This window comes from Pogoniulus pusillus, chromosome 18, assembly GCF_015220805.1.
Source record: "Pogoniulus pusillus isolate bPogPus1 chromosome 18, bPogPus1.pri, whole genome shotgun sequence".
NCBI lineage: Eukaryota > Metazoa > Chordata > Aves > Piciformes > Lybiidae > Pogoniulus > Pogoniulus pusillus.
The window spans coordinates 3,227,644-3,360,532 of record NC_087281.1 but is presented as its reverse complement, the minus strand read 5'-3'; the positions used below and the strand labels follow the sequence as shown (position 1 = coordinate 3,360,532).

General features: G+C 46.6%; 3 protein-coding genes across 3 annotated transcripts; all 3 read left to right on the top strand.

Moving 5' to 3' along the window:
* The first annotated feature begins 16,176 nt into the window (after positions 1-16,176).
* Positions 16,177-17,166, top strand: MAS1 (MAS1 proto-oncogene, G protein-coupled receptor). Its single transcript, XM_064158197.1, has one exon. The coding sequence runs from the start codon at positions 16,177-16,179 to the stop codon at positions 17,164-17,166; it is 990 nt and encodes a 329-aa protein (XP_064014267.1).
* Positions 17,167-29,343: 12,177 nt separating this feature from the next.
* IGF2R (insulin like growth factor 2 receptor) lies at positions 29,344-110,307 on the top strand. The gene is made up of 48 exons (XM_064158187.1): positions 29,344-29,501; positions 39,177-39,310; positions 42,739-42,863; positions 44,315-44,413; positions 45,150-45,279; positions 46,336-46,456; positions 47,841-47,955; positions 49,448-49,610; positions 49,740-49,920; positions 51,610-51,713; positions 53,854-54,018; positions 54,322-54,462; positions 55,886-56,032; positions 56,894-57,025; positions 57,967-58,117; positions 60,541-60,718; positions 61,622-61,737; positions 62,534-62,696; positions 63,843-64,022; positions 64,485-64,586; positions 67,762-67,863; positions 68,577-68,751; positions 69,911-70,078; positions 70,744-70,887; positions 72,291-72,469; positions 72,805-72,892; positions 75,089-75,295; positions 76,867-76,997; positions 78,372-78,469; positions 80,308-80,444; positions 82,397-82,587; positions 83,703-83,829; positions 84,296-84,418; positions 86,016-86,278; positions 89,563-89,775; positions 91,498-91,647; positions 92,859-93,020; positions 94,420-94,627; positions 95,024-95,170; positions 96,233-96,467; positions 98,518-98,654; positions 100,424-100,538; positions 101,443-101,589; positions 101,740-101,924; positions 104,688-104,874; positions 106,634-106,798; positions 108,158-108,224; positions 108,653-110,307. Exons 1-48 carry the CDS (start codon positions 29,344-29,346, stop codon positions 109,043-109,045), a joined length of 7,449 nt encoding a protein of 2,482 aa, XP_064014257.1. The 3' UTR covers positions 109,046-110,307.
* Positions 110,308-113,123: 2,816 nt separating this feature from the next.
* LOC135183279 (solute carrier family 22 member 2-like) lies at positions 113,124-131,035 on the top strand. Its single transcript, XM_064158196.1, has 11 exons — positions 113,124-113,557; positions 115,743-115,846; positions 117,750-117,904; positions 121,223-121,391; positions 124,445-124,559; positions 124,667-124,773; positions 125,596-125,810; positions 127,343-127,451; positions 128,316-128,428; positions 129,764-129,863; positions 130,877-131,035. Exons 1-11 carry the CDS (start codon positions 113,147-113,149, stop codon positions 130,941-130,943), a joined length of 1,665 nt encoding a protein of 554 aa, XP_064014266.1. The 5' UTR covers positions 113,124-113,146; the 3' UTR covers positions 130,944-131,035.
* The last annotated feature ends 1,854 nt before the right edge of the window (positions 131,036-132,889 follow it).

Below are 132,889 nucleotides of genomic sequence, written 5' to 3'. Positions count from 1 at the left end.
GATTATGAAGATGTAGATCATAGATCACAGAATCAACCAGGTTGGAAGAGACCTCCAAGCTAATCCAGTCCAACCTAGCACCCAGCCCTGGCCACTCAACCAGACCACGGCACTAAGTGCCTCATCCAGTCCCTTCTTGAAGACCTCCAGGGACAGCAACTCCACCACCTCCCTGGGCAGCCCATTCCAATGCCAATCACTCTCTCTGCCAACAACTTCCTGCTAACATCCAGCCTATACCTCCCCTGGCACAACTTGAGACTGTGTCCCCTTGTTCTATTGCTGCTTGCCTGGGAGAAGAGGCCAACCCCCACCTGGCTACAATGTCCCTTCAAGGAGTATGTAGATGTTGTAATGTTGGAGAAGCAAAGCAGTTTTTATGGGGGACTGCATTTTGAAAGAACAAAGAATTTGTTCTGTCTTTTAAATCTTGTTCTGTTCATCCCATTTTTCTTCTCCAAGTGGCAGGAGGACAGAAAATGAACTGGTTCCTTGCAGAACTAGCCTCTCTCTTGGTTCTTTGTCTGGAAAAAACATACTTCCCTGTGCAAGTAGAGATCCTGTCACCCTTTTTTGAGCAACAGCCCATGAGTCTGGCTATGCCTTCTCCCTTTCCAAGGGACACAACTCCAGCAGCACAGTGTAGTGAATCAAGAAACTTGCCTTTCCTGCGTTGGAGCTGGGAGAACTTAGAAATAACAGTTGCTGTAGATCTGCTAGATAGTGCTGCTATTAACCAGTGAAGTTTACATGAAGAGTAAGTACATGGAAATAAACAAGAGTGGGTTGAGTATATTCTGATCTGCCTCCTAGGGGAGAATTTATGGAAACAAGTTGTCTGTCTGTAATAACCTGGGGGTCACTCATTGCTTGGAGCCTTTTAAAGACATCAATCAGCTGTACTAGAATCATAGAATCATAGAATCAACCAGGTTGGAAGAGACCTCCAAGATCATCCAGTCCAACCTAGCACCCAGCCCTGTCCAATCAACCAGACCATGGCACTAAGTGCCTCAGCCAGGCTTTGCTTCAAGACCCCCAGGGACGGTGCCTCCACCACCTCCCTGGGCAGCCCATTCCAATGCCAATCACTCTCTCTGCCAACAACTTCCTCCTAACATCCAGCCTAGACCTACCAAGGCACAACTTGAGACTGTGTCCCCTTGTTCTATTGCTGGTTACCTGGGAGAAGAGGCCACCCCCCACCTGGCTACAATGTCCCTTCAGGGAGTTGTAGACAGTAATAAGATCATCCCTGAGCCTCCTCTTCTGCAGGCTGCACACCCCCAGCTCCCTCAACCTCTCCTCATAGGATTTGTGCTCCAGGCCCCTCACCAGCTTTGTTGCCCTTCTCTGGACATGTTCCAGCACCTCAACATCTCTCTTGACTTGAGGGGCCCAGAACTGGACACAGCACTCAAGGTGTGGCCTGAGCAGTGCTGAGTACAGGGGCAGAATAACCTCCCTTGTCCTGCTGGCCACACTGCTCCTGATGCAGGCCAGTAGGACAAGGGAGGTTATTCTTCTAGCTGTCAGTTCCCATGAAATGGGTTAGCTGGGGGCTAGTCAAACATATCAGAGCAGCAGCTTTAGCTGTGGGAAGAGATTTATAAGTTGTTTTTTTTTTTTTTCCTGAGCAGCTGTAGATGAAGAGAAAAATCCCCCAGAGCATGCTGATCTGGCCATTCTGAGCTCTGCTATCGCTGCTGCTGCAGCCTAGGAACTGTCATTAACTGAACTTGGAAGTTACCAAAAGTAGTTCAGGTTATGCTTGCTCCTGCATGCCTTCTATGAGGAGCAGGGGGGAACTTTTTGATGCTTGCAAAGCCAACTTGGGGTGGTGGAACCTGCCTCATAACTCACTCTGAGGAAGTGCATGTCAAAGTTGCTGAGTGGTTTAAGGGCTGGCAGGTCAGAAAATCAAAGTTGGCTCCCTAGGGCAGTGGTGAAACCACAGCGAAGCCCCTAGCAGCTGTTACACAATAACTGCTTCTCAGCACTGTGAGGAATGTGTACTGCAGCTGTAAGACTTGGAAAAGAGAATTCCAACCCTCACTGAAACAAGACATTAGCATTCAACTTGTGAAGGTGTGCATTAAAAGTAAAGTCATGCAAACAGAGCATTGCAGATCAGAATGCATCTGTTTCCAAGAACAGTTTGATATAGAATCACAGAATCAACCAGCTTGGAAGAGACCTCCAAGCTCATCCAGTCCAACCTAGCACCCAGCCCTAGACAATCAACCAGACCATGGCACTAAGTGCCTCAGCCAGGCTTTTCTTCAACACCTCCAGGCACAGCAACTGCACCACCTCCCTGGGCAGCCCATTCCAATGCCAATCACTCTCTCTGCCAACAACTTCCTCCTAACATCCAGCCTAGACCTGCCCTGGCACAACTTGAGACTCTGTCCCCTTTTCTATTGCTGCTTGCCTGGCAGAAGAGTCTGATCCCCACCTGGCCACAGCCTCTCTTCAGGTAGTTGTAGACAGCAATGAGGTCTGCCCTGAGCCTCCTCTTCTGCAGGCTGCACACCCCCAGCTCCCTCAGCCTCTCCTCACAGGGCTGTGCTCCAGGCCCCTCACCAGCTTAGTTGCCCTTCTCTGGACACCTTCCAGTATCTCAACATCTCTCCTGAATTGAGGAGCCCAGAACTGGACACAGCACTCAAGGTGTGGCCTGAGCAGTGCTGAGCACAGGGGCAGAAGAACCTCCCTTGTCCTGCTGGCCACACTGTTCCTGATGCAGGCCAGGATGCCATTGGCTCTCCTGCCCACCTGGGCACACTGCTGGCTCCTGTTCAGCTACTCTCTACCAGCACCCCCAAAGAACATTATTTCCAAGTACAGTTTGATATTTTTTGATACACTCACATCCTTGGCAAGGGGGGGGGGAATTCAAATGTGCTTTTCCAACAGTATCCTAACAGATGGGTGAGCAGTTAAATCCTCTTGCAAATTCTCCATAGCCAGCTGAGCATGGAAAAAGGTAAGCATTTAAAAATACCTATCAGGTGGAAATCTGCAGGAAGGAACAGTTGCAATGCATGAGAAACACAGCCACAGACAAATGGAGGGAACCTAAGTCTGGACCTGGTCTAACTCACTGACAGCAGTGCAGCTCATTTGGGTTTCTAAGCGCTGGAAGATCAATTGGTCATCCTCATTCTGCGTTTTGAAGCAATACAACCTACTTCATTTTTCCCTTGAGACTTGGCACTGTGGATCAGACAGAGCTGTGCATATTCTGAGCTTGCTTTGAAAGGTGCTGGTAGGAATCTGTGCTTTGCTGCAGCTTTTGGTTACCAACGGCCCTGCTGTCTACACTTTCTCAGTGCTTGACAAACTGCTTCCTTACAAGCGTGGTCAGGACAACCTAACCAGGCAGCTCTTCTCCCACCCACTGGAACTCATCTGCTCTGTGCATGAAACACGTACAACACCTTTTGCCATTCCTACATCAATACAGACTTGCAAACTCACAGGCTCCCATAGCTCCCTGCAGTGCTCAAAAGCTGTCCCCTCCCCTGGGACGTGGGACTGAAGCAACTTGGCGTAGTTGTTCCGTAGCGCTGCTGGGTCATGGGAACCGATGCCAGAGAAGATGTGCTGGACTCCTGGCCCTCCCCTGTGGTCCAGCAGCCTCCAGGGCTTGGGCTGAGGCTGGCTGCTCAGCCACGGGTGTCCCTGTGGAGGGGGAATGCTCTTGCTCCACAGCTTGCACTGATGAACGTCTTGCATATACCATAACTTGGCACAAGTGATGAGGGAAAGAAATGCAACTGGAGGATCTTTTCTAATCCCACAGGCACCCACTGACATCTTTAGACTCTCAAATCCAGGTACAGTCTGTCTGGCACTTCTGATTCCATTCCTGCTCCCTACTGAACTCAGTCTCCTTTACTACTGTGTGCTCCCAGGGGTGGTAACTGCTGGAGAGAGCACGTGGAGGAACAAATGGTACCTGCTGGCAGCTGCTGGCCCATGGTGGCTTCACAGTGAGCAAAAGACAGGGCTGCTCCTGCATAGAGCACTGCTCTATCTTCACGTTGCCAGCAGTGCCCAAGAAAGATGTGCTTGTCCATCAGCTACTTTTATTAGTATCTGTGCTAGAGCAGTGGTCATGAACCCCTGGCAAACTTGCTAGGATTAGCAGCCTCCTTACCAGCAGAGCAAGAGCACAAGAGGACCCTGATCTCACCTCCTCTCCTCACTTGTTGGACCCCACCAGGGCCCAGGGATTTCAGAGTAAGAAAGAGATGGGCTTTGCCTTTCCTCAGTGGGGAAGGGGCACTGGAGGAAGCTGAATTTGGAGAGGATGGGCAGAAATTGGTGACTAGGAGCTGAAGGTGATAGGACAGTATTTGCTGTAGTGATCTGCAGGGTGAAACTGGGCTTCAGCCTACGGCTGGAGATTTTGGCAGAGTCACCTACACATGGCTTCCTCCTCACTGATGGTTACAGTTTCCCTCACAGTTCTGCTGGTCCAGCTTCTAATGTGCCACATCAGCAAAAAGCCCACTCAGCTGACCAGAGATGGGCAAGAGGGCTGGAGCTGCTGACAGCAGGAGCTGGCAATCTGCAATGACAGGGTTTCTTCTCTGTTAAGCTTCTCCTCCAGCTCTGAAGTATAAAGGTGGCTCAAACTTTCCAAGCATGGATTTCTGCACCCCAGGAGTTTCTCTAGCATGGGGATGGTGCTCTGTTCTCTGTTCTGCTGGCCCACCCACGAGTCCAGGGCCTGCTGAATATAGCCACAGCTTTCCCATTCTGCACCCAGCTCAACACAGCTGCCAGAGCCTGCCTGGGCCTGTGCCAGTGCCCCAGCACCGGGCAGCCTGCCTACTCTCAGCCCTCCACACTGGAGCTGGTTTCCCTGCTCCCTTGAGTCTGCTCAGTTGGCTTGTTCAGTCATGGGGATGGGAGGAAACTGTCTTTGAGTTGCTCTAAGTAGGGACCCTGTCTGATTTTTATCTTCTAGCCAGGGGTAACTGAAATCACCTGGTAGAGTACTTAGCATATTTTTGGCTTTCTTCATTCCCTACTCCTGCAATACATGAGCAGAAGCTTCTCATCCTGCAGCCATTTGCATTTGATTTTTGGAGATGTGAAATGCTTTATCTCATTAAAGTTTTGTGGATTTAATGTTTTTTTTATTTGTTTGGTTGGGTTTTTCCTCAGGAAATCCCAAATTCATAGAATCACACAATCAACCAGGTTGGAAGAGACCTCCAAGATCATCCAGGCCAACCTAGCACCCATCCCTAGACAATCAACCAGACCATGGCACTAAGTGCCTCATCCGGGCTTGGCTTGGACACCTCCAGGGACAGCAACTCCACCACCTCCCTGGGCAGCCCATTCCAATGCCAATCACTCTCTCTGCCAACAACTTCCTCCTAACATCCAGCCTAGACCTACCCTGGCACAACTTGACACTGTGTCCCCTTCTTCTGTTGCTGCTTGCCTGGCAGAAGAGACCAACCCCACCTGGCTACAGCCTCCCTTCAGGTAGTTGTAGACAGCAATGAGCTCTGCCCTGAGCCTCCTCTTCTGCAGGCTGCACACCCCCAGCTCCCTCAGCCTCTCCTCACAGGGCTGTGCTCCAGGCCCCTCACCAGCTTCATTGCCCTTCTCTGGACACGTTCCAGTATCTCAACATCTCTCTTGAATTGAGGAGCCCAGAACTGGACACAGCACTCAAGGTGTGGCCTGAGCAGTGCTGAGCACAGGGGCAGAGTAACCTCCCTTACCCTACTGGCCACACTGCCCTTGCTCCTGTTGCATTAGGATAAAGTCCTGTTCTTGGAAGCCAGAAGATGTAATTAGAGTTGCTCCATCCCATGTTTCCACCAGGGAATTGTGTCTCACCACTGGCACAACGAGATGAACATCTGAAAAGCCAACCTTGCTTTGCGTGACGCAACCTGCCTCCAGGAAACCTGCACCTGCAATTTAACAACTACTTACATTGGCAATTATGGGATGGACGGTGACACCCCCTCAGCTATTTCTTCACAGGTGATGAGAATGTAAAGACTGAAGCATTTAAGCTTGGATTTGAACCTGTGTCTGAACACAGGTGTGGATACAGGTGATGTGATTCAAGGCTGAAGGCACTGGCTTGTATAACACACAAAGCCTCTGCAGAAGCTCCACCCTGATCCCATCCTCAGGCACAGGCATACTGTGTTGCTTAAGCAGCTCAGAAGATGCAAGAAACCTCTGTAAAACTAGTTAGCTGGGTTCAGGAAGCACTCTGTGGCCTCAGGCTCATTCCTTGGTGTTGGGCTCACAAATTCTGTTCTGTAGTTCTCTGCCCAAACAGGATTAGCAGATACAGGTGGAGACTATCCCAGGTGATAGAAACCAAAAGCCCATGTTTACAGGTGCTGGCCAGAGAACTACAGGTGATCTGGATCATCACTGTATCCCATACTGCATTCTCTGGCATAGCTCAGGCAGCAAACTGACAGTGATGATCCAGCAGACATGGATTCCAGTGACTTGTCTGCCACATGAGGGGTGAAACCCACTGCCTTCTTGTCCTGACATGATACTGTGTGTAGCACTGGGAGTAACTGTCCAGTGTGCTCTCCTGAAGCTCCCCATCACGCACAGAGCATCAGCAGCATGAGGAAGCATCATGACTATGCAGGGATATGACTGTTGGTAGATCCTTTACCACCAGCTTCAGAAATTCATTTATCTACATGGTCCACAGCACCAAAGCAATTGTGGCAGTAGCCAGCAGGGCAGGCAGCACACAGCAAAGAGTGCCACAGTAGCTCTGTGCTGGTGCTGGACATCTGTGCCTTGTCTGCAGGGCCACTGGGGTGCTGCAGGCCCAGAACAGCAATGACCTGACAGTGGCTGATTGCTTTGAGACTCTTTCCTTGCTATGTGCATTTGCAGTTCCACTCTTCCACCATTAATATATATATGTATATATATATATATATATATATATATATATATATATATATATATTTAAAAGGAGGCAGCCTTCCAGCTCTCCAGCAACTGTTTCAGGACCCTGTCCCTGGAGTCACCTGGCACCTCTGAAGTGTGGCACTCAATATCTGTATGGTGTCAAAAAAATAGCTTTTGTTCTGGACTTTCAGCCATCAGAGTATCTCCCAAACTTTCCTTTGGGAAAGGTACACTTAATCTAGTTATTTTACTGACCTCTTCATCTGCTTTTTACATTCTGACTAATACAGATTCTCCATCATCAACTACATTCTAGTCTCTTCCTGATTTTTTTCTTCTCCCATCTCTGTCCCAAACAAAACCCACCAGAAACTAAGCCTCCACGACTGGCACTTGGTCAGTCTTTTTTCTTCCCCCACCTCTGTCCCCCACAAAAAAACCCATCAAAAACTAAGGCTCCACGACTGACACTTTGTTATCTGCTTCCATCAACCTATACATGGGTGAATGCTAAGGAAATAGCTTTGCTGAGAATATATCTCAGATCAGAGGCTGACTTCTTTGTACCACAGTCAAGCAGTCCACATGCCAATATAGGTGGAGAATCACAGAATCAACCAGGTTGGAAGAGACCTCCAAGATCATCCAGTCCAACCTAGCACCCAGCCCTGTCCAATCAACCAGACCATGGCACTAAGTGCCTCAGCCAGGCTTTGCTTCAACACCTCCAGGGATGGCGACTCCACCACCTCCCTGAGTAGCCCATTCCAATGCCAATCACACTCTGGCAAGAACTTCAAAGAATCACAGAATCACAGAATTTCTTAGATTGGAAAATACCTTCAAGCTCATTGAGTTCAATCATTAATTTCACACTGACAAGTCCTTGGCTAAACCAAATCCCTCAGCACAACATCTAATCACTGTGAATCGCCATGGTTGGAAAGGACCACCAGCATCAGCCAGTCCAACCTTCATCCCAGCATCCTTCATCACTAGACCATAGCCTCAAGCTCCACATCCACTCTTTAACTTCCTCCTAACATCCAGCCTGTACCTGCTCCACCACAACTTGACACTGTTTCCCCTTGTTCTGAAAACTCCCTTGTTCTGAAAACTCAATCTTTCCTGGGTATTAAGTGTGCCTTGAGTCAAGCATGTAAATTCAGCTCCTAAATGAGCATGTATGTCTCTATCAGTGGCAATGTGGGTGTATGCAAACCACAACAAGGTATTAAAAGATGAGACCAGGAACTGGAAGAAAAAAAATACAGGACAGTGAAGCAGAGAAGCAGGACAGATGACACAGAGCTGTCAGCCTTCTAGCTTTCTGACCTAAGTGTCTTGTGAGCAGTTAAAATGCAGTTGTGTGCTTCCCTGCCAGGGCCCTATCCTGTGGGTTCTTTTACTGGAGCTGTGCTGGCTAAGGGGCTGGTGGTAACCTGAGTATTTCTGTGCTGCACTGGCTCTCCTCTACACTGCCAGCTCAGCCCCACTTCATTCCACTTTGGGTGCATGAGCAGACACACTCACCACTTGGGGCATGTCCTGAAGCCCTTCCTATGTCTGGCTCCACTGTGGTCAGCAGCATCCATCGCATGGCCAAAAGCCACACAGAAATGCTAATGTGCTGTGCTTGGGGAAAGTAAAACCCTGTGTCTTTGACATTGAAGGATGAAGGAAAAGCATAATAAGGCAGGAATAGCCAACGACAGGACAAGGGGCAATAGGTGGAAGTTGAGGCATAGGAAGTTCCATGTAAACATGAGGAAGAATTTTTTCACTGTGTGGGTGACAGAACACTGGAACAGGCTGTGCAGAGGGGTTGCAGAGTCTCTCTGGAGATATTCAAGATTTGCCTGGATGTGTTCCAGTGTTGTCTGCTCTCATCAGACCCATTTGGAGTACTGTGTGCAGTTCTGGAGCCCCCAACACAAGAAGGACATCAAACTGTTAGAGCCAGTCCAGAGGAGGGCCACCAAGATGCTCAGAGAGCTGCAGCAGCTCTGCTATGAGGACAGGCTGAGAGAGTTGGGGCTCTGCAGCTTGCAGAGGAGAAGGCTTCCAGGAGACCTTACAGTGGCCTTCCAATATCTGAAGGGGACTTACAGGAAGGCTGGGGGGAGGCTACTGACAGGGTCTTGTAATGACAGGACAAGGGGGAATGGGTTTGAACTTGAAGAGGGGAGATTTAACCTAGATGTTAGGAAGAAGTTCTTTACAGTGAGGGTGGTGAAACAGTGGCACAGGTTGCGGATGCTCCCTCCCTGGACATGTCCAAGGCCAGGATGGATGAGGCCTTGAGTGACCTGTTCTAGTGGGAGGTGTCCCTGCCTGTGGCAGGGGATTTGAACTGGATGATCCTTGAGGTCAAAGAATCAAATAGGTTGCAAGAGGTCTCCAAGTTCATCCAGTCCAACCCAGCCCCATCCAATCAACTGGACCACTTTACTAAGTGCTCCATCCAGTCTTATTTTGAACACCTCCAGAAATGGTAACTGGATGATCCTTGAGGTCTCTTCCAACCTAAAGCATTCTATGATTCTATCCTGCTCTCCAGGGGGGTTAGATCAGATGATCTTTCAAGGTCCCTTTCAGCTCTTTACGTTCTGGGAGTTTGTGAAAAGCAGCCCTTGGAAATGTGTCCAGCAGGAAACAGAGGCAGCAATAGTCCCTGGGGCATCTCAGCTCTGAGGGAAATATTTTTAACTAAGAAAAACAGACTTCAACTGAGTCTGAACACATTTTAGTTGCTGGAAGTCCCTGTTAATGAGAGGCAGAATGGAGTTTTGTCCCCCAGAATGCAAAACTTCAGTTTCATTTTCCACATGCAATTCAGTTAGTTGTTGTTCAGTAGCTAACTTATGTTGTGCTATCTCAATTCTGCAGAGCAAATGCTGTTACAAAACCAACCTCTGAATAGGAGAGGATAAGTCAATACTGTTTCTGGATGCAAACTGATGCCACAGCCAAGACACGTTCGTGCTGAAGCTCTGGCAAGATGTACTGTGGTAGCTAGAAATCCTGAACCTGAAGACCTCAAAAGCAGCCTTTGCTCATGTGCAGGGGCTAAATGGTTACCTGCTTTACTGATATGGATTTCCATGGCTTTTTGATGTCTTACCACAGCCAAGCATCTTGCCCATGTTAATGGTATAAAAGAGAAAGGTGGAAAAGGTGGGAAAAAAAAAAGGGGTGTGGAGGGCAGGAGTCCAAGACCACTTTTACTGTGATAGAATCAAACTGATTTCTTACAGTGTTAGTGAGGTTGAAGTAGTAAGTCAATTACTTTTATTTTTAATATTTATGTTACTATGCCAGCTAAGCATAGAATCATAGAATCAGCCAGGTTGGAGGAGACCTCCAAGATCACCCAGTCCAACCTAGCACCCAGCCCTAGACAATCAACCAGACCATGGCACTAAGTGCCCCAGCCAGGCTTTGAATCATAGAATCATAGAATCAACCAGCTTGGAAGAGACCTCCAAGATCATCCAGTCCAACCTAGCACCCAGCCCTAGACAATCAACCAGACCATGGCACAAAGTGCCTCAGTCAGGCTTTGCTTCAACACCTCCAGGCACAGCAACTGCACCACCTCCCTGGGCAGCCCATTCCAATGCCAATCACTCTCTCTGCCAACAACTTCCTCCTAACATCCAGCCTAGACCTCCCCTGGCACAACTTGAGACAATAGAATCAACTTGAAACAACAGAATCTGTGTGTGTTCACTGTAAATAAGTTTGGGGGCCATTATCTTTATATGCTTAATAAACTATTTAATCATTTTTATATTGGCCTCATTACAATTCACTTCTAACCCAGATTCAAACCCCTCCTTAATACCTGAAAGAAGCAAAGCAGAAAACAGGAACACTTTTGCAGGACAGAGAAATATATTATGGAGAGAGACAATGTTCTTTGAGAATTGAACACATATTTGTTTTAGTAAAGATATGCATTCATAGAATCATACAATCACAGAATCAGCCAGGTTGGAAGAGACCTCCAGGATCATCCAGTCCAACCTAGCACCCAGCCCTGGCCAATCGACCAGACCATGGCACTAAGTGCCTCAGCCAGGCTTTTCCATTCTCTTCTTTCCCTAGGAATACCTTTCCCATTAATGTTTTAGAACTTTAAAAACACTCTCTTTTTCTCTTTTCCCTCCCCTCTCCCCCCAGAAAAAACAAACAAAAAAGATGGGCAATAGGAGCCTTGTTATTTAATGTTAGCTTCTCCCAAGCTCATGGCATCACTAAGAGCTCCTTGCTTCCTGGTAACCTCCTTCTACTCCCCACCCTTCTCTGAATTTGAAAACTCCCTGCCCTCTGGCTGCTTCCTCACCAGCACTGTGACAGGACACAGAGGTATGAGCTGAGACCTAGAACACCACATGTGCTGCACCCAGGCAGGTAAAAATGGCTAGCTGGTAGTGTACAAATGTGTCTGTACAGCTTCTCATAGAATCATGGAATCAACCAGGTTGGAATCATAGAATCACAGGATCAACCAGGTTGGAAAAGACCTCCAAGATCATCCAGGCCAACCTAGCACCCAGCCCTAGCCAGTCAACCAGACCATGGCACTAAGTGCCTCAGCCAGGCTTGGCTTCAACACCTCCAGGGATGGCAACTCCACCACCTCCCTGGGCAGCCCATTCCAATGCCAATCACTCTGCCAGGAACTTCCTCCTAACATCCACCCTAGACCTCCCCTGGCACAACTTGAGACTGTGTCCCCTTGTTCTGTTGCTGCTTGCCTGGCAGAAGAGACCAACCCCACATGGCTACAGCCTCCCTTCAGGGAGTTGCAGACAGCAATGAGCTCTGCCCTGAGCCTCCTCTTCTGCAGGCTGCACACCCCCAGCTCCCTCAGCCTCTCCTCACAGGGCTGTGCTCCAGGCCCCTCACCAGCTTCGTCACCCTCCTCTGAACACCTTCCAGCACCTCAACATCTCTCTTGAATTGAGGAGCCCAGAACTGGACACAGCACTCAAGGTGTGGCCTGACCAGTGCTGAGCACAGGGGCAGAATAACCTCCCTTGTCCTACTGGCCACACTGTTCCTGATCCAGCCCAGGATGCCACTGGCTCTGCTGCCCACCTGGGTACACTGCTGGCTCATGTTCAGCTACTATCTACCAGCACCCCCAGGTCCCTCTCTGCCTGGCTGCTCTCAGCCACTCTGTCCCCAGCCTGTAGTGCTGCTTGGGGTTGTTGTGGCCAAAGTGCAGAACTCTGCACTTGGCCTTGTTCAGTCTCATGCCATTGGCCTCTGCCCACCCATCCAGCCTGCCGAGGTCCCTCTGTAGATGATGACTGGTGGAGCCCCAGGGACTGGTCATGAAAGAGGTGCTGCGTGCACATGAAATAGGAGACACGGAGGACATGGCATCCTTGATTTTGGCCCCTGTTTGTACAGTAGGCTGAATGGGCTATGAACCCAGGCTTCTGGTCAACCTTGAAACCTTAACGTATCCCTACAAGGACCTTTCTCATTACTCATTTGCATACTTCATTTGATGGGAAAGGAACAATTATTCAGTTTTCAGAGGTACTTGTCATTTTTGGTTCAGCAGCTGTTGGATGTAAGGTAGCTCACTATTTAAGCCAACAAAAAGCAATTGGAAGTCCTTTTATTTCACTCTCTTTTCTAACTTTATTCTGATCCACCCTTTGGGGTCATTTATTTCTCACATTAGTATTTTTTTCTCATCTGGGGATTAGGTAGTTTTTGTGAAACATCTAAAGGAAAAGACCAAGAAAACTCTCTCATTTTTTGGCTAACAATGTTTGTTCTGCTAATATCTGAGTAGAAAACCAACTTAATACCTGGGGAAAAGTAGGGGACATCCTCAGGGGACTTTATCTGCTGTTCTGCTTGTTTGAACTTTTCAGGGGAGATGGTTTAAATCTCAAGGATAGATTTTTGATTCATATTGCTGTTTTTTTTTGATAGAAGACTATCAAGATACAGTTATTACCAAGAAAAATGAATGTATGAGACTAATACAATGAGGGATACTTTCTTTAGTCTCTGGTCTCCTTTATATTTTCTTCATTCTGTGACCTAGCTCTTCCCCTTCCCTTCCCTTCCCTTCCCTTCCCTTCCCTTCCCTTCCCTTCCCTTCCCTTCCCTTCCCTTCCCTTCCCTTCCCTTCCCTTCCCTTCCCTTCCCTTCCCTTCCCTTCCCTTCCCTTCCCTTCCCTTCCCTTCCCTTCCCTTCCCTTCCCTTCCCTTCCCTTCCCTTCCCTTCCCTTCCCTTCCCTTTTTCCTTTCTTTCTCTCCTTCCTTATTTTTTTCACTTCCTATCTTTATTCTCTTTCTTTCTCATATTATTTTAGATGGCACAGTACTAAATTGAGATTTTTTTTCCCTTCAGATCTTATCATCCCCAAACAGATTTCTGTCTCATTCCATGTTTGTTTGTTTAAACATTGTCTCTTGGCATTGTAGCAGCTCAGGACAGCTTTCCACATACTGCCATTCGGTTCCCACAAGAGTTAACTCCCAGGCTTCAGCTGGATGACATGCCAGTTACTGAGTGATGCCATTTGAAGCACAGTCTCAGATGATGAGCTGTGGGCCCTTTATTTGGCATGCCTAAGACATCTGGAGCAATGGGAGGACTGCATATTTCTTTTTGAGAGAGTCAGAGATACTATTTGCTCCCTCTCACACCAAGTGCAAATGGTCACAGAAGGTAGCCTTCAGCTTCTTCAAAGAAGTTCTTCAACAGCTTCAGGGAAGTCTGGACAAATCATGGATGTATCTGGAAGAAGAGGATCCTTTCCATTCTCATCTCTGACGGCACTCATGTGGGAATGACCTTAGTAAGTCCATCACTTTTTCCTCTTTAACTCTCCAAAAAGAAACTCTCCACTTCTACAGAGATATGAATCAAGAACTTTCTTGATGCTTTTCATACTTTCAATAATGTTTACATACTTGAGACTTTTAATTCTTTTTTTCCCTTTCATGCTTAACTCCTGAAGCAGACAGCTTCTCCTCTTCTCCTGTGGAGCTTTACTACACTCCCAGCAGAACAGCATTTGAGCACCTTCCCTGTTCTGCTTTTGCATGACCTGCTTTTGGGAGGCTTGCCACTCATTCTGGTCAATGCATTGACTTGTTGCATTCACACTCACTTCTCCACAACATTTCCAGCTATGTTGTTTGTTCTCTCTAACTGCTTTTTAGACAGTGGCAAGGTCAATGTGCAGGTGGGATCATCATTCACATTTTTGTGCAGGTTTAAATGTCAGCAAGTCTAGAGACTTCCCAGCCTAGTTACTGAATGCTCTTCTGAAGAGTGTGATATCCTATCTTAAGAAGTTGGTTTGAACCCAGGAAGCCCAAAGCTCATGAAAGAAATGTTACCACTGGGATGAACAGCTCTGTTTAAATAATCATTGCAAAAGTTGTCCCACCAAACCTTCTTGACATTGCATTTAGTGCTCTTAATTACTTGGGGGTGTAAGTGAATTCTTAATGAACAAGGCTGCTTACATGGCTGAACCAAGTCAGCAGGGCAAGCTTACTGTCAACAGCTAGTCCCTGTTACTATCAGTAAACCAGTAAGGGTCCTGAATGTGACACTCTGTGCTAGTTTGAGCCTAGCTAGAATGTTTTGGTGAGAAGAATTAGATGACAGGCTGTGGAAAGGAAACAATGATGATGTCTGCTGCACTCATAGGCTTGCTGAGATGGATAAGAACAAGAACACAACTATAGATAACAGAGTCGCTCTCTGTCCTTTGTGGGCTGCACTTCTCTCTCTAACCTAACTTTCTATCTGTGTGACTAATCCATCTGCTTCCTAACCCCCCTGGCTGACCCTCCAAGCTACCTTGAGCATATGGCAAAGTCTTGGGTAAGGTAGAGGGGTGGGAGGAAGGTGGAAAGGTGGTTGGGAGCCCCTTCTGGGGACTCTGGTTTCTGGGAGGGCTGCTGTGTTTCTGCATTACTTTTTAAACTTGTATATTTCTGTTTATAACTGGATATGTTGTAAATACCTGCTTGTATATTGTGCTAAGCTGTAAATATAAAGCTTCATTCAATTTCCAGAGCCACTGAATCTAGTCTGGGTGATTTTCCCAAGTGTGGGAGGGCAGGTAACACCCAAACCATCACACTCTGTATCATCACTGGGGCAGCCTGAAAGGAAACAGGGAAGGCGGCATGAAATATTCATATGAAAATCAGATGAAGCCAATGCTGCTAATTCCCTGTTAGAAAACAAGAGGAGACAAGCAAAAGGAGAACTTATTTCAGAACTCAGCAAAACAACAGTTAAAACCATTCTAAGAGTGGCAGCGAACCTGAACAAGTACTTCTTGTGATGTGTTGGACTTGTAATGTTTGCAGGATATTGGCAGTTGTGCTAAGTTTTCAGAGTCTGTAAATATGGTTAAATTATGTTATGCTATGATAAATGACACTTGAAGATGGTAAACAATGACTCTCTCAAAATAGCTGCATTTGCCCTTCCCTCCATCTCTGTGCTTGGAGGGAATAAAATGCTGAGTAACTTACATATTATTTTTGCTCATTTGATTAAAGCCCTTCCTGGAAAAGTGACGTGGGTATAACTTTTTTTCTTTAATCCCAACCCAATACACAAACCAACTAAAACCCAAGAAACTTGTAAGCCAAATTCATTTGAAATACCAATGTTCAATTTAAAATGAATGTCAGAACCTTTAATGGAAGTTGAGCAGACCTAGCTGGGAACAATCTAGGGCTCTAGATGGGGCACTTAGTGCCATGGTCTAATTAATTGGACAGGGCTGGGTGCTAGGTTGGACTGGATGAGCTTGGAGGTCTCTTCCAACCTGGCTGATTCTGTGATTCTGTGACCACTGTCTCATGAAACTTAGCAATATGCAGGAGACATTGGTTGTTCCAGGAGCTCTTAGAGAGTTATCTCTTTAGCTGTGGTTTAGTACTCGTATGTAGAACCCCCCAGAGAAGAAACCTCAGAATTTCTGCTAGCATAACTGGCTTAGCAATCTTTAACACTGCCACAAGCAGTTCCAGCTGAGTTTCACCTAGCATCAGTATATAAAAGATGTTTTTTCTTTTGCTAAGGCTTTCAGATATGATCAGAAATGGAGGGTCAAAAAAAAAAAAAAGAAACAGAAATAAAAGGGGGAGGGTAAAGAGCACACAATGCTCACAGTATATTTTTATACATATTTACAGAAGGAAGAGCTGTGCTATCCAAACTTGAGCTTTCCTCATGGATGAGTCAAACATAACGTTTCATCCCAGCGAAGGCACAGAGAACATCTCAATGCACAGAAACATTTCTACACAGGAAAGGGTCTGGGAGATATTGACCCCACTTTGGGTAATTATGATCATCTCCTTCCTGGGTTTTTGTGAAAATGGAATTGTCCTCTGGTGCCTCTGCTTCCAGATCAAAAGAAACCCATTCACTGCGTACATCACACACCTGTCCATTGCTGATATCTCCTTACTGCTTTGCACGTTCATTCTGTCCATTGAGTACATTGCTGGTGTTGGACTTGCATATGGTTTTTACTATTACACAACCATCACACTATCTATTGTCTTCCTTCTGGGATATAATACTGGTCTCTATCTCCTGACAGCCATCAGTATTGAGAGATGTCTGTCTATTGTTTACCCCATCTGGTACCGATGCCACCGGTCACGACACCAATCCGCAACTGTGTGCGCAATATTGTGGACTCTCTCTTTTCTGATGACAGTAGCTGAATACTTTACATGCAAAGACGATTCAATGAAGGAACAATTTGATGGTGGCAAACATTGCCAAGCACTGCTCATCTTCACATGGATCCTGACTTTCATGATCTTCATTCCTCTAATGATTCTGTCCAGCCTGATACTGGTTATCAGGATTCGCCGTAACTCTCTGAGGCCTCATTCATCAAAGCTCTACATCATTATTGTGGCCACAGTCATTGTCTTCCTCATCTTTGCCATGCCTATGAGGCTGTTGTACCTTCTGAATTACCACCACTGGTCATCTTTGCTCAGCCAACAGAATCACGTCACCATTGTTCTCTCCACAATTAACAGCAGCATCAACCCCCTCGTCTACTTCTTTGTAGGAAGCAGCAAGAAGAAGAGGTTCAAGGAGAGCCTCAAAGTGGTTCTTAGTAGAGCACTCACTGATGGGTTGCGGCCGAGAAGCCAGGAAGTTGGCATGAGTTTGGATATAGCTGAAACAATTTTCTAAAGCTTAGGAGGGAAGATCTAGGAACAAATAATTGGACTTAGACAATTTACTAAACCACTGTAAAAAGAAAAGCATTTTCCCACCATACACTGTAGAAAGCAGAGGTGAAATAGTACTGTGGTGGCTGAGCAATGGAAAAAGATTGACTAGAATAAAGATAACTTCTATCTGTGTTTCCTTAATTGCTCAAACACATGCTACATGCTGATGTGACTACTGTGATACCGCAGTGGAAAAGAGACAGGCCATCAGAGAATACAAGAAAAGGACACAGAAATATGTTATAAATAGTGTGACATTTATACAAGCACTGAGCACCCATAAATGCTACTGAAGTCACCAGGGCCTGTGTGTATTCATGTTTTGAAAAGTCAAAGCCACTGAACACAGGATTCACATTGCAAACTGGGATGTAGTTTCAACTCTCTCCAGCTTAAGTGCTCAAAAAAAGTTGCTCCCTGGGAATAAGAAGGAAAAAATCCATATATAAGTCCCTATACATATCCCAAAATATATGGTGTAGCTTGGATCTTGCAAGACATTTAGGGAAATATTAAATGGTCAAGTACCTCTGTGGTTAAAGAACTAATCCAGAGCCTGTTTTAAAAGTATATATTAAATGGTCAAGTACCTGTGTGGTATAAGAACTAACCCAGAGCCTGTTTTAAAAGTATATATTAAATGGTCAAGTACCTGTGTGGTTAAAGAACTAACCCAGAGCCTGTTTTAAAAGCATATATTAAATGGTCAAGTACCTGTGTGGTTAAAGAACTAACCCAGAGCCTGTTTTCAAAGTATATATTAAATGGCCAAGTACCTGTGTGGTTAAAGAACTAACCCAGAGCCTGTTTTAAAAGCATATATTAAATGGTCAAGTACCTGTGTGGTTAAAGAACTAGCCCAGAGCCTGTTTTCAAAGTATATATTAAATGGTCAAGTACCTGTGTGGTTAAAGAACTTACACAGAGCCTGTTTTCAAAGTATATATTAAATGGCTAAGTACCTCTGTGGTTAAAGAACTAACCCAGAGCCTGTTTTCAAAGTATATATTAAATGGTCAAGTACCTGTGTGGTTAAAGAACTAAGCCAGAGCCTGTTTTAAAAGCATATATTAAATGGCCAAGTACCTCTGTGGTAAAAGAACTAAGCCAGAGCCTGTTTTAAAAGCATATATTAAATGGTCAAGTACCTCTGTGGTTAAAGAACTAACCCAGAGCCTGTTTTCAAAGTATATATTAAATGGTCAAGTACCTGTGTGGTTAAAGAACTAACCCAGAGCCTGTTTTCAAAGTATATATTAAATGGTCAAGTACCTGTGTGGTAAAAGAACTAACACAGAGCCTGTTTTAAAAGTATATATTAAATGGTCAAGTACCTGTGTGGTTAAAGAACTAAGCCAGAGCCTGTTTTAAAAGCATATATTAAATGGCCAAGTACCTCTGTGGTAAAAGAACTAAGCCAGAGCCTGTTTTAAAAGCATATATTAAATGGCCAAGTACCTGTGTGGTTAAAGAACTAACCCAGAGCCTGTTTTAAAAGCATATATTAAATGGTCAAGTACCTGTGTGGTTAAAGAACTAGCCCAGAGCCTGTTTTCAAAGTATATATTAAATGGTCAAGTACCTGTGTGGTTAAAGAACTAACTCAGAGCCTGTTTTCAAAGTATATATTAAATGGTCAAGTACCTGTGTGGTTAAAGAACTAACCCAGAGCCTGTTTTCAAAGTATATATTAAATGGCCAAGTACCTGTGTGGTTAAAGAACTAACCCAGAGCCTGTTTTCAAAGTATATATTAAATGGCTAAGTACCTGTGTGGTTAAAGAACTAACCCAGAGCCTGTTTTAAAAGAATATATTAAATGGTCAAGTACCTCTGTGGTTAAAGAACTAACCCAGAGCCTGTTTTCAAAGTATATATTAAATGGTCAAGTACCTGTGTGGTTAAAGAACTAACCCAGAGCCTGTTTTAAAAGCATATATTAAATGGCCAAGTACCTCTGTGGTAAAAGAACTAAGCCAGAGCCTGTTTTAAAAGCATATATTAAATGGTCAAGTACCTCTGTGGTTAAAGAACTAACCCAGAGCCTGTTTTCAAAGTATATATTAAATGGTCAAGTACCTCTGTGGTTAAAGAACTAACCCAGAGCCTGTTTTCAAAGTATATATTAAATGGTCAAGTACCTGTGTGGTAAAAGAACTAACACAGAGCCTGTTTTAAAAGTATATATTAAATGGTCAAGTACCTGTGTGGTTAAAGAACTAAGCCAGAGCCTGTTTTAAAAGCATATATTAAATGGCCAAGTACCTCTGTGGTAAAAGAACTAAGCCAGAGCCTGTTTTAAAAGCATATATTAAATGGCCAAGTACCTGTGTGGTTAAAGAACTAACCCAGAGCCTGTTTTAAAAGCATATATTAAATGGTCAAGTACCTGTGTGGTTAAAGAACTAGCCCAGAGCCTGTTTTCAAAGTATATATTAAATGGTCAAGTACCTGTGTGGTTAAAGAACTAACCCAGAGCCTGTTTTCAAAGTATATATTAAATGGTCAAGTACCTGTGTGGTTAAAGAACTAACCCAGAGCCTGTTTTCAAAGTATATATTAAATGGCCAAGTACCTGTGTGGTTAAAGAACTAACCCAGAGCCTGTTTTCAAAGTATATATTAAATGGCTAAGTACCTGTGTGGTTAAAGAACTAACCCAGAGCCTGTTTTAAAAGTATATATTAAATGGTCAAGTACCTGTGTGGTTAAAGAACTAACCCAGAGCCTGTTTTCAAAGTATATATTAAATGGCTAAGTACCTCTGTGGTTAAAGAACTAACCCAGAGCCTGTTTTCAAAGTATATATTAAATGGTCAAGTACCTGTGTGGTTAAAGAACTAACCCAGAGCCTGTTTTCAAAGTATATGTTGAATAATTTCCATCAACATTTCTCTGGGCCCTTGGATAAGTCAGTACCTGACACAGCAATGCAAGGATATAGCCAGCAATGTAAGGATGCTGTCAACTCACATAAGGCTTCTGTCCTAACTATGAAGAGTGGGCTGGCTTATCTCCAAAATGCCCATGTTCCTGTAGGTTTAGTTATTCAATGAGTCCATGAGAAAGTCAGCCCCAACACTTGCTGCCTCGCCACTTACTTAGTATGAAGCTGTTCTCTGGGGAATCTGTATTCCTCATGTGGCCTCTCTGCTTTATAACAATCAGTCTTGACAAATGGGGGAAAAAAAAGGTGTCTCATACAATGCATGACTATTTCAGCCACACCATTCCAGCTGACTGCCTCCCTCTGTGGTATGCCACAGTACCGGGACTGGTATTTGGTGAAGTTTAATCGCCAGGACCACTTGCCCGACTACAGGCAAACTGCAGAGTGCAGAAGAAGACAACAGCAAAGAGAGGATGAAGATATCTCAACAGCAAGGAAGGATGAGACTAACTCAGATTTATCACATGGACATATACTATGGGAGGTCTGGGCAGTAAGAGAGCTGTGGCACTTTGAAAGAGGCATCTGGGAGTTGCATTTGCTTCTGCCCTCCACGGAGCAACAAATTCAGCAGGAAAGGAGATCTTCTGCCACAGACAGAAGCAGCATCTTCAGCTTCCTGCCAAGTTTCCATTAGCACGTTTAATAGCTAACTGGGGAAGGAAAAATACAACCTACCCCTCCTTTGTTGAAAGATTGCCAGTCCTGGAATAAGGAAGATGGCAGGGTTGAGACTGAGAATTGGATGGGAATTCACACAGAGAAGAGATCTCAGACGGATAAATATTCCTTCCATGAACGTGCTTATTTCTCCTTACATTGAAGTGTTGTAGTGTGTCATTGCAGAAGAGACTCAGGAAAAGGAAGAGGTCACCTTTATACCTTCCTGATTTCCTCACCCCATCAAAATCTTTATCTATGACAGCTCCTCTACTCATCCCAGTTTTTGCCTTGGAAACTAGTTGCAGGACAGCCACCCCTATTGATTGAGGTGGTAGATGAGTGCAGTCTGCTTCTCTCCTGGGGCAGTGATCTACTATATTGCCAGTACAACAGATCAGTAGAGCAGCTCTCCATTGCTGATGGTAAGTGAAGGATACAGCAAGTAGGCACTGTAAACCCTGGGAGGGTCATGGGGAACATGTGGATGCCATGCACACATACACGTGGCACGTGCCTGAATGCAGCTGCTGGAGCCTGGGGGGCTCTCAGGGAATTTGTCAAGACTGACAAACACCATAAAATGGAGTATTAGGGTAGATCTAGCCCAGAAAAAAACATAACCAGGCTCTTCTCTAAAGCCATTCCCTATCCTTGCCTCAAAGCCCTTTACAATAATCACATGGAGAACCAGAAAGAGGGGAAAAGTTACACGTGACCATACATGTAACTCAATTCTTTCAAAGTGATTCAGTCGAGTCAGTGCTTAAACAGAAATGGATTATTAAGACAGGTTTGGGTTAAGGCAGCACAGTAGATCTGAAGGGGTAATAACATGCAGCAGGGCAACCTGCATGCTCATAAGCTGAAGAGGTGCTCTAGGACTTTTGGCTTCTTACCCTTTTTCACCTCTGCCTGTTTATGCCCTCATGTGTTCCAGAATTTGGACAACTGTCCATAGATCAGTTCACAGAGCAAAGAGCATTCATGAGATGAACATCCAGGAGGATGGAAAAGAATGAACAGCAAGCAATTGAAAAATGATTAATGTTTCCCAGTTCACAGATAAAAATATCTTAGGAATGTTCCTTCTTCTTTATCAGAGCACCTGATGACTCTCCTCTGTGCAGACAGACTGCAGTATAAGGGGAACTGACAAGCACATTATTCCACTGCTAAAAAAAAAAAAAACCAAGACCCAAACATACACAAACCCCAAACAAATGAAAAAAAAAAAAGGCAAACCAAAACCAAAACCCAAACCAACCAACAACAAAATCCACACAAAAAACCCCAAACAAACAAAAAAAAAAACCAACAAAAAACCAGCAGGGAAAACGTGAGACTTCATTTGTTCTGTGTTCTTGCACAAGAATGTGGTTCTCCACTGCACAAGAATGTGGTTCTCCACTGCACAAGAATGTGGTTCTCCACTGCACAAGAATGTGGTTCTTCACTGCACAAGAATGTGGTTCTCCACTGCACAAGAATGTGGTTCTTCACTCCACATCTTTAAACCTTTTCTGCATCTGTGCAGATCAGATGATGTTTAATAGGCACTTCACAGTGATGCAGAGCAGGAAAGATTATTCTGTGGATAAAGTACTAGCCATGGAGATCAGAGATGTGGGTTCTGTTTTAATGCACCTATCTTTCTTTCTGTTCTAGTGAGTTCTCTGGGACCAGGGAAGGCTCTCACACTTGGGTCCCCCCCCTCTGGGTACAGTTTCAGTACTTTGTTACAGCTTAAACACTAAAACCATCAGGAGAAAGGTATATACACAATACCTATGGCTCACCTGCTACAGCCATGAGGAGAAACTACAGTGCTGAACAAGACACGACAAACAATCCCAAGGAGCTCTGTTGATCCAAGGGCAGGCTACACTCACCCCATCCCACTGGCCAGCAGAGCTCCTGAGATGCACAGACAGCAGAGCTCGTCCTCTGCCGCCTCAGCAGGCAGGCGTCCCCCGCGGGAGCCGCACATCGTGGTGGTCAGACTGGTGCCCTCCAGCTCCCCTGCTAATGGTTTAGATGTGTTCAGGATTCTGTGATGTGTGCCCAGTGCATCCCAGAATTCTGAACCAAGGAGAACCAAACTACTCCTTTACTTAGGAACCTGTTCCATACCATCTTTCCCTACTGCCCTTGTGCACAGCTGCAAGCCCTGCTTCCCCCGGAGCTTATCTGTAGTAACCTGCTGATTATCGGCTGCTTGTAACTTCTGATCACACTCAAACCAGCTCTTCCCTCTTGCACGGTTCCTGCCTGAGGATTATATTCTTTTTACTTTTGTTCTACCTGATACTAATGGATGTTATGGGTTGTAAAACTGTGGTCAGAAATGCTGTGGAAAGCCGTGTCCCTTGGCACTGCACATTTTCTTTGTCTTCTGCTCTATCTGTCTCCTGGGTGGAGAGGATGACGTGGGGCAGGCAGGTGGGTTCAGCCACAAAATCACTAAATGAGTTTATGCAGCAGCTTTCCTCTGTAACTCACAAAATTTGTGAAGGATCCTTGTGACAGCAAGGGCAGCCTGGAGAAGAGGCTGATGCCAGTCTCCATTTTTCCAAACTGGACTCTTCAACAAATACATCTGATCTCCACTAGCAACCACACAGGTTTTTATGTCTCCAACACTGTTTCAAAGCTTAATTGTTCCCTGACAATTATTCTCAGAGGCTCACAGGGTGTTAGGGGTTGGAAGGGACCCAAGGAGATCACTGAATCCAACCCCCCTGACAGAGCAGGACCACACAATCTAGCACAGATCACAGAGGAACACATCCAGACAGGCCTTGCAAGTTTCCAGGGAAGGAGACTCCACAACCTCTCTGGGGAGCCTGTGCCAGTGCTCTGGGACCACTACAGTAAAGAAGTTCCCCCTTGCATTAAGGTGGAACCTCTTGAGATGCAACTTACATCCATTGCCCCTTGTCCTATCCCAGAGAGCAAGTGAGTCCCCACCTCCTGACCAGCCTTCAGATGTTCATAAACATTTATCAGATCCCCTCTCAGTCTTCTCCAGACTAAAAAGCCTCAGGTCCCTCAGCCTCTCCTCATAAGGCAGTGCTCTCCAGTCCCCTCACCCTCATAGCTGGCCGCTGGACCCTCTCCAGCAGATCCCTGTCTCTCTTCAACTGGGGAGCCCAAAACTGAAGGCAGTATTCAAGATGAAGTCTCACCAAGGCAGAGTAGAGGGGGAGGAGAACCTCCCTAGACCTGCTGGACACACTCTTCTTAATACATCCCAAAACCCCATTGGCCTCCTTGGCCACAAGGGCACATTACTCCTTTAGGTTGTTTTGAGCGGCCACTTCCAAGATCTAATGCCCTTAATTCCTGTATTGGGAAAACCCCAACCTGCTTTGACCAGCCTGTCTGTGCCACTTCTGACTGAATATATTCCTACTGCACCTCTCAACAGCTATTTCAACTTCTTTATTCAAAAAAATACATCTTCTTGACTTTAAGGAGCTCCTTTCTTGACAACTGTCCACTTCTGGAAGGATCTGGATGGACTACAACAGCTACTGCACAGCAGTATTTTGACAGTTGCATTTTGAACCAGGCCCTAGCCAACTCAGGGGATGCTTTTCTTGTCACCAGCCTGTGCATCAGCTGCTCCACGGACAGTCACTGATTATCTGGAACAGTCATAGAATCATAGAATCAACCAGGTTGGAAGAGACCTCCAAGATCATCCAGTCCAACCTAGCACCCAGCCCTAGCCAGTCAACCAGACCATGGCACTAAGTGCCTCAGCCAGGCTTTGCTTCAACACCTTCAGGGACGGTGACTCCACCACCTCCCTGGGCAGCCCATTCCAATGCCAATCACTCTCTCTGTGAAGAACTTCCTCCTAACATCCAGCCTAGACCTACCCTGGCACAACTTGAGACTATGTCCCCTTGTTCTATTGCTGCTTGCCTGGGAGAACAGGCCACCCCCCACCTGGCTACAATGTCCCTTCAGTAATAGAATCTTTTACCTCCATCAGCAACTTGTTTGGGAAAACTAAAATAAATTTCTTATTCCAAGTGGATTTTTAGTTCATAAGTTTGAAATCTAGAATAAGATGCTAATTTCTTAGAAATATTTTTATACTAATTATTTTTCATCTTGCTGTAATTATTCCACCACTGACACTGTCTACTACCTTTCCTCTATATTTTGTACCTTAGTATTCCATACTCACCCCAAAGGATTGTCCTCAAGGGCATCAGAACAAAATTCTTACTTGGAAGCAACAAGTGACTGTAAGAAACTAAATCAGAGCTGGACATAGGAGTGTCATAGGAGTACCTTTAAGTATTTATTTATCCAATTAAGAATTTACTTGATAACAAATATGTGACCTCATTGCTGTCTACAACTACCTGAAGGGAGGCTGTAGCCAGGTGGGGTTGGGCTCTTCTGCCAGGCAAGCAGCAACAGAACAAGGGGACACAGTCTCAAGTTGTGCTGGGGGAGGTCTAGGCTGGATGTTAGGAGGAAGTTCTTGACTGATTAGAACTGGAATGGGCTGCCCAAGGAGGTAGTGGAGGCACCGTCCCTGGAGGTGTTGAAGCAAAGCCTGGCTGAGGCACTTAGTGCCATGGTCTGGTTGATTGGCTAGGGCTGGGTGCTAGGTTGGCCTGGATGATCTTGGAGGTCTCTTCCAACCTGCTTGATTCTATGGGCTTTGACAACTGGTTATTATAGCAAATAAATCATAATTTCAATGATAAAAGGTAACAGATTGTTGAGCTAAAGATTAAATTATTTACAGAAGCATTTTTATGTATAAAGAGACTATAAAAAGATGTAAAATCTTTAACAGCTGTATGGAGAAGATGGAATGAACACCTTGGTGTTAAGAGAAGAACACCTTTGTTCTACCTGTCTAAATGCACTGGAGAAGGGTGTTTTATGTTCTGTGCTAATTTGGGTCTATCTGAGTTTATTTTTGACTCAAAAAGTGACTTGTGTATTTTGGCTAAAACTTGTAAGCATTACTTATAGAGAAACAGCTCTCTATTACAAGTGAAGATTTTCAGAGGAACACATTATCTCATCTCACTGTAGATGAATCAAGAGTAATCATTCTTGTGAAAATATATATACAATCATCATTTCCCCCTCCTTTTTTTCTAATTTTGATGGGCTTGGTCTGGAATGACCTAGCCAGGGGACAGGCTGGGCCTGTCAGATTAATGTCAGGGCAATGAACCATATTTCTACTGCTACCCTTGACAGAGCTGAAGTCCTCTGTAAATAGAGGTCTATTCACTAACTGTATTATTTATTATCAGCTCTCTTCTGGTGCATTCATCTGTTCATGTATAACTTTCTGAGCACAACACCAGCCTTTCTTGGCATCCTTCAGCACTGAGAAACTTTTATGTGTAGTTTTCCCTGTGTGGATTTGGTATCACCTGCTAAAGCATCACTCAGCTACTGTGCCATCCTGTGGGTTCTTCCTTGTTTAATTGCCAGAGCAGAAAACTTTAAGCCTACAGCACAGTTGTTTTAAGCCTTTGGACAGTCCTGGTGAAATCCATGTCAGGAATCTCACCTTTCTATCCATCCTGAGTTTTGTACTGTGTACTCTACTCATACTTCCTTCCAGTTTGATCCTTAGTAAAAGACTTGTGAAACTCTGCAGAGGTTGGATGCCTCCCACCCTGCTCACTCAGTGTCACTGCAGCTATTATGTTCTTCTCTTGGCCATGCTCATGAGGTCATGTACCTATCTACTGTAGCATCAGAATAACAAAACACTGCCAAGAAGATTGAACAAGCTTTCAATGCCATGCTCATCATCAAACACAGTGTCAGTCCCCATTACTGCCTTGTGTGGAAAGACAAAAGAAGCACAAAATATCTTCAAGTAGTTTTACCAAAGGCTTCAAAGATGAATCAGTGATAGCACAACAGACAGCAGCAGCTCCCTCAACATCTGTTTCAGAGCACACGCTCTAAGGCTCAGCTGCACATTAGAACACCACGAAGGTGAAAGCTAAGGCAAATAATATACACAGAACACTATTTTATGGAACAAACTTTCCATCCTATTTTTGGATAGGACATACACAGTGTTTCCTACTACTACTTTTTTTATTTTCAGTTGTTTAAGGAAAAAACTGTCTGGAAAGTCACTTAGGTAGTGACATTACTAGGGGGAGTGGAGTGAAGCTGAAGGTGGGGAGAATCAGACTGGATGTGAGGGGGAAGCTGTTCAGCATGAGAATGGAAAGAGGCTGGACTGGGTTGCCCAGGGAGGTGGTTGAGGCCCCATGGCTGGAGGTGTTTAAGGCCAGGCTGGCTGAGGCTGTGTGCAGCCTGCTCTAGGGCAGGGTGTCCCTGGGCATGGCAGGGGGGTTGGAACTAGATGGTCCTCGTGGTCCCTTCCAACCCAGACTATGAAATACAGGTTATTTACAATAAGTGAATTTTTCACCATAGTTTTTATTCATTTCAGTAAGAGTGAACTTTAAAGACTTTCTTCCTCCTGTTAACATCTACCCATATCTTGAAATTTCAAGTCAGTACATCAGAAAATGCCAGAAAACTCTTCAAGGCATTTGCTATTCATTGTCAATGTCATGTATATTTCTTAGCACATCCATTACCCTATTTACATGTGCTCTGTTTGTTAAACTCAGGTTCTGGCTGAGAAAATGGTAAGGAAAATCTAGGTTACTTCCACTGAATCAGACAGAGATACTACAGATCACAAGACCTTCATCTTGTCTTGTGATCTACGCATCCAACCTATTATTAGAACCTAATGTGAACCTCTAATTGAACCATTTATACAGTATTATTATTTGGCATTATTCCTGCAATAGTTTAAATGAGTTTTCATAAATATATACATTGCTCTCTTCTTCAGCAACTTGTGAATATATAACATATGGGAAAAAAAGTGGTATCAATTAAGATTGATTGCTAATTTTCTTCTGAACTAGTTTTTATGTAACTTTCTTTTTTCCCTGTTTTCTTCTAAACTATTTTTTATGTAACCTTATTTTTTGTTCGTCTACTGTTAATTTTCTTCAAGTTTTTATGTCACCTTGTCTACTTAAGATGTCTTAAACTGTTTTACAGACAAATGTAATGATAACTGAATGCATACTCAGAAGACATTTAATACAGACCCAAACATATTTATGAACATGGCTATGAAAACAAATGTGTACAACGGGCAGAACACATAAATGTATTCCAGCAAACAGAGGGTGATAGAAGAATTAACCAAATAAAGCACATTGCAAGTCTTCCACAAGTAGAACACTATGTGAGACATGTCATGCATAACTTCTTGCCCCTGAGAGGCCTATGAAGAAAGAAACTGTAGCTTGAGCCTTGATGCATTCAATAAAGTTGATTTGGTTAACTCCTCTGCAGTGTATGATCATTTTTAAGTGGGAGGCAAAAAAAAAGAAAAAAAGGCATTTTCACTTTAGTGTACTTCAGTTACAAGATAAAAAGAGCCCAACCCCCACCTGGCTACAGCCTCCCTTCAGGGAGCTGTAGACATCAATGAGCTCTGCCCTGAGCCTCCTCTTCTGCAGGCTGCACACCCCCAGCTCCCTCAGCCTCTCCTCACAGGGCTGTGCTCCAGGCCCCTCACCAACTTTGTTGCCCTCCTCTGGACACCTTCCAGCACCTCAACATCTCTCTTGAATTGAGGAGCCCAGAACTGGACACAGCACTCAAGGTGTGGCCTGAGCAGTGTGGAGTAGAGGAGCAGAATAACCTCCCTTGTTCTGCTGGCCACACTGCTCCTGATGCAGGCCAGGATGCCATTGGCTCTCTTGGCCACCTGGGCACACTGCTGGCTCCTGTTCAGCTACTACCTGACAGTAACCTCAGGATCCTTTCCTCCTGGCTGCTCTCAGCCACTCTGGCCCCAGCCTGTAGTGCCGTTTGAGGTTGTTGTGGCCAAAGTGCAGAACCCTGCACTTGACCTTGTTCAGTCTCATCCCACTGGCCTCTGCCCACCCATCCAGCCTGTCCAGGTCCCTCTGCAGGGCTCTGCTACCCTCCAACAGCTCCACAGCTGCCCCTAGCTTGGTGTCATCTGCAAACTCTCTGATGCTGGACTCAGCCCCCTGCTCCAGATCGTCAGGAACAATACTTCTGCAACGTAGCTTTCATTTCACATTATGTAACGCGTCCGCAGGCGGCGCCGAGGCGCACGGCGGCCCCGGCAGCGCTGCGTGCCCTCGCCGGCCGAAGGAGCGGGGCCAGGACCGCCGCCGCCGCTGCCGCGCTGCAGCCGCCAGTGCCGCGGAGCGCCCCCGCGCAGGGACGGCCAGGGGCCCGCGAGCGCGCCCAGCGCGTGCACGGCGCAGGGGGGGTGTGGGGAGGGGGAGCGGGAGGCCCCGCCCGGCCCAGCGCCGCATCACGTGAGCGGCGCGCCGCACGTGACGGCGGTCACATGAGCAGGGGCGGGCGCAGGAGCGGCACATGACAGGCTGCTGGCCGCCGGCGCCGCCTGACGTCCCGGGGCGGCTGCGTCTGCCCGGCCCGCGCCCATGGCACCCGCCGCTAGCGCCCCCGGCCCGGCCCGGCCCCGCGCCGCCGCCGCCGCGCTCGCCCCAGTCCTCCTCCTTCTTCTGTCACTGCCCTTCCGGCCGGGGGGAGGCGGCGCCGTCACCGCGGCCCTGAGCGATGCGTACCGAGACCTGTGCAGGTGGGTAGTAGGGGTGGCCGGCGGGGTGGAACGTGCGGCTGCTGTGATGGGCCTTCCCGTGGGAAGGACCGCAGCCAGCAGAGTGCGGAGCCGAGGAGATCATCCCGGTGCTATGTTACTCCCTGACTTTCGTGGGAATGCGTGTGAACGACCGGGAAGGGTGGGAATTCATCCCGGGAGCCCGTTCCGGCGAGCCCCGGCCCCAGGGCTGCCCGATTGGGGGTTTTGGTCCCCTGTTCCTATCAGGGTCAGACCGTGGAGCGTTGCGGGAAGAGCCGTCCGCGGCTGAGCGCGCTGGTGTGCCCAGGTACAAGAAGAAGCCTTGTGTGTAACAAGCGTGCTGCAGCGCTGGGAGGGCAGTGAGGCTGCTCTCCGGAGGTTTGAAGCGGACAGAGGGGAGCCAGCAGGCTAGCGCCCTCGAGCAGTTCCTTCTGGGACTTCATGAGGTGGAGTTTCGCGGATAGAGGAAGTCAGCAGGTGAGAAGGTGGGGAAACTTGCTCTGGTAAAGTTGCCTGTGGGCAGGACTGCTGGTTTGTGTCGCTGTATCGGTTCTAGAGTGGGGGAAAAAAAACCCAAAGCGATTTGGAAGGAACGTCACTCGATAGTTTTCTTTTTACTAAGGGTATTGCAAAATGCCATTAGGTCGCTTAAAAGTAGGTTAAGAAAGCTTTGACAAATGACAGTTGCTATGTGGAAATAGCACTATTCTTAATGTTTTGGCATGTTCTCAGTCTGAATTTAGTCTGGCTACAATATCTTAGTTGTTTTAATTTCATTATTTAGCTGGACTGTGCAGCTGTACCTATGGGAATACATTACCACAGTCAACAGCGTGGGGCAGGCACCAATGTAACACTGAGCATAGCACTGCATTGCTTGGGTCACTGAATGGAATAGGCTCTCCTCCTGGTGGGTTGTGAAATCTGATACTGGTACATGATGAGAACTAGAAAAAGTAGGTTTGCTTGCAAGGTTAGCCCATGAGGTTGGCAAAAAAAGTGGTTTTGTCAGATGACCCCCTTACTGAGAAGGAAACAAGTATCCAATGATTGGATAAGGCTGGGTGATAGGTTGGACTGGATGATCTTGGAGGTCTCTTCCAACCTGATTGATTCTATGAAATTCCTTCTAGAATAGTTTCTTGTTTCCCTCTCAGGTCTACAATAAGGGGGTTGTCTGACAAAACCACTTTTTTTACCAACCTCATGGGCTCACCTTGCAAGCAAACCTACTTTTTCTAGTTCTCACCATTTACCAGTATCAGATTTCACAACCCACCAGGAGGAGAGCCTGACTCCTCTGACTCAAATTTTCCTTTTTCCCCCCAGATGCCTTACCCTGAGTGACTTGATTCTCAAGCTGTTTCTTTTTTGTGGATAATGTTAGATCCTGTCAATATCTAGCTTGGATTTCGTTGTATGCCTGCAAGGGGCAGTATTTGGGAATACCATTGAGAGACATATGGTCTCTTTTTGGATGTAAGCTTCTTAAGCTGGTTTCCTCTTGTTACTGGCAAGTGAAAAACAAGTTATGAATAGATAGCATAACTGGCAGCTCACAGGATATTAGGGGTTGGAAGGGACTCAAGGAGATCATTGAGTCCAACCCCCTTGCCAGAGCAGGACTACACAACCTAGCACAGTTCTACCTTTAAGATCCACTGCTTTGAAACTATGCACTTGGCAGCTGTGCCACGCTGGGAGAAAACTGCTTTGAAGGACTAGCAGGCTAGAATGGATGAAGGGGAAAATGAGAACTTGCAGTCTGACATGTGGGAAGACCCTGTGGAGGTCATTGCAGGGAGAGGTGCAGAGAAGCTGCCATGGTGTGCTTAAGTAACACAAATACTTACGCATTTGTCTGACGTCTCAGGTAAAAGATACGTTGTGGGTATGCAGGCCAAGTCCCTGACCAACGTATTTTTGCACTGCCTTAAGACATGGCTTTTATTTGTTTTACAACTGTTAAGAAAACAGTGTTCTGACTTGTGCATGGCCTAATACTGAAGTTGCTGCAGCTTCACCAGTCCTGTCTGCTGTGTGAATGTCAGAAGTGGGGCAAGGAAGGAAAACGTTGTGGATTAGAAGAGATACTGACTGCTCTTTAAGAGTAGAGTGATACCAAGGTTAGGACAGCTGTCTTGCATGGAGGAGAAAAGGTGTCGGAGAGGAGGGCGATGAAGCTGGTGAGAGGCTGGAATACAACCCTATGAGGAGAGGCTGAGGGAGCTGGGGGTGTGCAGCCTGCAGAAGAGGAGGCTCAGGGCAGAGCTCATTGCTGTCTGCAGCTACCTGAAGAGAGGCTGTAGCCAGGTGGGGTTGGTCTCTTCTGCCAGGCAACCAGCAAGAGAAGAAGGGGACACAGTCTTAAGTTGTGGTGGGGGAGGTCTAGGCTGGATGTTAGGAGGAAGTTGTTGTCAGAGAGAGTGATTGGCATTGGAATGGGCTGCCCAGGGAGGCGGTGGAGACGCTGTCCCTGGAGGCATTCAAGCAAAGCCTGGCTGAGGCACTTAGTCCGTGGTCTAGTTGATAGGACAGAGCTGAGTGCTAGGTTGGACTGGATGATGTTGGAAGTCTCTTCCAACCTGCTTGATCCTATGAACTCTTCTGTGCAAGAACTGGCATGAAGCTAGATGATCCTGAGTTGATGATTTTTGTTGCTTATTTTGTGTAGCTAAGCTTATTGGCAGCATGCTTGGGCAGTCTGAGAAAAGGAGAAAAGCTTTTCTTCTCTGAAAATTTGCCAAATGTCATGGCTTGTAGTGACCAGTTGTATTCTGCTTTCTCCTGTGTTTTTGTATGCTCTGACAGCTGACTGCTGTTCTGTAACTTGACGTTTGAAATCTCTTTTTTTTAATCTTCTGTTGAGAGGTCTTTCCAGGATTGCTGCATTATGAGCACCTGGGAAAGAAGTTAGCAGCCAGTTTGTTCTTTCCCTATTAATTCCTCCTTGCCTTTTGTATCCTTCCTGTGACAACACAGGTGAAAAAAAATCTGAAGCTACAGTGAATTTTGTGAACTGATTTTTTTTAAATGCCTCTACTTTAAAAAGTAAGAAAGCTTAACAACCTGGATTCACCTTCCAGGTAACATTGGGGAAGCTGCTCTAAAACTTTCTTCCCCCTATAAAAACAGCCCAGGAAATGTTTTGGGTGTGATGGCAAAGCAACAAATGCCTGCAGCTGACTGCCTCTGTCTGCTGTTCTGTTGTTCATCGCAGGGTTGCTACTATGCAGACTTTCTAGTTGGGGATTATAAGCCAAGCCTACTTTACAGTTCATGTTGTAGTTTTTAATAAGACAACTCCTGCAGTTGACTGACTGTACAGTTTTAGTTAATTCAAGCACTGCTTTCAGCTTTTGTTGTGAAACCACAGCTGGGCTGCTCTGTGTGTTCAGCTTAGCCTTGGTGAAGAAGTGTGTGCTGAGTATGGAGAGATGACCTTTAGGTGAACCTGCTCAACTGTGTTAAATGCTTTGCCATATTTAAGTGGGAGATATCATAAAGAAGTCATTACTGGGCTCATTAGCATAGGTGCATGGCTGATTCGCATACCTGGGAAACTGCCATTGTAGAGGCTCAACCATTTCTCAACACATGTATTGAACTTCACATTACTATCCCTTTTCTTGTGCTCTTTACGATGATGTTGCAGTGGGGTTTACAGTTTAGCATGAAAGACCAAATGCATTTGGGGTGGAGAAAGCTGAAGAGCTTGTCTCGTACATGATACATATGCAAGAAAGCTTGCCTGAAGGCATTCACTGTATGTGATGATTGGAGTAAGCGGCAAGTGACCGAGAGCAGAACAAAGTATGAGTAGGACCTTAAAAAGCTCTTGAAGCATAGTGATAGCTTAGTGCTTTGTGCCATTCAAGTTCCCATTTTCTGTAAGGAGGACTTGCTTTGACATAGGTTTCTTTACCACACATTTGTGCTAAAATGTTAGCCACACCTAACAGTGCTTTTTCTGGCAAGCAGTGGATCTGAGCCACCAGCTTCAGATTTGAAGTGGTCCTATTGGTAATTGTTCCTGAGCTTATCTACCTGTGATCATGCTGGTTGCACCCACTCGTAAAGACCTTAAGTGTTAAACTGAGGAGCTGCTGGGCACACAAGTGTGTGGATGCACAATCATACAGAGATCTGCTTTCCAAGTCTGTCATTGTATGCTACCTGGCTCTGTGCTGGGTCTGTCTGTAACACCCCTTCAGCAGAATGAGCTGCTTGGTTGTGTTCCTCAGAGAGCAAACACATTCTTTTCTAACCATGATTTAGAGCTGTATGAAGCAGGGTATGTTCTTCAGGCTGCCCAGAGGGGTTGTGGAGTCTGCCTCTCTGGAGATATGCAAAACCTCTGGATGCCTTCCTGTGTGATCTGGTATAGGTAATCCTGCTCTGACACAGGGATTGGACTAGATGATCTTTTGAGGTCCCTTCCAACCCCTAGCATTCTGTGATTCTCCCTAGCAGTCAACCCTTGGGTAAGAGTCTGAGAATTAAAAACTTGTTCCAGCTGGTGAGAAGTCTGGAACACAGCCCTACGAGGAGAGGCTGAGGGAGCTGGGGATGTGCAGCCTGCAGAAGAGGAGGTGGTGTTCTCTTCTCCCAGGCAACCACCAATAGAATAAGGCGACAGAGTCTCAAGTTGTGCTGGGGGAGGTCTAGGCTGGATGTTAGGAGGAAGTTGTTGGCAGAGAGAGTGCTTGGCACTGGAATGGGCTGTCCAGGGAGGTGGTGGAGTTGCTGTGCTTGGAGGTGTTGAAGCAAAGCCTGGCTGAGGCACTTAGTGCCACGGTCTAGTTGATTTGACAGAGCTGGGTGCTAGGTTGGACTGAATGATCTTGGAGGTCTCTTCCAACCTGGCTGATGCTATTCTATTCTTGAGCACAGTTACAAGAATGGTAGCAGTAGTCTTTCAGGTACTTTACTGCGTTTGAAGTGACTTACTAGTGCTCAAAGCAGTGCAGCCATGAGTATGTGCAAGCTGTGACAGCTGTTAGCCAGCTGTGCCTTGTCTGACTGGAGCGACTGAGCTACTGATTTGCAAAGTACACTTGACTTGCTAATGCTCCCATCCCTTTTTCCTTTCTCAGGTTGTTTTCTCCATGAGTTATTTCTGTGTTTTGTTCTAAAAAATGCAAAGCTTACAACTTGCTAAACGGTAGTTTAATTGTCTTTTCCGTGCTGTTGCTTCAGCTAGGTACCTGGAGAGGCTGGTCTGCAGGCAAGGTTATTCCCAGTAACTTGTTTGGACCTTGCTTGCATATCTGCTTTCTACAGTGGCCTGGCTTGGCACTGCTTCCAGAAGAAGATCCTCCCTGCCTGCTGCCACTGGTGCACAGCCAGGGAACTGGAAGGTGGCTGGGCTCAATTCCCTCTCCATACACAAGTGAACGCACCTGTTTTTGCTGAGTGAATTTTGAGAGAGGGCAGCTCCTGGGCCTAGCTTGTGTCAGGCCAGCCACGTGCAGAGGAGAGAAGAGAGCCTGATCTGGGGGGGCAGGGGTTTGACATGGGTGTGTGTGTCAGGCTTCAAACCCAACCATGGGCTACTGCACAATTAATCTGGAGACAGCAATTGTATTGTGATTTCAGCTAAAACAAACAGCAGTTTTAATCAGGGTGAACACCATCTTTGAGCCCAGGTCTTGAACTGCACCAGAAATAGCTGCTTGAAGGTTGTCATCCATGAGGTAGTGGTTGTATTAAGCCCCCTGCATAGAGAGTGCATCACATCCCACCCTGTGACCGAGGCTGTAACTTTTTAAAGCTGTTGATATTATTCTGCCCCTGTGCTCAGCACTGGTCAGGCCACACCTTGAGTGCTGTGTCCAGTTCTGGGCTCCTCAGTTCAAGAGAGATGTTGAGATACTGGAAGGTGTCCAGAGAAGGGTGATGAAACTGGTTGAGTGGCCTGGAGCACAGCCCTGTGAGGAGAGGCTGAGGGAGCTGGGGGTGTGCAGCCTGCAGAAGAGGAGGCTTAGGGCAGACCTCATTGCTGTCTACAGCTCCCTGAAGGGAGGCTGTAGCCAGGTGGGGTTGGTCTCTGCCAGGCAAGCAGCAACAGAAGAAGGGGACAGAGTCTCAAGTTGTGCCAGGGGAGGTCTAGGCTGGATGTTAGGAGGAAGTTGTTGTCAGAGAGAGTGATTGGCATTGGAATGGGCTGCCCAGGGAGGTGGTGGAGTCGCTGTCCCTGGAGGTGTTGAAGCAAAGCCTGGCTGGGGCACTTAGTGCCATGGTCTGGTTGATTGTCTAGGGCTGGGTGCTAGGTTGGACTGGATGATGTTGGAGGTCTCTTCCAACCTGGCTGATTCTATGATTCTAAAGAAGGTCAAATGCATTGTATCTGAGATAGCTTAAGCCCTTCCAACAGGATAAGGTAGACTAGCCCCAGCTGAGAGGAAGTTACATGAAGCATCAACCCTGGTGGAGGTGAATGTTGAACAGCTAGAGGAAGCTGGCCCTTGTGCCTCAGCCGTGCTCAGCATGGGCCATGTGACTGCCATCAGATTGTTTCCACGTCAGCTTCTCTCTTGTTGGAAAATAGAGCACATGCAACTTGAAACTATTCCCAGGCACTGACTTTGTGCCAAAAGTCTTTACTCCTGAGAGAAGTATTTCATGCTTCTGTTGTGAAAAGGTGTATTTTGCTTCTCTGAACAGCTGCTCAGGCTGCATCCAGCTTGCTGTTACTCCTAAGGAATAAATTCTGCTCTGCTTTTCCTATTCATTTGAAATAAAAATCCCTTGAACTTTCTTGGAAGTAACACTGCTCTGAAACTGCATTAGATTTTAATTTCTGTGATGCTTCTGAAGTTGTGATTTGTTGTGTGATTGAACATAGGATTTCTTATTTCCTTTCTGTGGACTGTTTTGAAGTACTCCTTTGCTCTCCCTGTCCAGAAGCCTTTGAAGGGGTGTAGGGAAGAGCTGGTTTCAGTGCTTTGCTGCAAGATATTCATCTTGTTTCTCTTTTGCTTCTGGCATGTGGGAATTGAAGATGTTGATTTCCTCTGTTTCATAACATGGAACTGAGAAAGCAAACTCCTTTATCGCTCTTGGAGTGATAATTCCGTTGTGTGAAGGACTTAGATTCTCATTCAGTTCACAAACATTTTAATGTGCAAATTCTCTTTGGAAAGAAACCAAACCCACATCAACCACAGAGTGCTTTCGCTTGTTTCAGTGTTATTTGTTACCTGTTTGTTGTCTTCCAAAACCAGTCAGAAAGGACTGGTGGATCTTTTGGGAATTTTTCAGTGCAATGCTAACTTTCTGGGGCTTCTTTGTGAGGTCTGAATCTCCTGCTGGTTTAAGAGCCTTTAAAAGTAGAGTCAGGTAGTTCTGATGTGTTGTGGTTCCTTTGAGCTGGGGTGGGTTTTTCTTTTAATTGTGTGTTGTCAAGCTTTCTTTCATTCCTGAAATTTGGTTATTGAGTGCTGTGTCCAGTTCTGGGCTCCTCAATTCAAGAGAGATGTTGAGGTGCTGGAAGGTGTCCAGAGAAGGGCATCAAAGCTGGTGAGGAGCCTGGAGCACAGCCCTGTGAGGAGAGGCTGAGGGAGCTGGGGTGTGCAGCCTGCAGAAGAGGAGGCTCAGGGCAGACCTCATTGCTGTCTACTACTCCCTGAAGGGAGGCTGTAGCCAGGTGGGGTTGGTCTCTTCTGCCAGGCAAGCAGCAATAGAAAAGGGGACACAGTCTCAAGTTGTGGTGGGGGAGGTCTAGGCTGGATGTTAGGAAGTTGTTGTCAGAGAGTGATTGGCATTGGAATGGGCTGCCCAGGGAGGTGGTGGAGTTTCCTATCCCTGGAGGTGTTGAAGCAAAGCCTGGCTGAGGCACTTAGTGCCATGGTCTGGTTGATTGTCTAGAGCTGGGTGCTAGGTTGGACTGGATGATGTTGGAGGTCTTTTCCAACCTGGCAGATTCTATGAATTCATGACTTCATCCTGCATCAGGGCTGCCTGTGTCCGTTTCAGAAATGTACTGATAGTTCTCTGAGCTAGTTTCTTGGGTCTGTAAAATGTCCTCTTCACCTATTAATGAGGAAAGGATAATGGCAAGTGTTTGTCATCACTGACAAATCCTTGAATCTGATGAAAAAGTCATTGGTGTTTTTGGGTATGACTTAATACTTAGCAAGTTATTTATTGAGCCTTTACATGTCAGTGTACATAGCATATGCAGAAACACAACAGCCCTCCAAGAAACCTGAGTCCTCAGGAGTGGCTCTAAACTGCCCTTCCACCTTCCCCCTACCCCTCTCAACCTTACCCCAGTCCCAAGGAAGAATGGAGGTTCGGCCGGGGGGTTAGGAAGCAGAGTGGATTAATCAGAGAGGCAGCAGAGAGGCTGGAGAGAGAGGGAAAAAAGATGCAGCACCGAGGTCCCCGGCAGAAGTGCCCTATCTGTGTTTGGATTCTTGTTCTTGTATCTCTCAGTAAGCCTATGAGTGAAGTAGACATCATTCTGTTTTCCTTTTCACAGCCTGTAATCCAGTTCTTCTCACCAAAACGTTCTCCTTGCTTTAAACTAGCACATGGGCTCAGGCCAACTTCATGACATTCAACAAGGCCAAGTGTAAGGTCCTGCACCTGGGTTGGTGCAGTCTCAAACACAACTCCAGGCTGGGTGGGGAATAGCAGCCTTGAGAAAAAGGACCTGGGGGGTCTGAGGTGATGGAAAGCTCAACAGGAGCCTGCAGTGTGAGTGTAGCCCAGACAGCAACCCTGTGCTGGGCTGCAGCAAGAGCAGTGTGGCCAGCAGGGCAAGGGAGAGGATTCTGCCCCTTTACTCTGATCTCCTCAGACCCCACCTGGACTACTGTGTGCAGTTCTGGAGCCCCCAACACAGGAAGGACATGCAACTGTGGGGGAAAGTCCAAAGGAGGCCACCAAGATGCTCAGAAGGCTGCAGCAGCTCTCCTATGTGGACAGCTGAGAGAGTTGGGGCTCTGCAGCCTGGCAAAGAGAAGGCTTTGAGGAGACCTTCCAGTATCTGAAGGGGACCTAGAGGAAGACTGGGGAGGGACTATTGAACAAGGTTTTGTAATGACAGGGTAGTGACTAGCAGAGCAGAGATTCTAACTAGATGTGAGGAAGAAGTTCTTTCCAGCGAGGGTGGTGAGACACTGGCACAGGTTGCCCAGGGAGGCTGTGGCTGCTCCCTCCCTGGAGGTGTTCAAGGCCAGGTTGGATGAGGCCTTGAGCAACCTGTTCTAGTGGGAGGTGTCCCTGCCTATGGCAGGAAGTTAGAACTGGATGAGATTTGAGGTCCTTTCCAACCTAAACCCTTCTGTGATTCTAGATGTGTAGCTTCTGTTGTTACCGGGTATGCCTCAAGTGCAGTGTGTGTAGCCAGCTACAGATATTTAAGAACTTTCAGGCTCACAAAGAAAAATTCATCACCTGAGATACATGTAGTCAGAGTAGCCTTCACAGAGATTTGATGAGGAGGAATGTGCAGTTGGGTGTTCATGAAAGGGAGAAACAAAGCTAATCTGTGCTCCTCCAGTGGACGTTAACAGTTATTTCTGGTATTTGTGGATATAGAACATAAATAGGAAACACAAAGTAGTAGAGCTCTTAGCTTTGACTTGGTTATTTCAAGGACTGGTGTCTAGAGGATGTCAGTGCAGACAGTAGGAACACCAACTGATGGTGGTTTTGTCTTTTCAGTTACACGTGGCAAGCAATTGATGTGGACAAACAGGTGCTTTATCGTATTAACCTCTGCTTTGCTGTCCAAGACTGTGGAAAATCAAGTGCAGTCTGTGCATATGATGTCAAGAAGAAGACCTATCAGTCTGTAGGTAAGTAATTAAGTGCCTTTCCTCATGGGGAGTTCAGAGTTATGTTAATGGATGCTCTTATAACTATTGTGAACTTGGACATGTTAGCAAAGATTTTTCTTCTTGCTTCTCAGAACAGGGTAAAACTGCTCTGTGGTAGCTTTACTGGGGAGATTTGGGGAACCATGGTCTAGTTGGGGCCATGTTCAGTGAAACCTGCCTCAGTTCACCCCATCAGAATAACAGAGTGCTTGTTGAGGCAGAGTTGGATGCTGAGGGACAGTGTGTTTAAATGAGAGAAGAGCATATTTAGATGGATGTTAGGAACAAGTTCTTTACAATGAAGGTGTTTGAGCACCAGCATAGGTTGCCCAGAGAGGTTGTTGAGGCCCCATCCCTGGAGATATTCAAGATAAGGCTTGATAGCACTCTGATCTAGTTGAAGATGTCCCTGCTCACTGCAGGGGGGTTGGACTGGATGACCTTTACAGGTCTCTTCCAACCTGGGTGGTTCTGTGGTTCTGAGAATGACTTCAGAGGACAATGAAACTTACATTATGATTTAGTTAACTGTAATCCAATGTGAAACTATATCTGATGGTTTGGGTGTGACCTGCCCCCAACCCCCACTTAAATCACCCAGACTAGACTCAGCCAAGCTGGGAATTAGAATGAAGCTTTGTATTTACAGCTTAGCACAATATACAAGCACATATTTACAATATATACAGAAAGAGGGGCTCCCAACCATCTTCCACCCCTCTACCTTATCCCAGACTTTGCCTTGCGTCCAAGGTAATTTGGAGGATCAGCCAGAGGGGTTAGGAAGCAGAAGGATTAGTCACACAGACAGCAGGTTAGGGAGAGAAGGGAGGGAGCCAGAGAAAAACTGTGTTATCTATGTTTGTGTTCCTGTTTTTATCTCAGCAAGCCTATGTGTGCCTCAGACATCACTGTTTCCTTTTCACAGCCCATAATCTAACTCCTCTCACTAAAATATCCCAGTTAGGCTCAAACTAGCACACTATGGAAGGCTGCCCCAAATAGGACTATCACAGGATATTAGGGGTTGGAAGAGACTCAAGGAGATTGAGTCCAACTCCCTTGCTAGAGCAGGACCACACAATCTAGCACAGCTCACAAAAGAATGCATTCAGACAGGCCTTGAAAGTCTCCAGAGAAGGAGGCTCCACAATCTCTCTGGTGACCCTTTCCAGTGCTTTGTGACCCTTTCCAGTGCTCTGTGACCCTTACAGTAAAGAAGTTCCCCTTTGTGTTGAGGTGGAAGCTCCTGTGCTGCAACTTAGAGCCATTACTCCTTGTCCTACTCCAGGACAATATGTGCATCTGTATGTGACAGGATTTGCACTGTGCATAGGCTTGTTTTGAGAAAGCTTGATACTGAACACAGGGTGAAGCTTGAGTTACAGCTCTAAACTACCACAGCCTAGCCTGATGTAACATCATCTCTTTGTTCAGAGTCAAGTTACCCTCAGTAATGCAATGCTGGAGTATTGCTACACTTGTGTGATGTAGTCTTTAAGTTGTTACACACAGAAAGGAAGTCAATTACATGTGGTCTTCCGTTTTCAGTTACACTTGTCCTACCTAATGGCTGTCAGGTGTGCTGAGAAGTGGTAGACGTCTGCGTGCTTATCTAAATATGAAACTGGCATATTGTTTTACACCTGCCTGAACATTGTTTCATCTATCAGAAGCACCTCATGCTCTAGCCAATATCTGTATGCTTATCTTCGTGAATGCTTGTCACTCTCAGGGTTGCTTCTCAGCAAATGAAAAATCATGATAAGAATACAGAAGAGGAGGTTTTCTGGTAGTTTACAGTTAATTCTAATGAAATAAAGCTGTAGCTTTCTGAAGAGTAATACCTCTTCAGACTGCTTCTTGGTACCTGCAGATCTGAAGTCTGAATTTAACATGCTTTCTACCCCTCTTGGCTGACTCTCCAAACTTACCTTCCACTTAAGGCAAAGTCTGGGGTAAGGTAGAGGGATGGGAAGAAGGTGGAAGGGTGGTTGGGAGCCCCTCCTGGGGACTCTGGTTTCTGGGAGGGCTGTTGTGCTTCTGTATTGCTTTTTAACTTGTCTATTTCTGTATATATATTGTAACTATCTACTTGTATATTGTGCTAAGCTGTAAATATAAAGCTTCATTCTTTAATGTCCAGCTTGGCTGAGTCTAGTCTGTGTGACTTTTAAGTGTGGGGTGGCAGGTAACACACAATCCATCACACAATTTCACATTAGATTACAATTAACTAAATCATGAAGTGTGAAACCTAAAGGTTTGGGTACGTTTTGTGCCACTCTTGTGGAAAGAGAAAGAACATAGCTGGGTGGTCACCATAAGCAGTATCAAATGTTTTACTGCATGTAACTTTGAGAGTCTTATTGCCTGGCTGGAATGGAATTTGGCAACAATCATAGCTTGGCCCTGCAAAGGCTGTTTGAAGCTGACTCTTCAGGAGTTAAGCCACAAGTCCTATTTGGACAAGATGCATTTTTGACCATGCAACAATAAGGCAGTGTAATAAACACTGATGTGGAAATTTGCTTTGCTTCAGTGGTCAAATCGATCAAGTTCTGCTCTTGTTTAAGACTTATTTGTGATGTCTACCATGCTTCATTGTACTACAGGCTGATAGAGTGGAGACTGTTCAGCATGGAAGAGAAAAGGCTCTGTGGAGACCGTAGTGTGGCTTTTCAATCCTTACAGAAGGCTTAAAAGAAAGATGGGGACAAACTTTTTAGCAAGGCCTGTTGCAGTAGGACAGGGAGCAATGGCATTAAGCTGAAAGAGGGTAGACATAGCTGGACATATGAAAGAAATTTTTGGCAGTGAGACTGTTGAAATGCTGGAAGAGATTGATAGAAAAACAGGCGACAGGAAGCGTCATCCTGTCAGGTTGGACAGGGCTTTGAGCAGCCTCCTCTAGTTGAAGAAGCCCCTGCTTATTGCAGGAGAATTGGACTAGATGTTTGAAGAGCTCTTCCAAGGCAATGGATCTATGACTGAGACAGGCTCTCTTGTGTTGTGCTGATGCTATTCATTTCAGTGGCATAAAGGCTGAGAAGCTGATGGGAAGGAGTGAATTGTGGTACTTGAAACTAGTTTGTAACAGTTGTTTGATGGAGGCCTTTTGCCCTTTCTTCTAAGATAGTGACTAATTTATAGTGGCACATGGTGTTGGCTAAAAAACTTTGAGGCAGTAAATATGTCATTCGAGCTGTCAAACACTGTCTTAGCTTGGATCTAGTCAGACAGATCACAAGAACTGCAAGGAAGGTCTTTGGTTGTACTCTGTTCAAAAACTGTCTTGAAGTAGACTGATATGTAGAATGCTGATCAGTCCTTGAAATGGAAGCCTGTGAAGGTGCTGTGTTAACTATATTTTTTTCTCTCTTCCCTCAAACACTAAAAACCTTAAGGTGACTTAAGCTTGAAAAAAGTTTCTGAAAGCCTTGTGGAACTCAACACTACAAATAGCTGCTTGCAGCAAGGCAGTAAGCACCAAATTCAAAGCAACATTAACTTTCTGTGTGGGAAAACGCTGGTGAGTATAAATCATGTGTTCTTAGCTTCTATAGAGTTGGCATGTGCTTCAGGCTTGCTTTTTAAAGAAATGTGCTGCACTTCTCATAGAATCAACCAGGTTGGAAGAGACCTCCAAGATCATCCAGGCCAATCTAGCACACAGCCCTAGACAATCAACCAGACCATGGCACTAAGTGCCTCAGTCAGGCTTTGCTTCAACACTTTCAGGGACGGTGACTCCACCACCTCCCTGGGCAGCCCATTCCGATGCCAATCACTCTTTCTGCCAACAACTTCCTCCTAACATCCACCCTAGACCTACCCCCAGCACAGCTTGAGACTGTCCCCTTGTTCTGTTGCTGCTTGCCTGGCAGAAGAGACCAACCCCCACCTGGCTACAGCCTCCCTTCAGGTAGTTGTAGACAGCAATGAGGTCTGCCCTGAGCCTCCTCTTCTGCAGGCTGCACACCCCCAGCTCCCTCAGCCTCTCCTCACAGGGCTGTGCTCCAGGCCCCTCACCAGCTTTGTCACCCTTCTCTGGACACCTTCCAGTACCTCAACATCTCTCCTGAACTGAACTGAGGAGCCCAGAACTGGACACAGCACTCAAGGTGTGGCCTGACCAGTACTGAGCACAGGGGAAGAATGACCTCCCTTGTCCTACTGGCCACACTGTTCCTGATCCAGGCCAGGATGCCATTGGCTCTCTTGGCCACCTGGGCACACTGCTGGCTCCTGTTCAGCTGCTATCTCCCAGCACCCCCAGTTCCCTTTCTGCCTGGCTGCTCTCAGCCACTCTGTCCCCAGCCTGTAGCACCGTTTGGGGTCATTATTGCTAGAGTGTAGAACCCTGCACTTGGCCTTGTTAAATCTCATCCCATTGGCCTCTGATAGTTGGACTGACAGGGGGTATGCATCCATTGGGGCTTCTGGGAGAGTAGCTGTTGTTGAGAATCTACTTAAAATGTGAAAATGTCTTAGGGGCATGTGTGTATGGAGTTCACCTCCACATGGCTTTTTTCAGTAGCACTTTCTATATACTTAACTGGTACCACAGTTTGGTCTTTTGTACAGACTGTGATAAGTTTATATATTTGTGCATTTTAGATACACCTCTTTGTACACATTTGTATCGTTGTTCTCCTTTCCATTAGCTAGATGTGACTGTTGTCAATTAGCATGTCAGTTAGCAATGTGCCAGTACCAATTAGCATAGTGAGTGCTTCTAAAAGATATGGTGTAATTACTGCTTATTAAGATTGACACATGAAAACTTGAATTGGTACAAATGCAGACTGAGGATTTGGCCCTCTGTGTCCTGAGTTTACCAACGTAGCTGTTAAATAAACTTGCTTTTAAGAAGTGCTGTTAAGAGCATGTCACAGAAAAAGGGCACAGTACCTTCTGCTTTCCTTTATCTCTTGAATGAACTGTGTTTTTTCAGAGGATTCTTTTCTCCTTTAAATGTAGGGTACCCCTGAATTTGTAATGGCAACAGAGTGTGTGCACTATTTTGAATGGAGGACCTTTGTGGCTTGCAAGAAGGATTTGTTTAAACCTATGAAAGAGGTAATCTTTGTGCTACCCTACCCATGCAGAAGTCGCTCTTCACACATCTGGCAATTCTGATCTAACCACCTGCCTACATTGTGAATGCTTAAACCTGTGAAAGAGGTAATCTTAGTGCTACCCTACCCATGCAGAAGTCACTCTTCACACATCTGGCAATTCTGATCTAACCACCTGCCTACATTGTGAATGTTTAAACCTGTGAAAGAGGTAATCTTGGTGCTACCCTACCCATGCAGAAATTACTCTTCACACATCTGGCAATTCTGATCTAACCACCTGCCTACATTGTGAATGTTTAAACCTGTGAAAGAGGTAATCTTGGTGCTACCCTACCCATGCAGAAGTCACTCTTCACACATCTGGCAATTCTGATCTAACCACCTGCCTACATTGTAAATGAATAGCAACAACTTCCATAATCCTAACTTTTTCACAGTCATATAAAATGTATGTTGGAAGTTGGTGAAGCCAAGAAATTTAAACTACCCTTCAACCTCCTTTGTGATCTGGATGGTTGTTTATGGTAAAACTCTTCTAAAAGCTGGAGCAGAGCAGTCTAACTTTGAATGCCTCATTTAGGCATCTATAAGTTTAATAGTCCAGCTTTATGTATCTGAACTTCCAGAAGTAAAAGCCTTTTCCACATATTTGCTTGGCTTCTATATATGCCTACTCAAAACATCTCTCTGCTTGTGTAGCATGGATCACAAGCAATTTGTTGTTTTTGTTCTAGGTCCCTTGCTATGTTGTTGATGAAGACTTGAAGAAACATGACTTGAGTCCTCTTATCAAAGTTTCAGGACACTACTTGGTGGATGATTCTGATGAGGATTCCTTGTTCATAAATATCTGCAGAGATTTAGGTGTGAATGCTTTCTTGTGTCACCTGTCAGTGTATAACTTTCTAGTAGTGTGGTTTTTTTCTGGTACCTCAGCTGAGGCTATTCTATGACCAAAGATCAATATTTTAGCTTGAGGCAATAGTACAATTACTATATTGCTGCTTTGAAGGATGCTTTCTGTGAAGCCAGCTATTAGAGTGTTCAGAGATACACCCCTTCTGGGTGCTCAAATACTGTTAAATTGACTTAAACTGAACTGAGTGAAAGAGTGCTGCTTGTCTAGAGCTGCTTCTGTTCGCCACCAAACAGGACTAAGATCTTTCATAGCACTTCATGTGTTTGAATCTGAGCCCTATGGGCACTAGCTCAGGTTGTTGCTTGATTCCAAGTGAATGTCCTGAGATGCAACTAAAACAAGTGCTAAGGTGCTCAGGTAAGTAATGGTGCATAGCTAGCACTTTCCTCTCAGCTGGGAGCTGTATACTTAAGGAGTTAAACCAGCAAGCTACTCACTTGAAGCATGTGGAAAAGCCTAGTTTAGCTGTATACTCCCGCTATGTTTTCCACTCTACAGCTAAATAGGTATTTTGTGCCTCTGTTAAGGGTTTAATACTTCAAATTCTAGTGGTGAGCCTATTCTTTTAAAAATTCCAGCAGTCTGAAACTTTTTTTCCCTGACAGCTTTGAATAAGATGCTTTATAAGAGACAGAGAAGGGTGGGAAAAACATACCCATTAGTTGGTATCATTTTGGTCTTGGTGGGGGGAGAAATGGAATATACTTGGCATGTTTCTGGAGATTCTCAAAAGCCTACACATCCAGCAGCTGCACTAGTAATTGGTAGATAGTTGTAGCTGCTCTATCAGGAAGGATGAATTTGCAGTTCTTAAACAGGGCAGCATGAATCTGTCCCCAGCTCTTCAGGTTTGTCTTGTTGGTTTTACAGTTTTAATGATGTTTTTAGAACAGGGTAAAGAAATGAAACTGAGGGAACTCACAGATAAAATAGAAAGATGCTTCAGGTAGACCAGGGCTTAGAAACTGAGTCCTCTATTCTGTTTTCTGTATTCTATACAGGAAGTTCAGGTGGTGAGACCAGAGGCTGCCCTGCTGGGAGTGCTGCTTGCTTGTTGCACAAAGGTCAGGCATATGATGTTGGCCATCCAAATGAGCAGCTTAAACTTCATGACAAGGAGAGGTATGTAATTTTTTTGTGCTGATACTTATGTGGACACTTCAGTCATTTGGGCTGGAAAAAAAGCAGGCTTGGTAACAGATGAGTCTTCCAAATCTTAACATCAATACCATTTCAATTAACATTTCAGTTTTGAATCACTGTCAGAAAAAGATTTCTTCAGATACTGCCAAGGCAGATTCTTTCAGATCTCTTGTTGCACTGACATAACAGATCAAATGCTGCTCTTCATTGTGAGAGACAGGTTTTAATAGAACTGCAAAACTCTCACAAACAAAGGATGCTTGCTGCTTTCTGCCCACAAGCAGGAAAGTGAGGTTTGACCCTATCTGTCTATTATCTGAGGGCCCATAAATGCACTTGCTTCTCTGTGGGTTTATGCACTGTATTTGGCTCACTCCACTGCCTAAGAATACTTCAAATGTTGAGAATAGGCCAGATGTTACCCTTCTGTATTTTGCCATTGATGAGTTCTTAACTGAAGCAATAGATAAACAGTGCAGGATTTATTGTTCCTGGTGGTAACAGAGCTGGAACTAGGAGAAAGTGTTTCCTTGATGCTGCAGCTTTTCTGCTTGCTGATTTTTGTGCTGGAAATGTAGCTTGAAAGAAAACTAAACAGAACAAACCAGCTGTCCTTGGGTTCAACTAGGACAGGGTTGAGATAGTCAGCTGAACCAGCTAATGGGGGGGTGTTCAATACCATATGATATCATGCATGACATACTCTGGCAGTGCTGGTGCAGGTGGCTGATGTCAGCAGCGTGGGGTGAGCCATTGGTGTTTTATATTGCTCTCTCTATGTATGACTTAATTTATGTAATTGTTACTCTTGTTATTTTCTTCATTCTTTGCATTGTTCCATTAAGCTCTCCTCAACCTGAGGGGTTTTACATTTTGCCTCTTATTTCTCTTTCCCATCCTACCAGGCAAAGGGGGAGAGTGGGGCAGTTGTGTGCCTGTGGGACTTGGCTGCAGTCAGGCCTAAAATGATGATGGCAACTCACCAAAACAAATGTCCAAACAACAGTGTGCCTCAGAATACTTGCTTGGCATGCTGATCTTTCTGAGCTTCAGGGCATCTGAGCCTGCTTACCTTGTCTGTAGTCAGCAGTACCCTACTGATTGCTGCAGTGTTCTTTTCAGATGCAAGATGAAGAGAAGAAGCAGAACAAAATAGGTCAATAAGAGGGAGGCCAAAGATTCTGGCCTATCAGTTACAAGGCTGAAAGGTTTCTTTTAGTTTACAAGTGAGGTTCTTAGCCCTTCATTAAAGTTACTTTCAGGAGCAAGGCTACTCTAGGATATTCTGCTAAGAGTGCATGTTCTTTCAAAGATATCCTTCTTTACAGTGCACAGTGTCTTAATTTGTGTTTTGTGTTTCCAGGCTGGTATTGCGTTATGAGAAAACATACAGTGATGAAGAAAGGCCAGACTTTTGCCTGGGCCATAACCCTGCAGTGACAATCACTTTTGTTTGCCCATCAAAAAGGGGAGAGGAGGTAACTCTGTTCCTTCAGTTTGGGTGCATTAGCATTTGCTTCTATTCAGGGCTGAAGAGAACAAACTTTTACTGGTTTGCAGCCTGGGAGAGTGCAGGATCCTAAATATACTCTTCAAGAAGTCTTCTAGAACTTGTCGCAGAGCTTTGCTGTCTGTCCCAGGCAACCAGCAGCAGAATGAGGGGACAGAGTCTCCAGTTGTGCCAGGGCAGGTATATGCTGGATGTCAGGAGAAAGTTGTTGGCAGAGAGAGCGATTGGCATTGGAATGGGCTGCCCAGGGAGGTGGTGGAGTTGCTGTCCCTGGAGGTGTTGAAGCAAAGCCTGGCTGAGGCACTTAGTGCCATGGTCTAGTTGATTGGAGAGGGATGAGTAATAGGTTGGACTGAGTGATGTTGGAGGTCTCTTCCAACCTTGTTGATTCTATGATTCTTCTGACCTAGACAGGTACCATACTTGACCCTCATTGCTGCAGAAACAAACCATAGGCCTTTCTCTGCTGTCACTTTGTAGTATGTCACTGCAGCTGTGCAAACTTGTGATATGAGCAGTATTACTAATGTTACTTCTGCCTTTAATTTATCAGGTATGTATCTGTGTATCTGCCTGTTGTTTTAGTGGAGGACAGAAATAGAGATTTATGAAACAAAGTGGATTTCTAAATGCTTCACTTCAAAGTAAAGGAAACAAAGACTACCTCCCCCAGAGGTGCAAAACCAATATAGAAAATCCATCTGATGGAAGTGTTGGCTAAAGAATTCTCAAACGTATTTCAGTGTTGATTGGGACTAAGGGAATCCAAGTTACTAGAACACAAGTGTCTAGAGGCTGCTTTGCCCTCAGAGCACGCTTGATCTCTGCTCCCCTCTGCCAGCACCTCCTGAGGCAAACGCAGCACAAGCTGTGCTTAGCAATTCAGGCTCAGTCTGATTTTGCCAACATGTTATGGAACAGAGCTTTTTTAAAGTACTGTTACTTACAATCCACAAGGATCATCTAGTTCCAACCCTCCTGCCATTGGCATGGACACCCTACCCTAGAGCAGGCTGGCCAAAGCCTCATCCAGCCTGGCCTTAAACACTTCCAAGGATGGGGCCTGGGCAACCCATTCCAGGCTCTCGCCACTCTCACTTCTGCTGTCCTTACTGCTGTTCAGACTTCTAGTAGTTTACCACATCATTAGTAAGAGCTGTTTTATTTCTTTTTCAACATCTGAGAAGCCAGAGACAGTGTTTGCACCTCTTGAGCAATGTAGAGGTGAAGTTAGTCATTACTGACCCTAGAGGAATTTGATATTAGCATCATAGAATCAACCACGTTGGGAGAGACCTCCAAGCTCATCCAGTCCAACCTAGCACCCAGCCCTAGCTAATCAACTAAACCATGGCACTAAGTGCCTCATCCAGGCTTTGCTTGAAATATTGTTGCCTTTAAAGACTGTATTTCAAGTAAGGCTCTGCTAGCAATTTTAATTCTGTTAACTTCTGTGTTAGAGTGCAGGTCCCAAACTCACAGCGAAAACAAATTGCCGGTATGAAGTTGAGTGGGTTACTGAGTATGCCTGTCACAGGGATTACCTGGAGAGTAAGAGCTGCCTTCTGACTAATGAGCAACATGATATTTCCATTGATTTAAGGCCACTTACTCAACTTCCAGGTAAGATCTCTTGTGATGTTACTAGTCAGTTTTCCAGTTCCTTATTTCATGAGTAGGCTCTGTGGATATATCTTTTTTTTACATCTGTTGTGCTGTGTTAGAACACTTCTCCTTTTGTTATTCATTCAGATTATGTCACACCCTATTTTGCCAAAGATCAGAATGAGGAATATTACTATTATTTGAATGTATGTGGGAAAACCACTGCAGGTAACTGTAAGGACAGCACTGGATACACTTCATCATGCCAAGTGAAATCTTCAACCAACCAGCAAAAAGTGGCAGGAAGATTTCAGAATCAAACCCTAAGGTATGTAGAAGTTCTTTATCCCTGTTGTAACTGGTCTGATCTCATTGCTGTCTACCACTACTTGCAGGGAGGTTGTAGCCTGATAGGGATTGGTCTCTTTTCCTAGGCAACCAGTGATAGAACAAGGGGACACAGTCTCAGGTTGTGCTGGAGGAGGTCTAGGCTTGATGTTAGGAGGAAGTTGTTGGCAGAGAGAGTGATTGGCGTTGGAATGGGCTGCCCAGGGAGGTGGTGGAGTTGCTGTCCCTGGAGGTGTTGAAGCAAAGCCTGGCTGAGGCACTTAGTGCCATGGTCTGGTTGATTGGTTAGGTTGCTAGGCTGGGTGCTAGGTTGGCCTGGATGATCTTGGAGGTCTCTTCCAACCTGGCTGATTCTATGATTTATCTTTCAGACTTTGGTGCCCATGTGTCATATAATCAATATTTGATATTAAAATGCAAGTAATTTTGCTCAGTTTCTATAGGAAAACTTTAGCAGTGAACTAGGATATCATTAACCAACATAAGAGCAGATGGTGTTGGTTGAGGCAATTGCCTAGATAGGAAGGAGATTTTGATGTCAGAATTGTCTTGTGCTAAGTCTTCCCTCCTTGAGTTTTGCACATAGAGTGGCACTTGGATATTTCAGGAGCTGCCTGCAGCAAAAGGTAATCTCTGCTTCCCTTGCAAGAGCATGAATTAGTCATCTCCAAGACTACTCTAGTCCAGGATTTTTTGATGTTTGGGTTTTTTGTAAGATACTCAGGATTTGCAGGTGGCATGTGAGGATAAGAGTTTGCATAAGAGTGCAAAGCAGAAATGATTTATCTGGATAGGAGCTGCCATTCTGTCTCTGAGCATCTGACAGACTTATCTGAGTGGTCTTCCAAGAAATACAACTTACTCCACCTGTGAAAATAGCCGTGCCATAAACTAGTGGGAGCAGTTACTCCTCCACAGCTAGAATTGCTTTAGAGCATTCTTTAAACTTCTGCTAATTTGAGCCTAGCTGGGATATTTTAGTGAGATGAATTAAATTATAGGTTGTGAGAAGGAAGCAGTGGTGATGTCTGCTGCACTCATAGGCTTGCTGAGATGGATAAAAACAAGAACACAAACATAGATAACACAGTTTCCTGTCTGGCTTTGTGCTGCACCTCTCTCTCTAACCTGCCATCCCTGTAACTAATCCTTCTGCTCCTAACCCTCCTGGCTGACTCTCTAAACTTACCTTGAACTTAAGGCAAAGTCTGGGGTAAGGTAGAGGGATGGGGAAAAAGGTGGAAGGGTGGTTGGGAGCCCCTCCTGGGGACTCTGGTTTCTGGGAGGGCTGCTGTGTCTGTGTATTACTTTTTAACTTGTCTATTTCTGTACATATATTTTAACTATCTGCTTGTATATTGTGCTAAGCTGTAAATATAAAGCTTCATTCTTTAATGTCCAGCTTGGCTGAGTCTAGTCTGGGTGATTTTTTTTTTTTCTTCAGTGTAGGGGGGGCAGGTAACACCTAAACCATCACAAAAGTCTATACAAATTCATGAAAAGCAACCAGAGGAATCAGTGGATGCAAGCATTGGTTGCCCTAATGTCAGTATTAATGTTGAACAAGCATTTGCTTTCAAATTGAGACAAATAAGAGCATAACTTCTGTTATCTGCTAAATATTGTGTCTGATCCCATGCTTCTATCTAAAACTTGACTTTTTACTCAGGTACTCTGATGGGGACCTCACTTTAATTTATCCAAATGGAGATGCATGTAGTTCTGGCTTTCAGAGAATGACTGTCATAAACTTTGAGTGCAATGAAACAGCAGGTGAGTTTTACAAGCTGTGACAACTCTGCTCAGGATTTGGGCATGCAAGTAGACTGTGTTCAAAGGAATGCATGTTGATTAGGGTGTGGCAATTAACAAGGCAGGAGTTATAAAATATGTAGTTAGGTTTATTCCTGGAAAGCCCTGCCCACAACTGTATACAAATGAGTCACATTTGGTTTCTAATTCAGTTGGGAAAATCTTCCCAAGGATGCTTATGGGCAATTCATTCATTTAGGGGAATCAGAAAATTTGGAAAAGTTTAGCCACAAAACAGCTTTGCCTCAAATAGGCAGCCTGGAGCCCTAGGGCAAGTCTGTGCTGCTCACTGCGGTGGAGTAGGAATTTCAGGATAGTCCCTGGCTCCTTTGTGGCAGTGTTGGAAGTGCTCAGCCATTCAGAGGCTTCCAGATCTTCCCAGGGTGCTGGGAAAGAGGCAGAGGATCTGACTTGGTCCTGGTTCCCCTTGGCAGAGGTGCAGGCAGAATCTCTTACAGGTGTGCAGAGAGCACCATGGCAGTGGCACTTCTTGCCATGTCGTGAGGTGCTTAAATGCCTTCTCTTGGGAAACCTGAGGCACTTCACTTTCCAGTTAATCCGAGGCCAAAACATCAGGGCTATGCTGGTTTGAAACATGAGGCAGAGCAGAACACACAGAGATACAGGCTGGGGTGGGAGTGGCTGGAGAGCAGCCAAACAGAGAGGTATCTGGGGTTGCTGATCGATACTCACCTGAACATGAGCCAGCAGTGTGCCCAGGTGGCCAAGAAAGCCAGTGGCATCCTGGCCTGCATCAGGAATGGTGTGGCCAGCAGGAGCAGGGAGGTCATTCTGCCCCTGTACTCTGCACTGGTTAGACCACACCTTGAGTGCTGTGTTCAGTTCTGGGCCCCCCAGTTTAGGAGGGACATTGAGATGCTTGAGCATGTCCAGAGAAGGGCGACGAGGCTGGGGAGAGGCCTTGAGCACAGCCCTACGAGGAGAGGCTGAGGGAGCTGGGATTGGTTAGCCTGGAGAAGAGGAGGCTCAGGGCAGACCTTATTGCTGTCTACAACTACCTGAGGGGAGGTTGTGGCCAGGAGGAGGTTGCTCTCTTCTCTCAGGTGGCCAGCACCAGAACAAGAGGACACAGCCTCAGGCTGTGCCAGGGGAAATTTAGGCTGGAGGTGAGGAGAAAGTTCTTCCCTGAGAGAGTCATTGGACACTGGAATGGGCTGCCCGGGGAGGTGGTGGAGTCGCCGTCCCTGGAGCTGTTCAAGGCAGGATTGGACATGGCACTTGGTGCCATGGTCTGGCCTTGAGCTCTGTGGTAAAGGGTTGGACTTGATGATCCATGAGTTCTCTTCCAACCTTGGTGATACTGTGATACATTGTCCAAAAGCAGTGCGGCAGTGGCAGCCCAACTGCTTCTGCCTGCAACTTAGCTCAGTTTATATTCCTTGCCCAAGTGCAAAGGCTCTTTGGCCACAGAGCTTCACCAATCAGATGGCATTTGCCAAACTGACCATATTGGGTGAGCCCAGGGCTTGCTCACCCTTATTTGGGCAAGACACCAACAAGTACCTAAACACCTGTGGGTAGCTGTTTATCACTTTGGGAGGGGACATAATGGCCCATGCCTTGGTTTTCCACCTGCCCTTGCTTCTTCCATCAGCAGAAGGGTGAGGCAAGCCAAGAAATCTAATAGACCTATTTGCCTTCCAGGACACCATATTTTGAGACCCAGCTAGTACAAGGAATAAATACTGTTAGAGTAAGCACAAATTTTAGTGCCTGGCAGGTTGTTGTAAGTCATGTGGTAGCACTGTTTTATTAAATAAATTAAATATATTAAATTTATTTAATTAACTGTATTAAATACATTTATTTAATTAAAATAGTAAATATAGCTAATTAAATATATTCCATTTATTTATTTAAATAAATTAAATATGTTAAATAAATTTGCACTGATGATCAAGAATATTCTGTATAAAAGAGCCTTGTTTCTTAGTCAACAATAATAAAACCCAAAACAAACAATCAAACAAAAAATCCAAACCCCAGACCACAAATGTAAGTCCTGTGCAGCAAAAAAAGATTTCAAGTCTTATCTTGTCCCCATCCTCTGTTTTAACTTCTGTTTATCTTTAATGTTAAGGTAACGAAGGTAGAGGCTCTCCAGTGTTTACTGGTGAAGTGGACTGCACCTATTTTTTCACTTGGGATACAAAATATGCATGTGTTAAAGAGAAAGAAGATCTCCTTTGCCGAGTTACTGATAAGAGAAAACACTATGACTTGTCACCTTTGATCCGTGACTCAGGTATGACAATGGAAGTTGGCTTTCAGTTACTTTGGTCCTGATTTTACTTACCATTTCTAGTGCAATTCTTTAGCTGAGCATGAATCAGCTTTTGCTGTTCTTCAATTCCTGGGGTACTGATGTTCAGTTCCCTCATTCCAAAAGGAGTGCCTTGTGACAGTAGCTGTATCCATGACTGCTTTGGTTGCTGTCATCTTAAGTGGTTTTAAACATGTGAGGTTTCTTGAGACAAGGGCATTCTGATATGGAGAAGCTAAACCAGTTAAGCTGCTGCTCTGCTTTTAACCACCCTCTGTATTTCAGAGTTAGCCCAGAACTGGGAAGCTGTTGACAGCAGTTTCTCAGAACTAGAGAGGAAACATTATTACATCAATGTCTGCCATAAAGTACTGAAGAGAGGACGAGCGTCCAACTGCTCAGATACTGCTGCCATCTGCTCTGTGGGTGAGTCTTTCTGTGGTTTTAGCTTTGTGTTTTGGTCTAGGTTTGTTTTTGTCAGTTACTTGAGGTAACAGAAGTTAGGAGTACATATTTTTTTTTTTGTTCTTCTGAAGATGCTGGAAGAAATGATGCAAGTAGCCTTTTGTGGCTAAAGAACTCAAGGTCCAGAGAACAGAGATTAACAGTGCTCTGTCCAGAGGAGCAAGATCTGCTCTTAGAGGTTTCTGTGTTGTGAAATTAAGGTGTGAGACCATAGATCGCCACAACACTATTAAAGTATACAGTTGGACTAAGCAGAGGGGCAGAGAGAAAGGGGGAGTGAGAGATTAAGAGAACAATGGAGAAAAAGAGAAGCAGGAGGAAAGGAAAAGAGCAGGGATTGTATTCCCATCAGCTGCAGATCGGGGGGAAGAGAGAGAGATGGGTGCGTGCCCCAGGGATGATCTTCTGTGGAGTTTGTCAGGAGTTCTTGTGGTGGTGCAACTCTGGAGGCAGGCATTGCTGATGTCTTTTTATACAGTTTTATAGCTGGGTGTCCAGGTGCAGCCCAGGAAACCTTCCTGTGTATTCCTGCATTCGCAGGGGTCTGGCAGCAGCACCCGGGAGGGCCTCTGCCTCCTCCCTGTGCTGCTCACCTGTCCATACCCCACATACACATAAGCCTTTTGTCTTCTAGATAGCTGACACAAGATGTACATGTCCTGGGCATTCAAGCCAGGATGAGGTGCAGGAATTTCCTTCAAGGCTTTGTCTGTTGATTTGCATCCCTGAGCTTTTGGCCAAGCACCCTGGAGCCTGGGAGGTTAACACAGGCATATTCATCTGTGTTGATGGACGTGCTGGAAGGTGTCCAGAGAAGGGTGACAAAGCTGGTGAAAGGCCTGGAACACAAACCTTATGAGGAGAGGCTGAGGGAGCTGAGGTTGTTTAGCCTAGAGAAAAGGAGGCTCAAGGGTGACCTCATTGCTGTCTACAACTACCTGAAGGGACATTGTAGTCAGGTCCCCACCTGACCTCTTCTCCCAGGCAACCAGCAGTAGAACAGGGGGACACAGTCTCAAGTTGTGGCAGGGGAGGTCTAGGCTGGATATTAGGAGGAAGTTGTTGGCAGAGAGAGTGATTGGCATTGGAATGGGCTGCCCAGGGAGGTGGTGCAGTCAGTGTCCTGGAGGTGTTGAAGCAAAGCCTGGCTGAGGCACTTAGTGCCATGGTCTAGTTGAGTGGCTAGGGCTGGGTGCTAGGTTGGCCTGGATGATCTTGGAGGTCTCTTCCAACCTGGTTGATTCTATGAACAAGAGAGAGGGGATTTAGACTCTCACAGTTTCATAGTATGGTTGTGGTGAGGTAAAAACAAACTAATGATATACATTCTTGCCATAAACTTCTTTATAGAGAACCAAAAGCGATTTATTTACTGTCTTTACAGATAAACAAAACAAGACTACAAATCTTGGAACGTTTGTATCTTCTCCTAAAAAGGTTGGAGAAAATATTCAACTTATCTATTCAAATGGAGACAGCTGTGGTGGTGGCAAAAAAATCAAAACTGTCATCAATCTAGTGTGCACACCAGGTAAGAATACCTACATGCTCTTTTCTGATGCTGTTAAAATTTGGAGGTCATTTAATATGCCCAGACATGAGTGCTAAATACTAGGGTGTGCCTTTGTCTTTAATTTCTTCTGTGAAGAAGCTGAAGCATTGTAATTTGTTTACTAGGAAGATAATGTCATTGCAGGTGTTAAGTTGTGTTCACATAAGTACTCTTTAAGGACCTTGAGTAAGTTTCTTGAACTAAGATCCTCTCAAATGTGATGAGAATATATTTAAGTACTTAACAGCTTCACAAATACCTGGAAGGGATACAAAGAACTCTTTTTTCCTCAGATAGTCTTGTTGGGAAACACTGGTGATGGAACCGAGATCAAATACCTAAACCTTCTTTTCCAAGAAGTGTGTTTTGTGTCTGCACTGCTTGCAGCTCACAAAAACCAGAAAGCTTGCAGAAGTTGTTCTTCTCTGTATAACAGCCCACTGACTTAACAGTTTCCCAGGGAAACACCAAACCTGTCATCCTCTACTTGAGCATGAAGAAGCTGAACACTTCATCTGTGGTGGCTGTTAGGATTGGGTGGCACACTGCTTCCTAATAAAGCTGTTGCCTGTTAGCAAAGCACCAGGCTTGTGTATGAAAACAAACATTTTTTCAACGACTGTGGTAGTACTCAGGAACAGACTAGCCTCAGTACTGGGCTAACCTTTTCTTCTGGGGAGGGGGATGCAGGGAATTCTCAGTTCTATTCAGTCCACAGTTTCAGAGACAATGTGCTTTTGACCTTGTTCTGCTGTTGGGGAAGAGTTAGTCTTCTTAGGTTTAAAATCCTAGTTGCTTTTGGCAGCCTGATTTTGTAACACGTTGCTCTTGTGATACCAGGTGATCTAGAAAGTGCCCCAATCTTGATGTCTGAGGGTGTATGTTTGTTTGCATTTGACTGGTATACTGCTGCTGCATGTGTCCTGTCTAAAACTGAAGGAGATAACTGCCAAGTCTCAGATCTTCAGGCAGGTACGTATTTCTGTTAGGCAAATTGAAAGGCCATGGAGGATAGAACTTATCACAACACTGAGTCCTTTTGATGCCCAAAGAACAAAGTGAATTCAGCCCAAGTCACAGTATCACAGTATCACCAAGGTTGGAAGAGACCTCACAGATCATCAAGTCCAACCCTTTACCACAGAGCTCAAGGCCAGACCATGGCACCAAGTGCCACATCCAATCCTGCCTTGAACAGCTCCAGGGACGGCGACTCCACCACCTCCCCGGGCAGCCCATTCCAGTGTCCAATGACTCTCTCAGGGAAGAACTTTCTCCTCACCTCCAGCCTAAATTTCCCCTGGCGCAGCCTGAGGCTGTGTCCTCTTGTTCTGGTGCTGGCCACCTGAGAGAAGAGAGCAACCTCCTCCTGGCCACAACCTCCCCTCAGGTAGTTGTAGACAGCAATAAGGTCACCCCTGAGCCTCCTCTTCTCCAGGCTAACCAATCCCAGCTCCCTCAGCCTCTCCTCGTAGGGCTGTGCTCAAGGCCTCTCCCCAGCCTCGTCGCCCTTCTCTGGACACGCTCAAGCATCTCAATGTCCCTCCTAAACTGGGGGGCCCAGAACTGAACACAGCACTCAAGGTGTGGTCTAACCAGTGCAGAGTACAGGGTGAAAATAACCTCCCTGCTCCTGCTAAGCACCCCTAGCAGTTTTAAACACCTCTGTGTGGAAGATGGGAACAGCATGAAGTTAATATTCCCCTAGTGTGTGTGGAAGAAAGTAGGTGGAATGTAGTGGATCTCTCTGTATAAGAAAACATGACTTTAGCTTATCCATATTTCTGGAACAATAATTTAGTGGAAGGAGACTTATTTGTTGGTGGGGGAAGTAAATTAGCTGTGTGACTGGTAGAATCAAAACCAGTGAGAGAAAATAATTGAACTAATGAAATACATTCCTTCCTGACTAGGCTTCTCTTTTGATTTATCACCTCTTGCCAAGGACAATGGCTACTACGTAGTTAATACTACCAACTACTTGTTTTACATAAATGTCTGTGGCAGTGTGCCCAGTGAGTTTTGTGGCACACAATCAGCAGCCTGCCAAGTAACAACACAAAGGTGAGTAATTACAGTTCTGTTGTCTGTAATAGATCTCTTGTTACATGATGTGTTGTCTGTGGGCAAGAGTGAACAGTTGTGTGAAATGCTCTGCTGCCTGCAGTAGAGACAGGTAATTTCCATGTACTGGTAGTGTGGTGATTGTGCTGCTAGGTGTTTCAGAGTCCATGCAGGTGTGTCTTGGGTTCTAATTCAATTTCCCAGAGACTTAATAAATTTGGTAGACCCAATAACAATTTGTAGAGTGCCCTCCCCTCTTCCCCTTCTTTCCCAAAGGAAGGGATTAGATATAGGGAGAGAGAGAGGCAAACACACCCGAATAAATCAATGTCACTTGATTTGGAAGTTAAAAGGAAAAGTTTAACAATAACTCAGAAAGGTATTGGACATAGGGAAGTTTACAAAGGATAGGGAAGGGAAAATAGCAAAATACAAAAGGTATAAAATACAACCCGAGTTGTGTGATGGTGGTTTTGTCTGCCTTGTGGCTGCCACGTGGTAAGCTGGTATGAAGGCAGAGGTGTGGAGAGAGAGTGGGACAGGAAGCCCCCCTCCCTTATAGGACAGGAAGTGGGGGGGAGTGGGCTAACCATCACTTCGTGGTGTGACCCCCTGGGGAGGGGTCAAGACCCCTAGGGTCAGGTTCAGGGTTACTCCCCCCGGAGTGTTAACCCTATACAACGTGGCATCTTGTTTACAGATAGCTTTTGAGATTGAGTGAGTCTGTTGCTCTTCCTTACATTTCTCATAGGGACTGTAGGCTGCAGATTAACTATGGTGACCATATTGAGCTAACGTTCAGTTGGTGTGATGGTTTGGGCTCTTACCCGCCCCCCCACACTTTGTATTTGCCCCAGCTAACTCAGACCCTGGGAATATAGATGAAGCAATTTATTTACAGCTAGCAGAATTTACAAGCAGCTATTTACAATATATACAGTTATATACAATTATATACAGAAATACACAAAGGATAAACAATACAAAAGCACAACTCCCCTCCCAGAAACCTGAGTCCCCAGGAGGGGCTCTCAAACCACCCCAACACCTCCCCTTGCCCTCTCAACCTTACCCCAGTTCTCAGGAAGAAGAGAGGTGCGGCCAAGAGGTTAGGGAGCAAGGTTAGTAGGAGCAAGGTTAATGAGATGTGACCAGGTCTGAAGGCAAAGGCAGAAGAGAAAAGACAAAATGGAGAAAAAGTCTTTCTTCTTCCCAGAGTTCTCAGCGAGACTGTGAGAGAAGTTGACATCAATTGTTTTCATTTCACTGCCTGTTATCTAGTTCTTTTACCAAAACATTCTAGCTTGCTTCAAACTAGCACAGTTGGGTTCCAAGAGCTTGGCCTAAAGCACTGCTGGGCTTGAAATGAGCAGTGACTGCCAAATGCCAAGGTGAAACCCAGAGCTTGGATGCTGCCTTGTATTTCTGTTACTAAAAGTGTTGTGCAGGCACAGTTCCAGCACATACTGCTATTTGGTGGTGTTATTGCTGTTACTTTCTACAGGCTGTCTGATGTGGTGTCTGTATGCTTCAGGTTCCAGATCAGCCTGTTGCTGGAGCTGTGGTACAGTGCAAACACACATACCTGAACTTGAATTGGCTCCAAGTTACTCTTTAGCCAAAGAGATCTCACTGCAGACACTAAAACCTTTCTTCAGGGAAAAGTGGTCAGACTGGATCTGATAGAGCTAGTGTTAAAACAAGAAAACTCCTGAACCAAAGCTGATGCCAAGCTAAGAGCATGTGAAGGCAGTTCTGAGTGAGAAACCTTGCTGTTTTGCCATGCTGGCTCTTCATTGTCCACATGTATTTGTATGGACAAATGCTGTTTGAGCCCAGCATTACAGGATCACAGGGTATTAGGGGTTGAAAGGCACCCAAGGAGATCGAATCCAACGCCTCTGTCAGAGCAGGACCATACAAACTATCACAGATCAGAGGAACACATGCAGACAGGCCTGGGAAGTCTCCAGGGAAGGAGATTCCACAGCCTCTCTGGGGAGCCTGTTCCAGCCAGTGCTCTGTGACCCTTACAGTAAAGAAGTGCCCCCTTGTGTTGAGGTGGAACCTCTTATGCTGCATTAGGGTGTCAGCAGTTTGAATTCTGCTCTGGGGAGTAGGAACTTGGTATTTCTGTTGCTCTTCTGGAGAAAGGAGTGTTAAAGTTTTCTAGAGATGTAAGCAAAGTACAACTTCCTTTCCTTTCCAAAGTAGGACATGCGTTCATGTCTTAAGTTTCCTTTTGGTGTCATTCTAGTCATCTTAGCTCACTTATATCTATAATCAACTTTGTTTAACTATTTTGCCTTATTATGGTGTCTTTTATAAACTTAGCTGTGTGCTTACTATTTGTAAGACATCTGTTAAAGACAGAAAGAATTCTCTATTCTGTTCAACCTCAAAGCCTACTTTTTCTTTTCTAGTAAGGATGAATTTTGGAGTCTTGGGCTGCCCAGTTCCAGACTTTCATATTATGATGGTCTGATTCAGTTGACCTACAAAAATGGTACAGCATACAATGATGAGAAGAAAACACAGCGATCTACCCTTATAACTTTCCTGTGTGACCAACAGGCTGGAAAAGGTCAGCCTGAATATCAGGTAAGATGTTCTGTATGAAGAATGGAATCTTCTCCATCCCAAAATCTTAGCAAGAATTGCAGATAAGCCAGTGCAAGCAGAGATTCATGGATGGAAATATTTAGTATCTATAAAGGAGACAGAAATAGTTAGGTTTTTTTTAGTATCTTCCTCTTGTTGCCACCGTAAAGTTTCTCTTGGCCATTGATCATTAAACTGTTCACTGAGATCCACCTTCTTATTAATCTCTGGGACATGTAATTACTAATGCTTTTAATCATCTTGTGTTTCTATCTGAGAAAAAAAAAAAACAAACTAGCTGAGAAGTAACAAGCCCTGTGAGGAGAGACTGAGGGAGCTGGGGGTGTGCAGCCTGCAGAAGAGGAGGCTCAGGACAGAGCTCATTGCTGTCTACAACTATTGGAAGAGAGGCTGTAGCCAGGTGGGGTTGGGCTCTTCTGCTAGGCAAGCAGCAACAGAAGAAGGAGACACAGTCTGAAGTTGTGCCAGGAGAGGTGTAGGCTGGATGTTAGGAGGAAGTTGTTGCTGCCCAGGGAGGTGGTGGAGTCACCATCCCTGGAGGTGTTCAAGCAAAGCCTGGCTGAGGCACTTAGTGCCATGGTCTGGTTGATTGGCTAGGGCTGGGTGCTAGGTTGGATTGGATGATCTTGGAGGTCTCTTCCAACCTGGTTGATTTTATGATTCTGTTCTATAAGTGGTAGGACTGTGTGTCCTTAAACATAGTAGTCAGCAGTTACATTGCTCTTGTTGCTCTGCTTGTGTTATTTTTGGAAAGAGTATTTTTGGTGTGCAGCAAAACAGACCTCTGTGAAGCAGTCTGAGGAGAAATAACAAGCTTAACATATAAGAGTAGCTGAAAGGTACAAAGTATTCTGTCACTGGCCTGTTCTGCTGTTTTTTCAGACAGAAGATAACTATACATACAACTTCAGGTGGTACACTGAATATGCTTGTCCAGAAATGCCAGTGGAATGTGTTGTGACTGATCCCAACACCATGGACCAGTATGACCTGTCAAGGTAGGAAAGTCACATATACAACATAACTTGGCTGTTGTAGTTTAATGTTCATCCAGTGCTAAGCTGCTTTCCAGAAGTTGGTTCCTGTGTAGACAGCACTAGAAAGTGCATTTCATAGAATCATAACATCAGTCAGGGTTGGAAGGGACCACAAGGATCATCTAGTTCCAATCCCCTTCCATGGGCAGGAACACCCTACCCCAGAACCTCCCCACCTCCAGCTTTGCTCCATTCTCCCTAGTCCTGCATTTGTTGCAACAGTCTTCACTGCATGTATCTTGAAATGGAGACATTATTTCTTTCCAGTATATTGACTTGCCCCTCAAGATGTAATTTGACATTTTGGATATTTTTTGCCTAATAGAAGTTTGTGTCAAGTGTGCTTTCCATTCAGGTAGTGCCAGGACTAGGGGGAATGGAGCAAAGCAGGTTCAGACTGGATGTAATGAGGAAGTTGTTCAGCGTGAGAGTGGTGAGAGGCTGGAATGGGTTGCCCAGGGAGGTAGTTGAGGTCCTCTCTTTGGAGGTGTTTAAGGCCAGGCTGGATGAGGCTATGGGCAGCCTGCTTTAGGTAGGGTGTCTGCCCACAGCAGGGGGGTTGGAACTAGATGATCCTTGTGGTCTTTTCCAAGCCTGCCTGATTCTATGTTTCTAGTAGTTTTCTTTTTAATATTTAACACTTCCAGGGGAAAAAACTATTCTGAAGTGGCCTTGTGATTGCTGTTTCTTGAGGCTTGCAGAGAGAGAGAACATTGAAAAATATATTTGTAATGTAAATCTTTCTTTTTCTGCTCAGATTAGCAAAGTCTGAGAAGAGAGGTGAGAACTGGTATGCCATGGACAATTCTAGACTGAGTGAGCGCAAGAAGTACTACATCAACGTCTGTCGGCCGCTGATTCCTGTCCCGGGATGTGACCGACGAGCATCTGTCTGTCAGATGAAATACCAGTATGATCATGTGAGTAGCCAGATGGTTTGCTGAGTGGATGAGAAGAAGATAGGCACTTGAATCCTGTCTCCTTTGTGAAAAATGGTATTCTGTTTATCCATAGCATTTGCAGACTGGCAGACCTTTCGTCCACCTCTTCAAAGGTTGAAAGTTCTGATTTTTACAAGTGCATCCATACCATGTTTGACATGCATGACTTTGTGTTGTGTTGCAGAGGCAGACAAACTCTTTTATGTGTATAGCTCATGGGGATTCTAGATTGCTTCTGTCTTGTTTTAGATTTCTCCCATGGTTCAAATCTGTTTTATAACCCCTCTCTGAGCCCACTTTGATTTTGGGAGGTAGATTAGGCAACTGTTACTTCTATATTTTACTGAAGAGTAGCAATTTGTCATGACAGGCTATGTGGACATTTTGCCCAAGGCCTTACTGCTACACTACTCAAAGCTGTAGGGAAAGCTGTACTAGAGGCTTACCAACTTGTCAGAATTCATAGAATCAGTCAGGGGTGGAAGGGGCCACAAGAATCATCTAGTTACAACCCCACAGGCACACCCTACACTAGAGCAGGCTAGCCAGAGCCTCATCCAGCCTGTGAAGGGCCTGGAGCCACCTGTGAGGAGCATCTGAGGGAGCTGGGGTTGTCTGGGGAGAAAAGGAGGCTAAGAGGAGACTGTATTTCTCTCTACAACTACCTGAAAAGAGGTTGTAGCAAGGTAGATTATTGGTCCCTTCTCCCAAGTAACAAGTGAGAGGATGAGAGGAAATGGCCTCGATTGCCCCAGAGGAGGTTCAAATTGGATGTTAGGAAAAACTCCATCAAAAGGGTTGTTAGGCACTGAAGCAGGCTGCTGAAGGAAGTGGTTGGATCACCAGCCCTGGTAGCATTTGAAAGAAGCAGAGATGTTGTGCCTGAGGGACATGGTTTAGTGACAACTTGGTAGCGCAAGGTTAACAGTTGGACTTGGTGGTCTCAAAAGTGTCTTCCAACCGAAACAATGATGAGTCTGTTATGATTCTGCACCTTTGTTATCTTCAGTGCTGTCAAGATAACCTCCTATATACAAGGTCATTGTGGTATTTCCTTCTTTTTGCCTGTTTCTGTATCTCTTCACTTGAGTTCAGAATTGCTAATGTGCTTTTTGTTATTTCTAGGGTTCTTACTCTGAAGTCACCTCTATTAGTAATCTTGGTGTTGCCAGCAATGGACTAGTAGTTGAAAGACCTGGACATGTTTATCTAAGCTATGCAAATGGCTCTGTATGCATTGATGCTGATGGAAAGAATTCAGTCTATACCACCATCATCCACTTCGTCTGTTCCAGGGGCACTCTTGTAAGCACAAATGGTCTTTTCAGTTGGTGCTTCATTACATCATACAACGTGAAGCCTCATGAAGGGAGTCTTCTTGAGGCATTGAAATAGAGACATTTCTTTGTTGGAGTTTGTTTTGTTGTGTGGGGATTTTGTTTGGTGTGGTTTTCCTATTTACCTTACAGTGGAATGTGCCTTATACCCTCAACTTTTTATACCTTAGACTGAGGCAAAGTCTGGTTGTGCACATCTAGATTCAGTATTGAATTTCATCTGAATATCTGGATGTCAGATTCAGTTATTCACTGAAGCTTAGTTAAAGTTTTCAGTGTGACCTTCAAAATAAGTATGGGGGAGGGAAGTGGTGTGGGCCTTGTGTGCAGTTGTAGTAAAGTCTTTTAGAAGCACCTCACAGTTTTGCATGCAATGGAAAGCAATGCCTTTTACATTTCATTTGCTCTTCTCTCTGCAATCTGTTTCCAGAGCAGCAGCCCACAGTTCATAGGTGTTCAGGAATGTGTTACCACCTTCATCTGGGAAACTGAGGCTGCTTGTCCCATAAAGGAAACAAAAGATGATTCTCAGGTGAGGAGGAGGATGATAATGGTGCCACATCCAGTTGGCAGCCAGTCACAAGTGGTGTTCCCCAAGGATCAGTGCTGGGCCCAGTCCTGTTCAATATCTTTATTGATGATCTGGACGAGGGCATTGAGTCCAGCATCAGTAAGTTTGCAGATGACACCAAGCTAGGAGCAGGTGTTGATCTGTTGGAAGGTAGGAGAGCCCTGCAGAGGGACCTGGACAGGCTGGATGGGTGGGCAGAGGCCAATGGGATGAGATTTAACAAGGCCGAGTGCAGGGTTCTGCACTTCGGCCACAATAACCCCAAGCAGTGCTACAGGCTGGGGACTGAGTGGCTGGAGAGCAGCCAGGAGGAAAGGGACCTGGGGGTACTGATAGATAGTAAGCTGAAGATGAGCCAGCAGTGTGCCCAGGTGGCCAAGAGAGCCAATGGCATCCTGGCCTGCATCAGGAACAGTGTGGCCAGTAGGACAAGGGAGGTTATTCTTCCCCTGTACTCAGCACTGGTCAGGCCACACCTTGAGTACTGTGTCCAGTTCTGGGCCCCTCAATTCAAGAAAGATGTTGAGGTGCTGGAACATGTCCAGAGAAGGGCAACGAAGCTGGTGAGGGGCCTGGAACACAAATCCTATGAGGAGAGGTTGAGGGAACTGGGCCTGTTTAGCCTGGAGAAGAGGAGGCTCAGGGGTGATCTTATTACTGTCTACAACTACCTGAAGGGGCATTGTAGCCAGGTGGGGGTTGGCCTCTTCTCCCAGGTAACCAGCAATAAAACAAGGGGACACAGTCTCAAGTTGTGCCAGGGTAGGTATAGGCTGGATGTTAGGAAGAAGTTCTTCACAGAGAGAGTGATTGGCATTGGAATGGGCTGCCCAGGGAGGTGGTGGAGGCACCGTCCCTGGGGGTCTTCAAGAAAAGACTGGATGAGGCACTCAGTGCCATGGTCTGGTTGACTGGATAGGGCTGGGTGCTAGGTTGGACTTGATGATCTTGGAGGTCTCTTCCAACCTGGTTGATTCTATGATTCTATGATTCTAATTGTATTCGTAGTGTCAACACTTCTTTTTTTTGTCTAATGCTCCTGGTTGATGTGTTTCAAATGGCTCTTGGGAAAAATTAACTAGAGCCAAGTCAGAAGTTGACCATAATGGAGTCTTGTGATGTCTCATTGCCGCCTTGAAATGTTCCTGAATGGCACAGGCAGAACTTTTCAAATGTTATGTCTCACAGAACCAGTCAGGGTTGGAAGAGACCACAAGGATCAGCCAGTTCCAAACCCCTGCCATGGGCAGGGACACACTACCCTAGAGCAGACTGCCCACAGCCTCAGCCAGCCTGGCCTCAAACACCTTCAGGGATGGGGGCTCAATCACCTCCCAGGGCAACTCAGTCCAGCCTCTCACCATTCTCATGCTCAACAACTTCCTCCTTACCTCCAGCTTTGCTTCATTCCCCCTAGTCCTGTCACTCCCTGACAGCCTAAAAAGTCCCTTCCCACCTTTTTTTGAGGCCCCCTTCAAATCCTGGAAGGCCACAAGAAGGTCACCTGGGAGCCTCCTCCTCTCCAGACTGTACAGCCCCAAGTCTTTCAGTCTGTCCTCATAGCAGAGCTGCTCCAGCCTTCTGCTCATCCTTGTGGCCCTTCTTGAGAACATCTTTCTTGCTGTGGCACTGAATATTTAATTCCCTAGTAAAACTGCCATTATATGTAAGGATAGAGATTGTCCTTGTTTCTGTACACCTCAAATGAGGCTTTTGGTGTCTTTTTTTGCTGTGTGATAGTTTTTGTTTGTTTTGGGTTTATTTTTTCTTTTTTCACACTGAGACTCAGTTGCTTCTAATTGACAGGTCTCAACATAGGCATATGCTAGTTTGAGGCTAACAGGAATATTTTAGTGACAAAAGTTAGATGATAGGCTGTGAAATGGAAACAATGGCAATGTCTGTTTCACTCGTAGGCTTGCTGAGATGTACAAAAACAGGAACACAAAATATAGAAAAGACAGAGCAAAGATGACAGTGTGTGTGTGGGTCTCTGTTGTAGCCTGTGCTTTCTCCCAGGGTTTCTTCTCTGTAACATAACTGTATATTTGTGTATATAGCCAGCTGGAAGTTAAGGGATGGAGCTTTGTTTTTACAGCTTAGCACAATATACAAGCAGCTATTTACAATATATACAGCTATAGGCAGAAATATACAGGTTAAAGTTAATAGAATCATAGAACCAGCCAGGTTGGAAGAGACCTCCAAGCTCATCCAGTCAAACCTAGCACCCAGCCCTAGCCAGTCAATTAGACCATGGCACTAAGTGCCTCAGCCAGTCTTTGCTTGAACAACTCCAGGGACAGCAACTCTACCACCTCCCTGGGCAGCCCATTCCAATGTCAGTCACTCTGTCAAGAACTTCCTCCTAACAGCCAGCCTAGACTTCCCCCAGCACAACTTGAGACTGTGTCCCCTGGTACTGCTTGCCTGGAAGAAGAGACCCCCCACCCTGACATGGCTACAGCCCCCCTTCAGGTAGAATAAACTCAACAGCTCTCCCAGAAATCAGGATCCCCAGGAATTGCTCCCAACTGCTCTTCGACCTCCTTTCCACCCCTCTGCCTTGTCCCAGAGTTTGTCTTACATGCAAGGTGAGCTGTGAGGATTGGCAAGATGGGGTTAGAAAGCGGAAGGATTAGTTACACAGGAGAAACCCAGGGAGAAAGCACAGGCTCTGACAGAGACACACACACACTGTCTCCCTTGATTTGTCTTAACTGAATTCTGCATTCTTGTTCTTAAACATCTCAGCAAGCCTGTGAGTGAAGCAGGCATCACCACTGCTTCCTTTTCACAGCCTATCATCTAATTTTTCCTCACTAAAATGTTCCAGTTTGCCTCAAAATAGCACAACACATTAGTGTGAAGGCAACCCTCAAATTTCCTTGCCCTTAGCTAACCTAATAGATGTCATCTGTTAAACTGCACATTCATATGTTGGTATATGGTTGATGTCAATGGGCAACAATGCACAATGAAGTGTTACTGTTTCTAGAGCTGTATTCTGGTTGTCTAAATTGAGGTTGTTAATTGATATGCAGGCTGAGGATGTGTAAATCCTACTTTTGACTCCTTAAGTAAGAGGCGAACTTAAACAGGAGGAGGAAATAATGCTGATATGATTCTTTTGCAGTCCTGCTCTGTACGAGATCCAAACACTGGCTTCCTCTTCAACCTGCAGCCACTAGCTTCTGCAAAAGGCTATATGGCTACCGGCATTGGGAAGAAGTTCTTGGTAAGGATTCTGACTCTACAATCTATTCTCTATGGATCCTGCTGTTGCATTTTTCCAGTCGTTGCTTAGAGAGCAACTGAAGCTTTGACTCCTCTTATGAAATTTGAGTTGTCAGGATCATACTGTGCTTGAGAGGAGGAATTAAGGATGACTTGATTTGTCTCAGGGTGCTTTAAGAGCATCTTGTTCTTAGCAAACAAGGTAGCCATAGTTTTAAGGCTCTGCATGATTTTCTAGTTAAGGACTCATTTAATTGCAAGTTGTTTGTGCTGAAGAAAGGGACAGTGGAAGACTGGAAAGGGATTTAATCTGTACCTATCAGTGCTATTAATGTGGTCTGCATGTATCAGTAGGCCTAGAATGTCCACGGATACTCCCTTTTTTCAGTCTGAGGAATAAGCTTGCTGAAGCACATCTTATACTTCTAGTGACAAGAACTTGTGAAACTTGAAAGCTAAAGGGTAAGGATATTGTACCTGTAATATAGTTGGTTGCTTTGCAGTCAAGAAATGCATAGATGCTTATAGGTATCTTTTATGTATGTAAGAGACATAAATAGTATCCATGTTTCTTGCATAGGTGCAAGAAACGCAGACAAGATAATGCCTCTTGAGATAGTTCTTGACAAGTGAGTTTTACTGCTGTAGAAATGGTTATGTGGATTTTTTCTGATGCAATTAACACTGTGTACACTCACGTGTTTTCAAAACTAGCTAAACATTTGTGAAACCATGCCAGATTGTGGTGAAATCAATGGCAAAACAGCTGCTGGATGTGAAGCAGAAAACCTAACATCAGTGAGGCTGGTGGAGTTGGACAAAACCTTGTATCTGTCTAGTGAAGGGTTTCTAACTCTTACCTACAGAGGTCCTCTTCGTATGCAATCAGGTGAGTTCAGGAAATAGAGTGGATGTGAGTGCTGATACTGTACAGGCTTTGTGAATGGTCTTCATTCCTCTCTTTCTTCATGTACTAAAAGCCACTGGGCTTGGCATTAATCACTTAAGGTAGTACAAATGAAAATTTTAGGAAGAAATCAAATCATACAGAAGGTAATGGCTCAATTGTCAGTAGTACATGTACAGAGTGGCTGGAGAGCAGCCAGGCAGAAAGGGAACTGGGGGTACTGGTAGATAGTGGCTGAACATGAGGCAGCAGTGTGCCCAGGTGGCCAAGAAAGCCAATGGCATCCTGGCCTGGATCAGGAACAGTGTGGCCAGCAGGACAAGGGAGGTTATTCTGCCCCTGTACTCAGCACTGGTCAGACCACAGCTTCAGTGCTGTGTCCAGTTCTGGGCTCCTCAATTCAGGAGAGATGCTGGAAGGTGTCCAGAGAAGGGTGGTGAAGCTGGTGAGGGTCCTGGAGCGCAGCCCTGTGGGGAGAGGCTGAGGGAGCTGGGGGTGTGCAGTCTGCAGAAGAGGAGGCTCAGGGCAGACCTCATTGCTGTCTACAGCTGCCTGAAGGGAGGCTGTAGCCAGGTGGGGTTGAGCTCTGTTGCCAGGCAAGCAGCAACAGAAGAAGGGGACAGAATCTCAGGTTGTGGTAGGGGAGGTCTATGCTGGATGTTAGGAGGAAGTTGTTGTCAGAGAGAGTGATTGGCATTAGAATGGGCTGCCCAGGGAGGTGGTGGAGTTGCTGTCCCTGGAGGTGTTGAAGCAAAGCCTGGCTGAGGCACTTAGTGCCATGGTCTGGTTGATTGTCTAGGGCTGGGTGCTAGGTTGGACTGGTTATCTTGGAGTTCTCTTCCAACCTGGTTGGTTCTATGATATCAAAGAACTAGGAAGCACAGTTCAGTGCAGGTAATGATGGTCTTCAGTGTGTAAAGCTTTCTGGTCTCCCATTTGGAGGCGCAATTTTGATTTGTAGCTGATTTAGGACAGATCTGCAAACACTTGTGTATTTACAGGTAAAAACCCCTACCCGACAAAGCAATACTTTCCTTGAAGCTGTTTGCAAGAAGAAAGTGTTAGAAAATTGAAGGTAAGCATTAGCTTGAATTAGAGTTCAAATATTCCTGTGTGAACCAGCATATTGTCTGTTTTACAGGAGCATCAGACACATTCACAGTGACTTTCCTCTGCAATGATTCCTATCCTGGGGAGCTGAAGTTTGTGCGTGAAGAGATAAACAGTTTGCTGAGCATCCATGATACTTTTTTTGAGTTTCACACAGCATTGGCCTGTGCTCCTGCCCCTGTTGACTGCCAGGTGACAGGTAAATAACTGGAAATGGAGTAGGCTCTTTCCCAGCAAGTGTTTAAAGGTCTAACTGAATAGCAAATTTCTGTAGAGGAGATCTTAATACCTGCTGTGAAGACATTTGGAGGACCTGAAGTCTTCACAGAAGTTGTGGAGAGGAAAAGGAGGTAACTTCTTTGAAGCAGGTTTAACTTACAAAGGCAGGCGAGAAGCAAACGTTGAACATAAGAGCTGATAATTGCTTTGGAAACCTTTGATACTTACCATGACTGGGTGCTGCTTCAGCCCAACCCTAAAGGAAGAAATAAGGTTAATTTAGTGTTGTCCTCACTGGAGAAATGCACCTGAACTGTGGAGTAGTTGCCTGTGGGAAGGAACTGCTAAGGGAACTCTGTTCTGCGTTTGGTGTAGTGATATATGTAATGGAAACAGTATGATCTATAATGTGATTCTGTGAATCACTTTGCATTGTTTGGATGAATAAATGCCTGGATGCATTGCTGTGCAGCCTGCCCTAGGTGCTGCTGCTTTGGCAGGAGGGTTACACTGGATCTCTGGAGGTCCCTTCCAACCCCTGATGTTGTGTGATTCTGTGACACGTGTATCCTTTCCAACCCAGCAGTGCTGCAAGTATCTAATAGATTATCTTGCAGCTCACTGTATGTACCACATCTTTTTTAGATGCTGCTGGCAATGAGTATGACTTGAGTGACTTGAGCAAAGAGAATGAACCATGGGTTGCTATAGACACTTCCAAGGAAGCAAAGAGAAGAACATTTTTCCTGAATGTCTGCAAGCCTTTGCCCAGTGTGTCTGGATGCCCTGGTAAGTCGAGTAGCAAGCATTTTAAGTGGTTATTACTGATGCAAGACCTTGTATACAGAATGACATCCCTGTTTCTTTCAGTCAGTGTGATGATTTGGGTGTTACCTGCCCCCCCCACACGTAAGACAAATCAGCCAGACTAGACCTGATCTCTTTTTATGACCAGCTGCCCTGCCTGGTGAATGTGGGGAAGGCTGTGGATGTAGTCTACTTGAACTTCAGCAAGGCCTTCAACACTCTTTGCCATAGCAAACTCCTGGCAAAGCTGGCAGCCTGTGGCTTGGACAGGGGCACTCTGTGCTGGCTAAGAACTGGCTGGATGGCCAGGCCTAGAGAATGGTGGTGAATGGAGCCACTCTGGTTTAGTTAGCCACACTTTGGGCACCAAAATAAGGATGTGACTGTTTGTGTGTTACCTGCTCCTCCACTCTTATAGAATCACCCAGACTAGACTCAAAAGCTGGAAATTAAAGAATGAAGCTTTATATTTAGAGCTCAGCACAATATCCAAGCAGGTATTTACAATCTATACAGCTATAGACAGAAACAGACAAGGTAAAAAGGTCATACAGAAACACAACAGCCCTCCCAGAAACCAGAGTCCCCAGGAGGGGCTCCCAACCACCCTTCCACCTCCTTTCCACCCCTCTACCTTAACTCAGACTTTGCCTTATGTTCAAGGTGAGTTTGGAGGATTGGCCAGGGGGGTTAGAAAGCAGAAAGATTAGTTACACAGACAGCAGGTTAGGGAGAGAAGTGCAGGCAGCCAGAGCCCTCTGCTCATCCTTGTGGCCCTTCTTTGGGCATGCTCCAGTATCTCCACATCCCTCCTGTAATAGAGGCTCCAGAATTGGATGCAGTACTCCAGGTGGGGTCTCAGCAGAGCGCAGCAGAGAGGGAGAATCTCCTCCCTGGCCCTGCTGGCCACACTTCTGCTACAGCCCAGGCTCTGATTTGCTTTCTGGGCAGCAAGTGCACACTGCTGGCTCCTGTTGAGCTTCTCATCCACTAGCACCGCCAAGTCCCTTTCCTCTTCAAGAGTTTGTGAAGCAGTGTCCTGCTCCAGGAGTTTGAGACAGTCTATTTTAATGTTCAAAGCTCTCATAAACCTGCTCCATTATGTTGTTTTGCAATAAACTTCAGTTATCAAAGCATGGAAGTGTAGGGATTGGAAGGGACCTTTGGAGATCCAGTCCAATCCATCTGCTAAAGCAGGTTTCCTTAAGTTGCACAGGAAGATTTCCAGGTGGGTTTTGAAAGTTACCAGATAAGAGTAATTCACAGCCTTTCCAGGTAATCTGCTTCAGTCACTTGTTCCTGCTCTGTCACCCTCAAAGTTTTCCCTCCTGTTTGGGTGGGACCTAACCTTTGAGCTAAACACAGGCTTTTTCTTCTTCCTTTAGGTGGAGCCATAGGATCTTGTGTGAAATACACTGATAGAAGCCAGAACCTTGGAGTCATTCAGCTAAACCCGCAGGCTGCTACTGATGGGTCATTAAGCATTATTTACTTGAATGGTGACCCATGCAAAGATAAGCACCGTTTCTCCACACGGATCATCTTCCAGTGCGGTCAAACAATGGTAATTTTATGTGCCAATTGCTCTTAATGAGGGTTTTTGGAGCTTAGACTTAAAATAGACAGTGTTTGTTCCCTTTGGAATGAAGGGGCTGGCTCTAAAAGTAATATCTTCCATACAAAGCTCTCTCTTGTGTCTCCTTAGAACTGCTTTCCAGAGCTTGGAGAATACAGCAGTGAATTCTGTCAGGGAATCCTGTGAGCCACCAAAACTAGCTCTTTTCTGAAACTGAGTACTGAAATGTGATAGTGGGAATCATAGACAGCAATCTTTATGTAAGTTTTGAACTGTGCAATGTAATTGTTAGTGAGCCTTGTTTGTGTGTCTCTCTCCTGTAGGGCTCACCAGTGTTTGAGCAACAGGATGACTGTGAGTTCGTGTTTGTTTGGCGGACCTTGGCTGCATGTCCTGTTCACAAAGCAGATGGTAAGTGTAGTTACTTTAGCTTTAAGTCTCAAACAAATCTCTACAAGAGGTGCTTACTGAATCTGTTTGTTTCTTGCCTTGTGAATCTTCAATTCACAAGAGATGTTAAGATACTGGAATGTGTCCAGAGAAGGGTGATGAAGCTGGTGAGGGGCCTGGAGCACAGCCCTGTGAGGAGAGGCTGAGGGAGCTGGGGGTGTGCAGCCTGCAGAAGAGGAGGCTCAGGGCAGACCTCATTGCTGTCTACAACTCCCTGAAGGGAGGCTGTAGCCAGGTGGGGTTGGTCTCTTCTGCCAGGCAAGCAGCAACAGAAGAAGGGGACACAGTCTCAAGTTGTGCTGGGGGAGGTCTAGGCTGGATGTTAGGAGGAAGTTGTTGTCAGAGAGAGTGATTGGCATTGGAATGGGCTGCCCAGGGAGGTGGTGGAGTCACTGTCCCTGGAGGTGTTCAAACAAAGTCTGGATGGATCACTTAGTGCCATGGTCTGGTTGATTGTCTAGGGCTGGGTGCTAGGTTGGCCTGGATGATCTTGGAGGTCTCTTCCAACCTGCTTGATTCTGATTCTATGATTCCGTGATACTGGCTTGTGGAGGAATGCCTCTTCTGAGCTTTAAGCCAATTAAGAGTCATGCCTAATGTAATAAGTACAGCTTAAGATGACAGGCAAATGTACTTCCTTATGCAGGGAAAGAAGATAGAGTAATAGTACTGCATCTGACAAATTAAAATGCTATATTATTAAATCCCAGGTAGACTTGCCTGTGGTCTGTAAATGTTAAAGAAGCATTCCTTTTCATGAGGATTGTGGTTGATGTTATGCCTAGTAAGTCATTCCCTGTCCACTACTGAGGGTGGGAAGCTACACTATAACCTTAACCCTTGTTAGACAATCTGGGAGAGACCAGCATGAGAGTATCAGAGTTCACAACTGACTCCAGACACAGAAGAGGAAACCCCAGGATCCAGTTCTGGTAATTGGTTCTTAGAGGGGAAGTCAAATGTGCAGGTATCGTCTCTGTCTCTTCAGGATCTCTTTTCTAACTTGTTTATCATGCCTTATGAAATGTCCAGACTTCCTGGTGCAGCAGACCTGGATGTTAGTGAAACTGTCACTGATCTTATATTGCTAAGAGGAATGTTTCCAGTGCACACAATTAACTGTACAGGACACTGGTGACAAGAGTTGTGGTTTTGAAGGCAGGGAAACTGACTTTTTAATGTTGTGCCAACTTGTTGAATGATTGAGGGGAGCATAGTAATCATGTGATTGAAAAAAGGAAATATCAGATTGTAAAGACTTCAGGATATTGAGCAAAGATTCACTTTAGTGAGGACTTGATCAGCAGCAAAGTTACTGATGTCTATGAGCTGATAGGACTTGTGAAACTAGAATTTTCCTAAACCTTTTCTGCATCTTGTAAGACTCCTAAGCTATAGCTAACATATCCTGTGATCAGTCATTTTGTAACTCAGCAGACTTCATAGCTGTTAAAAGGTGATGCAAGACTGACATCAACAACTTCTGCTTTGGCCTTATGACCTTGCTGTCTTTCCAGGTAATTAAGCAAGTGCTGTACTTAGTGTCTCTGGTTCCATACTTAACCTTTAGCATGGCTGAAGAACAAACCTGCAAGGCCACGTTGAAGTTTTTTGAACCTCAGTGACTCTTTTGTCTTGCTTTAGTGGCAGTTATAAAATGTGTAGCCTAGCATCATGGAGCACAGCCCTTTGAGGAGAGGCTGAGGGAGCTGGGGGTGTGCAGCCTGCAGAAGAGGAGGCTCAGGGCTGACCTCATTGCTGTCTATAACTACCTGCAGGGAGGCTGTAGCCAGGTAGGGTTGGTCTCTTCTGCCAGGCAAGCATCAACAGAAGAAGGGGACACAGTCTCAAGTTGTGCCAGGGGAGGTCTAGGCTGGATGTTGTTAGGAAGTTTTTGGCAGAGAGAGTGATTTGCATTGGAATGGGCTGCCCAGGGAGGTGGTGGAGTTGCTGTGCCTGGAGGTGTTGAAGCAAAGCCTGGCTGAGGCACTTAGTGCCATGGTCTGGTTGATTGTCTAGGGCTGGGTGCTAGGTTGGACTGGATGATGATGGAGGTTTCTTGCAACCTGGTTGATTCTATGATTCTAATTGTGCTAAGTGCATTTGGATGGCTCATAGATATTAAATTGTATTTTAAATTCTTAACTCTCTTTAAAGGAAAAAATTGCCAAGTGGAAGATCCAAGATATGGTCATGTTTATGACCTGAAGCCACTTTCCAATAAAGACATAAAAGTGAGCACAGATGAGTATGACTACTACTTCAGAGTTTGTGGAGCAATCACAGAACCTTGCAAATCAGAGGCTGTCAATGTGTCATCATGTCAAGTAAAGAAGATGGACAATACCTTCAGAAAAGTAGCAGGTAAAGCACTTGATTGGAAGGGAGAAGGAACTTAGAAGATGGGAAGATTAACCAGGGTCTGATTGAAGTTACTGTGTTGTACAAAGCGGGGTTCTTGGCAGTGTTGTGCATCTTTGGAGGTAGAACACTCTACCACTCTTGCTTCATGTTTAAATCATGTCTTGTATATAGTTATCTTGCCACTGTTATCTTGAGAGAGCTCCACCCTGCTTCTAAATGACTAGGCCACAAATTTAGAGGAAGGCTGTGGTCTTTCAGCACTTAGCTGTGCATCTTATTGCTGTCTATGTAACACTGTTGCCAGAGGCATTTGACGCCGTTTCCCACAGCATTCTGCTGGAGCAGCTGGCAGCTCATGGCTTAGACAGGTGGACTCTTGGCTGAGTTAAAAACTGCCTGGATGGCTGAGCCCAGAGAGTTGTGGTCAGTGGGGTTAAATCCAGCTGGCAACCAGTCACAAGTGGAGACCCTCAGGGCTCACTTTTGGGGCCAGTCTTGTTTAATCTCTTCATCCATGACCTGGCTGAGGTGATCAAATGCACCCTCAGCAGGTTTGCAGATGACACCAAGTGAAGCAGAAGTGTCAATCTGCTGCAGGGTAGGAAGGCCCTGCAGAGGGATTGGGACAGGCTGGAGCCATGGGCTGAGGCCAATCACATGAGGTTTAGCAAGGCCAAGTGCCAGGTCATGCACTTTGGCCACAACCACCCCAGCAGCCCTACAGGCTGGGGGAGGAGTGGCTGGAGAGCTGCCTGGCGGGAAGGGACTTGGGGGTGTTGGTGGCCAGCAGCTGACCATGAGCCAGCAGTGTGCCCAGGTGGCCAAGAAAGCCAACAACATCCTGGCCTGTCTCAGCAATGGTGTGGCCAGCAGGAGCAGGGAGGTGGTCATGCCCCTGTACTCAGCATTGGTGAGACCACACCTCGGGTGCTGTGTCCAGTGTTGGTCACCACAGTATAGGAGGGACATTGAGGTGCTGAAGTGGGTGCAGAGAAGGGTGAGGAGGCTGGGGAGAGATCTGGCAAATATGGCCTGTGAGGAGTGGCTGAGGGAGCTGGAGGTGTTTAGTCTGGAGAAGAGGAGGCTGAGAGGGGACCTTATTGCCCTCTACAGCTACCTAGAAGGAGGTTGTAGTGAGGCTGGAGCTGGTCTCTTCTCCCAAATTACTAATGATAGGACAAGAGGAAATGGCCTCAAGTTGTGTCAGGGGAGGTTGAGGTTGGATGTTGGGAGGAAGTTCATTACTGAGCACTGGAACAGGCTGCCCAGGGAGGTGGTGGAGTTGCCATCCCTGGAGGTGTTTAAAAGGAGAGTGGATGTGGTGCTTGAGGCTATGGTCTGGTGATGAAGGCTGCTGGGATGAAGGTTGGAGTGGATGATCCTAGCATAGCGATTCCTAGTGATTAGATGTGCTGAGGGCTTTGGTTTAGTCAAGGACTTGTCAGTGTGAAACTCATGACTGGATTCAATGAGCTTGAAAGGCTTCTCCAATCTAAGAGATTCTGTGATTACTGCAGTCCTATGTATTTACTGTATCACCTGATCATTTTCTCTCAACTCTTTGCTTCTAGGCTTGGTTACAGAAAATCTGACTTTCAGGAATGGTTTAATAATGATTAACTACACCAATGGAGAAAAATGTCATAAAATATATGAAAGATCAACTGCCATTTTATTCTACTGTGACAAGACTACATCTGAGGTTAGTTTCAAAATGTGCATCCTGTGTATATTGTTTTCCAGAGTTATCCTTTTAATATGTGGGAAGAACATGAACTTCCTGCAAGGACTGCCTAATCATGCAGATCATCCTGATCAGGCAGGAGTTTTGAAAGGCCCTCTGAGTTGTCAAAAAATGAGGACTGGTTTTAATTTCATGTTTAATGAGGGTGCATTTGTCTTGCCTCAGGAAAGTCAGGGCATGTTGTTCCTTTTAGAGGATGCCTGCCATTAGCAGTGCTTTTGGAGACGTTGGAAAGAGATGTTCTCCCAGAAGTAGCAACCGTTTCTTAGTAAGAAATAAAGGGTATGAGAACATAGGTGCAGGAAAGCAGGTATTGGATGGCCAGACCAAAACAAGATCATTGCTTGGCTGTTAATATTTCTCCCTGTACTTGGGTTTTCCTGCCTTTTTTTAGTGATGGTGGCTATAGTTAGTTTTGCTTTTCCCCTTTATTTCTTGGAGGAGGCAGAAGCTCTTATTGGTTGCTCTTTTGTCAGAGGGGTGCATGTAGGTGAATTCAGCTTTTAGAAGAATCATAGAATCAACCAGGTTGGAAGAGATCTCCAAGATCATCCAGCCCTAGCCAGCCAACCAGACCATGGCATGAAGTGCCTCATACAGATTTTACTTGATCACCTTCAGGGACAGCAACTCCACCACCTCTCTGGGCAGCCCATTCCAGTGGCAAATTACTCTCTCTGTAAAGAACTTCTGTAAAGAAGCCATGATTTCAGGTGATCAGAGGTGCTGACTGCCTCTAATATACGTAAATACAAGTCCCTGGATCTTCCAGTTCTGGGCTCCTCAGTTCAAGAGAGATGTTGAGATACTGGAATGTGTCCAGAGAAGGGTGATGAAGCTGGTGAGGGGCCTGGAGCACAGCCCTGTGAGGAGAGGCTGGGGGTGTGCAGCCTGCAGAAGAGGAGGCTCAGGGCTGACCTCATTGCTGTCTACAACTCCCTGAAGGGAGGCTGTAGCCAGGTAGGGTTGGTCTCTTCTGCCAGGCAAGCGGCAACAGAAGAAGGGGACAGAGTCTGAAGTTGTGGCAGGGCAGGTCTATGCTGGATGTTAGGAGGAAGTTGTTGTCAGAGAGAGTGATTGGCATTGGAATGGGCTGCCCAGCGAGGTGGTGGAGTCACTGTTCCTGGAGGTGTTCAAGCAAAGCCTGGCTGAGGCACTTAGTGCCGTGGTCTGGTTGACTGGCCAGGGCTGGGTGCTAGGTTGGCCTGGATGATGTTGGAGTTCTCTTCCAACCTGGTTAGTTCTATGATTCTTGAAGCCAGACTGAGATACTCTGTTAACTTCCATGTATCTACATGAGAAGCAAATGCCTTTTGTGTTTTGGTCTTTCAGCCTGTGTTTTTGAAAGAAACTCCAGACTGTACCTACATGTTTGAATGGCATACTCAATATGCTTGCCCACCTGTTAAATCTACTGAGTGCTCCTACAAGTAAGTTGTTTCCACAAGCTTAAAATGGAGAAACAAAATGAGACCCTTATTGCAACTCAGTGCAATGCTGCCACTTAGCTGTTGTGTTTTGACAGTAGTAACAAGGTCGTGTGATGCTTAATGACAGTGCTGTGTGTTTTAAGTGACTGTTGCAATCTGTACTTCCTAAAACTAATTTCACTGAAGAAAAATGTTGTCTTGGGTTCAAATGCAGGTTCCCAGAGACTCTAATAAATTTAATAGACCCAATGACAATTTATAGAATTTATAGAGTGCCCTCCCCTCTTCCCCCCCTCCTTTTCCCAAAGATAGGGAGAGAGAAAAGAGATAAGCACACCCCAATAAATCAATCTCACTCGATTTGGAAGTTAAAAAGGAAAAGTTTAACAATAACTTAGAAAAGGTATTGGCGGTAGGGGAGTTTACAAAGGATAAGGAAGGGAAAACAGCAAAATACAAAAAGGGATGGATACAACCCGAGCAGTGTGATGGTGTCTCTGCCTCATGGCTGCCACGTGGTGTGCTGGTGTGCAGTGTGAGTGTGTGTGTCAAGAGGGAGCCAAGGCAAAAGAGGAAGAGACAGGGAGCTCCTGTCTCTTTTATACCACAGGAAGTGGGGGGAGTGGGCTAACCGTCACCTGGAGTGTGGCCCACCCCTGGGGAGGGGCCAAGACCCCTAGGGTCAGGTTCAGGGTTACTCCCCCAGGAGTGTTAACCCTATCCAAATGTGTTCTTTGAGCTTCCTTTGGGAAATAACCTGAGTATTGAAGTGAACTGTTGGGTATTCAATCATTTGTGGTTGAGCTCTGAGTATGTTAGGTTGATAGTTGTCTAGTTACTGTGTAACTATTGGCCCTTGTGGCCAAGAAGGCCAATAGGATGTTGGGGTGTATTAAGAAGAGCGTGTCTGGCAGAGCAAGGGATCTACTCCTGCCCCTCTATTCTGCCCTGCTGAGACCTCATCTTGAATACTGCCTTCAGTTTTGGGCTCCCCAGTTGAAGAAGGACAGGGATCTGCTGGAGAGGGTCCAGCAGAGAGCTACGAAGATGATTAGGGGACTGAAGGGCATGGCTTATGAGGAGAGGCTGAGGGACCTGGGCCTGTTTAGTCTGGAGAAGAGAAGACTTAGAGGGGATTTAATAAATGTTTATGAACATCTGAGGGCTGGACAGGAGGGGGGGGACAGGCTCTGCTCACTGCTCCCTGAGACAGGTCAAGGAGCAATGGGGGTGTAAGTTGCAGCACAGAAGGTTGCACCTCAACACAAGGGGGAACTTCTTTACTGTAAGGGTCACAGAGCACTGGAACAGGCTTCCCAGAGAGGTTGTGGAGTCTCCTCTGGATAATTTCAAGGCCTGTCTGGATGCATTCCTCAGTGATCTGTGCTAGACTGTGTGATCCTGCTCTGGCAGGGGGGTTGAACTCGATGATCTCCTTGGGTCCTTTCCAAACCCTAACATCCTGTGAGCCTGTGAACTGCAGGTAATTCAAAGAATGGAATTGCTGTCCATTTGAAACTAACACCAAACAAAGATTCATTAAATTGTCACCTGTCAAAAGCAATTGATAAATTGGAGTCAAATGTGGCTAAAGATTGGTCCAGAATTTTAAACTCCGGCATCACGATAGGTTTCTGCCCTGATGCAAAGCAATCTCCTGTAACTCTGCATTTGTGCTTGCCATAAGTCTGGTGCAGATTCCTTTTTCAGCCCAATATAGGCAGTGTTATTAGGTTAAAAAATGACTGTAGTAACTTAATCATTGCAACTTACTGGTTTTGTTGTTTGGGTTTTTTTTTTAAATGCTTCTTAGTTTAAATCCTTTGTTTCTCTTACAGGGATGACCAAGGAAACTTCTATGACTTTTCATCTCTGACACGACACAGAGAAAATTGGGAGGCAATTGCTCTGTCTGCTTCAGCACAGAAATACTACATTAATATCTGCAGGCCCCTAGTACTATACAATGCTGCACGTAAGAGTAAAACACCAACATGTTCTCACTGTAGCTAGGGGAGGTTGTGATGGTTTGGGTGTTACCTGCCCCCCCGCACTGAAGAAAATCACTCAGACTAGACTCAGCACAGCTGGGAATTAGAATGAAGCTTTATGTTTACAGCTTAGCTCAATATCCAAGCAGATACTTATAATATATACAGCTAGAGACAGACAAGTTAAAAAGTAACACAGAAACACAGCAGCCCTCCCAGAAACCAGAGTCCTCAGGAGGGGCTCCCAACCACCCTTCCACCTCCCTTCTACCCCTCTAACTTATCCCAGACTTTACCTTACATTCAAAGTGAGTTTGGAGGATTGGCCAGGGCGGGTAGGAAGCATAAAGATTGGTCACATAGCAGGTTAGAGAGAGAAGGGAGGCAGACAGAGAGCAACTCTGACATTTATCTTTGTGTTCTTGTTCTTAGCTCAGCAAGCCTATGAGTGAAGTAGCCATCACCATTATTTCCTTTTCACAGCTATAATCTAATTCCTCTCACTAAAACATCCCTGCTAGGCTCAGAGTAGCAGAGGGGTGAGTGGTAGAACATTACCCTTGGCTGCTGTTCAGACTGAAAAAAATCAAAGCCAAAGTATATGGAGACAGTGGTGTGATTTTTGGTACCAAAGGGAAGGGTAAGTTGTGAGCCTGATTTCCATCTGCTTGGCAGATGAGATTCACTAACAGCTCTTATATTCTGACTTCAGCACCCTACCCTCTCCCATCTTTATTCAAACTCCACTATATCATTAAATATTAAAATGATCTTTTTGGCACAAGATGTTTGCTTAGTATCTTCTGACTGCTTTTGTGTTTTGTGCAGCAGAAGACTAGGTAACAGACTGTAGCCTTTCAGTCTGTGTATTAGTCTACTTCCCTAGTAGTGAGGGCCATTACTTTCTGCATGTCCTTGGCTGGAGTGGCAGGCTGGATGAGTGGCAGAGGCCAATGGGATAGATTTAACAAGGCCAAGTGCAGGGTTCTACACTTTAGCCACAACAACCCCGAGCAGTGCTCCAGGCTAGGGATGGAGTAGCTGGAGAGCGGCCAGGCAGAAAGGGACCTGGGGGTACTGGTAGATAGTAGCTGAAGATGAGCCAGCAGTGTGCCCAGGTGGGCAGGAGAGCCAATGGCATCCTGGCCTGGATCAGGAACAGTGTAGCCAGTAGGATGAGGGAGGTTATTCTTCCCCTGTCAGATTCAGCACTGGTCAGGCCACTCCTTGAGTGCTGTGTCCAGTTCTGGGCTCCTCAATTCAAGAGAGATGTTGAGGTGCTGGAAGGTGTCCAGAGAAGGGCAACAAAGCTGGTGAGGGTCCTGGAGCACAGCCCTGTGAGGAGAGGCTGAGGGAGCTGGGGGTGTGCAGCCTGCAGAAGAGGAGGCTCAGGGCGGACCTCATTGCTGCCTACAACTACCTGAAGGGAGGCTGTAGCCAGGTGGGGTTGGGCTCTGCTGCCAGGCAGGCAGCAACAGAAGAAGGGGACACAGTCTCAAGTTGTGCCAGGGGAGGTCTATGCTGGATGTTAGGAGGAAGTTCCTGGCAGAGAGAGAGTGATTGGCATTGGAATGGGCTGCCCAGGGAGGTGGTGGAGTTGCTGTCCCTGGAGGTGTTGAAGCAAAGCCTGGATGAGGCACGTAGTGCCACGGCCTGGTTGATTGGACAGGGCTGGGTGCTAGGTTGGACTGGATGATCTTGGAGGTTTCTTCCAACCTGATGGATTTTATGATCCCCTGAGTGAAACAGTTACTGTTACTGGTGATTTCTTACTTTAACAAAAAAAGCACCCTGGTGATCATGGTTTGGGCAGTGACATGGACATACATCAGCCTTTACATACCTGAACGTAGCATGGGAGAGTTAGTAGGAAAGTAGCATAGGAGAGCCTTAATAGCATTTGGAGTAACATTTCTGGTTTTGTTCATCTGTACAGACTCCTGTCCTTCTGATGCTGCTGCTGCTCTCGTGGAGGGTACAAGATGTACAAGTCTTGGACAAGTGGTTGATGGTCCCCGCTGGGAGAACTCTGTTTCTGTTCTGAAATACGTTAACGGAGAGCTGTGTCCAGATGGAATTCGCAGGAGAGCAACAATATTGCGCCTCAAGTGTGACGAAAACAGAATTGTGAGTGGCCTTGTTCTGATGGGCTTCTGTGCTTTCATGACTTCTTACTACCACTGCAGCTGTGTGAGGAATGCTGGGCAGTTCTCACCGACTCCCTAGTTGTCTGTAGTGGGGTGGGAGCGAGTCCTGTAAGCAGACTGACCTGTGAGTGCTGGATCTTTAAGGTGTGGAGCAGTTTTTAAGAGATGGTTTTGTACAATCTGCTAGCACAGATTTTATTATCTGTGGTGGTTTCAGATTGTCTGATTTGTCTTGAAGATGAATGGATGGGAGGCTTCAAGGTGATCTTCCAGAATCTGAAGGGGGCCTACAGAAAAGCTGGGGAGGGACTTTTTAGGCTCTCAGGGAGTGACAGGACTAAGGGGAATGGAGCAAAGCTGGAGGTGGGGAGGTTCAGAGTGGCTGTGAGGAGGAAGTTGATTAGCATGAGAGTGGTGAGAGGCTGGACTGGGTTGCCCAGGGAGGTAGTTGAGGCCCCATGGCTGGAGGTGTTTAAGGCCAGGCTGGCTGAGGCTGTGGTCAGGGTGGTCTAGGGTAGGGTGTCCCTGCCCATGGCAGCAGGGTTGGCTATTGGCTGTGTAGTTCTTTTACACTGGCCACTAGGACATTTTTATAACAGAGATTGATGAGGTATTGGAAAGGGCTGCCCAGGGAGGTAGTTGAGTCACCAACCCTGGATGTGTTTAAATGGTGTTTGGGTGTGAAGCCTGGGGATATGGTTTCAGGGTGACCCTTGTAGAGTAGGGTTACCTGTTGACCTGATGATCCCAAGGGTGTTCCCCAACCTGAACGTTTCTGTGTGATTCTGTCATTAAGTACTCTTCCATTTGAGATGTCTTATCCTCACCTTTTGGATTTTCTGTTACATTGGGCTCTCATTTAATCAATTTAATTGCTTCTTATACCGATTCTTTGCTGTTGTGTTTTTGAAATTGTCACAGTTAAGTATTCTGCCTTTGCCTTAATTTAAGCCATGATGCTCTGTCAGGCCTTGGGACAGGCATTTGAATTGAGCTCAGCTACAGGCTTCAGCATGAAATCTTAGCTACTCTCTCATGAAATCTTATCAGTACCACTCTGCAGAGATGTTGCTGTCTCCACTGTTCCATGTTTAGGAATCGAAGCCAGAACTGATAATGGCCATTGAAGACTGTGAATATACATTCTTGTGGTTCACTGCTGCTGCATGTCCTCTTAAAATCAATGTGCAAGATGACTGCCGGGTCACCAATCCTGCAACAGGTAAGGAGGAAACCTCAGGGGTTTGTATGTGGAAGAGGCACTACTGCATTTTTGTTCATGAGGGACTTCATTAGAAAAGACATTCTCTGGATAGTGACCAACAAGCTTTATTGGGGCATAGAAATACCTTCTGAGGTAGTGCAGTGTCACTTTGAATGTAGTGTATAATTCTGAAACTAGGTTTACCTCTATTAACATGAAGTCAAGCAAAGCCTGGATGTGGCAGTGCCATGGTCTAGTTGATTGGCTGGGGCTGGGTGCTAGGTTGGACTGGATGAGCTTGGAGGTCTCTTCCAGCCTGGTTGATTCTATGACTCTTTGAATTAGTAACTCTTTGCCTTTCTAAGCTGGTAGGTAAATAGAGGCCAGTTGACTTTCCTACTAAATTAAGTTAATAATACAGAGAAATGTCTTCATTTTGAATCTGAAAGAAAAAAGATACAGTTATTCTCTGTTCTTCCTGCAGGCCACCTCTTTGATTTGACATCACTGAAACGAGAGTCTGGCTACACCATCACTGATGCACATAACAGAAAGATTGAGTTGAATGTTTGCGCTGAAGCTAAAAGCTCTTGTTCTGATGGAGCTGGTAAGCGTCTTATCCACTCTGCTAATGTAGCTCACTGACTACAGAGCACCCAGAGAAAATACTTATGCAAGGGGCAGGTTTTAAAGCAAATGTGGAAGGAGCGAAGAGAACATTGCTGTCTACAACTGCCTGAAGGGAGGCTGTAGCCAGGTGGGGTTGGTCTCTTCTGCCAGGCAAGCAGCAACAGAAGGGGACACAGTCTCAAGTTGTGCCAGGGGAGGTCTAGGCTGGATGTTAGGAGGAAGTTGTTGTCAGAGAGAGTGATTGGCATTGGAATGGGCTGCCCAGGGAGGTGGTGGAGTCACTGTCCCTGAAGATGTTCAAGCAAAGCCTGGCTGAGCCACTCAGTGCCATGGTCTAGTTGACTGGACAGGGCTGGGTGCTAGGTTGGACTTGATGATATTGGAGGTCTCTCCCAACCTGGTTGATTCTCTGAGCAGCTGTGTTTGAATTAGCTGGGACAAGTTCTGAGAACTGTTTTAGGAAGAGATGTATTCCCAGTGAACTCCATTCTTAAACTTGCCTGAGTTTCTTTCCACTCCAATCCTTTTGGGTCTGAGTGGGTGGTTGTTCTTTTGCAGATGAGAGCAGGAGTGAAGGTGCTACTACTGCACCTCTTGGCTGTTGTGAAAAGTAAGAAATTAAAAGATTTTAGCCAGGGGAAGATGATCACAGAAATTGTTCAGTGGTAATGCATTGCTGTGATGCATCTACACTGAGCCTTGTGTCCACACTTTGACCCCTTGCCAGCCTTTCTCCTCCACTGCTGTCTACAGCTACTTGAAGGGAGGCTGTAGCCAGGTGGGGTTGGACTCTTCTGCCAGGCAAGCAGCATCAGAACAAGGGGACACAGTCTCAAGTTGTTGCAGGGAAGGTCTAGGCTGGATGTTAGGAGGAAGTTGTTGGCAGAGAGAGTGATTGGCATTGGAATGGGCTGCCCAGGGAGGTGGTGGAGTCACCATTCCTGGAGGTGTTGAAGCAAAGCCTGGCTGAGGCACTTAGTGCCATGGTCTGGTCGATTGTCTAGGGCTGGGTGCTAGGTTGGACTGGATGAGCTTGGAGGTCTTCCAACCAGTTTGATTCTATGATGCTTCTAAAACATCAGTAATTATCTTGTAATTTAAGATTGTTGAAATGCTTTTCTGTCTAACTGAATATAAGATAATATTTAAGTGCCTTCACTGTTAGAAGTATTGCTTGTGAATTAAGAAAACTATTTTTGTAAGGTCAGAAGAAAATACTGCATAGATTTTTTTTTTAGGAGGCATCTTCAATTGTGTGCATCTGACATTTACTCTTAATTGCTTGGTTTTAAGAGAAGTGGTGACCAAATGGCTGTGCTCTGAGATTTGCTTAAATGTGTGTGGATGCAGTAACTTCTGCTGGTTTATGATGTGTGAAACAGTATTTGCTTTTAGTTTCAGTGCAGTTCAGCTCAATTTCATGGCAGCTCTGCATAGTGTAAAAAAGACTTTCATAGCAAAGTTAAAGTGAGACTAAAACCTTAAGTTCCTGCTGTTCATCTTGTAAGGTACAATTTTGAAGGGCAGTTTCATCAGACTTGATCTCTTCTGTTTATTTTCCCTTTTCACTCTAGCTGTCTGCATCACTGATGGTCCAAAATCAATTAATGCTGGAAAAGCAAGTAAGACTTTAACTTATGAGGATCAGGTGTTAAAACTTGTCTATGAAAATGGAGATCCTTGCCCCACGGACCGTAACCTGAAGCAAAACAGCTATTTCAGCTTCGTGTGCAATTCTGGCGCTGGAGGCGACAGCCAGCCTGTCTTTCTGTCCTATGATGAGCAGACGTGCACGAGTTACTTCTCCTGGCATACTTCCTTGGCTTGTGAGGAGGAGGTAAGAATTACTTTCAGGGAAAAGACTCATGGGATTACATTTTAAGGGGAGTTAAGTATCATAAGAGTGTGTTTTTAAATTCCTTGTGGGATGAGATTGAACAAGGCCGAGTGCAGGGTTCTGCACTTGGGCCACAACAACCCCAAGCAGCACTACAGGCTGGGGACAGAGTGGCTGGAGAGCAGTCAGGAAGAAGGGGACCTGGGGGTGCTGGTAGAGAGTAGCTGAAGATGAGCCAGCAGTGTGCCCAGGTGGGCAGGAGAGCCAATGGCATCCTGGCCTGGATCAGGAGCAGTGTGGCCAGCAGGACAAGGGAAGTTATTCTGCCTCTGGACTCAGCACTGGTCAGGCCACACCTTGAGTGCTGTGTCCAGTTCTGGGCTCCTCAATTCAAGAGAGATGTTGAGATACTGGAATGTGTCCAGAGAAGGGCAATGAAGCTGGTGAGGGGCCTGGAGCACAGCCCTGTGAGGAGAGGCTGAGGGAGCTGGGGGTGTGCAGCCTGCAGCAGAGGAGGCTCAGGGCAGAGCTCATTGCTGTCTACAACTCCCTGAAGGGAGGCTGTAGCCAGGTGGGGTTGGTCTCTTCTGCCAGGCAAGCAACAACAGAAGAAGGGGACACAGTCTCAAGCTGTGCCAGGGAAGGTCTAGGCTGGATGTTAGGAGGAAGTTCCTGGCAGAGAGAGTGATTGGCATTGGAATGGGCTGCCCAGGGAGGTGGTGGAGGGCACCATTCCTGGAGGTGTTCAGGAAAAGCCTGGCTTGAGGCACTTAGTGCCATGGTCTGGTTGACTGGATAAGGCTGAGTGCTGGGTTGGCCTGGATGGTCTCGGAGGTCTCTTCCAACCTGGTTGATTCTCTGATTCTAGGTCTCATCCATAGTTAAGACAGAGCACAAGGTCATGCAGAAGTTCTCAACTGCTGCTTAGTTTTTAGTGATATTTTCAGAAGGGGTGAACAGTACCTGGCAAAATTCTGGTCCTTGTCTTGAGCCAGGCTCAAACTTTTAACACTTTAACTCCTCTGTGGAGCTTTGCTGCTTTCCTGTACAGCTTAAATGGAAACTATAGGGCATCTTCTTAGGAAATCATGGTTAAGAACTTCCAGTGTGACAGTCCATCAGAGCTTGGGTGGAGTTGAGGATGGACAGCATCTCTGTGCTTGGGGATAGTCTTTGCTTCTAAGCAAGCTACTAGAGGCCAGGCAAGGGTGTTATCAGCCTTTGCCCTGAGCAGACTGATAAAGCCTAGTAGCAAAAATTTAGAATGAATCTCTTCTGTACAGCCTGTTGTAACAATGTGCAGTGTTCAGCTGGAGCTGAAGTGATGTTTCAGACAGTACTTTGAACTAGTCTCAGTTAATTTTAGTTAACCTGTTACCAGTATTGGATGTGCAGAGGGAGTTGTCAATGTAAATATAAGCCCAAATGAGCAGCAAGCTGAGTTCTTAACACCTGAACATTACCTTCTGTGAATCTGCCTAATCATGATTACTTACAGTGGGAGCATCATTCTCAGTGGCAAATTGTTTTTCCCTTAGTTATCACCCTCTTGGTACTGCAGTAGCTCTCACTTCCATTCAGAAAAGACCTTTCTCCAGTTTTCCTTTCCCTGGCAGGAACTCTCACATGTTACAGAAGGAGGGGTCCTTGTGTAAGAGTTCTGGTTTCCTCTTCAGCAACATGTACCATGCAGATCAACAGTGTCTAAAAACATTGTGTTCTCTAGTCTGGCAATTCTACTCAGTGATAATTTGGGCATTTATGATCCCTTTTCAATGTATTGACAGTGACCCTAGCTATTTCAGTGTGGTGGTCACTAGGTAACACTCATGATTATTAGCCTTCAAATTAAACAGTAATTTCATTATTTGGTCCTTGTCTGACAGGTGAGCAAGAATAAGTTACCCAGATTCCAGGTAGGCTGGCAGTAAGCTTATGCCCTTTAAGAATGTATAAAGTAGGTTCTAAGGAAATGCAGTGTTCAAGCCACCAACTTGCAATGCAGTCATTTCCCATTGCAATGTATTGACAGTGACCCTAGCTACATCAGTGTGGTGGTCACCAGGTAACACTCATGATTATTAGCCTTCAAATTAAACAGTAATTTCATTATTTGGTCCTTATCTGATAGGTGAGCAAGAATAAGTTACCCAGATTCCAGCTATACTGGCAGTAAGCTTATGCCCTATAAGAATGTATAAAATAGGTTCTGAGGAGATGTTCAAGCCACCAACTTGCAGTGCAGTCATTTCACATTGTCATAACCAAGCTTGTTTATTGGAGGTGATCCAATGGTGTGTGGGAGATGGAAAGATGAAGGAAGTGTAGAATCTACTGATCTTATGAAGGCATAGTAGCTATGCATGCTGGACTATGCATGCCAGACCTTTAAATCTTGGTATTGTTCTTATATGGACTCCATAGGAATGTTTAAATGATTGAATCTTTTGTTTGCAGATGCTTAGTATCTATAGATAAAGAAATTGTGAAAAGTGCTGCTTTACTTAAATTTATTCAAGTCATCAAATCTTATTGTGGCCTTCCACTATCTGAAGGAGGCCTAGAAAAAAAGCTGGGGAGGGACTTCTTAGGATATTAGGTAGTGATAGTGTGGCCAGCAGGTGGAGGGAGGCAATTCTCTGCCTTTGCTGCCCTCTGGTGAGACCCCACCTGGAGTACTGCATCCAGTCCTGGTGCCCCTGTCACAAGAGGGATGTGAAGATGCTGGAGTGTGCCCAGAGAAGGGCCACGAGGATGCTCAGAGGGCTGCAGCAGCTCTGCTGTGAGCACGGACTGAAAGAGTTGGGGCTGTTCAGGCTGGAGCAGAGGAGGCTCCCAGGTGACCTTCTTGTGGCCTTCCAGGATCTGAAAGGGGCTACAAAAAAGCTGGGGAGGGACTTTTTAGGCTGTCAGTGAGTGACAGGACTGGGGGGAATGGAGCAAAGCTGGAGGTGGGGAGATTCAGACTGGACATAAGGAGGAAGTTGTTGAGCATGAGAGTGGTGAGAGGCTGGACTGGGTTGCCCAGGGAGGTGGTTGAGGCCCCATGGCTGGAGGTGTTTGAGGCCAGGCTGGGTGAGACTGTGGGCAGCCTGCTCTAGGGTAGGGTGTCCCTGCCCATGACAGGGGTTGGAACTGGCTGATCCTTGTGGTCCCTTCCAACCCTGACTGATTCTATGATTCTAAATTTGAAACTTTTAAAGGCAATTATGCCTTATCCTATGAAGGATAAATCAAGAGGTAAGAGTAAAAGAATAAGAGCAGTGAGCCCTGTTTCCTTGCAGGTGAGGTGTTCAGTATTGAATGGCAGCTCCGTCATTGACCTGTCTCCTCTGATCCATCGCACTGGGTATTATGAGGCATTTGTGGATGAAGATGGGACAGATGTTTCTCCAGACTTCTACATCAACATTTGTGAGCCTCTTCAGCCTGTCAAAGATGTCAGTTGCCCACCTGGAGCAGCTGTTTGCATGGTTCCCATTAATGGATCACCAGTAGTAAGTATCATGCCTAGAGTCACTGAAACGTGTGTTTCCCTGACAGAATAAACAGTGTGCCTGCCTAGAGACCTGGTTTAAACCAGAGGTTTGAAAATGGGTTGAAGAAATTGAATGCAATATGAAAATTCACTCTTCAATATTCCTTTTTGTTGCTTTCTCTGTTATGATGGTTTGGGTGTTACTTTCTCCCGCCCTGGCCTTATGAAATCACCCAGACTAGACTCAGCTTGCTGGTAGTTAAGGAATGAAGCTATATTTACAGCTTAGCACAACTGACAAGCACATTTGTATACAATTATATACAAGTTAAAAGTAATACAGAAAAACAACACCCCTCCCAGAACAATCAGATTGCCAGGAGGGCTCCAGACCCAAACCTCTTCCACCCCCCCACACCTCCTCTTTCCCTCTCTTCAAAAATAACCAGATAAACCCAAGTATAACTCATGAGATAGATCTGGAGATCTGAGGTAAGATGAAGAAAGACAAGGAGGAGGTTAGAGGAAAAAGGGTTAGGTCAGATTATAGTTAAGACAGAGGCAACCACAGAGACCAGTCCACTAGAAAGAAGGCAGCGCCAGAAGTGAGAGCTGAGCAGTGTGTGAGCAGTCAGTGTCTTACCTGTACTTTGACTAGTTGAGTTTCTCAGTGGAAGAATGGCTGATATAGGGTACATGTTGGTTTTCTTTCTTCTCACAGCTAAGGCTTTAATTTCTCTCAGTAAAATATTCCAGTTAGCCTCAAACCAGCACACCTATGAAATATTTTCCTATGCTGGACCCCACTGTTTTTTTTGTGGGTCAGAAGATTCCATACCATGACAGGTATGAAACATTACTGCAGGGAATGGTTTTTGTGTAGTGCTGTGTGCCATATATGGAGGCTGGGAAGCAGAATGCCTTGTAGCCTGCCATTCTGTGATACAGAGAGGGTGTACCCATGATAACCTGTTGCAGTATGAATCAGGATATGTCCTAGCATGCTTGAAAATGCACTTAGTTCTTTCACATAAGAACAGCTGCTTAAAGACAAGCCTGTGACACAGAAAAACTAGCCCATATTTTACCTTGAGAGATGGAGACTCTTACCTCTTTGAAATCTTGTTTGTGAGCTGTGGAAGATGCACATAAAGTTACCAGTGGTTTCCATGAACTTCCACACTGATTTAGGGACCTTATCCATTGTTAATACTATGTCATTTTAAAGTGCTGTGTTGGTGTTTTGGCACTGTGATTTGAAGCAGGATCTATCTGTAAGATGTAGAACCTTCTTGGCTTTTGCCAAGCTTTATTCAGAGTGTTTTGAGCTCTTCAACTTGTGTTTTAAGATTGAAGTTGAACTACTGCTCTGAGTGTAGGAGGCAGTTTCAAAAATAGCTGTGCTCCCACAAACAAAACAGGAGAACCTAATCTAAGTTGTGCCAGGGGAGGTCTGGGCTGGATATTAGGAGGAAGTTCTTCCCAGAGAGAGTGATTGGCATTGGAATGGGCTGCCCAGGGAGGTGGTGGAGTCTCCCTCCCTGGCGATGTTCAAGAAAAGTCTGAATGAGGCACTTAGTGCCATGGTCTAGTAGATTGGCCAGGGCTGGGTGCTAGGTTGGCCTGGATGATCTTGGAGGTCTCTTCCAACCTGGTTGATTCCATGAATCTGAATCTCTCCTCTGGTCTGAAATCTAAGTATGTTCCTTACATCTCTTAATATGTATTTTTGTTTGTATAGGATATTGGTCGTGTTACTGAACCTCCCAAGTTAAATGAGGCATTAAATGAAGTTTACATCACTTACAACAGTACTACTCCTTGTCAGATAAACAACAAAATGAACTATACTTCTCTTATTGTATTTCACTGCAGCCAAGGAACTAGTCTGGTAAGAGATCTATTAAACTCCTACTGATAGTGGAATGCAATGGGCAGTGGGTAGCAGCCATTGGTACCTTTTGGTTAATGCTAAATCAAGGGCTTGTTTCTGGCATGTAAAGATGCACTTGTTTCAACAGTGAATATACTTGATATTTGTGTTCTTATCTACCTATGTACTTGGTATTTGTATTCTTAACCAAGCAAAGTGCATGAACTTTAGCCTTCAGAGTAGCAGGTTCTGATGGTTACAAGGATCAAATTCCACAGAAGTAACATAACAATAACTTACTGCTGGTATTACACTTACAGCCTTGTCTAGGTCCAAAACATGTACCAAAAGCTCATGCAAGAACCATTATAACTGTTTGTAAAGCTGAAAATGTTTCCTTTGCATTTTAACCCTTTCCACAGTCATATATATCTTTCAAATTTTGCATTTAGGTCCTTAGGCTTTTGTTTTCTAAACTTGAGCTCCAGAAAACAACCCATGCCATGTGAAGTACACAAGGTTTCTTAAAGTTGAGATTTTGATGTTGAGCTTACTTGCAGGAAGCAATAAAAGCAAGAGCATTGTGTTTCTGTAAGGTAGAGAACATTAGGAAAGTTCATCGAGTTAAGGTTTAGAAAGAACAGTTTCTTTTGATGTATTTCAAGTAAAAGTATAATATGGTCTGTGTAATGCTTAGAGTTTCAGCTCATGCCCCACGTTGATGGAAGATGGTTCCATTTAGCATCTTCAACAAGCTCCAATTTGACAAACATCACACTGAAGTGCTTTCTGCAGTGTGAAGCATTCAGAAGACTCAAGCAGTGTCAGATTCACACCACGATGCAACTTCTGTTTACTGTCCAGGTCTCAGCTGTTCTTTCTAAACCTTAACTCGATGAACTTTCTTAATGCTCTCTACCTTAGGGAAACACAATGCTCTTGCTCTTGTTGCCTCTTGCTACTAAGCTCAGCATCAAAATCTCAACCCTAACTACTATGAAACCTTGTGTACTTCATTTATGGCATGGCTTGCTTTCTGGAGCTCTGTAGACTGTACTTCTCTTGTAGCTTGTCTTGGTGCTGGTTGAGATATGAAGGCACAGTGCTTGTCTGAGAGTAAGGAAAGCCTCAGTGGTAACTGAGGTTAACTGTTGGGGGGTGAGGGAGAAATGCAGACAAACCAACACATTCTCAAGCCTACTATATCTTGCTGTATTCTTTGGTAACAGGGCAAGCCAAAGATGATAAGGAAACTTGGCTGCAGTTTTGTGTTTGAGTGGGAAACTCCAGTTGTGTGTCCTGATAAAGTGAAGACTTTAGGCTGCTCTGTGTCTGATGACCAGCTACACTATACTTTTAACCTGACCAGCCTTTCTGGAAGGTCATTTGAGGTAATGACTTCTAATGATGTGAGAATTGATGTGGTGGGTTTGTTTGGCATTATTTTTTCCTAGCTGCTTCTTTGTTTTGTTGTGGCGTTGGGTTTTTTGCTTTAAGTCTGTGAACTGTCCATTACTGCCAGCCTTTTAAAACTGAATTGGTTTTTGCTTTAAGCATGCTGGGGTTTGAGAGGATACTAAAGCATGTGCTGCAGCAGTGGTCAGTGTTGCTATTTTTGGCCTCTAATAGAGGGAATAACATTGGAGAGAATAACATTAGAGCTTTTTATGACTTTGAGAGGGAAATCCATGCATATGCTGATGAGGAAAGGAAGGAAAATTCTTTACCTGTGATCATAGAATCATAGTCATAGAATCAGTTGAGGTTGGAAAGGACTACAAGGATCATCTAGTTCCAAACCCCCTGCCATGCCCAGGGACACCCTACCCTAGAGCAGGCTGCACACAGCCTCAGCCAGCCTGGCCTTAAACACCTCCAGCCATGGGGCCTCAACCACCTCCCTGGGCAACCCAGTCCAGCCTCTCAACATGCTCATGCTGAACAACTTCCTCCTCACCTCCAGGCTGAATCTCCCCACCTCCAGCTTTGCTCAATTTCCCCCAATCCTGTCACTCCTTGACAGCCTAAAAAGTCCCTCCCCAGCTTTTTTGTAGGCCCCCTTCAGATCCTGGAAGGCCACAGAAGGTCACCTGGGAGCCTCCTCTTCTCCAGACTGCACAGCCCCAACTCTTTCAGTCTGTGCTCACAGCAGAGCTGCTGCAGCCTCTGAGCATCCTCATGGCCCTTCTCTGGACACTCTCCAGCATCTTCACATCCCTCTTGTGATAGGGGCTCCAGAATTGGATGCAGAACTCCAGGTGGGGTCTCAGCACAGCAGAGTAGAGAGGGAGAATCCCCTCTCTGGCTCTGCTGGCCTCACTTCTCTTGATGCAGCCCAGGCTCTGCTTGGCTTTCTGGGCTGCAAGTGCACACTGCTGGCTCCTGTTGAGCTTCTTGTCCAGCAGCACCCCTGAGTCCCTCTCCTCAGGACTGTTTTCCAGCCACTCACTGCCCAGCCTGCATTTGTGTTTGGGATTGCCCTGACCCAGCTGCAGGACCTTGCGCATGGTCTTGTTGAACCTCCTGAGGTTGGCTTGTGCCCACCTCTTCAGCAACATCAGTACTGAACATAAAAACAAGTCTGCTGAACAGACTTGATGCCAAGTACTTTGCCCACAGCTCTGCTGTAGTAAGGAAGGTCAGCATTGCACTGTTGGTTATCTTATTTTCCTCCTCTGTTATGCAGATACTGTAAGAGTCTTGGTTCGTAAAGCACCTGAGTGGTTGTTTGTAGATATTGACTGCAGGCTCTGAAGCAGCATTGTTCATGATGCTTCTGGATGTCCATAGGTATTTTCTGGATCCAACCATTACACTGTTGGGGTATGCAGTAAGGCTGCAGACTTGTCTCAGGGAGAATGCAGAGATGGGGCAGTGTGTCTGACGTCTGAAAGCGGAGCATCCTCCTTTGGAAACGTGAAGGAAATGAAAATGGACTATAGCCACCAGGATGAAACAGTCATCTTGCAGTACACAGGAGGTGATCAGTGTCCTCCAGGTGAGGCTGAAGCAGGCCCATTCTCTATGGAAAAACTTCTCAGCTTTTTTTACCTTTTAAAGCCTGAGGTTTTGCTGCAGTGTGAGGGAAGCAACATTTATTTCTCATGTGAATAGAAAGATGTAGTTTTAAATCATATGCACCATCATAATCTGCAACATCAACATGCATCTCCTAGAAGAGAGGAGCACAGCTTTTCTAGAGGGATGATTGTAGCTAGCTGTGCACTACATCCTAGTTTTCTGACTGGGTTTCGCACTCGGTGTTTCAGTATTTCTGTTGCCTTGCCCATGACTTTTCATGGCATTGGAGTACAGGCTTGGGATGTGATCCCAAAGTTGGACGTGTCTGCTGTTCTATTGCATGTAATTAAGAGGATCTACCTTTCTTTCTCAGTGACTGAAAAGGGAGAGCTTTGTGTCCTCCCTTTCAAGTACAAAGGAAAAACCTATAAGGAATGTACTACAGAAGAAAAGAATAGGCCATGGTGTGCTACAACTGAAAACTACCAGGGAGATGGAAAGTGGGGATTTTGTGGAAATGGTAAGAAATTCCTTTACTTCATGTGCAAAGATCTGAGCTGACACGGAGAGGTAGCCATTCTCAGGCTGGGTGAAAGACCTCTGATACAATACAGTGGAAGTAAAGGGCTTGGAGTGGGCAAGACAAGGAATCTATGGATGGGATGCTTTGGGTGTTACCTGCCTCCCACACTTAAGAAAATCACCCAGACTAGACTCAGCCGTGATGGAAATGAAAGAACGAGGCTTTATATTTACAGCTTAGCACAATATGCAAGCAGGTATTTACAATCTATACAGCTATAGACAGAAACAGACAAGTTAAAAAGGTAACACAGAAACACAGCAGCCCTCCCAGAAACCAGAGTCCCCAGGAGGGGCTCCCAACCACCCTTCCACCTGCTTTCCACCCCTCTACCTTATCCCAGACTTTGCCTTATGTTCAAGGTGAGCTTGGAGAGTCAGCCAGGGGCATTAGGAAGCAGAAGGATTAGTCACACAGATAGGTTAGAAAGAGAAGTGCAGCCCAAAGCCAGAAAACAAAAGCAGAAGGATTAACACAGAAGCAGGCAAGGGAGAAAAGTACAGGCACCAGCTATGACAGAGACCCACTCTGTTATCTATATTCATGTTCTTCTTTTTATCCATCTCAGCAAGCCTATGAGTGCAGCAGACATCACCACTGTTTCCTTTTCACAGCCTATTGTCTAATTCTTCTCACCAAAATATTCTAGCTAGCTTCAGACTGGCACACTGGACAAACCTGGCTATCCCAGGGAGCAAAATACTTTTGAAATGCAAAAAAAAATCATACCTTTAGTTCATGAGTGTTGAAGTAATAAGTGATAACTGACGAAGATCAGTTGTTTTAGAAAGCAGATTCCCTCCCAAAAAGCATGCAAGCCAGCCAAGGGAATAACATTGCTATGTAAAGTGTTTGTGCCTCTCTGAAACAATTCCTGGGTTTAGTTTTGGTGGTACTGCAAGATTCTTACACTGAAATCCATGCATGCCTGAAAACCTCTTGCAAAGTGATGTGTTTGTGTTTTGTTTCCTCTCCTCCTCCCAACATTACCTCTTACAGCAACTGCAAGAAGGGAGTCTACCATTGTTTTCATGTGTGATGAAGGCGGTGGTGTGGGGAGGCCATACCTCCTGAGCGAGACGCTTGGCTGCGCCGTCACGTTTGAGTGGAAGACTCGGGCTGTTTGTCCTCCCAAGAAGATGGAGTGCAAGTTTGTCCAGAAGCACAGAACTTATGACTTGAGAATGCTCTCTTCCTTGACAGGATCATGGGTCTTCTTCCACAAGGGCAACTCGTGAGTGATGAGTAACTCTCAGGGAGCAGCTTCCTGAGCAGTACAACTCGTGTTCTATTATGGCAGAGTACTTCCTTTTTTGGTTGCTGTTCAGAGTCTGTTCAAATTGCTGACAGTGTCTTAAAGTGTTCAAGCAAAGCCTGGCTGAGGCACTTAGTGCCATGGTCTGGTTGACTGGATAGGGCTGGGTGCTAGGTTGGACTGGATGAGCTTGGAGGTCTCTTCCAACCTGGTTGATTTGATGATTCTGTTCTATGTTTCTAAGACTATCTGTGCTTAACACAGCATATAGACAAAAAAACCCCAAAAAGGAGTTTGTTTTTATGTGAGGGTGAATAATTACTATCTTACTCCTCACTTCTTTTCTCTATGGACAGAAATTTTAAAAGGGTTACTGAGTCTAAACCAGAAGTTTTTTCAAAGGCTTTCTCTTGAAACTGCTACCTTTAATTAAATAGTTTTGTGGTTTTGAAGACTTTTTTTGTTAGTCATGCTGAACAAAAACCTGAATGATTTCATTGCTGTCTCTTGACTGCAGGGTGTAACTTTTGTCTGAAGTTTAAGGAGGGCTTTTTTTGTCAACTTAGAGGAAAAGATGAATAGCAGGAAGTCATCTAGTTGATTGGCTGGGTGCTAGGTTGGACTGGATGATCTTGGAGGTCTCTTCCAACCTGGTTGATTCTATCCCAGAATTTCTTAGATTGGAAAAGACCTTCAAGATCATAGATAGAGTTCAATCATTAGTTTCACACTGACAAGTCCTTGACTAAACCAAATCCCTCAGCAAAAGATCTAATGACTAGGAATCACTGTGGGCTCTATGATTCTATGGGCTTTGACAATTGGGTATTATAGCAAATAAATCATAATTTCAGTGGGAAAAGGTAACAGATTGAGTCAAAGAACAAATTGAAGTATTTACAGAAGCTTTTTTATGTATAAAGAGCCTACAAAGAGATGTAAAACCTTTAACAGCTGTGTGAAGAATATGGGAGTGAATGTCTGGGTGTTAAGAGAACACCACCTTTGTTCTATCTCCAACCTGGTTGATTCTATGGGCTTTGACAATTGAGTATTATAGCAAATAAATCATAATTTCAGTGATAAAAGGTAACAGATTGAGTCAAAGAATAAATTGAAATATTTACAGAAGCTTTTTTATGTATAAAAAGCCCACAAAGAGATGTAAAATCTTTAACAGCTGTGTGAAGAATATGGGAGTGAACATCTGGGTGTTAAGAGAACACCGCCTTTGTTCTGTCTCCAACCTGGTTGATTCTATGGGCTTTGACAATTGAGTATTATAGCAAATAAATCATAATTTCAGTGATAAAAGGTAACAGATTGAGTCAAAGAATAAATTGAAATATTTACAGAAGCTTTTTTATGTATAAAAAGCCCACAAAGAGATATAAAATCTTTAACATCTGTGTGAAGAATATGGGAGTGAACATCTGGGTGTTAAGAGAACACCACATTTGTTCTATCTCCAACCTGACTGATTCTATGATTTCCAGCCTTCCTCATCCAGTTAGCAAATAGAAAGTAACTGGCAAGGATGAGAGCATCTAGTCCTAAATTTAGGATAAACAATGACAACATTTTCATTCCCTCTTTTGGTACAACTTATTCTGTTCTAATCATAGAATCAACCAGGTTGGAAGAGACCTCCAAGATCATCCAGTCCAACCTATCACCCTGCCCTATCCAATCAACTAGACCTATAGATCCAAGAAGACACTGAATTTAGGAGAGTACTATAACCTTTTTTGGGCATTTCATGACTCTGTTACAATTTCCATTTTCAACCCAGGTCAAAATTAACAAGTGACCTAAGATGGTAAATGATCAATTCTTTTTGCACACAGTAATTTATTTACAATGAGTTGGAAGTAAGCTGCTAAACTTTAGCACATGCTTTGTTCTGTCAACTCACTGATTAATTTTTTTTCAACCTGGATAGTTTCCCATGAGTTCTCTGCAGTTTGTTGCATTGTTTTCAGTTTAACCTACATCAATTTTAAAGCTTTGCCTACCATCTTCCCCCTAGGTACTATGTGAATCTCTGTCAGCGAGTACATGAGGGACCTACAGGCTGCCCTGAGAGAGCCAGTGTTTGCAGGAAGAGTGAAAATGGAGATGTTCAAGTGCTTGGACTTGTTCATACACAGAAGCTGAATGTGACAGGTAGAGTTACTATGGTTCCTGAAGAGAGCTAGAGGTGGTGAGATGGTACAACCTAACTATAATAGTCCTTAAATTATGGTAAAGCCATCTTCTTGTGGCCTTTCAGTATCTGAAGGGGGCCTACAAAAACGCTGGGGAGGGACTTTTTAGGCTGTCAGAGTGGCAGGACTAGGGGGAATGGAGCAAAGTTAGAGGTGGGGAGATTCAGACTGGACATGAGGAGGAAGTTGTTCAGTGTGAGAGTTGTGAGAGGCTGGAATGGGTTGTCCAAGGAGGTGGTTGAGGAGCTACCCCTGGAGGTGTTTCAGGCCAGGCTGGCTGAGGCTGTGGACAGCCTGCTCTAGGGTAGGGTGTCCCTGGGCATGGCAGAGGGGTTGGAACTGGCTGATCCTTGTGGTGCCTTCCAACGCTGACTGATTCTATGATTCTTTCTTTTGAAACCTCATTACCAGTGGTTATTCTTTTAAAAGCAAGACTGTAAACACTACTAATCAAATCTAAAAGTGATGCTTAAACCATGAGAAAACAGTAAAGCAAATACAGTGCTGTAGGAAGTGAATTTTCTGTCTGAACACTGAAAACACTTATCAACAACGAGGGTGACCAAGCACCAGCACAGGTTGCCCAGAGAGGTTGTGGAGTCTCTTACCTTGGAAGATATTCAAAAGCTGTGTGGGCATGATCTTGGACAGCTGGCTTTGGGTGGCCTGGCCTGAGCAAGGTCTTTGGACCAGATGACTCCCAGAGAGCCCTTTCCAGCCTCAGCCTGTCTGTCTGCCATTCTTCCCCCAAGCAGTGCTACAGGCTGAGGACAGAATGGCTGGAGAGCAGCCAGGCAGAAGGGGATTGGGGGGTACTGGTAGATAGTAACTGAACATGAGCCAGCAGTGTGCCCAGGTGGCCAGGAGAGCCAATGGCATCCTGGCCTGCATCAGGAACAGTGTGGCCAGAAGGATGAGGGAGGTTATTCTTCCCCTGCAGGATTTAGCACTGGTCAGGTCACACCTTGAGTGCTGTGTCCAGTTCTGGGCTCCTCAATTCGAGAGGATGTTGAGATACTGGAATGTGTCCAGAGAAGGGTGACAAAGCTGGTGAGGGGCCTGGAGCACAGCCCTGTGAGGAGAGGCTGAGGGAGCTGGGGGTGTGCAGCCTGCAGAAGAGGAGGCTCAGGGCTGACCTCATTACTGACTACAGCTGCCTGAAGGGAGGCTGTAGCCAGGTGGGGTTGGTCTCTTCTGCCAGGCAAGCAGCAACAGAAGGGGACAGAGTCTCAAGTTGTGGTGGGGGAGGTCTAGGCTGGATGTTAGGAGGAAGTTGTTGTCAGAGAGAGTGATTGGCATTGGAATGGGCTGCCCAGGGAGGTGGAGTCACCATCCCTGGAGGTGTTGAAGCAAAGCCTGGCTGAGGCACTTAGTGCCATGGTCTGGTTGATTGTCTAAGGCTGGGTGCTAGGTTGGACTGGATGATCTTGGAGGTCTCTCCCAACCTGGTTGATTCTATGATTCAAACGAAGTACGTCTTAAGTGTAAGCATTTGTTACAGCCATACTGATGACCTCAGCACATGGTAGGATGGAAATACAAAAGTGTTTGAGAGTGATTGTCAGTGTGAAGGTCTCAGGTGACTGAAGTACTGCAATTGATACATGGCCTGTGCCCAAGGAAGAAAAAGTCCTGGAAGTGAATCTGAACAAAGTCTGGAGAATGAGCAAATAGAATTTCTAATGACCCCTTTCAAAAACCTTGAGTGTCACCACTTTTCTCTTCTAGGTGATGCAGTGTATATTAGTTATTCCAGTGGGCAGGAATGTAGGCAAAACAAGAAAGTAAAGACAATTATAGAACTGAAGTGTGCCAAAACCGTTGGCATGCCCATGCTGCAGAGGTGAGTAACCAATTAACACAGCATCAGTCTGCATTCTTCATTCATCTCTCTCTGTCTAGTGAACCCCATATCTTAGGACAGTGACTGTCCATTCTTTTGGAGCATTCCTAAAATCATTGGTCTGTACTTGTAAAACATGGACCTTCTGGAGTTTCTGCACCTGTTCGCTTCCATGAACTTCCACTTCAGCATTCTTTCTGCATCTTAACATTTCTGGGCAAAAATTTAAGCATTGTATTTCCAAATTAGACCTGACAGTGCATGGCATGCTGTTGCTTTTCATATCACTTGTGCTGCAACCACTGTTGGCTCTAAATCTTTTTAGGAGGGAAACATTACTGTGGATGATAGAGCTGATAAGGCATGGCTTATTGTTGCATCAATACAGATAACTGGAAGCTGTCTAAAGTGAGAGCTACATCACAAATACTAAGAAAGCTCAATGCCTTTTCTTCCTCAGTCTTGTTTTGGTTAACAGTATATTGCCTTCAGGGTAGGGACACTGATCAAGATACCCTTTCTGAGGCAAAGGTCAAAAAAGTGATTAGTTTGTGTGCCCTGTCCTAGTTAATGTGCAGCATGACAAACTTGCCAGGAGCAGCCTGACATGTGTGCTAGGTGAAATACTTTGATAAAACCCTCTGATACACTGTGCAAGGACTGGAACTTGTATAGTAGGAAGCTGAAGCACAACAGGCCTTCCCGAGTCTTGGAGGTGCAGATGAGTGCAGTGCAATTCCAGCAGAGTTTTTGAGTGCTGCTTGACTGCTTTAGCTTACTCTAAGCATGATGCTTAGGCAAGACATTTGCACACATGGTTTATCAGCTGTGTGCCTTCCCTTTCTTGAGATACTAAGCACTTGTTACTGTCTCCTGGAATCATCAGTTGTCTGTTGTTTGGTAGGATTGATGAAGAAAACTGTGCTTACTATATCACATGGGACACACGTGCAGCTTGTGCTGTGAAGCAGCAGGAGGTGGAGGTGGTGAATGGAACAGTTATTAATCCTGCAACTGGGAAAAACTTCTCTTTAGGGGATGTTTATTACAAGTAAGTACAACAAACAAAACCCTTTGAAAACCCCAAATGGGCAATGTCACTCCCACTTGCTCTGGAGCCAACTGGTGGCGGTCATGTCTTTGGGATAACCTCAATCTGCGAGTTGAAACGGAAGGCTAGACCTCCTCTCTATTTCCTCAGGTTGTACACAGCTTCTGGTGACATACGGACAAATGGTGATAAATATGTGTATGAAATTCAACTTTCTGGTATCAAAAACTCCAGTTCCTCCGAGTGCTCTGGAGCAAACATCTGCCAGGTTAAAACTAACGAACGTCGCTTTCGGAGACTCGGTACCGCCACCGAAGCCAAATTCTATGTTAAGGGTAAGTGCTTGCTCCTTAGCCAGAGTTGCTTGATGCTCTGTGTGAATTGCTTTGTTCTTGTTTCGATGCTAATCCACTGTGATGGTTTGGGTGTTCCCTGCCTCCCCACACTTTAGAAATCACCCAGACTAGACTCAGCTGGCTCTGGAAATTGAGTGAAGCTTATATTTACAGTTGGCACAATATACAAGCAGATAGTTACAGTACGTGCAAGGTGAAGATGTTGCAGTACGTGCAAGGTGAAGGTGGTGCAGTACGTGCAAGGTGAAGGTGGTGCAGTACGTGCAAGGTGAAGGTGGTGCAGTACGTGCAAGGTGAGGGTGGTGCAGTACGTGCAAGGTGAAGGTGGTGCAGTATGTGCAAGGTGAAGGTGGTGCAGTACGTGCAAGGTGAGGGTGGTGCAGTACGTGCAAGGTGAAGGTGGTGCAGTACGTGCAAGGTGAGGGTGGTGCAGTACGTGCAAGGTGAAGGTGGTGCAGTACGTGCAAGGTGAGGGTGGTGCAGTACGTGCAAGGTGAAGGTGGTGCAGTACGTGCAAGGTGAAGGTGGTGCAGTACGTGCAAGGTGAAGGTGGTGCAGTACGTGCAAGGTGAAGGTGGTGCAGTACGTGCAAGGTGAAGGTGGTGCAGTACGTGCAAGGTGAGAAGGTAGTGCAGTACGTGCAAGGTGAGAAGGTAGTGCAGCACGTGCAAGGTGAGAAGGTAGTGCAGCACGTGCAAGGTGAGAAGGTAGTGCAGCACGTGCAAGGTGAGAAGGTAGTGCAGCACGTGCAAGGTGAGAAGGTAGTGCAGCACGTGCAAGGTGAGAAGGTAGTGCAGCACGTGCAAGGTGAGAAGGTAGTGCAGCACGTGCAAGGTGAGAAGGTAGTGCAGCACGTGCAAGGTGAGAAGGTAGTGCAGCACGTGCAAGGTGAGAAGGTAGTGCAGAAACACAACTCCCCTCCCAGACACCTGAGTCCCCAGGAGGGGCTCTCAACCACCCCTTCACCTTCCCCCTACCCCTCTCAACCTTATCCCAGTCCCAAGGAAGAATGGAGGTTCTGCCAGGGGGGTAGGAAGCAAAGGGGGTTAGCCCAAAATGCAGGGTGAGGTTAGAGAGATGCAGCTCAGCCAGCAGCCCCAGTGAGAGTGGTGCCAAGTGAGTTATCTGTGTTTTGACTTACGTTTTTATCCATCTCAGCAAGCCTATGAGGGAAGTAGACATCACTCTTGTTTTGATTTCACAGCCTATGATCTAATCCTTCTCACCAAAACATTCTAGCCTGCTTCAAACTAGCACATCCACTTCTGTAGAAGTATCTGGAGTCTGCCTAACAGAATTTTACTTGTGTTTTTCTCACTGTGTAAGCTCAGTTGCAAACCTGGCCTTTGGATTTGACACTGGTTGAGAGGCTTGGGTAGAAATGATTCAAAATAGATGACTCTGTATCCTCTTTTCCACTGTGGCTGTGCTGCATAAGCAGTGATCTTCTTTATTTAGCTACTTTTCCTTCTGAATAACTTACCATAACATTCCAGTGTGACTGTTGGAATCAGCTGCATATAAAGGTCTAGGCTCACTTGCAGATACGGCAAAGTGTAAGCTGTTATTGCAGAACATGGACATAACTGTCATAGAATCAGTCAGGGTTGGAAGGGTCCACAAAGATCATACAGTTCCAACCCTCCTGCCATGGGCAGGGACACCCTCCCCTAGAGCAGGCTGCCCACAGCCTCAGCCAGCCTGGCCTTAAACACCTCCAGCCATGGGGCCTCATCCACCTCCCTGGGCAACCCAGTCCAGCCTCTCACCACTCTCATGCTCAACAACTTCCTCCTCACGGCCACTCTGACTCTCCCCACCTCCAGCTTTGCTCCATTCCCCCCAGTCCTCTCACTCCCTGACAGCCTAAAAAGTCCCTCCCCAGCTTTTTTGTAGGCCCCCTTCAGATCTTGGAAGGCCACAAGAAGGTCACCTGGGAGCCTCCTCTTTTGCAGCCTGCACAGCCCCAACTCTTTCAGTCTGTGCTCACAGCAGAGCTGCTCCAGACCTCTGAGCATCCCAATGGCCCTTCTCTGGACACGCTCCAGTATCTCCACAGCCCTCTTGTAATGGGGGCTCCAGAACTGGATGCAGCATTCCAGGGGGGTCAGAGCAGAGTAGAGTGAGAGAATCCCCTCTCTGGCTCTGCTGGCCACACTTCTCCTGCTGCAGCCCAGTGTCTGGTTGGCTTTCTGGGCTGCAAGTGCACACTGCTGGCTCCTGTTGAGCTTCTCGTCCAGCAGCACCCCTAAGTCCCTCTCCTCAGGGCTGTTTTCCAGCCACTCACTGCCCAGCCTGGATTTCTGCTTGGCATTGCCCTAACCCAGCTGCAGGACCTTGCATTTGGTCCTGTTGAACCTCCTGAGGTTGGCTTGTGCCCACCTCTGCAGCCTGTCCAGGTCCCTCTGGATGGATCCCTGCCCTCCAGCCTGTCTGCTGCACCACACAGCTTGGTGTCATCAGCAAACTTGCTGAGGCTGCACTCAGTGCCTCTGCCCATGGCACCCACAAAGATGTTGAACAAGACTGGTGCCCGGGCTGATCCCTGAGGGACTCTGCTTGTCACTGGCCTCCCCTAGGACATGGAGCCACTGACAGCCACTCTTTGGGTGCAGCCGTCAAGCCAGTTCTTTGTCCATCTCATGCTCCACCCATCAAACCCATGTGTCACCAGCTTCCCAGGGTGGTGTTAACAGTGTTCTCCAGGATTTAGTAAACAAGGAGGTTTTCTTCTCATTGCAGATGATGACTTGGATGTCGTGTTTTCCTCAGACTCCAGATGTGGTAAAGATAAATCAAAGTTTGTCTCTACAACCATTTTCTTCCACTGCAATCCAGAATCAAAGGAAGGCATCCCTGAATTCCTTCACGAAACAGCAGACTGCCAGTATTTATTTACCTGGTACACATCTGCTGTGTGTCCATTAATGTGAGTAGTTAACCATTTTCTGAAAGCAGCTGCTGTCAGCACTTCTCAGCTAAGGCATTTTTACTTTGTTCATCAGGGTGACTGCAAAAAACACAAGCTGGGAAAAGCAGGAGACTCGTGGGTAGATGGCATTGGTGTTTGTGTGTGATGTTTGGCTTGTGACTGCTAAATAGGTGTTTGCCAGGTTGATCTGGGCTGACAAATCAACTTGTTTGCAGGGGGATTGCAGAAGCATGGTGAAATTGAATGTTGTTGTTCTCACTTAGTAAAACTGGCCCTAGCTATGAGAATGTGTTTTGTGCTACTGAGAAAAGTAGACAGTATTTGGGTAAGGTTTTTCACCCTGCTTGGCCTTACTGCCTGGAAAACTTCAAAGCCATGGCAGACTGCCCTTCCCCTCTGCCTGATATTTTAGTATGGAGTGAAAATCATTACAGGTCCTAGAGGAATAATGAAGTATTTCTGCAGTTGATCAACTTATTGTACAGATGCTAAAAGGAGTAATAAGGGATGGTGTTAAAAGCAGAGGGCCTGTGTTAGGTGCTTACTGGCAGTCTTGGCATGGATGCAGCCAGGAGAGGAACAGAGAGACTGGTGACTACTGAACCAATGATTCTTCACATCCCAGTGGCTAGCTTGAAATCAGAGTGGAAATGTTTATTCTGCTCGAAGCAGGCAGTTAACTGTTGATACTTGTGAGGTTCCATAGTCAACTGGGAGGTAAACAACTGCTGGCTCTTCTGTATCTTGCTTAGGTGCAGGTTTGAATCTAAGGTGCAGCTTTGTGTGCATAGTCACAGCCGTGTAATGCCTGGAGCACCTAATCATGCCCTCGAGTCTTGGGTGCAAATCAGTTTTCTGTACTGTTGGAAAGCACACAGGATGTCAGTGCAGTACTACACACATTTCCATCCTCCCCCCGGCCCCCCAGATGATTTTTACTTAAAAGGAAATCCCCTGAATTCAGTCCTTTATAGGTGTTAGGGTCACAGGACGTTAGGGGTTGGAAGGGGCCCAAGTAGATAGAGTCCAACTCCCCTGCCAGAGCAGGACCACGCAATCTAACACAGATCACAGAGGAACACATCCAGACAGGCCTGGAAAGTCTCTGGAGAAGGAGACTCCACAACCTCTCTGGGAAGCCTGTGCCAGTGCTCTGTAACCCATATAATAAAGAAGTTCCCCCTTGTGTTGAGGTGGAACCTCTTTTGCTGCAGCTTACACTCATTGCTCCTTGTCCTATCCCAGGGAGCAGTGAGCAGAGCCTGTCCCTGCCCCACCTCGTGGCAGCCTTCAGATACTTATAAACATATATCAAACCTCTCCTAAGTCTTCTCCAGACAAAACAGCCCCAGGTCCCTCAGCCTCTCCTCACAAGCCATGCCCTCCTGTCCCCTTATCCTTGTAGCCCTCTGCTGGACCCTCTCCAGCAGATCCCTGTCCATCTTCAACTGGGGAGCCCAAACCTGAAGGCAGTATCCAAGATGAGGTCTCACGAGGGCAGAGTAGAAGGGGAGGAGAACCTCCCTTGATCTGCTGGACACACTCCTCCTAATACACCCCAAGATCCCATTGGCCTTCTTGGCCACAAAGGCACATTTCTGTGCCATGGTTCACTTGTTATCTGACAGGATGGTGTGGTCTGTTTTAATTTCTTTGAATCTGATGTTTCAGATTGATTCTTTTGATGCAACTGGTCCAGAGATCTTACTCATCCTTTTGTTGTGTTTTCCCCCCCCCCCCCCCCAATTTGTTTTAGATCAACCAATGATCCAGGAAGCAGTGAGCACCAAACTAACCAGGAGGCCCAGGTACCTAAAGGCCTTTCAAGGCGAAGTCAGGCTGTTGGTGCAATGCTGAGTGTCCTCCTCGTTGTTCTCACTGCGTGCCTAATCATCTTGCTGTTCTACAAAAAAGAGAGGAGGTAAGAAATGATTGTGAAGCTCTAGAAATTTCTTTGAAATTGAGTGGAAGAGAAGTAGTGAGCTTTCAAGTTCTGTTTCCCACTTGGCAACATCAACTGTCAAACCATATTGGTGTTTGATGTTGTGGTTGTTTGCAGTTTGGGTTTTACTTTTAGTTTGGAGTTTTTTTGTTAGAATCATAGAATCAGTCAGGGTTGGAAGGGACCACAAGGAGCATCCAGTTCCAACCCCTCTGCCATGCCCAGGGACACCCTACCCTAGAGCAGGCTGCCCACAGCCTCAGCCAGCCTGGCCTTAAACACCTCCAGCCATGGGGCCTCAACCACCTCCCTGGGCAACCCATTCCAGCCTCTCACCACTCTCATGCTCAACAACTTCCTCCTCATGTCCAGTCTGAGTCTCTCCACCTCCATCTTTGCTCCATTCCCCCAACTCCTGTCACTCCCTGACAGCCTAAAAAATCCCTCCCCAGCGTTTTTTGTAGGCCCACTTCAGATCCTGGAAGGCCACAAGAAGGTCACCTGGGAGCCTCCTCTGCTCCAGACTGCACAGCCCGAACTCTTTCAGTCTGTGCTCACAGCAGAGCTGCTGCAGCCCTCTGAGCATCCTCCTGGCCCTTTTCTGGACACACTCCATCTCCACAGCCCTCTTGTGACAGGGGCTCCAGAACTGGATGCAGTACTCCAGGTGGGGTCTCAGCAGGGCAGAATAGAGGGGGAGAATCACCTCCCTGGCCCTGCTGGCCACACTTCTGCAGCCCAGGGTCTGCTTGGCTTTCTGGGCTGCAAGTGCACACTGCTGGCTCCTGTTGAGCTTCTCGTCCAGCAGCACCCCCAGGTCCCTCTCCTCAGGGCTGCTCTCCAGCCACTCGCTGCCCACCTGGATTTGTGTGCAGATTGTCTGGTCTGGAGGTCTGTGTGTAGAGGGCTGGAGTACACAGATGACTTGGGTAGTCTCTATTGTGGACGGCTGCTAACTAAGGAGCGTAAAATAACGTGACAGGTTTGTTAGCATTTGAGGTGTTTTCATCATGTCAAGCTGGAAATGTGCAACAGCAGCAACTGTACACATGTGCAAGTCCTGCTGATTTTCTGCTTCCTAGACAAGTTTTGGTTTTTTCCTCTTAGATATAAAAACAAGAGGTGTTTCCTGAGGCTATGCTAAGGGGCAAGATGTACAGCATTCATGGACAGAGTTTTGTTACAGAGTGGTTCAGGGTCAAGTCTCACTATGTGATAGTTTGCAGCTTGCTTGGGTGAGATGCTGCTATATGTTGGTGGTAAAAGTCAGTGAGGGGAAAATGCAGGCTAGTGATGGGTACACAATCATCCTGATGCCACATTCTTCCTGTTCTTTAGGGAGATTGTAATGAGCAAGATAAACTGCTGCAGAAGAACATCTGGTGTGTCCTACAAGTACACAAAGGTGAGAAATCAGATGCTGCTTCTTGTCAGGTTTTCGTAATATAAAGCTCTTTATTAATAAATAACTCCCCTCAATTTCCATCCCCAGCATGGAAAACATACTGGGTGGCTTCAGGAAAGCTACACAGCTGAGATACCTACAGTAATGTTGTGAAATAGAAAAGGGAAATAGCTGAGAAGAGGAAGAGCAGTCTACAAACAGCCAAATAGCACAAATGTTCAGGGAAAGAAAGAAGCCTGATTCAGACATGCTGAAAAGTGATAGTAATCCTGCCCATAGCACACTATTACCACCTCATGGCTAAGTCGTGGCCTAAGTTAGACCTTATGCCACCTGTGATGTGGAATCTGATGGTTGGGGATATCTGCATGTGGCAGAGTCTGGAGGGGATTTTACAGGCTCTTACTTTCTTCTCTTTTTCCGTGTAGATAAATAGTGAAGAGGAAGCTAATGAGAATGAGACAGAGTGGCTTATGGAGGAAGTTGCAGCGCCAAATCAAAGGACAACAAAAGCAAGGCAGGAGAATGGTCACATTACTACAAAGCCTGTTACATCTGAAGCCTTTACCTCTCTCCACGTGGATGACCTGGACAGCGAGGATGAAGTGTTAACCATTCCAGATGTAAAGATTCAGTCGGGAAGAGGACTAGACAAGGGAAAGCACCCACAAAAGAAGCCACCCGGTTTTGGAAGTGATGACAAAGCTTGTTTGCTGAATGGAGGGAAGGAAAGGAAAGCAAAACCCAAGCAGCAGGCACAGAACTCTACAAACACAGTATCGTTCCATGATGATAGTGATGAGGACTTGCTGAATGTTTAATAACTCCTCTCGTGCCTAATCAAATATATATAGAGATAGATTATATATAACAGGACAACATTTCCAACCAAATATGAAGACTTCGGCCCAAAAGATTTTTTTTCTGACTTTTGCCTTTAACAAGAAACCATTGAAAAGGGAAGAAGAGAAAGATTTCTTGGTTGTTTACAATGATCTGTTCAGTAATGACTGGATTTCTGCCATCCAGTTAGCTGAATTACATTTGACTCTCTGTAGCCAGGACACCTTTATTTTTAGCCTTAGCATGGATGTTAAATGCTTGTTCCAAAAAGAGAAAAAAAACCACAAACCTTTTAAAAGGAAAAGAATTAAGGTTCAATGAAGCCCCTGGCTCCTGAGACTCAAGTTGTCTGAACTACTTAGCAATTTAACTCCTTGTATTTATTGATCCTCACTACTCAGGTTTGCTGAAGAGCAACGCGTTTTTCCTGCCGGCAGGGTATTATTCTGTGGGTTCACCCATTGTAAGACAAGGGAAAAGGTTACCTTTGGGGATGATTTGATGTAAATTTTGCAACTGCTCTAATTTATCCTGTAAATTTGAATATTCATTCTAATTTAAACAGATCATTGGTTCAAAGGTATTGACTGAAAGGTACAACTCTGTATAGCTTTTGCTTGAAGTGGTTGCTCTTTGGTTTTTTTTTTTTGCATGATGTTTTGTTGGTACTGGTCATGTAACTGACTTCAGTATTTGCCTGAGCAGCTGACAAGCACCCAAAGATTTTTATTACTGGAATTTCCCCCCCCCACCCCCCTTGGATTATGGCTGAGCTAGGCTGACTGCACAGAGAACCAGAGGCATAATTCCTATAATATAGTCTGCACTGCCATTAAGAAAAGCCCAACAGCTAGAGCAGCCCTGTCGTGACCAATACCTCTCTCTGGTATGAGTTGCAAGGAAAAAAATTGGGCCAGTGTTTGCTGATAATCTGAATTCTAGCCCTTGTGCAATGATCCTGGCCACCACAGCCACTGACTTGAAAAACTGCTGGTAATGAAAGAATGCAAGTCACCTTTCTTGCTTTCCTCCAGGTGTTTCCTAAATGAAATTATGGGCAATGATCACAGAGTATGTGTGGTGGTCAGAACTGTTGGACACTCTCCACTGTTCCTCTTGGCTGGCTCACTCAGTTTCAACAATGGTTTCTTTTTTATATAAAAAAAAACCCTCCATTTTGAATCAAAATAGTGTCAAGCATTCAGCAATTTCAATAAAAGAGGTGAAGTGGGTATTCAGAGCCCCACGGCTTAAGTCTGCAATCTTTCTTTCACCAGGCTGCTGTGCTGCCTGGTGAAATGCTGTATGTATATATATGTGTGTGTGTGTGCATATATGTGTGTGTGTGTATAGAATCAACCAGGTTGGAAGAGACCTCCAAGATCATCCAGTCCAACCTAGCACCCAGCCCTAGCCAATCAACCAGACCATGGCATTAAGTGCCTCATCCAGGCTTTGCTTCAACACCTCCAGGGACAGTGACTCCTCCACCTCCCTGGGCAGCCCATTCCAATGCCAATCACTCTCTCTGCCAACAACTTCATCCTAACATCCAGCCTAGACCTCCCCTGGCACTACTTGAGACTGTGTCCCCTTGTTCTGTTGCTGCTTGCCTGGCAGAAGAGCCCAACCCCACCTGGCTACAACCTCCCTTCAGGTACCTGTAGACAGCAATGAGGTCAGCCCTGAGCCTCCTCTTCTCATGGAGGTGCTTCTGAGCAAGGTCAGTGATGTATTCCTAATGTGTTGCTGACAGCAGTGAGTGACTTCAGTGCCTGATCTTGAAACTATTGCCCAATTCTTCAGCTTTGCACTCAAGCTGATTGAATCTTACCATGTTCAGAGATGACTTCAGGCTGTTGGTTCATTAGAATACCCTGCTTAAACATAGGGAAAGAACTGTTAGAGTAGTGGGGACCACGTGGCTGGAACTTAATGCACAGCATTATCAACTGGTTAAACAAAACTGCTGTGTGTGCTCTTAAGGAGGAGCCTAATGGCTTTAAACTTCACCCACTTCCCATGTGGGCTTTGGTGTCAGTCTCCTTGGCCTTGAATGACTGAGTCTGACTGACTATTCTGGCTGCTAGTGAGTGAGACTGAGTGTTCTGGCTGTTAGTGTGGTGGGTGCTGTGCACATGTGTGTGGCTGTTCCTCTCCCCAGCTCCACTTGGAGACCCTGTAGTCAAGGAGGAGAAATCTGATATGGGGTGGTGCAGGGCTGAGTTTGGGGTAATCTGGCTGCAGGAGAAGAAGAATTGTTACTTTGCTTCAGTTATTCCTGTCTGAAGAGAGTTACCTCTTCTACCTTATCTCTGAGATGCAGGCAATGATCTTAGAGTGCTGCTCTGCAAAGCAGTGTTGACAGCTGATGAGGCCAGTGTTGGCCTTATGGCTGATAGGCAATGGCAACATGTGAGGAACTGCTTCTGTCCCTGGACCAGAATGTCCTAAGCTTGTTTAGTTTTTGGGATGTGTTGAAAGGAAATCTTGGGTTATATTTTTCCCTGGTTGCCTAAACTGTGTAAGGCACTTCCCACTGTTTTCTGTCTTTAAAATGCTACCTTCATTTATGTTATTCTTTCTGATGGAAGCAGCTTTTGTTAGTAAAAGTTGCTGAGGATGCAAGTGTTTATCCATGGAAAGCACAAAATATTGGAGTCTGATGTAACTACATTTTTGGGGGGGGGATGCCTCACAATGCATTCTACCTTAAGTCTTCTCCAGGTCATCTTTTGACCATAAGTATTTTACATAAGAAAAGGATCTGGGGGTGCTGGTAGAGAGTAGCTGAACAGGAGCCAGCAGTGTGCCCAGGGGGCCAGGAGAGCCAATGGCTTCCTGACCTGGATCAGGAGCAGTGTGGGCAGCAGGACAAGGGAGGTTATTCTGCCCCTGTGCTCAGCACTGCTCAGGCCACACCTTGAGTGCTGTGTCCATTTCTGGGCTCCTCAATTCAAGAGAGATGTTGAGGTGCTGGAAGGTGTCCAGAGAAGGGCAACAAAGCTGGTGAGGGGCCTGGAGCACAGCCCTGTGAGGAGAGGCTGAGGGAGCTGGGGGTGTGCAGCCTGCAGAAGAGGAGGCTCAGGGCAGACCTCATTGCTGTCTGCAACCACCTGAAGGGAGGCTGTAGCCAGGTGGGGTTGGTCTCTTCTGCCAGGCAAGCAGCAACAGAATAAGGGGACACAGTCTCAAGTTGTGCCAGGGCAGGTCTAGGCTGGATGTTAGGAGGAAGTTCTTCACAGAGAGAGTGATTGGCATTGGAATGGGCTGCCCAGGGAGGTGGTGGAGTTGCCATCCCTGGAGGTGTTGAAGCAAAGCCTGGCTGAGGCACTTAGTGCCATGGTCTGGTTGATTGTTTAGGGCTGGGTGCTAGGTTGTCCTGGATGATGTTGGAGGTCTCTTCCAACCTGGTTGGTTCTATGATATGGCTTCCCAAAGCTGTTCTCAGTGTGTACTTAGTGAATGCTTTTTATTTTTCATATCACTGCAAAAATACAGTCAGGTGAAAATTAATGTTCTCTGAGAAAGGTTTTCCTTGGCTAGGGGAGAGTGAGAGTGGTTGCAGGGATAAGGGACACACGATGTGCTGCTGGAGTTTGTGGAAGCTGTTCCTTCTGTAGGGCACTTCTGTTCCACAGTCTACTACCTACTCTTTATAGAACCTGGCCGATGAGCCTCGTTCACATGTGGTGCCCAGCAGCTGGCACCCAAACTTGCCATTTGCTCCATGCTGCTGGAGTTTTCCTTCAAGACTGGCTCCTTCAAATGCCTCTTCTTTGACCAGCTACTTTGGCAAGTAAACCCCAAAGTGCTGTGGCTGTGGGTGGCTGTTCTGGAGAAAAGGAACACCTGCTCCTATCGAGGGTTAAATGGAAATTGTCCATGGGTGAATTAAGGTCTGATTCAAATAAAACCTAAAAAAGTAAAGCTTGCAACATGTAGTTTAATAATTTATGAGGTTAGTCTTGACTTTTGGTCAAATGTCTTTGTTACTTAAATAGCTTTGCCGCCAACTAAATGTACCAGTGCTGCGGAGAAGACCTAGATGAAGTTTTTGGGGTGGTTTTGATGCCAAAATGCCAACTCTAGATGACATTTTAGAGCACATTGGAGAATTTGACAGGTTCCAGAAGCAAACCTTCTTTGTCCTGTGTTTGCTGTCTGCTGCCTTCACCCCTGTCTACGTGGGGGTCGTATTCTTAGGGTTTATCCCTGAGCATCGCTGCTTCAGTCCTGGGGTGGGCGAGCTGAGCCAGCGGTGCGGCTGGAGCCTGGAGGAGCAGCTGAATCACACCGTTCCCGAGTGGAGCTCCCACGAGGCCAGCTACAGCAGCCGCTGCAGGAGGTACGAGGTGGACTGGAATGAGACGGGCATCAGCTGCACGGACCCCCTCGGCAGCCTCAGAGGCAACAGGAGCGCTGTGCCCCTCGGCCCCTGCCGGGATGGCTGGGTCTACGATTCTCCAGGGACCTCTCTGGTGACCGAGGTAAAAACGAATGCCCCTTTCCCTTGTCACCTCTGTTACAGCCGAGTGGGAGTGGGTTGGTGTAGCCTTGGCTGTCTTAGGAAAGGTTCCTGCTTACCTGGGCAAGGGATCTTCTTCTCACTGGCAGCATGTGCAGGTGCTTTGCAAGTCATCTTACCGCTTGTCCTTGCTGTGAAGCACTGCCCTGCCTGCTTCAGGAGGCTTGTGCCTCTAGCTGGGGAGCAGAACATATTTCAGCAAATAAATCCAATTCTGAATGCAACTCCCATCCCCTGAGAGGTCTGATTGGTGGAGGAGTGCAAACAGCACCTGCAAGAGAGCAGCAGCTGGCAGCACTGCAAACAACAGAGTCTGATCCCTGAGTGGGTGCACTGCCCAGACCTCCCAGTCTTCTTGGGATCCATGCCCAGATGTGAAGGTCTCCAAATGAAAGAAGCCTCTCTTTACCAGTTTGTTTCAAATGTGATTGAATGACTGGGGGGGGGAGGAAATTACCTCCCATAATTAAGCAGTTTGAATCAGGAATCAAGTGGAAAAGGTTATTTTGCATTCTCAGGTGATGTGTGAATAGACTGAGAGCAGTACTCAAAGTGCCTAGAGTACTCCAGGGGGGTTAGGTGCTTTGACTTAAGAAAATGAATCCATACCACCTGGGATGACAAACTTGATTTGATCACAGAAAGTTCCACCCAATTTTCAGAGGTGGTAGAGGTCAGGGTTCTTCCCCCCATGCTTCTAACACACAGGAGCAGGCGAGTTCAGCGTCCTAGCAACTTCAGTGTTCAGATTGGAGCTAGATTTTAGGTGATGTCCTACAAGTGTGCTTAGTTCCTCAATGTATGGGCCCTGTGACACTCAAGTGAGGAAATAAGGCTTCAGATGGGCTGATATGCACCCCTCAAACAGGAGAGGATCCAAGACTTCTACAAAACAGCAGCATGGCAGGCACATCTTGGCTTCAACAGGCTTGAGCAGATGCTCTGATGCAGATGACTCTCCTCTGGTCTCTTGGGACTGTGGGAAGCTGGGAACTTGTAGTCTGTTTGTTCATGGAGTCATGCTCTCCCATCAGCTGCCTGGCCTCTCCTTCTGAACACGGTGCAAGGCCAGACCTGCAGCTTGCTTCCCTTGCAGGACAACCAGAAATGCCACTTCCCTCTGCGTGCACTTTAAGCATGCATTTCACTTCTGGCTGTGACTTGTTTCTGTGAAGGCTCTCAGATGCTGCTCTGTTGTCCCTTGTTCTGGCAAGGGACAATGTCAGGAAAAAGATGGCAGAATAGAGCCTATTACTTCTGCTCCAAAGAGAAATTGACAGATGGAAGAATATCCTCACAGAGCATCAGGAGAAATACTAAGGTTTATGTTGACTGAAGAAGCATAGCTTTAAATGAAGCCACCTATCAGCATGATGGGAAAAGGATTCTCAGCCACATTAGGACAGGGGTTTTTAACCTTATTGGCCAGTAGTTTCTCTGTACATGTCTATCTGAGATGTCAAAGTAAGGCCATGTAAGTATGGCCTATTTAAGATGCCAAAATAAGGCCATGGCAAATGTAAGTGAACCCTCATATGATGTAAAGCTTGGCCCTGGGTGCAAAACGCCTGTTCTCCTGGCAGCTGAGGCTGTAGGAGAGTTTGCCTGAGCAAAAGACCAAAGCAGAGAGAAAATGCTGTGGCCTCTGGCCCAGAGGCAGATACCTCTTCCCACTCTGGGCATCCAGTGCTCCTTGCAAAGTGGGACAAGGTAAGCTTCAGCAGCTAGAATGCTTCTAACGCAGGCATCATCCTTAGTCTTGAGGGGTCTGCAGGGACCACTGTGGCATGTGCAGGCATGGGGCAGTCAGAACTGCTCAGAAATGCTAACCACACACACATGCTGTTTGAAAAGCCCAGGTCTCTGCTGATTTGGTCAGCGAGGCCTCACACAAAGCAGGGTCCTGATCTGGAGAGGTAGTAACTTGCTAATGTTCTTTCAGATGGCAAGGGATGAGGCATGAGTAGGAAATACCAGAACCTGGTCAAGGGCTTGATCTTGGTTTTAATGTTGGACACTCAGTAAGGTTTTTGTGTGTGCTGATTCAGAAATAAGCCTTAAATCTTTAACTGAAACGAGGGAGACTTGTGGGGGTAAGCTAGTTCCTCATTTCACTCTCTTGCTTCTCACTGTGGTTGCTCTTTTAGTTTAACCTGGTGTGTGAGGACTCCTGGAAGCTGGACCTCTTCCAGGCTTCTGTGAATGCTGGGTTTTTTATTGGCTCCATAAACATTGGCTACATAGCAGACAGGTACGTGTGGGCTGGCAGTGAAACCCTCTGACCTCCCTTATCAGTGCTCAGCAGCTAAGCTAGGTGAAGGCAGAGAAAGGTTGTGCAACTGCATCAGCTCTGCTGTTAGAATTCTGGAATCATTCAGGGTTGGAAGGGACCACAAGGATCAGCCTGTCCAACTCCCCTGCCATGCCCAGGGACACCCTACCCTGGAGCAGGCTGCCCACAGCCTCATCCAGCCTGGCCTTAAACACCTCCAGCCATGGGGCCTCAACCACCTCCCTGGGCAACCCATTCCAGCCTCTCACCACTCTCATGATGAACAACTTCCTCCTCACCTCCAGCCTGACTCTGCCCACCTCCAGCTTTGCTCCACAATCCCTGTGTCCCAGCACCTTGGCAGCCTCACTCAGAGCCAGCAGAGGCACTCACCCTTGCCCCAGTGACCAAAGTTAAAGAGAAACAAATGCTGATATTCAAAAGCCCTTTGCCCCTGCTGTTGCTCTCCTGCCTAGACACTGTTAGCACAGCAGACCCTGGTTCTGAGCTATTCCAGCTGTGAAATGCAGTTCAATCACAGCAAGATCCATATGTACAAGATTTTGGAGTATTAAGGGTTGGAGAATATAAATATGTTTTTCTGGTGCATACAGGCTTATCAGAACCACATTATCAGCCTGCCATTACTGTGTCCAGTTCTGGGCTCCTCAATTCAAGAGAGATGTTGAGATACTGGAACATTTCCAGAGAAGGGCAACAAAGCTGGTGAGGGGCCTGGAGCACAGCCCTGTGAGGAGAGGCTGAGGGAGCTGGGGGTGTGCAGCCTGCAGAAGAGGAGGCTCAGGGCAGACCTCATTGCTGACTGCAACTACCTGAAGGGAGGCTGTAGCCAGGTGGGGTTGGGCTCTTCTGCCAGGCAAGCAGCAACGGAAGAAGGGGACAGAGTCTCAAGCTGTGCCAGGGGAGGTCTATGCTGGATGTTAGGAGGAAGCTGTTGTCAGAGAGAGTGATTGGCATTGGAATGGGCTGCCCAGGGAGGTGGTGGAGTTGCCATCCCTGGAGATGTTGAAGCCAAGCCTGGCTGAGGCACTTAGTGCCATGGTGTAGTTGACTGGGTAGGGCTGGGTGCTAGGTTGGACTGGATGCTCTTGGAGGTCTCATCCAACCTGGCTGATTCTATGATTCACCCCATTCCAAAATCCAAATTTCTGAGCTGCCCATTCTGAAATTCAGAGGCAGCAATCACAGCCCAAACCTGTACATCAGGGACTATTGCTGCTCTTTGGCTTGTGCAGTGGTTCTTCCTCTGAGAAGCCTGAGAGCCTTAGTGGAATTGCAGAGCAATTGGCCTGGTAATTTGTTCAGGGAGTTGAAAAGAAGTGAGTAAGGGGCTAAAAACCAAGTCAGGATGCACCTGTCCCTTGCATAGCAAAGCTGGATTCCTTCCAAAGACACACAGAGCTCTTTAAACCAACAATGTTTTCATGACAGGGAGCTGGGCCTGTTTAGCCTGGAGAAGAGGAGGCTCAGGGGTGATCTTATTACTGTCTACAACTACCTGAAGGGAGGCTGTAGCCAGGTGGGGGGTGGCCTCTTCTGCCAGGCAACCATCAATAGAACAAGGGGACACAGTCTCAAGTTGTGCCAGGGTAGGTCTAGGCTGGATGTTAGGAAGAAGTTCTGCACAGAGAGAGTGATTGGCATTGGAATGAGCTGCCCAGGGAGGTGGTGGAGGCACTGTCCCTGGGGGTCTTCAAGCAAAGTCTGGCTGAGGCACTTAGTGCCATGGTCTGGTTGACTGGCTAGGGCTGGGTGCTAGGTTGGACTGGATGATCTTGGAGGTCTCTTCCAACCTGGTTGATTCTATGATTCTATGATTCCTCTTTGACTTGTCTCTTGCTTCTGTTATCTTCCAATCCAGGTTTGGACGTAAATTTTGCCTCTTAACTACAATTCTTGCCAACGTTGTCTGTGGAGTCCTTCTGGTCTTCGTGCCCACCTATCTGTGGCTGGTTATCCTTCGCTTCTTGCAAGGGCTGGTCAGCAAGGGCTGCTGGACTGCAGGCTACATCCTGGGTGAGTGCAGGCTTTTGGCCAGCAGCAAGATTGGGTGCAGAGGATGAGTAATTAAAAAATACCCAAACCATAAAAATCAAATAAAGCCATTTACAGGACATCTCCTGTGACTTTTCAAGGTCATCTCTGCAAGCTGATGTCAAGGAGTTTTCTTCCCCTTTGGCTTCTCATGATTGTTTTCAGGCACTGTCATTAGGGAGAAGTAACAGCAGCCTGCAAAGCTCAAGCAAGCAGTGGTATCACAGTATCACCAAGGTTGGAAGAGACCTCACAGATCATCAAGTCCAACCCTTTACCACAGAGCTCAAGGCCAGACCATGGCACCAAGTGCCACGTCCAATCCTGCCTTGAGCAGCTCCAGGGACGGCGACTCCACCACCTCCCCGGGCAGCCCATTCCAGTGTCCAATGACTCTCTCAGGGAAGAACTTTCTCCTCACCTCCAGCCTAAATCTCCCCTGGCACAGCCTGAGGCTGTGTCCTCTCGTTCTGGTGCTGGCCACCTGAGAGAAGAGAGCAACCTCCTCCTGGCCACAACCTCCCCTCAGGTAGTTGTAGACAGCAATAAGGTCTCCCCTGAGCCTCCTCTTCTCCAGGCTAACCAATCCCAGCTCCCTCAGCCTCTCCTCGTAGGGCTGTGCTCAAGGCCTCTCCCCAGCCTCGTCGCCCTTCTCTGGACACGCTCAAGCATCTCAGTGTCCTTCCTAAACTGGGGGGCCCAGAAACCAGGCTCCCTTCTGTCCCCTAGAGCACCAACTGTGGATGGAAATGGCCTCAAGACAGACCCTAGCTGTGTCAGCTCAGGTGCAGATGGGGTGATGACAGCGGAGACAGAGGTCATTTAGGGAGGGTGGGAATAGATGATCCTTGCAGTCTCTTCCAACCCTGCCTGATTCTATGATTAATGAAGCAAGCTGAGGGTGGGGAACATTGAAGGTGAAACCCCACCTGGAGTACTGCATCCAGCTCTGGAGCCCTATTACAAAAGGGAGGTGGAGATGCTGGAGCATGCACAGAGAAGGGCCAGGAGGATGCTCAGAGGCTGCAGCAGCTCTGCTATGAGCACAGACTGAAAGAGTTGGGGCTGTGCAGCCTGGAGAAGAGGAGGCTCCCAGGTGACCTTCTTGTGGCCTTCCAGGATCTGCAGGAGGCTACAAAAAAGCTGGGGAGGGACTTTTTAGGGTGTCAGGGAGTGACAGGACTGGGGGGAATGGAGCAAAGCTGGAGGTGGGGAGATTCAGCCTGTAGGTGAGGAGGAAGTTGTTGAGCATGAGAGTGGTGAGAGGCTGGACTGGGTTGCCCAGGGAGGTGGTTGAGGCCCCATGGCTGGAGGTGTTTAAGGCCAGGCTGGCTGAGGCTGTGGGCAGCCTGCTCTAGAGTAGGGTGTCCCTGGGCTTGGCAGGGGGGTTGGAACTGGATGATCCTTGTGGACCATTCCAACCCTGACTGATTCTATGATTAATGAAGCAGGCTGAGGGTGGGAAACATTGGAAGCATTTTTATGACATGAAGAGCACTGAAGGGCAAAGAGAGGGTTTGCAGCCTGAAAGTGACTGAGGGACCACATGTAGCTGCTGAGAAAAAGACAAGCTCTCTGAGTTTCTGTGCACTTGCCTGAGTGGAGGCCAACCTGGAGGATTGCAAAGCAGTAGAAGGAGCCAGATGATGCTGGTGCTTCTGCCAGCACCTTGCATTCATCATGTCTGGCAGTGAAACATAGCTGTGTGGCAGCAGAGTTGGGGCCTGCTCAGCTTTCTGCTGCATGGTAGAGCTGCCTGAAACTTCTCCAGCGTGGTGCTCAGGCTTGCCAAAAGCTCATTCCAGTCCAACCTAGCACCCAGCCCTGGCCAATCAACAAGACCATGGCACTAAGTGCCTCAGTAAAACACACTAAGACATCCTATGGGACACAAAATCTATTTGCATGTGAAAGTGACCATAGTGAGGCACAGCCTTACCTCGTCCGTAGACTGATTTGCCAGGGCCAGGAGTGTGGATGTGAAATACACCCAGCAACAATTCTTTGGGCACACAGCTTTGGTCTAAACTTGGCTTTTCCACACTCATACTGAGCAGGAGCTACAGAATGAATTAAAAAATAACATTAAAAATAGTCATAGAATCAACCAGGTTGGAAGAGACCTCCAAGATCACTCAGGCCAACCTAGCACCCAGCCCTAGCCAGTCAACCAGACCATGGCACTAAGTGCCTCAGCCAGGCTTGGCTCCACCACCTCCAGGCACAGCAACTCCACCACCTCCCTGGGCAGCCCATTCCAATGCCAATCACTCTCTCTGCCAACAACTTCCTCCTAACACCCAGCCTAGACCTCCCCTGCCACAACTTGAGACTGTGTCCCCTTCTTCTGTTACTGCTTGTCTGGGAGAAGAGATGAACCCCACCTGGCTCCAGCCTCCCTTCAGGGAGCTGTAGACAGCAATGAGGTCTGCCCTGAGCCTCCTCTTCTGCAGGCTGCACACCCCCAGCTCCCTCAGCCTCTCCTCACAGGGCTGTGCTCCAGGCCCCTCACCAGCTTTGTTGCCCTTCTCTGGACTTGTTCCAGTATCTCAACATCTCTCTTGAATTGAGGAGGAGTTGCTTGAAACTTGTCCTTAGGGGTGGCCAGTACTCAATCCTCAGGGAAGGTTACTAGGACAGACCAGTGTTGTTATTGCAGTCTCCTGGCACATTTGTCTATGCTTCTGCTGTTTTTGGCTCAGTCCTACTGAGTCTGAGGTTATGTTTCTTTATGCATTGCTTTGTGAACAATATTAGCCAATCCTTGGCTGCCCAGGGAGGTGGTGGAGTCACCGTCCCTGGAGGTGCTCAGGAAAAGCCTGGCTGAGGCACTTAGTGCCATGGTCTGGTTGATTGTCTAGGGCTGGGTGCTAGGTTGGACTGGATGATCTTGGAGGGCTCTTCCAACTTGGGTGGTTTTAAGATTCTAAAAGCAAGCATTCCTCAGCAAGCATTAGTGGATCTTTGTCCAGAGGCTTCATGACAAGCAGCCCAGGGTTACCAGGACTTTACTGAGTCTCTCTCAGCCTGCAGGCTCCAGTTCAGCACTGGTCTTTCAGCATCACAGAGCCACAGAATTTCTTAGACTGGAAAAGATCTTCAAGATCAGAGAGTCCAATCATTAGTTCCATGCTGACAAGTCCATGTCCAAACCAAATCCCTCAGCACAACATCTAATCACTATGAATTGCTATGGTTGGAAAGGACCACCTGGATCCTTGCTCCTCACAGAGCAAGTTAGTGCTGCACTGAGCAGTCGAGGCTGGGCTGTCATTCACCTCTTTCTGTGTCTGTTCTCAGTGACAGAAGTCGTTGGTCCAAAGTACCGGCGGACAACGGGCATCCTCTACCAGACTGCCTTCTCTGTTGGGCTCCTGGTCCTTGATGCCATTGCTTATGCCATCCCTCACTGGCGATGGCTGCAGCTCACTGTCACCATGCCAAGCTGCTTCTTCCTGCTCTACTATTGGTAAGCAGACTTTTGTTGTACCTCTGCCCACCCCCCAGAAATCACAGTATCACCAAGGTTGGAAGAGACCTCACAGATCATCAAGTCCAACCCTTTACCACAGAGCTCAAGGCCAGACCATGGCACCAAGTGCCACGTCCAGTCCTGCCTTGAACAGCTCCAGGGACGGCGACTCCACCACCTCCCCGGGCAGCCCATTCCAGTGCCCAATGACTCTCTCAGGGAAGAACTTTCTCCTCACCTCCAGCCTAAATCTCCCCTGGTGTAGCCTGAGGCTGTGTCCTCTCGTTCTGGTGCTGGCCACCTGAGAGAAGAGAGCAACCTCCTCCTGGCCACAACCTCCCCTCAGGTAGTTGTAGACAGCAATAAGGTCACCCCTGAGCCTCCTCTTCTCCAGGCTAACCAATCCCAGCTCCCTCAGCCTCTCCTCGTAGGGCTGTGCTCAAGGCCTCTCCCCAGCCTCGTCGCCCTTCTCTGGACACGCTCAAGCATCTCAATGTCCCTCCTAAACTGGGGGGCCCCGAACTGAACACAGCACTCAAGGTGTGGTCTAACCAGTGCAGAGTACAGGGGCAGAATGACCTCCCTGCTCCTGCTGGCCACACCATTCCTGATGCAGGCCAGGATGCCACTGGCTCTCTTGGCCACCTGGGTACACTGCTGGCTCATGTTCAGGTGGGTATCAATCAGCACCCCCAGATCCCTCTCTGTCTGGCTGCTCTCCAGCCACTCCGACCCCAGCCTGTATCTCTGCATGGGGTTGCTGTGGCCAAAGTGCAGCACCCTGCACTTGGAGCTATTGAAGCCATCCCCTTGGACTCTGCCCATCTGTGCAGGCGGTCAAGGTCCTGCTGCAGAGCCCTTCTGCCCTCCAACCCAGCCACATCTGCCCCCAGCTTGGTGTCATCTGCAAACTTGCAAACCTCCTTCTCCCCAAGACTTACTCTCGAGGGGCACTTGGCACTGTTTTTCAGTTGTGTGCACCTCTTAGTGCCAAGGGAAGGTGCACAGCGAAAAAGGAGAGGGAATTAGGAACCTCACTTTGCTTTGAAAGAAAGGCCACTTGGCAAAACACAGAGTGGGCTGATATCACCCATTACCTCATGAAGCATTTCCTGAAGGAAAAAGAAATGCCTTGACATATTTCACTGAAAAAATGGCTGCTGAGAGATTGTTGAACACTAAGGTAACTGTAATAGGTTGCTTACACCTTCTCTTAAGGACAAAAAGCTCCAGCTTTTTGTGGGCCAACCAAAAGGAAGCATGCAGGCTCACCTTTGTTTTGGATTCTCTCCTCCCTTTTTGATTGATATTTTTCAAGTGCTTTGGGGCCTGGATGAGTTGAGAAGTTAGGAATGGTAAAAAGACATTTTTTGTCGTCTCTTTTTTCTTCCTCCCGTATTTCTGACTGGCTAAGCCAAGTCCTGCTTGTTTACTGCTTCTTAACTGTCATAGCCTTCTATGAACAGGTCACAACATGAATAGATGAGAGGTGAGCAGCTGATGTCATTTACCTGGACCTGAGCAAGGCCTTTGACACTGTCCCACACCACATCCTGGTCTCCAAGCTGGTGACACATGGGTTTGATGGGTGGAGCACGAGATGGACAAAGAACTGGCTTGATGGCTGCACCCAAAGAGTGGCTGTCAATGGCTCCATGTCCCAGGGGAGGCCAGTGACAAGTGGAGTCCCTCAGGGATCAGTCCTGGCACCAGTCTTGTTCAACATCTTTGTGGATCACATGAGCAGAGGCACTGAGTGCAGCCTCAGCAAGTTTGCTGATGACACCAAGCTGTGTGGTGCAGCAGCCAGGCTGGAGGGCAGGATCCATGCAGAGGGACCTGGACAGGCTAGAGAGGTGGGCAAAAGCCAAGCTCAGGAGGTTCAACAAGACCAAGGGCAAGGTCCTGCATCTGACTGGAGTCAATGCCAAGCAGAAATCCAGGCTGGGCAGTGAGTGGCTGGAGAGCAGCCCTGAGGAGAGGGACTTTGGGGTGCTGCTGTGTGAGAAGCTCAACAGGAGCCAGCAGTGTGCACTTGCAGCCCAGAAAGCCAAGCAGAGCCTGGGCTGCAGCAGGAGAAGTGTGGCCAGCAGGGCCAGGGAGGTGATTCTCCCTCTCTGCTGTGCTCTGCAGCCCCTGTTACAAAAGGGATGTGGAGATGCTGGAGTGTGACCAGAGCAGGGACAGGAGGATGCTCAGAGGTCTGGAGCAGCTCTGCTGTGAGCACAGACTGAAAGAGTTGGGGCTGTTCAGTCTGGAGCAGAGGAGGCTCCCAGGTGACCTTCTTGTGGACTTCCAGGATCTGAAGGGGGCTACAAAAAAGCTGGGGAGGGACTTTTTAGGCTGTCAAGGAGTGACAGGACTGGGGGAAATGGAGCAAAGCTGGAGGTGGGGAGATTCAGCCTGGACATGAGGAGGAAGTTGTTGAGCATGAGAGTGGTGAGAGGCTGGACTGGGTTGCCCAGGGAGTGGCTGAGGCCCCATGGCTGGAGGTGTTCAAGGCCAGGTTGGCTGAGGCTGTGGGCAGCCTGCTCTAGGGTAGGGTGTCCCTGGGCATGGCAACCGGGTTGGAACTGGATGATCCTTGTGGACCTTTCCAACCCTGACTGATTCTATGATTCTATAGCACAAGTGGGGAATGGCTCCCTGAGATGAGCCAGTTTATGGTGAACAGGCTGAATAAAATGGCAGCACTGCTCTCAGAGCTCTTCCCTGATTTGTCTTTAGCAAAACTCCTAGTAAAAAAAAAAACCAACAAAAGCTCTTTAGCAGAACTTAGCAAAACTCTTTGTCTTTAGCAAAACTCATCTTTGTCTTTAAGCCACCTCCACAGCTTCTCCTCTTTCACTTTCAGCATTGGAATATACTAATTTACCTGACACGACAGGGAAGCACCCCAACACCACCATGCCCCCCTCATCACGTCCCATCCCAACATGCCCCCTCAAAACACCATCACCCCTCCCTTAAAGCCCCCTGTCGGGTTTCCACAGGAGGGAGCAGTGTGCAGGCTTTGTTTTGCTGTGTGATAGCATCCCCTCCCGTTGCAGGTGCCTCCCAGAGTCCCCCAGGTGGCTGATATCCCAGGGGAAAAACGAAAAGGCTATGAAAGTCGTCAGTGCGATGGCCAAAAAGAATCGGAAGAAGATGCCCTCCCACTTTGAGGTGAGCTCAGGGTTAGCCTCTGCAGGTAGCTGAGTATGGTGATGGTCTCTTCTATCAGTTCCCTCCACTAGAAACTTACTCCTCTTCTTCTGCTGGCTCTTCTGCAGGATGTTAAGTTTGAAGAGGAAGACAGCGGAAAGCAGAATCCTTCACTCATTGACCTTGTTAGGACGCCACAGATGAGGAAAAATACATTCATTCTGATGTACAACTGGTAAGAAGATAACACTGCAGAGCTGCTTCTGAGGGATCTGGTAGGACACAGATCTCTGTTCTCTGACTGACTGACAGTGCTACAGGCTGAGGACAGAGTGGCTGAGAGCAGCCAGGCAGAGAGGAACCTGGGCGTACTGGCAGATAGTAGCTGAACAGGAGCCAGCAGTGTGCCCAGGTGGCCAGCAGAGCCAATGGCATCCTGGCCTGCATCAGGAGCAGTGTGGCCAGCAGGACAAGGGAGGTTATTCTGCCCCTGTACTCAGCACTGGTCAGGCCACACCTTGAGTACTGTGTCCAGTTCTGGGCTCCTCAATTCAAGAGAGATGTTGAGGTGCTTGAAAGTGTCCAGAGGAGGGTGACAAAGCTGGTGAGGGGCCTGGAGCACAGCCCTGTGAGGAGAGGCTGAGGGAGCTGGAGGTGTGCAGCCTGCAGAAGAGGAAGCTCAGGGCTGACCTCATTGCTGTCTACAGCTACCTGAAGGGAGGCTGTAGCCAGGTGGGGTTGGTCTCTTCTGCCAGGCAAGCAGCAACAGAAGAAGGGGACACAGTCTCAAGTTGTGGCAGGGGAGGTCTAGGCTGGATGTCAGGAGGAAGTTGTTGTCAGAGAGAGTGATTGGCATTGGAATGGGCTGCCCAGGGAGGTGGTGGAGTCACCGTGTCTGGAGGTGTTCAAGAGCAGACTGGCTGAGGCACTTAGTGCCATGGTCTGGTTGATTGTCTAGGGCTGGGTGCTAGGTTGGACTGGATGATGTTGGAGATCTCTTCCAACCTGGTTGATTCTGTGATTCTATGACAAAGCCAGGATGCACTTCTCTGCACAGGTTCACAAGCTCTGTCGTCTACCAAGGGCTCATCATGCACATGGGAGTAGCTGGTGGGAACATGTACCTGGATTTCCTCTATTCCGCACTTGTCGAGTTCCCAGCTGCCTTCCTTATCATTGTCACCATTGACCGCGTTGGTCGCCGTTACCCCTGGGCTCTGGCAAACCTGCTAACTGGGGCAGCTTGCATTGTCACTGCCCTCATACCAGATGGTGAGTCACCTGGGATAGGCCATGTGGTGGGTTTCTACCGTGTGATGGGTTTCCACCATGCTGTTGCTCCCTAGGAATAGCACCCACTTCTCCCTCCCTTTTGCTAAGGTCTAAGTTCAAAGGTCTGTAAGCCCACGTCCACCATAGGGAGCTGCCTCCCTGAGTGCCACCTCCCAGTGGTGCTCCTTGTGTGGCAGAAGGGAAATAAGGTCACAGGATCACAGGATCTTAGAGGTTGGAAGGGACCCAAGGAGATTGAGTCCAACCCCCTGCCAGAGCAGGACCACACAATCTAGCATAGACCACACAGGACCATATCTAGATTATGGGTTTGTCGCATCTCTCTTACAAGGAGAAGCTGAGACGCCTGGGGCTCTTTAGCCTGGCAAAGCAGGGACCTTCTGAACACATAAATATCTAAGGGGTGGATATATCACATCCCATTGGAATGGGCTGCCCAGGGAGGTGGTGGAGTCACCATTCATGGAGGTGTTGAAGCAAAGCCTGGCTGAGGCACTTAGTGCCATGGTCTAGTTGATTGGACAGGGCTGGGTGCTAGGCTGGACTGGATGAGCTTGGATATCTCTTCCAACATGGTTGTTTCTATGATGAGGATGGGGCTAGGCTCATTTCACTGGTGGCCAGTGACAGCACAAGGGGCAATGGCTACAAACCAGAGCACAGGAGGTGTCACTTGAACCTAAGGAGAAACTTCTCAAGGCCAAACTTTGAGTCCTGTGTCCAGTTCTGAACTGACCTCATTGCTGTCTACAACTACCTGAAGAGAGGCTGTAGCGAGTTGGGGTTGGGCTCTTCTGCCAGGTAAGCAGCAACAGAAGAAGGGGACACAGTCTCAAGTTGTGCCAGAGGAGATCTAGGCTGGATGTTAGGAGGAAGTTGTTGGCAGAGAGAGTGATTGGCACTGGAATGGGCTGTCCAGGGAGGTGGTGGAGTCACCATCTCTGGAGGTGTTGAAGCCAAGCCTGGCTGAGGCACTTAGTGCCATGGTCTGGTTGATTGGCCAGGGCTGGGTGCTAGGTTGGACTGGATGAGCTTGGAGGTCCTTTCCAACCTGGTTGATTCTATGATTCTGTGATTTACAGGGTGATAAACACTGATACAGGCAGCCCAGGAGGTTATGGTCTCTCCTCTGGAGACTTTCAAAGCCTGCCTGGAGGTGTTTCTGTGTGGTCTGACCTAGGTGTACCTGTGTTAGCAGGGAGGGTTGGAGTAGGTTTCTCCTAGAATCATAGAATCAACCAGGTGGTAGAGACCTCCAAGATCATCCAGTCCAACCTCTCACCTAGCCCTGTCCAGTCACCACCCAGCCCCGTCCAATCAAGGTCTCTTGATTAGTAGAGGTCTCTTCCAACCCCTACCATTTTGGATTCTATGGCAGGTGAAACAAGGCCCCTTAAGAACATGAAACCACCTGGCATCAGAGGTGCCCCTGCAATGACAGTGGTGTGCTAGGTGACAGCTGCTAAAGCGCTGGGGTCTTTTCAAAGGTGTTGGGTGCATTTTCTCTGCAGACATACACTGGCTCAAGGTGACTGCAGCTTGCATCGGGAGAATGGGAATCACAATGTCTTTTGAGATGGTTTGCTTTGTGAACACTGAGCTGTACCCAACATACATCAGGTAGGTGCACTGAAACCGAGTGGAGGCCTATCTGTATGTTCTGGTTTGTGCTAACTGGAGTTACCCCTTGTGATGGTTTGGGCTCTTACCCTGCCCCCCCACACTTTGTATTTGCCCCAGCTAACTCAGACGGACCCTGGGAATATAGATGAAGCAATTTATTTACAGCTAGCAGAATTTACAAGCAGCTATTTACAATATATACACTTATATACAATTATATACAGAAATATACAAAGGATAAACAATACAAAAGCACAACTCCCCTCCCAGAAACCTGAGTCCCCAGGAGGGGCTCTCAAACCACCCCAACACCTCCCCCCGGCCCTCTCAACCTTACCCCAGTTCTCAGGAAGAAGAGAGGTGCAGCCAAGAGGTTAGGGAGAAGGGTTAGTGGCAGCAAGGTTAATGAGGTGTGACCAGGTCTGAAGGCAAAGACAGAATGAAAGACAAAATGGAGAAAGTTTACTTCTTCTTCTCAGAGATCTCAGCGAGACTGTGAGAGAAGTTGACATCAATTGTTTTCATTTCACTGCCTGTTATCAAGTTCTTTTACCAAAACATTCCAGCTTGCTTCAAACTAGCACACCCCTGCAGTGATTCACAGCTACGCAGACTGCTGGACATACAGCCCAGTTAAAATGCTTTTAGAGTAGCTTAGTAAAGAAAACTAAGGTGTTTCAAGGGGGAGTGGAAGTTCATATGGCTGAAAAAAAGGGGAAAGTGGATACAGCCACGGTGGATGGACAATCTTATGTCCCATGTTGTATTTGGATCTGTCCTGCACAAGAGTCAGAGTTGGAATCCATCCTTGTCCACCTGTAGTACTGCGACACTAACATCATTCCCCTGCTGTTGAACCAGGAACCTTGGGGTGATGGTGTGCTCCTCCTTGTGTGACATCGGCGGTGTCATCGCCCCCTTCATTGTCTACAGGCTGGTGGAAGTCTGGCACGATCTGCCGCTGGTCGTCTTCGGTAAGCGCCACCGCTCATTCGTGCTGGCCGCTCCCGCGGCGCAGCAGTGGGGCCCAGCTTTGAAAGGGAGGGAAACACCACTGAGGCACATGCTCCGAGGTCAGCAGAAGCCCTCTTCTGGCTACACAAGCCACAGCCTTCTGCTTATAACACCCTGGTACTTGTTAATGATTCACGTCTCCTCCAACAGCAGCAAAGGACTGAGAAGTGTTTGGCTGAGGTTAATATTTGATGGGTTTGAATCTGATGAATGACTGCAGTTTTGTGAGGTGTGTTGTCTCAATCACAGTGTCACAGTATCACACAGTATCATCAGGGTTGGAAGAGACCTCACAGATCATCAAGTCCAACCCTTTACCACAGAGCTCAAGGCCAGACCATGGCACCAAGTGCCACGTCCAGTCCTGCCTTGAACAGCTCCAGGGATGGCGACTCCACCACCTCCCCGGGCAGCCCATTCCAGTGCCCAATGACTCTCTCAGGGAAGAACTTTCTCCTCACCTCCAGCCTAAATTTCCCCTGGCACAGCCTGAGGCTGTGTCCTCTTGTTCTGGTGCTGGCCACCTGAGAGAAGAGAGCAACCTCCCCCTGGCCACAACCTCCCCTCAGGTAGTTGCAGACAGCAATAAGGTCACCCCTGAGCCTCCTCTTCTCCAGGCTAACCAATCCCAGCTCCCTCAGCCTCTCCTCGTAGGGCTGTGCTCAAGGCCTCTCCCCAGCCTCGTCGCCCTTCTCTGGACATGCTCAAGCATCTCAATGTCCCTCCTAAACTGGGGGGCCCAGAACTGAACACAGCACTCAAGGTGTGGTCTAACCAGTGCAGAGTACAGGGGCAGAATGACCTCCCTGCTCCTGCTGACCACACCATTCCTGATGCAGGCCAGGATGCCACTGGCTCTCTTGGCCACCTGGGCACACTGCTGGCTCATGTTCAGGCAGGTATCAATCAGCACCCCCAGATCCCTCTCTGTCTGGCTGCTCTCCAGCCACTCCGACCCTAGCCTGTATCAGTCCAGGAGTTCCCCATTATTGTTTATTTATCACAGAATGGCTTAGGTTGGAAGGGACCTCAAGGATCATCCAGGTCTAACCCCCTGCCATAAGGCAGGGACACCTCCCACTAGAACAGGTCGCTCAAGGCCTCATCCTCAACTTGGGACATTGCTGTCTCCACGCAGCAGCTACATCCTCCAGAGGTGGCATGACAGTTGGAACTTGGAGGTGCACATCTCCTAGGAAGAATGAAATGAATCCTCATTTATGAGCCTTTGGTGTGGGGCAGTGGGAAGCGGCGTAAGTGCTGACAGGCTCTTTGTGCCCCTGCTTGGTTTGCAGCTGTCATTGGGCTGATTGCGGGTGGATTGGTGCTGCTTCTGCCTGAAACTAAAGGAAGAATTTTGCCTGAGACTGTTGAAGATATTGAAAACTTTCACAGGTGAGTTGAGATGATGAACTCTTAGCAGCATTCACTTGAAACTGGGCAAAATCTCTCTGGAGAAGCCCAGGTGTGATGATTCGAGAGTTACCCCCCTCCCCCCCTATGAAATCACCCAGACTAGACTCAGCTGGCTGGAAGATAAGGAATGAAGCTTTCTATTTCCAGCTTAGCACAATATCCAAGCAGGTATTTGCAATCTGTACAGCTACAGACAGAAACAGACAAGTTAAAAAGGTGCTACAGAAACACAACAGCCCTGCCAGAAACCAGAGTCCCCAGGAGGGGCTCCCAACCACCCTTCCACCCCTCTACCTTATCCCAGACTCTGCCTTACGTGCAAGGTGAGGTTGGAGGCTTGGCTGGTGGGGTTAGAAAGCAGAAGGATTAATTACACACAAGCAGGCCATGGAGAGAAAGGCACAGGCTCCCAGAGCCCCACACTGACTGACTTACCTATGTTTGTGTTCTTGTTTTCATCCATCTCAGCAAGCCTATGAGTGCAGCAGGCATCACCAATGCTTCCTTTTCACAGCCTATCCTCTAATTGCTCTCACTAAACTATTCCACTTAGCCCCAAACTAGCAGACCAGGGCTTTACCTGGCTGCCTCTCATGCTTCCAAGAAGCTGCTAGTAAATTTCCAGGCTCTAGCTAGAACTGGTTTGGGGCTCTTTTTACCACTTGTGTATCAAAGCACCTGGCAAGCAGCAGCAGGGGATTTTCTGGCGCGTGCACTGGCCACGCAAACCTGCAGCAGCACTGTCACCAGTGCTAATTGTGCTTAAAAACCCCTGACTGTGGGTCAGAAAAAGAGCAGCCTCAGTAGCAGCCCCTCATGCAGCCAGTGAAGTGCCACTATCTACTGAGCAGCTGGAGCAGATCTAGGAGATCTAAGGCTTAGATGCTCATTTTCTTTGGGGGAGTGGCAGAGCGAGTGAAGACCTTTGAATCTGGGTGCTCACTGAATGCCTTAATTCCTAGTTTGCTACTCACATCTTGCTATTCTTGCAGGCAAAGGGCTCCAAAGACAAAACAAATCTATCTTCATGTCCAAACATCAGAAGCAGCACACGACTGAAGAAGACATAGCTCTTTCTGGACAGTCTGCTTTAGGGGGCTGATGTGGAAGACAGTTTGGAATAAATACACTTTCAAGAGTCTTGCCTTTTTTTTTGTTGGCTGGCTGTCTTCTGCTTGCAATGCTATCAACCTTCAGTTACTGGGTCTTGGAAAGAATGACTCTCTGCTTTTACTGGTGTTTTCCCTGCCATCAGCAGCTGGATGGCCTGGCTGCAGCTGTGCTCTGGAGCAGCACTTTCTGAGCACTGCTCTGTTGCTGTAACGGTGGCAGCTGAAGGCCACCCTGCCATAGCTGCTGCTCAGAGACTCAGGTGCTAATTTTATCCCACAAAACACAGCCACAGCATCTGTAGGGTATCAGATACTTATTAAGGCTTATTGCTTAACTGGCAGGAAATCACATCCTACAGACTTACCCTAATTTGGGCAAGACATCCACAGTACCTAAACACCTGTGGGTACCTGAATATCACTTTGGGAGGGGACATAATGGCCCAAGCCTTTGTTTTCCTCTCTCCCTTGCTTCCCCCATCAGCAGAAGGACATCTAATAGGCCTATTAGCCTTCCACCACAGGTGCACCTGAGACCTGGGAAGCTGTTCTGGGCCACGGTCCCAGAGGTGGTCTAGCTGCATTGCTTTGTGCACACAGTGCAAAGGAAACAGATTTTTGCTCTGGTTGTCCATCTGGCATTGGACTAGGGTGACATTGTCATCCCTCCTTTTGGCTAGCTTAAGATATTCACAGAAGTTTACAACCAATTTCACCTTCTGATTAGTTTTAAGAGCCTGCTATGACCATGCTTAGGGCAGATGGTACACATGAGATCAGTGATCTAAATATGTGCAGTAGCAGATGTTCAGGGTCACCCTTTCATTTGGCTGATGGTTTTACCATTAGAGCTACATGCTGCTTTGCCATAGGATCCTTGACAGACTGGGACTCCGAGGTGGCAGCAAGAGATGGAGTGTGAGTTTTTTCACTGGGAAAACTGGAAGCTGTCCTGCTTGGACCACAAGTCCTGTAACCACATGCACATGAAAAGGGACAGGATGCAAAGATGTTCCTTCCTTGGGGAGGGCTCATCAGGAAGTCAAAGACAGCCAATGGGATGAGATTTAACAAGGCCAAGGGCAGGGTTCTACACTTTGGCCACAACAACCCCAAGCAGCACTACAGGCTGGGGACAGAGTGGCTGAGAGCAGCCAGGAAGAAAGGGACCTGGGGGTGCTGGTAGATAGTAGCTGAAAATGAGCCAGCAGTGTGCCCAGGTGGCCAAGAGTGCCAATGGCCAGTAGGATAAGGGAGGTTATTCTTCCCCTGGACTCAGCATTGGTCAGGCCACACCTTGAGTCCTGTGTCCAAGATCATCCAGTCCAACCTAGCACCCAGCCCTAGACAATCAACCAGACCATGGCACTAAGTGCCTCAGCCAGGCTTTTCCTGAACACCTCCAGGAATGGTGCCTCCACCACCTCCCTGGGCAGCCCATTCCAATGCCAATCACTCTCTCTGACAACAACTTCCTCCTAACATCCAGCCTAGACCTCCCCTGGCACAGCTTGAGACTGTGTCCCCTTGTTCTGTTGCTGCTTGCCTGGCAGCAGAGCCCAACCCCACCTGGCTACAGCCTCCCTTCAGGTAGTTATAGACAGCAACAAGGTCTGCCCTGTGCCTCCTCTTCTCCAGGCTAAGCAAGCCCAGCTGTGGCAAGCCCAGAGCAGTATTTTACTGCTCCATGTCTTCTTGTTGCCCTTCTATCAGAGCCTCTCCAAAGCTGAGACAGCAGTGTTGCATGTGATTTGCAGCAGCTGCAGCAGTAGGAGCCCACAGTGCCCCTGCTTCCCCCATCAGGGCTCTGTCTGCCCTATTGCCCCCCAGCAGAGCCAGCCTGGGTGAAAAACAACCATTTTCTGGAGAGCTGGGCTGCCATGGGCTTTGAAG

Excerpts from the sequence above, each read along its gene's own strand:
- MAS1 (XM_064158197.1), top strand. The coding sequence starts at position 16,177 with ATGGATGAGTCAAACATAACGTTTCATCCCAGCGAAGGCACAGAGAAC.
- IGF2R (XM_064158187.1), top strand. The coding sequence starts at position 29,344 with ATGGCACCCGCCGCTAGCGCCCCCGGCCCGGCCCGGCCCCGCGCCGCC. Across the intron at positions 29,502-39,176 it reads GCGTACCGAGACCTGTGCAG|TTACACGTGGCAAGCAATTG; the intron begins GTGGGTAGTAGG and ends TTGTCTTTTCAG. Across the intron at positions 58,118-60,540 it reads TGCCAAGTAACAACACAAAG|TAAGGATGAATTTTGGAGTC; the intron begins GTGAGTAATTAC and ends TTTCTTTTCTAG.
- LOC135183279 (XM_064158196.1), top strand. The coding sequence starts at position 113,147 with ATGCCAACTCTAGATGACATTTTAGAGCACATTGGAGAATTTGACAGG. Across the intron at positions 124,560-124,666 it reads AGATGCCCTCCCACTTTGAG|GATGTTAAGTTTGAAGAGGA; the intron begins GTGAGCTCAGGG and ends GCTCTTCTGCAG. Across the intron at positions 125,811-127,342 it reads CACTGCCCTCATACCAGATG|ACATACACTGGCTCAAGGTG; the intron begins GTGAGTCACCTG and ends TTTTCTCTGCAG.